General features: G+C 45.0%; 1 protein-coding gene across 3 annotated transcripts; it reads right to left on the reverse strand.

The window, feature by feature from the left end:
- Positions 1-1,127: 1,127 nt before the first annotated feature.
- Positions 1,128-57,661, reverse strand: csf2rb (colony stimulating factor 2 receptor subunit beta). 3 transcript variants are annotated; one of them, XM_068019534.1, is made up of 17 exons: positions 57,313-57,661; positions 55,121-55,362; positions 44,328-44,439; positions 42,736-42,839; positions 36,072-36,233; positions 31,389-31,536; positions 30,205-30,374; positions 28,820-28,977; positions 23,024-23,219; positions 22,732-22,870; positions 17,944-18,095; positions 16,812-16,948; positions 15,914-16,097; positions 8,979-9,063; positions 8,160-8,229; positions 7,113-7,225; positions 1,128-5,571 (listed from the first exon to the last, which is right to left on the reverse strand). In XM_068019534.1, exons 5-17 carry the CDS (start codon positions 36,148-36,150, stop codon positions 4,248-4,250), a joined length of 2,955 nt encoding a protein of 984 aa, XP_067875635.1. In that variant the 5' UTR covers positions 36,151-36,233; positions 42,736-42,839; positions 44,328-44,439; positions 55,121-55,362; positions 57,313-57,661; the 3' UTR covers positions 1,128-4,247. The 3 variants fall into 3 exon arrangements, with proteins under 3 accessions (XP_067875635.1, XP_067875634.1, XP_067875636.1); XM_068019533.1 differs by lacking the exon at positions 44,328-44,439; XM_068019535.1 differs by lacking the exons at positions 42,736-42,839; positions 44,328-44,439; positions 55,121-55,362; positions 57,313-57,661 and adding an exon at positions 42,033-42,219.
- Between the last annotated feature and the right edge of the window lie 54,404 nt (positions 57,662-112,065).

Genomic DNA, 112,065 nt, shown 5'->3' on the forward strand with positions numbered 1-112,065 from the left:
AATTATATCTACTATCAATGATTTAGATGTGGGGACCAAATGTAATATTTCCAAGTTCGCAGATGACATAAAACTAGGTGGGAATGTGTGTTGGGAGGAAGATGCAAAGCGGCTTCAAGGGCATTTGGACAGGCCAAGTGAATGGGCAAGAACTTGGCAGATGGAATATAATGTGGAAAAATGTGAGGTTATCCACTTTGTTTAGTTTAGTTTAGTTTAGAGTTACAGCACTGAAACAGGCCCTTCGGCCCACCGAGTCTGTGCCGACCATCAACCACCCATTTATACTAATCCTACACGAATCCCATATTCCTACCACATCCCCACTTGTCGCTATATATTTCCCTACCACCTACCTATACTAGGGGCAATTTATAATGGCCAATTTACCTACCAACCTGCAAGTCTTTTGGCTTGTGGGAGGAAACCGGAGCACCCGGAGAAAACCCACGCAGACACAGGGAGAACTTGCAAACTCCACACAGGCAGTACTTGGAATTGAACCCGGGTCGCTGGAGCTGTGAGGCTGCGGTGCTAACCACTGTGCCGCCCTTAAATCAATGCTAATGGAAAGTTTCTCTCAATCCGTACCCCTCATGATTTTGAGCATCTTTATCAAATCTCCTCTCAACTTTCTCATCTCTAAGCAGAACAGCCCCAGCTTCTCCAAGCTATCCATGTAACTGAAGTCCCTCATCCTTGAAACCATTCTTGTAAATCTTTTCTACATCCTTTCTGAAGTGTGGTTGGAGAGCAAGATGCACTCCAGGGACTCTTGCACTACCTGCCTGCTCCTTCCTGACTGCCTAGTGGTCACCCATTCCCTCTCTGCCTTCAAATCCTTAAGCTACAGGGTGACCACATCAGAAACTTGCTATCCACAAAATGCTCAACTTCACAAATGCACCACAGTGTCTATATCTCTCATGATTTTGTACACCTCAATCAGGTCCCCCCTCAACCTCCGTCTTTCTAATGAAAATAATCCTAATCTGCTCAACCTCTCTTCATAGCTAGCGCCCTCCATACCAGGCAACATCCTGGTGAACCTCCTCTGCACCCTCTCCAAAGCATCTACATCCTTTTGGTAATTTTGAGATATCAAGAGTTCTAGCAACACATGACTGTTGTCCTGGAGAGTATCACGTCACTCCTCCTAAATAGAATTTATTTTATTGGAAAAGCACAAGCATACATCTTTTCATAATAATAAAAGCAAAATACTGCAGATGCTGGAAATCTGAAATAAAAACAAGAAATGATGGAAATGCTCAGTCGGTCCGGCAGCCTCTGTGGAGAGAGAATCAGGTTTAACATTTCAGGTCAGTGACCCTTCATCATCTTTTCATGGTTATCCAACAAGGCTCCAAACTACTTTTCCCACAATTAGCTGCATGTTCAGTAATGCATGTGGCCCAATGGTTTATTGACTGTGGTACCAAGAGGGCAGATGTGACCTGTCTTCATGATTCTTCACATGAGTTCCTCATGTTCATTCCCAATATATGGAATCCCTACTTGCCTGGATGGGTGCAACTCCAACAACACTCAAGAAGCTCAACGTCAACTAGGACAAAGCAGTCCGCTTGATCAGCACCCCATTCAGCATCTTAAACATCCACTCTCTCCACCATTGGCTCACCATAGCTGCAGTCCATACTATCTACATGATGCACTGCAGCAACTTGCTAAGGCTTCTTTGCCAGCACCTTCAAAATCCATGACCTCATGCTACACAGAATGACCAGGGCAAGAGGCACTTGGAAACACTATCATCTCCAATCTCCCCTCAAAGTCACATATCACCCTACCATTGACATATATTGCCCGCCACATCTTCATTGTCACTGGTTCAGCAGTGGTTCAGGAGGCAGCTCACCACCACCTTTAAGGCCGACTAGGGATGGTCAATGTGGCCAATGCCCACATCCTAAAATGAATGCTTAAAAACAATCAGTCAGGCTGTCAGAAAAGATGTGAAAAGGAGTTAAGATGCTCTCCCTAAGGAACAAATGAGCGAAAACTGGTAGCTGATTGTCTGTCTGTATCTATCTTACAAGACCTAATGTTGAGTTCACAAGAAGCATTGGCAGTGGCACTGATGAAGAGATGTTGCTCTTATAGATATAAAGCACATCAGAAATATCCCACTCATTAACTAGTTGGGAGCAAAGCAGGTTCGGCTTCATTGCATTAAAAGAAAAAGCACTCCGCTTGGAAATAACTCAGTGTTTGAGCCTTAAACTTCGATTCTCTCTCTAAGTTCTTATTTCCTCATTGGTTTTTCTTGGTCAAATTAAGTCATTCTTTATCCGTACCAGTGAACATTTTATCCCTTTTAGCATTCATTTCCTTTGGTCAAAGGTCATCCAATAAAGGCAATGCCTACATGAAACCAGAGGCATCTTTTGTGAGTTGAATAACTTCATGTTGAAGGAATTTTAACCTCTGACACATCTTTCCTTTTATCTGTTCTTGGAATGTGTTTAATGTTGGCAAGCAAATATTTATTGCCCATCCATATTTTCCCTGAGGGCTTTAGGAGGCAGCTATGTAATTATGACACTGGGGTCTTGTGTAGGTCAGACCAAGTAGTGATGGTAGGTTTTCCTCTTCCCTGAAGGATTTTAGTGAACCAATTTGGTTTTTACAACAATTCAACAGATTTCTTGGTCATTTTCTGCTGCCAGTCAGCAAATTAGACCTAATTTGTTTGAGTTCAATTTCACAACTTGCTGCGTGGGATTTGAGCTTACAGGGGTAGGTTCTCACCTAGTGGGATAGTGGTAAATCTACGGCCTGTATTACATCTCTCTCAATTGACTTTAATGTAACTCAAAATCGGTAAAGATGTATAACAGGCGGCTGAATTGATATCTACCATTGTAGATTCTCACCAAAGTCAAATGTCCCCCGATATGTGAGCATGCTAACAGGAACAATGAGGACCAGAGGGAAGGACTAGATAGTTACAGATGAACATGGATCATTGGCCCATCTTACTTCAGCCATCCAGAATGACTCTGCCGTTTTCCCATCAGACACCTGATAATTGGCGCTAGATAAATCCACGTCTTTCTTTTAGTCTTGTCTGTATTAAATTTCATCTGTCATTGATCCATCCAATTACACATATTATCCAATACATCTTATCATTTCTTAGCGGTCTCCTCCGATTCAACTTGTGGGAGGGGTTGCAAGCCGTTTATTCCTCTGATGTCTCCTCTTCCCACCAATGTCTACAAAGGGTGTCGATTCACCAGCACCCACTGTCTGATTGGTAAACTCTCCTCTTATCCAGACGAACAAGTCAGAAGGATATAAAGGCAATAACAATTGAACAATGGCTTCAGATGGGGTACCCAGGTGCCTCAAACTCTGGTAGGCATGGCAATGGTTAATTGACGTCCAATTGATAAGTGGCGCAATTCTTGATTTCAACTGATTTGTTGGGAGAAAGGTATAAATTTCGGGCATTGTAATTCAAATAGAAGCTTTTATGAACAATTTTTCACAACTTACAACTTATAAATTTACAATTACTTTCTGTAATAGTTTTAAAATACTGAAAACCTTTGTGTCTATAAATGATGAAAGTTCTTTTAAATATGCATTGCTAATTTTAACTGACATCATGACGATAGCTAAATATATTCAGTGAATTGCAAGATTGCAAGCAAAAACGTCACCTCCACAATTTCTGAAATAACCATCAAAAGAGCTCGGAGCCACTGCTATGTTACGTTGTTGTAGATTATTTATAAAATTCTGGCGTGGCTCATAAAAAAATGTAAAGCAGTGTTCTGGTTTTATCACCGGCAGAGTGTCAGAATCGGCTGTCCGAGCTCTTGGCACCAATAACGTGGGTATCGAGCCAACAGCACGAAAGGCTTTCTTGGTTGTCAGGGCCATGCCTGGTCCATGCCATCTGGAAGGAGGAAGATGACCAAGTGCAGGAGGTCCGAACCATCGAGCAACTTAGAATGGTTGGAAGCTTCGTTAAGGTTAAGTGGAATCAGGATCAGAGAATCACAGAAAAATACAGCACAGAAGGAGGCCATTCAACCCACCATACCTGCGCTGGCTCTTTGGTAGAGCTATCCAACTAGTCCTGTTGGCTGGTTACTAAAGTAAGTGCTTCAGTTGCTGCTCCACTTCCTGTGAAATCCTCATTTAATTAACAAATGTTACACAATTGTTGTTTTAAAGTAGTTTTCTGCCAAACATGAAGATGCGGACTGTGCAGTCTAAGATAGACTTACATTGTTACTTGTAGTATAGGGAGATTGAACTGGTGGCATCGCTTTTAAATCCTCATGAAAAACTGAATGCTTATTCGCTGGCTCAGTATTTGTCAATGATGGTGACAGGTGGCATTTGGTGACTCCATTTCTGTTTGCAGGAGGGGATCCTGGAATGAAGCAATAATCTCCTATTTGCTGCAGGAGTAATGGCTTAGCTCCTTGCTGGTAGAGGATTACATTTGCAGCATCATTCTGCATATTTTTAAGTGATAGCGCCTCCTCTTTAATTTCAGATTTCTGGGTGTCCACTTGAAGCTGAGAGGAGCAAGGTAATCCTGGAGCACGATCCATGGGCATTATGCAAATCAAATCCTCAGAGTCTAAGCTGTGTTGACCCTCAGCTGAAAGGCTTTGGTTTTCATGTTTGCTCAATGTGTCCTGCTTGGGAGGAATGTTCGAGTGCAGCACTTGATCTCCAGGTGGAGTTAACACATAGCCACTGCCAGCTGGTTGCCAGGGCATAACTACAGGATTTTCCTGCGAGACATCACAGCAGCTTTGTGAGCCTTGTGTATTTTTATCATCTGCCGTTGGAGTATTGCACTCTGCCAACGGCTCTACCCTGCAGTTGGAAACTGTTGATTGCTGACTAGCTGTAGGGGTTGCAAATGAGTCTGAACCTGGTACTGGTAGGCTTGAACAGAAGATATCTGCGTCTTTTGAGTGAAGGTAGCCAGTGTTAACCTCTGGTGAGGACACTGGGACAGTATTAGTTAGCGGGGGACACAGGACATAACTGGAAGTAGAAGTGGATGGTTGTTCCAGCACTGATTGGCCTAAACAAGCTCTTGCCGTATTATCAGTGTGAACATGATAATCAGTTGCACTTGGTATCAATGGTGAACTGCATGTAGACTGTGGAGGATTCAGAACATAAGCAGAAATAGGCAAAGGCAGCGCTTGTTCACCACTTTCCTGATCCAATGCTTGTAGACTTTCAGAGGAGTTCTGTGGGAGTTTCACATAGCTGGGAGCCCCTTGGTCACATTTGAAATAACTTGCATTTTTGTTGAATCCGTTCTTGAATTCTGAATGAGAATTTGGCCCAGCACTGATATCTTGATAATTGTACAAATATGGACCATTGTAATCAGAAGGCTCACTCAGTGGCATTGGATGGTTCGGAAATACTTCTCCATTGGGTGATTCTGTTTCTGTTGCTGTTCCAAACACCTGATATAATTGCTGTTGATCAACACCACCTCTATTCATCAGAGGGGAAGAAATACCTGGTTCCTCCACTATCTGGGTGAATTCTGCCTTTTCCCTGTTGTAGGAATAAGGTAGAATGTTACAAGACATATTCGTCATAGAACACCTCTGCCATCAAATTCCATTCATTTCTGAGATTTAAATAAAGTCACAGAACACAAAAGAAGAAACTTTACAAATGCACACTCTCCATCATTTTCTTCCTATTAGTTTTAATAAATGGACAATTGCGAGAAGCTCATCTGCACCAATTCTAGCCTCTTGCACACACTCGATTTTCTTTGCTCCACCATTGGCACCAATGCCTTCAGCTGCCTGGGCTCGAAGCGTTGGGATTCCTTCTCCAAACCTCTCTGCCGCTCTACATCGCTCTCCTCCTTTAAGATGCTCCTTAAAACCGACTGCTTTGACTAAGCTTTTTGGTCCTCTGTCCTAATGTCGCTTTATGCAGTTTGGTGCCAAATTTTGTCTGATTACGCACTGTGAAGTGTCTTGGGATGTTTTAAAGGCGCTATACAAACACAGGTTGTTGTTGTTGATTAAGCTCTGCCTTGGGAGGATGTCTTTGTAAAATTTAACTTTAAGGGAGGTGATGTTGTGGTTCCAGGGTGATATTCTAACCTTGAGGCTCAGGTGGTACATGTATTTGTTCAAGCTTAGCTCTTGTGGTTTGTTAATTCCTACAAGTGTTAGTGAATTGTGAGGGATATCAGTGGTAAAACACACTGAAGTTTAGCTAGACCACAGCTTATCAGTAAAGTAAAGATCACACCACACTGCTCTTGTAACGTGCCTTGTTCCCAGTCTCAAGGAGTATCCAGTACTGGAGGAACCTCCAGAGATTTTGGTTTCTGCTGCCTACTGATTTTGGGGTTTTCATGAGTAAGATTAGCAGCCTAGTGGCAATCTGTAACGGCTAGTTCCAAGCTGCTTACTGAGATTGTGACGATATAAACCCATTGCACTGAGGATCCTGTAAAATGGCAGAGACACTGAGGGTCTCATCCCATTAATCTGCAATATAAATGCAAACCTAGACGTGAAAGAACAGTGTTTTCTGTGAAGTTCAGATAAGAAACAACAACATCTTTCATTTATATAGCACCTTTAATGTAGTGAAATGTCCCAAGGTGCTTCACAGGAGCGCAAAATTAACACTGAACCAAAGGAGACATGAGGAGAGTTGGGAGAGCAAAATTGTAGGGATGGAATTCCAGAGCTTCAAGTTGAGACAGCTGAAGGCACAGCCACCAATGGTGGGATGAGGGAAGGCCATGATGGTCAAGAAGCCAGCGTCAGAGTGATGGAGGGTTATCAGAGAGTTGGAGGAAGTTATGGAGAAAGGGATGGATGTGGTGACCTAGTGGTTCTGGGCATTCATTTCCATGCTGCTGCAACATGTTGAATGTATTGGGAGATGTGATAGATCCACAGACGTCAATCTACACAGTGTTGTGTCCCCACCTTACCCTGGCTTGTTGGGAATGGCAGCTTACGGGGAGAAGAAATATTGAGTGGGGCAAGTCAAACTCGATCTCTCTCACATACTTTGCAGTGAAGCAAGAAACATTGGCAGGAATAAATAAAAGGACTTACTTTGGAATGACCTGAGGAGTTGCATCAGACGACTCATCAGCCACAACCTGGCAGATGTTGCCTTCTTCCAAGGTTACGGTTTCCACAGGCGTCAAATGTCCCAGAAGCCCTCTCTAGAAGAAGAAAGCAGCACAAACACGTTAACAAAGAGCCAAGACTGAATTGCACTGGCACTGCCAACGTGTCAATCGGCACATGCAGTGTCTGCCATCATGATGTAACACAGGAGATACAGCATGATGTTCAGGAATGACTGCTTCCTGAGCAAGTGAGAGTGCTTGAAGCCTAGTGACGTTTCTCACTTGAACAAGTTAGTTGATACCATTTGGAACAATACAATTGGTCTTGGTAGCTTTGTTGTTGCTTTGGGACAAGGACTATTATCAATTTTTTTATGTATTCAATCATGGTATGCTGACATCACTGGCAAGGGTCAGCATTTATTGCTCATTCCTAATTTCCCATGTGGAGGTGATGACCCACTTTCTTGGACTGCTGCAGTCCGTCATAGCAGCTTTTGATACAACTGAGTGGCTTGCTTGACCATTTCAGAGGGAAGTTAAGAGTCAACCACATTGCTGTGGGGCTGGAGGCACATATAGGCCAGATCGGGTAAGGACAGCAGACTTTTTTCCTCAAAAGGACATTAGTGAATCAGTTGGATTTTTATGATGGTCAGTATTTTTACAGCCAATGTTATTGATACTAACTTGGTGTTTGAGATTTATTTAATTAACAGAATTTAAATTCCCCAATGCTGTGGTGGGATTTGAACTCTTGGCTCCAATTATAAGTCCAGGTCTCTGGATTACTAAGTCTGCTATATAATCACTGTGCTAGTGGACCCAAGTATATGGAAGGTGTATTGGATAAATGATGTAGGATCTGAAAGTATGTTAGATTCATGAAACAAGTTATGCAGTATCACCAAGTTAAATTTTACATGGATTTCGCTACCATAATGTATACACATAGTAAGAGTCTACAATCTATGCCTTTACATATACAACCAGTAGAGGTCACATCAGAGCAATGAAACACTATTACCAGGCTTTCTTTGTGGAAAAGCTTGCTCTTTGATGGGTCAGGGATACTTTCCAACCAGGATCTCTTTTTCCTGCAACACGTAGAACGAACAAACAACAATAAAACGATCATTATTGAAGTTAGAAGACTGGAGGTGTTTGAGTTCTAGTAATACATAGAATTACATTGAATGTGCAACACAGAAACAGGTCACGTGACCCAACAGGTCCATGCCCTGTGTTAATGCTCCACATGAGTCACCCTACTTTACCTAACACCATTTCGTTCTGTTCCTTTCTCCCTCATGTACTTACCTAGCTTCCCGTCTACTGTTCAATGTGTTAGCTAGTTCTACATTCTAAGTACTCTCTGGGTAAAGGAGTTTCTCCTCGCTTTCTCATTGGTTTTATTAGTGAGTATCATATTTTGGTGACCCCTAGTTTTGTCTATCTAAGGGGTGATCACATTCATCACTTAAAGTGAACAGTGGAGACTGGCAGAATGTTTACATCTTCAAGGCATTTATTTTATCAAGGATTTCAGGTGGCTCATTTGGAAGGTAATGAGAACCTGAGAATTTTTCAGATGCACTCTAATTGATCAGCCCACATATCAAAGTATAGGAGAAAGGATAGTCAGACAGTACTCTGACTGGAATATAGTTGAGGAGCTTGGATGGTTTATCTGCAAAATAATGGATGCCTTGGAGTGAGTTAGGTTCTGGAGTTGAATCATTTGGATATTTTATGTGGTGCATTTCGGAAACCTATTGGTGGCTGCTGCTGGAAATCTAATCGAGGGGCTCAGATAGTTTCAAATAAAAGGGATAACATATTTTACCTTTTTATCAGGTAGAAGAAAGGAGGTATCGAACTTATTAAAACCATCAGCATAACACATGCTACAGCAATGAAAGCCTCGTTATCTAAATAGAACAAAAAGAAAGAAAAGCGTTGAATGAAACCTTCGTTAAACCGATTTTTTTTAATGCTTTTCTAAGAGAGCAGTGCTATTGTGTGGTCCTCACACTGTCTACAGAGGTCTGGTTCGGTGCTGTGATTATATCACACTGAACGCAATGTTTTAGGAAGAACTGGTGTAATGATGTCTATAATTGTGCAGACTAAAAATAACCAATTTATGTGTTTTATGCATGAATTCACTGTGCCAAGGAATGGTGTAGTTATGCTTTGTCTGCATGGTAGGAAGGGCCATTTTAGCTTTTCAATAATGGGTTGGCTGCCTGTTCAAATTCTGCTGCCCGGATCCGAACTGGCATCGAGTCCGAATTACCCATCAGCCCTGTGTTTGCTGACCTACATTGGTTCCTGGTTCACCAACACTTTGATTTTAAAATTCAAATCCTTGTCTTCAAATCCCTCCATGGCCTCACCCCTCTTTACCTTCATAACTTCTTCCAACCCTACAGTTTTCTGAGATCTCTGCTTTGCTCTAATTCTGGCCTTTTGCAAGTCCCTGATTTTCATTGCTCCACCATTGTTGGCAGCGCCTTCAACTGCTGAGGCCCTAAGCTCTGAAATTCTCTCCCTAAACCTCACCACCTCTCTAACTCTCTCTCCTCCTTTAAATCACATCTTGAAACCTACTTCTTTGACCATGACTACCCTCCCTCCCCAACGGTTCCTTATATGGGAGTTGTGATCTCAACCATGGCATTTGGCATGGCTCCTAGCACAGACCAGACACTTTCTCATAGGGAAAGAGGAAGGGTGTGTTCTAGAGAAGTTCCTGTTGGCCAGCTCTTAGGGCCTGTAATTGGGCTGATATTTCCAGAGGCCTACTACCAGGTTCCCTGTTACCATGGTAACTGTGGGAAACCGAGAGAGGGAAAAGAAGAAGAAAATCACAAACACCTGAGAAAAAAGAAGCAACAACTTTGAAATTCCAAACTGTCCTTAATTCCCTGTTAGGGAGTTTCCAAAATGTTGTCGAGCTATGTGTGGAGAGAGACGAAAGGGGCAATCCACATTAACAATGGGGAATGTTAAAGCTGCAAAGAGTTTTCTGACCAGAAGCACAGTAAATGATAGACAATAAAAAATATTTTTCACTGTTTTCAGAGTAAATTATCCTACACTTGTAGTATACTTTGAGGGCCGTGAAATTTTCTTCTATCATTCGTTCATTGGATGTGGGCATCGCTGGCAAGGCCAGCATTTATTACCCTTCGCTAAATGCCCTTGAGAAGTTGGTGGTGAGCTGCCTTCTTGAACCTTTGCAGTCCGTGTGGTGTAGGTACAAACACAGTGCTGTTAGGAAGGGAGTGCCAGGCTTTTGCCTAATATTACGACTGGGTGAGGGTGGGGTCTCAGGCTCCACTCTGGCCCCTCTTCTGACTTGGCCGTAACTTTGAAAAACACAATGTTTTAGCTTTACCACGGTGAATCCTTACTGCTCTCTCATTGTAATTGTAAATGAACCAATCGGACAGGCTTTCTTAGGTTTAAACAAGAAAGGTGTAAGTTTATTAACCTTAACATGCTAACTCAGTTAAAATTACTAAAAATATGCGGCGCAACCATGCTAGCATGCATACGAGATAAACACACACACACGAATAGATACAGAGGAGGAGAAAGAATAAAGAGGTGGGGTGATTTGGAGTAGTAGATGGAATTCAGTTTATGTCTTTTGTTTGGATGTAATGTCCATGATTGGAGTTAAGTCTTGCAGTTCTTGCTAGCGCCCAATGCACACTATCAAACTTGTTTCACTGGTACCAGAAGGCTGAAGAAGTCCTCTGTCTTGAGTCTTAAGCTGCTTCCATGGGTCCCTGGAACTTTGCTTGAGAAAGACAGGAAAAGGGCGATGCTTTCTTCTTGAAGTTCAATTGCAGTCTACCCTTTCTGTGTGGCACAATTCAAAAAAAGTCCCCAGATTGGCCAACAGTTTAATCATGTGACCAACTCTTTGCTTGAAACAGCATCGTCTGCGAGAATTGTTGATTTCAAAAGTTCTCCAGTCACACTCAGTTGGGGTGGGTTGGGGGGGGTGCGGTTGTGGGGGGTGGAGTGCTGGCCCTTACACAGCCAATGGCTCTCAATGTCTTTTGATCATCACTATTGACAAAATCCATCTCGCCAATTGAATCAGGAAGCACTCCCAATGTCTCTCTATGCAACTGTCTCTAAGAATACAAATGTGCAGTCATGTTTTCAGCTGTTCAGCTCTGTGGCCTTTTTAAACAAGTTATGTCCAATGTGCAGCAAAAGTTCAAATAGTGTTCCATTGTTTTTTTATTCATTCATAGGATGTGGGCGTCACTGGCTAGGCCAGCATTTACTGCCTATCCCTAATTGCCCTTGAGAAGGTAATTCTTGATCCCCTGCAGTCTATGTGGGGTAGGTACACCCACAGTGCTAATAGGAAGGGAGTTCCAGAACTTTGACCCAGCCACAGTGAAGGAACAGTGATATAGTTCCAAGTCAGGATGGGTGTGTGACGTGGAGTGGAACTTGCAGGTGGTGGTGTTTTCATGCATTTGCTGCCCTTGCCCTTCTAGTTGGTGGAGGTCATGGGTTTGGAAGGTCCTGTCTAAGGAGCCTTGGTGTATTGCTGCAGTGCAACTTGTAGATGGTACACACTGCTGCCACTGTGCGCCGGTAGTGGAGGGAGTGAATGTTTGTGGATGGGATGACAATCAAGCGGGCTGCTTTGTCCTGGATGGTGTTGAGCTTCTTGAGTGTTGTTGGAGCTGCACCCATCCAGGCAAGTGGAGAGTATTCCATCACACTCCTGACTTGTGCCTTGTTGATGGTGGACAAGCTTTGGGGAGTCAGGAGGTGAGTTACTCGCCTCAGGATTCCTAGCCTCTGACCTGCTCTTGTACCCACGGTATTTATATAGCTACTCCAGTTCAGTTTCTGGTCAATGGGTAACTCCTAGGATGTTGATAGTGAGGGATTCAGCGAAGGTAATGCCATTGAATGTCAAGGGGAGATGGTTAGATTCTCTCTTGTTGGAGATGGTCATTGCCTGGCACTTGTGTGGCACAAATGTTACTTGCCACTTCTCAGCCCAAGCCTGGAATTGTCCAGGTCTTGTTGCATTTCTACACTGACTGCTTCAGTCTCTGAGGAGTCGCGAATGGTGCTGAACATTGTGCAATCATCAGCAAACATCCCCACTTCTGATCTTTAGACTGAAGAAGCAGCTGAAGATGGTTGGGCCTAGGAAACTACCCTGAGGAACTCCTGCAGTGATGTCCTGGAGCTGAGATGATTGACCTCCAACAACCGCAACCTATCTTCCTTTGCGCTAGGTATGACTCCAACCAGTGGAGAGTTTTCCCCCTGATTCCCATTAACTTCAGTTTTGGTCGGGCTCCTTGATGCCATACTCAGTCAAATGCTGCCTTGATGTCAAGGGCAGTCACTCTCACCTCACCTCTTGAGTTCAGCTCTTTTGTCCAGGTTTGAACCAAGACTGTAATGAGGTCAAGAGCAGAGTGGCCCTGGCGGAATCCAAACTGAGCGTCACTGAGCACTTTATTGGTGAGCAAGTGCTGTTTAATAGCACTGTCGATGACACTTTCCATCACTTTACTGATGATTGAGAGTAGACTGATGGGACGGTAATTGGCTGGGTTGGACTTGTCCTGCTTTTTGTGTACAGGACACACTGGATAATTTTCCACATTGTCAGGTAGATGACAGTGTTGTAGCTGTACTGGAACAGCTTGGTTCGGGGCGCGGTAAGTTCTGGAGCACAGGTCTTCAGTACTGTTGCTGGAATATTGTCAGGGCCCATAGCCTTTGCAGTATCCAGTGCCTTCAGTCGTTTCTTGATATCATGCGGAGTGAATCGAATTGGCTGAAGTCTGACATCTGTGATGCTGGGGACTTCAGGAGGAGGCCGAGATGGATCTTCAACTCGGCACTTCTGGCTGAAGATTGTTGCAAATGCTTCAGCCTTATTTTTCGCACTGATGTGCTGGGCTCCCCCATCATTGAGGATGGTGATATTTGTGGAGTCACCTACTCCAGTTAGTTGTTTAATTGTCCTTCACCATTCATGGCTGGATGTGGCAGGACTGCAGAGCTTAGATATGATCCGTTGGTAATGGGATCTCGCTTAGCTCTGTCTATCGCATGCTGCTTACGCAGTTTGGCACACAAGTAGTCCTGTGTTGTAACTTCACCAGGTTGACACCTCATTTTGAGGTATGCCTGGTGCTGCTCCTGGCATGTCCTCCTGCACTCTTCATTGAACCAGGGTTAGTCTCCTGGCTTGATGGTAATGGTAGAGTGGGGGATATGCCGGACCATGAGGTTACAGATTGTGGTTGAGCACAATTCTGCTGCTGCTGATGGCCCACAGCGCCTCATGGATGCCCAGTTTTGCATTGCTAGATCTGTTTGAAATCTATTCCATTTAGCACGGTGATAGTGCCACACAACACGATGGACGATATCCTCACTGTGAAGGCGGGACTTCGTCTCCACAAGGATTGTGCGGTGGTCATTCCTACCAATACTGTCATGGACAGATGCATCTGCGGCAGGCAGATTGGTGAGGACAAGGTCAAGTATGTTTTTCCCTCTTATTTATTTATAGATACAGCACTGAAACAGGCCCTACGGCCCACCGAGTCTGTACCGACTATCAACCACCCATTTATACTAATCCTACACTAATCCCATATTCCTACCACATCCCCACCTGTCCCTCTATTCTCCTCCCACCTACCTATACTAGGGGCAATTTATAATGGCCAATTTACCTATCAACCTGCAAGTCTTTTGGCGGTGGGAGGAAACCCACGCAGACACAGGGAGAACTTGCAAACTCCACACAGGCAGTACCCAGAATCGAACCCGGGTCGCTGGAGCTGTGAGGCTGTGGTGCTAACCACGGCGCTCTTGTTGTTTCCCTCACCACCTGCCGCATACCCAGTCCTTTAGGGCTCGGTCAGTCGTGTTGCTGCCAAGCCACTCTTGGTGATGGACATGGAAGACCCCACCCAGAGAACATTCTGCGCTCTTGTTACCCTCAGTGCTTCCCAGCTGAGGGACTGCAATGGGTGGTAATCAGCAAGAGGTTTCCTTGCCCATTTTTGACCTGATGCCATGAGACTTCATGGGGTCCAGACTCAATGTCGAGGACTCCCAGGGCAACTCCCTCCCTGCCAGTGGGACAGGACATACCCGGCGATGGCAGTGTCTGGGACATTGTAAGGTATGATTCCGTGAGTATGACTAGTTTAGTTTAGTTTAGTTTAGAGATACAGCACTGAAACAGGCCCTTCGGCCCACCTAGTCTGTGCCGACCATCAACCACCCATTTATACTAATCCAACACTAATTCCATATTCCTACCACATCCCCACCTGTCCCTATATTTACCTACCACGTACCTATACTAGAGGCAATTGCTAATGGCCAATTTACCTATCAACCTGCAAGTCTTTGGCATGTGGGAGGAAACCAGAGCACCCGGAGGAAACCCACGCAAACACAGGGAGAACTTGCAAACTCCACACAGGCAGTACCCAGAATTGAACCCGGGTCACTGGAGCTGTGAGGCTGCGGTGCTAACATCTGCGCCACTGTGCTGCCCATAACCTGACTATGTCAGGTTGTTGCTTGACTAGACTGTGGGACAGCTCTCCCAACTTTGGCAAAAGCCCCCAGATGTTAGTGAGGAGAACTTTGCAGGGACGACAGGGCTGGCTTTGCCGTTGTCGTTTCCAGTGCCTAGGTCAATGCCGGGTGGTCCGTCTGGTTTCAGTGACTTCGTAGCTGTTAGATACAACTGAGTAGCTTGCTAGGCCATTTCAGAGGGCATTTAAGAGTCAACCACATTGCTGTGGATCTGGAGTCACATGTAGGCCAGACCAGGTAAGGACAGCAGATTTCCTTCCCTAAAGGACATTAATGAACCAAATGGGTTTTTACGACAATCAACAATGGTTTATGGCCATCACTAGACTAGGTTTTAATTCCTGATTTATTAATTGAATTCAAATTCCACCTTCTGCTGTGGTGGGATTTGAACCCATGTCCCCAGAGAAATACCCTGGGTCTCTGGGTTACTAGTCCAGTGACAATACCAACTCACCACCGCCTCCCCATTTGAAGAAAGAAAGTGATTATTGACAACGCAGCCGGCAGCTGACATCATCAGATTGCGCCAATCTGCGCACATGCACAGACTGGCTCCTACTTTCTGCGCATGCGCTGTGTTCCACATTGCCAGGAATGGTTGGCGCATGTGCAGATGACGTCATGGCGTAACGCGGGGAGAGAGCGGAGGTGGGGGAAGCGGGGAGAGAGTGCGGGGGTGGGGGAAGTGGGGAGAGCGCGGACGAAGACCTTGGTGGTAACGGGTGTGCTCTCCTCCTCCCCGGCCTGCTCGCTTCCCTCCGCCGGCCCGCTCACCTCCCCACCCACCCTGGCCCGCTCGCTATCTGCCTCCGGCCATTGTGAGCTGCCATGTGTTTAGGTTGCCTTTGTGTGATTATTTGAGCAGCGTCATCTTTAGTCCTGGCAGCTGTCTGACGTCACAGACTGTGACGTTTTAGTGGCAGAGGCTGCAATTGCACATGTGCCACTGCAGTGCCACCTAGTGGTAGCGTTGTCAGCAAACGCAGCCTTGATGAAATTAATTTGTTTCCATTTGGTCGGTGTGGTTTCTGTCACACTAATATATTCTCCCTGTAAGACTTTGAAAGCCATCAATTCTCAATTTGCCTATTTAATGTGATGTGCAGAGCATGACCAGTCCAAGAATCCAGATATATTTTGCTTACGTACCAGGATCAGTGTCCAATGTGGCCTCCTGGCTCCATTCACTCCATGGTCCACAGTAGGAATAGGCATCTTGTTGACATATTACCTTTGCCCTCACTCTTACGCTATATCGACTAGAAGAGTCCAGTGAATTCTTTGGGAGTTTGAATGATTTGGTGTCTTGGGGAATCTTCTTCACTTTGGAATTCTGGCAGAAGAGAATATCTACGTTACTGTACTTCGCAATGTTCTATTCATTTGAAATACTGTTTGAATCTGTCACTATCTTTTTATAGAGAAATAACTGGACTTCTGATGCTTAAAGTTAGCCACAGCTGTGGGTAATCCTTAGCTTTAATATTTTGCTTGAAATTTCAAACTGTAATTATTCCAGCTGCAACCCAATCATTCAATCCAAAAGCAGCAATAATTTAGAAAACCGTGTCAGTTTTTATCAGCCTCGTGCTTATGTGAGGCTATTCGGGTCCTTATCTGTATCATGCACACATGCACTCACATGAACATCCAAACACATCGCGCACACATACGCACCTGACTCACCCACTTGCACAAGAACATACAAACGCATCACACACACGTCGCACACACACACATGCATACACGCATGCGCATACACACGCAAATACAAACACCTCACATATGTGCACACTTCACAAACGCATACATTCACACATGCACACGCACCTCACACACACGTCACTCACAAACATACACACACCTCAGAGAAACCTCACACACACACACATGTATACACGCACCTCATTCAGTCACCTCACACATACATGCACAAATATACACACAGACCTCACACATACACGGACAGATACATACATACACACATGTATACAGGGAAGTCTGCCTGAAGACCTGTCCCTGTCACTGATGTAAGATGAAATATTACCTCCCAAGAATCTTCAACCTTCTTGTAATAAATTTCATACTCTGAATGGTACCGAGCATTCACGGTAAGCCAGTCCAGTTGATATCGTCCATCAGGCAGCTGCTTTATGGTCAAGTTGAAAGGGGCGTTTGTTTTTACTAATAACAAAAGACAAAAAATGAAAGCATTTCACAATGTGCTCTGGTTCTGATCTATAATGGCATGATTGTGATAAATATTGTCATGATACACAGAGGACAGTATTCTCCAAATCTCCTCCTTCCAACATAGGCTAATTTGGGCTGTAAATCTATTCCACAATTTGGAAGCTCCATACAGCTGTTGTAATTTGTAATAATACAGCTGGTGTTCCCCTGATCTGACTTTCTGTCTCATTGAAGATGAAAAGTTTTCTTGGTATCTCCTGGTACCTCACGTGTAAACCTGAGCAATTAGTGTTGGCCGGTTGTTCAAACATACACACGACATATGAATTAGGAGCAGAAGTAGGCCATTCGGCCCCTCTAACCTGCACTGCCATTCAGTAAGACCATGGCTGATCTATTTGTGGTTCGAATTCCACATTCCCATCTACCCCCGAGAACCTTTGATTCCCTTGCCTAACAAGAATCTATCCACCTCCACCTTAAAAATATTCAGTGACCCCGCCTCCACCACCTTCTGAGGCAGAGAGTTCCAAAGTCGCACAACCCTCGGAGAGAAAACATTTCTCCTCATCTCCATCCTAAAATGGCGACCCATAATTTTAAAACAGTGCCCCCCTAGTTCTGGACTCACCCACAAGAGGAAACATCCCCGCCACATCCACCTTGTCAAGACCGTTGAGGATCTTACAAACTTCAATCAAGTCTCCCTTCACTCTTCTAAACTCCAGTGAAAACAAGTTGGGGGGGTAAGAACAGACGACCAGTCCTCACTCCCCCCATCCTCAGATTGGAATTTAGGATAGAACATCACTGGGGAGGAAACCCAGGCCGATATGGAGGTGGCTTTACATCTTCTCCCAGCCCAGGAAGATTGGTGGCTCTGCTTTTAACAGAAATTCTGATCCAAGTTTAATCTTTCTTGACCAATTCATTGGTACAAATAAATGTGAAAACAGGGCTAAAGTAGCCCTAGAGAGTGAACTCACTGTTTTTATACGGTTCAAATGTCTTTGCTGGTTCGACAAGCTTCAGAAACACCTTATAGTTATCCTGGGCCTCTTGGACAGGTATGTTACAGCGATGAACTGTGAGATGTGACAAAGTGCGGAGTATCACCGATGGCTTACATTCTTTGGTTCTGCAAAGGGGAAAAGCTTAAAACTAATAAAAGGATAGTCATAATTATTGAACAGACTTACAAAAGGACAAAAACAAAGAAAGACTTGCATTTATATAGCGCCTTTCATAACCTCAGGCCACCCCCAAAGCACTTTACAGAGAACAGATAGTGCCCCTCAGCTTAATAACTGAAAGGCAGCACATCAAATAGTTCAGCACTGCCTTAGCATTGCATTGGGGTGTCAGTGAGATGTGGGGCTATATTTTAAGCAGCCCTCGACATGGCGGGTTTTGGGGGGTGGGGAGGCCTGAAGATGGCTCCAGATGAGGCACCTCGGACCTCGATGCTGGCAGGGCCTGGCCCGATCCTCCCGGCGGTGGCAGCCCCGCCCCTCCCCACCGCTCAGTGATGGGACCACAATCACCATAATTAAATTAATAAAATTAACGCAGTTACATATACTATCCCCAGATCTTGAGGGCCCGCCGCGATCTTCGGAGCAGCGGCTGGCACTCCCGGGCCTTCGGATCTCCATACGGGGAGACGAGATGCAACACCGGTGGGGAGGGGGGAAGGAGGCAGGTTTATCAGCGCGGGACGGGGTGAGGGGAAACGAGGTCAAATAAACGAGGTAAATAAATTGGGTGTAGTGGATGGCGGGAAGGGTTGTACTTTAAACTTTGTGCATTTTGTGTTGGGGGGAGGTCAGATGTTAAAAGTAAGTGTTTTGAGGGGAGGGCAAATAGTTATTGTAATTGCTATTGGGGGTGGGAGAGGGGCAAAAGAAATGTATTTATTTAATTTTATTGAATATGTCTTTAAATATTTAAATAAGCCGGCAGGGCTGATTGCCCTTTAAAAATAGTGGCAGTGCCTGCGCACAGGCAGTGGATACCATTGCCAGGGACAGACAGCCCACGCCCTCCATGCGAAATGGTGGGGACGCCCCAGCTATTTAAATAAGCTGCTGCACTTAAGATCGCAGCAGCTCTTTGTCATGCAGCCCGCCTTTTTTTGAGCTTGATGCCACAATTAGCAGCAAGCATTTAAAATCCAGCCCATCATGTGTAAGCCTCTGATATGAGGCTTGAACCCACAGCTTTCTGATGTGAAAGACAAGGGTACTACCCAGTGAGTCACCTCTGACACTTTGCAATAGGGGTGGGGGGGGGGGGGGTGGGGGCTGATAAAAAGCTAATTTAATCTAATCAATTTACCGTCTAATCTATTTACCATCAACAACTCAGCCCAAGTTCAAGTCCAACTACACCAATGAATAGACCAATGAAAGTTTCAGTTTCAGTTCCTGGTCTGTGCTAAGTTAGCAATCTTCTCAATGTCTATTTCCTTCAAGTATTCATAAGGGAAGGTAGAATCAGAGTCTTCAATAGCACTTTGAGCTGGAAGTTCTGGAGAGGCTGATAGGCTTCAAAATCGACACATCTTCGGAGATCCATAGTGTTTATTCCACAGTGCTAAAGGGAGCTTTGCACAAGATTTGTGAGGTATTAACAATTATTATAAAGGCATCACTAAGCACTGGGGAACAAAAGCACTTGATTTTCTAAAAGTTGACTGATCAATTACATTTGATTATACATCCTGTCTCATTTTCTTTGAACTCCACGAAAGGAAAATCAGATGAGGTGCATAACAGTGATCAATCCAATATTTTTCTTATTCCTTCGCGGGATGTGGGCATCGCTGGCTAGGCCAGCATTTGTTGCTTGTCCATAATTGCCCTTGAGAAGGTGGTGGTGAGCTGCCTTCTTGAATCGTTGTAGTCCATGTGGGGTAGGTACACCCATAGTGCGATTAGGAAGGGAGTTCCAGGATTTTGACCCAGTGACAGTGAAGGAACAGCGATATAGTTCCAAGTCAGGATGGTGTGTGGCTTGGAGAGGAATTTGCAGGTGGTGGTGTTCCCATGCTGCCCTTGTCCTTTGAGGTAGTAGAGGTCACGGGTTTGGAAGGTCCTGTTGGAGGAGGCTTGGTGAGTTACTGCAGGGCATCTTGTATAGGGTACACACTGATGCCACTGTGCGTCGGTGGTGGAGGGGGTGAATATTGAGGGTAGTGGATGGGGTGCCAGTCAAGCGGGCTGCTTTGTCCTGGATGATGTTGAGCTTCTTGAGTGTTGTTGGAGCTGCACTCATCCAGGCAAGTGGAGAGTATTCCATCACACTCCTGACTTGTGCCTTGTAGTTGGTGGAAAGGCATTAGGGAGATAGGACGTGAGTTACTCAAAGCAGAATTCCTAGCCTCTGATCTGCTCTTATAGCCACAGCATTTATGTGACTGCTCCAGTTCAGTTTCTGGTCAATGGTAACCCTCAGGATGTTGTAAGTGGGGGATTCAGCGATTGCAATGCTATTGAACGTCAAAGGGAGATGGTTAGATTCTCTCTTGTTTGAGATAGTCATTGCCTGGCACTTGTGTGGCACGAATGTTACTTGCCAGTTATCAGCCCAAGCCTGGATATTGTCCGGGTCTTGCTGCATATGGACATGGGCTGCTTCAGTATCTGAGAGGTCACGAATGGTGCTGAACATTGTGCAATCATCAGCTTCTGACCTTACGAAGGAAGAAAGGTCATTGATGAAGCAGCTGAAGATGATTGGGCCTAGGACACTGCCCTGAGGAACTCCTGCAGTGATGTCCTGGGACCGAGATGATTGACCTCCAACAAACACAGCCCATCTTCCTTAGCACTAGGTATGACTCCAACCAGTGGAGAGTTTTCCTCCTGATTCCCATTAACTGCAGTTTTGCTCAGGCTCCTTGATGCCATACTCGGTCAAATGCTGCCTTGATGTCAAGGGCAATCACTCTCACCTCACGTCTTGAGTTCAGCTCTTTTGTCCATGTTTGGAACACGGCTGTAATGATGTCAGGAGCTGAGTGGCCCTGGCAGAACCCAAACTGAGCATCACTGAGCAGGTTATTGCTGAGCAAGTGCTGCTTGATAACACTTTTGATCACCCTTTCCATCATTTGCTGATGGTCGAGAGTAGACTGATATGACAGTAATTGGCTGGGTTTGATTTGTCCTGCTTTTGAGTACAGACATACCTGGACAATTTTCCACATTGCTGGATAGATGCCAGTGTTGTAGATGTACTGGAACAGCTTGACGAGGAGCACGGCCAGTTCTGGAGCACAAGTCTTCAGTACTATTGCCAGAATGTTGTCAGGACCCATAGCCTTTGCAGTATCCAGTGCCTTCAGCTTTTTCTTGATATCACATGAAGTTAATCGGATTGCCTGATGACTGGCATCTGTGATGCTGGGGACCTCAAGAGGAGGCCAAGATGGATCATCCACTCGGCACTTCTGGCTGAAGATGGATGCAAGTGCTTCAGCCTTGTCTTTTGCACTGATGTGCTAGGCTCCCCCATCATTGAGGATGGGGATATTTGTGGAGCCTCCTCCTCCTGTCAGTTGTTTAATTGTCCACTATCATTCAGGTCTGGATGTAGTAGGACTGCAGAGCTTAGATCTGATCTGTTGGCTGTGGGATTGCTTAACCCTGTCTATTGCATGCTGCTTCTGCTGTTTGGCATGCAAGTAGTCCTGTGTTGTAGCTTCACCAGGCTGACACCTCATTATTAGCTATGTCATTTCTGGAATTCAGAAAGTCTATGGCACTGATATCTCGTGAAGAGGGGCAGTGAAATTGAAGGATGCAGTAGTGATTGAGCTGGGCAAAGCATGTAAGTGCACAGAACCTTCGGTGAATAAATTTAATACTGATATAAAATACTGAAAATAGGAAGGAAAAATGAACAGTATTTGTTTGTATGGCATTTAAAGAGATAAGGATGATGTTAAAAAGGGCCTAGGAATCTTAGTAGACTCAAAGATCAAAATGGCCAACCATTGCAGGGTTTTAATTCACACCAAGTCCTGCTCCCCTATCACCCCCTGTGCTCGCTGATCTACATTGGCTCCCGGTCAAGCAACATCTTCATTTTAAAATTCTCATCCTTGCTTCCAAATTCCTCCATAGCCTTGCCCTCCCTATCTCTGTAATCTCCTCCAGGTCCAAAACCCTCCAAGATATCTGCACTCCTCTAATTTTGGCACAGGGTGCATCCCTGATTGTAATCGTTCCACCATTGGTGGCTGCACCTTCAGTTGCCTAGGATCCAAGCTCTGGAGTTCCCTCCTTGCACCTCTCCGCTTGCTTTCCTCCTTTAAGACGCTCCATCAAACCTACCTCTTTGACCAAGCTTTTGGTCATCTGATCTAATATGTCCTTTTGTGGCTCAGTCATACTTTGTTTTATAATGCTCCTGTAAAGCAGCTTGGGACGTTTTATTGCATTACAGGTGCTATAGAAATATAAGTTGTTGTTGTATGGCCAGAAATTAAAATTACCCTCAAATAGTGATCAAAATATGGAATGAGCTTCTGGATAGAGTAGTTCAGGTAATATCCCTGAAATCTTATAAGAACAGTTGGGATGCTGCAATGGGAATACTGTAAGGGCGTTATGGATGGACGAGCTAAGATGAGCTGAATGGCCTTCCTCCTGCATAATGATCTTCCAGGATGAGGGTACGGGGGGTTGGATTGCAGTGTCTTTGGGGCAGAGATGAGAAAAATTAGTGAAGTTCGGGATCCTATGATCCCTGCTGATCAGTTTACTTACTCAGTGCTATTGGCTTTTCCATAGTGGAGGTTGAATTTGAAGTATTTACTGGACTCCCTTGTTACTTCCCAAGTACATTCAATCTCCTGGACACCATCGTAGGTGCACTGCAGATTTCGAGGCATCACCTCAGCTTCAGCTGTGAATGACCAAGGCAGATTGTCAGCATTGAAATATCGAGGAGTCGCCGGTCATGGCTGTGTGATTGCTACTCATTGAGTTTGCTTCCACAGTCTGCAACATCTCCACTTGTTGCTATAGTTTCTTATCCAACATTTCAATGACCAATTACCTGTTTTCAAGTTATTGGCATGTTCAGTTATGTCCCATTGGATCTCTGTGCTCCACTCACTCCAGAGACCCCTGGAACTCCTGTGATCCCGTGGCTTTGCCCGCACACGTGCAATGTACGTATCTGAAGTCGCCAGGAGTGATTTGCTGATTTGAAACTCCCGATTGTCCTCCGACACATTTTCTGTTACTGAATTCTGGAAGGAGAAACCAAGAGAAGATTCTTCAGTTCATACACTGCAGTCAGCTTTACATTCACAATCGGATGCAATTTAATAATACCCTATAGGGGAATCTCTGCAAAAATTCACGTTTGTATTTTCTTTGTGGTTTTAAAAGGAATTACTAAGCTCTAGAGTTAAAAGTCTTCGATCTCCTACATTATTCCAATGAAGCTCAATGCAAGCTTGAGGAACAGCACCTCGTTTTTCGATTCGGCACTTCACAGCACTTCTGGACTCAACATCCAATTCAACGATTTCAGATCATAACCACAGCAGGTGCTGGTAATGGTTGGGCTCTTGCCATCTACTGTTCCTTCCGACCCATCTTTTGTTTCTTTACTTATTCCATTCCCACCATTTATGTCACTCATGCCTTCGACCCTATTTCAGATCTTCCCATTTGCTCTTTCGCCCCTCCTCCCCTTTCCCTGCTTCCTCACTTGTTTCAGCACTGTTAAATGGAATTAAATGTATTGTAAATGTTAAATGTATATGGATTTAGGTTGCAGATCAGCTGCAATCTCATTGAGGAGCTCAATGGCCTCCTCCTGTTCCTCTGTACCTCTGTTCAATCTGCCATTTTTTCAGTTCTGATGAAAGGTCATTGAGCTGAAACATTGGCTGGAATTTTACGTCTCCCCTGCAGGAGCGGGCTGGAGGTGGGGGAGGGGAGGGTGGGGTCATAAAATTGAATGGGAAGTGGGAGGGGGTGGGGGTGTCATTCCCGTTGCCTTCCTACCCTCACTGCAATTTTGCGAGGGGTGGTGGCAGAAAGCAACGGCCTGCTGGCCCCAGGCCAATTAAGGCCCTTAAGTAGCCAATTAACTGCCACTTAAGGGCCTCCTCCCTCCACTGCTGGTATTTTACCAGCGGTGGGCAGGCAGCTCAGGCCCTCCAGGAAGCCGCCCAGTAAAACCTGGCGGCCTCCTTGTGGGCTGTAGGGGGGTGGGGCCCTCCTGATCGGGCACCCTGTGCCCCATGGAGGGCCCCCCATGGTCCAAATGACCACACTGCACCACATTCCCGCATACCACCAACTGACACCCCCCCCCCCCCCCTTTGACTCGCTAGCGAGGCCCCATATCCTTACCTTCATTCCGGGACCTTTTGCTCCTCTCTCTGGTTGCAGTCCCAGAAGTGGCCACCGCTCCTGGTGGCGCTGCTGGACCTGAGGAGATGCTGGCCCGTTGATTGGCCGGCAGCTCTTGGAGGTGGGAGTTACTACCTCAGTGGGGCAGAAGTCCCGCCCGAGACTAATTAAGGGCCTGGGCTTCGTAAAATCATAGTGTTACTCCCAGGCCCAGGAGAGGCAGGCTCGCCCCTGACTTTTTGACCGGTGGGTGGGGCCTCTCGCCCAACGTAAAATTCCAGTCATTAGCTGTTTCGCACTCCACAGATACGGTGTTTCCAACATTTTCTGTTTTTATTTCAAATTTCCAGCATCTGCAGAGTTTTGCTTCCTTTGCAGTTAAAAGACTGCCAGGGGAATTAGAAGTGTTTGGCAAACATTTCTGTAACAATAAATGATGCAAGTGCCACAAATTGTATTAAAAAGTCATCACAGGAGTGCATCCAAATGGCAGATAAATGTGTCATCTGCTGTAGTACTGATCTCAAGGGACAACAAAGATCATCGGTTTGCTGATTTAAGCTGGGGTGGGAATGGGGGTAACTACAAACAGTGGGGGTTCCCATTCCTGATCACTGTCCAGCGACCTCTTCCGGAAATTGCATGCCCGTGAATGTTACATGAGGACTGAATCAATAGCATGCTCCCCACGGTCAAACAGGCCACCAATAATTGCCACAAATGCTGACAAATTTGGAATAGCAAGATTGCAACTGACATTGGGACCATTCCCTAGTAAGGAGGAAAACTGGGAAGGCAAAAGCTGTGAGAAAGAACTCGTGCAGGACTGGAAAAGATTATTGCAGTCCCTTTGGTGCCAAAGTTCAAAAAAAGTCATATTATGTGAGTTGTGAAATTTTGCACTTGAACTTTTCTCATAGTTTAGTGATTATTTTGTAATGTGTTCATAGTGACTGTATTTACACCCATCAGTATATCAGAGAAGGAACACGGAAAGCAGAAAGGAGCTTTCTTCTTTTTTATTATTTACACAAGGGATGTGGGCATCACTGGCAAGGCCAACAATTATTGTCCATCCCTAATTGCCCTTGAGAAGGCGGTGGTTAGCTGTTTTCCTGAACCGCTGCAGTCCATATGGTGTAGGTACACCCACAGTGCTGTTAGGGATTTTGACCCAGCAACCCTGAAGAAACGACACTATATTTCCAAGTCAGGATGGTGTGTGACTTGGAGGAGACCTTGGAAGTGGGTTTTTTTCATGTGCCTGCTGCCGTTCCTCTTCTAGGTGGTAGAAGTCATGGGTTTGGAAGGTGTTGTCAAAGAAGCCTTGACTATTTGCTGCAGTGCATCTTGTAAATGGTACACACTGCAGCCACTGTGCGTCGGTGGTGGAGGGAGTGAATATTTTAAGGTGGTGGGTGGGGTGCTGATTAAGTGGGCTTCTTTGCCTTGGAGATCATCCACCTCTTTTGAGTATCAGAGCTGCACTCATCCAGGCAAGTGGAGACTATTCCATCAGACTCCTGACTTGTGCCATGCAGATAGTGGAAAGGATCTGGGGAGTCAGGAGGTGAGTTACTTCTGCAGAATTCCCAGTCTCTGACCTGCTCTTGTAGCCACAGTATTTATATGGCTGGTCCAGTTACATTTCTGGTCAACAATAACTCCCAGGATGTTGATGGTGAGGGATTTAGTGATGGTAATCCCGCTGAATATCAAGAAGAGGTGGTTAAACCATCTCTTGTGTCGGAGATGGTCATTGCCTGGCACTAATGTGGCATAAATGTTACTTGCCACTTCTCAGTCCAAGCCTGAATGCTGTCCAGTTCTTGCTGCATGTGGACACAGACTGCTTCATTATTTGAGGAATTGTGAGTGGAATTGAACACTGTGCAATCATCAGCAAACATCCCCACTTCTGAACTTATGATGGAGGGAAGATCATTGATGAAGCAGATGAATAAAGTTGGGCCTAGGATACTACCTTGAGAAACTCCCGCAGCAATGTCCTGGGGTTAAGATGGTTGGCCTGCACCAACTACAACTATCTTCCTTTGTGTTAGATACGACTCCACCCAGTGGAGAGTTTTCCCCTGATTCCCACTGACTTCAATTCTGCTAGAACTCCTTGCTACCACACTTAGTCAAATGTTGCCTTGATGTCAAGGGCAATCTCTTTCACTCCACCTCTGGAATTCAGCTCCTTAGTTCATATTGGACCAAGATCTGGAGCCAAGTGGTCCTGGCGGAATCCAGACTGAGCAGTGGTAAGCAGGTTATTGGTGAATGATGAGTTCAAATAATGGAGCCAATCCCTGGAAGGACTGGGAGGAACAAACTGAATAAGTTAATTTAAAGGGAAAGGCCACTTAGGCAAAGAGAACAAGCAATATGTTTGCTCTCTCCTTTAGCTTTGGTCGCCGCGGAGAGGCACCCTCATTTCAATGTTTTTGTTGTACCTGTACAGAGTTTTCTGCAGTCAGTGCCGTTCACACTGGCCAACTGCATTGAGCTGTGCCTTGTGTTTGTGCCCCCAGCAATGTGCACTGGACATTTAGAATTACATAGAATTCACAGGACAGAAAGAGGCCATTCAGCCCAAGTGATCAATGTTGCTATTTATGTTCCACATGAGTCTCCTACCACCCTTCTTTATCTAACCCAATCCGCATATCCTATTCTTTTCTCTCTCCTGCATTTATCTAGCTTCCCCTTTAAATGCATGTACAGGAATTCCTTCCCCACCACACCCCCCCCCCCCCCCACCCACCTCCACCCCCCCCAAACTGGACTTTAAAACTGGACTTTGTGGAGTATGGGGAAGGAACCCCAACCCCCACGAACAATTTGGCACTGCAGTTATGTGAAGATGGATGGGGACTGGTGATCTCAGGTCCAAGCCTACAATCAACATTGGTAATGACCAGGCGTGTGAGTGATTGTAAGTTTTTCAGTCAGATCTTGAAGGGGTTTGTACTGTGGGGGCTGCAGTCAGAAGAAGGGTCAAGATTGGTCATCTTGACTCGGACCTACAATCAATACTGGGACCGGGACCAACTAGCTGTGCGGGTAATTGTAAGTGTTTTCAGCCAAATCGTAGTGATCTTGGTCTGAGGGATTGGGACAAAAGCTTAGTGTTTTTGCCTGAAATTTATATGTTTGAGCCAAGTCATAGTGACTTTGTTTTGGGTAACTGGGAACAGTGGTCAAATCACTGAAGGATTCAGCTGGGAATTGGGGTATCAATTTTAAGTTACTTCAGGAGGCTTTGTACTGAGAACAGTTTTGTTTTATTTCTGTTTCAACTAACCATAGAGGTGTCTGTATTAGGGATATTATTGGATTCAATAAAACAACAATTCATGGTTAAGCCAAACCCTGTGTCATGTGCAATTTTGTTCTTGCAATTCCTAAAGACCAAGAACTGTAGTAAGGGGGTACGGGAATGGAACCTCTTACAAATTCCACATCCTCACTACTCTCTTTATCCTGAATTCCTTATTGGATTTATTAGTGACTTATATTTAAGGCCTCTACCTCAGGCTCCTCTTTTCTAGAGAAAAAGATGTTTAGTCCTTTTTTTTAGAGATACAGCACTGAAACAGGCCCTTCGGCCCACCGAGTCTGTGTCAACCAACAACCACCCATTTATACTAACCTTACAGTAATCCCATATTCCCTACCACCTACCTACACTAGGGGCAATTTACAACAGCCAATTTACCTATCACCTGCAAGTCTTTGGCTGTGGGAGGGAACCAGAGCACCTGGCAGAAACCCATGCGGTCACAGGGAATAACTTGCAAGCTCCACGCAGGCAGTACCCAGAACTGAACCCGGGTCACTGGAGCTGTGAGGCTGCGGTGCTAACCACTGCGCCGCCCTTTCTTGATTGTTAAAACCTCTCAGTTCTGATATTGTGAATCTTCTTTGCATCTTCTTCACCATTTTTAAATTTAAATCATCATTGTATTATCAGCCTCACAGTATAGATATAGAACATTTAGGATATATAGGAAATGAGCAGGAGTAGGCCATTTGCCCCCTCAAGCCTACTCTGCCATTCAACCAGATCATGGCTGATTTTCTACCTCAATGCCATTTTCCCTCATTATCTCCATATCCTTTGATATCTTTAACATCTAGAAATCTATCGATCTCTGTCTTGAACGTACTCAGTGACTGAGCCTCCACTGCCCTCTGGGGTAGAGGATTCCAGAGATTCACCACCCTCTAAGTGAAGAAATTCCTCCTCATGTCAGGCCTACTTCTTATTCTGAGACTGTATCCCCTGGTTCTAGTCTCCCCAGCTAGGGGAAACATCCTTCCTGCATCTACCCTGTCGAACCCTGTAAGAATTTGGTATACTTCAATGAGATGATGCCCCAATCCCCACAGTCATGACACTCCCATCCTCCACAGCCCTGATCTGTACCATTTTGTTCATTCACAAAGCTTTAAGAATAATGGAGCCAATATGTACCTCCCACGACTCCCAAGTCCGTTTGTAGTTAATCTCATACAGTAACTTTCCAAAGAGCATATTGGATGAATCTCTCTCATAGATTGTCTGCCAGACTAGTAAATAGTCTCCTTTTGCTGTGACAGTAACACTCAGATTGAATGGAGGTTGAGGTTTGACTGGAAATTGAAGTGAGAAACAAAAAGGTTAGCAAGGTGGGATGAAACAAAGAAGAACAAAGAACAGTACAGCACAGGAACAGGCCATTCGGCCCTCCAAGTCTGCGCCGATCTTGATGCCTGCCTAAACTAACACCTTCTGCACTTCCGGCGCCCATATCCCTCTATTCCCTTCCTATTCATGTATTTGTCAAGATGTATCTTAAACGTCGCTATCGTATCTGCTTCCACCACCTCCCCTGGCAGCAAGTTCCAGGCACTCACTACCCTTTGTGTAAAAAACTTGCCTTGCACATCCCCTCTAAACTTTGCCCCTCGCACCTTAAACCTATGTCCCCTAGTAACTGACTCTTCCACCCTGGGAAAAAGCTCCTGACTATCCACTCTGTCCATGCCGCTCATAACTTTGTAAACCTCTATCATGTCGCCCCTCCACCTCCGTCATTCCAGTGAAAACAATCTGGGTTTTTCCAACCTCTCCTCATAGCTAATGCCCTCCAGACCAGGCAACATGCTGGTAAACCTCCTCTGTACCCTCTCCAAAGCCTCCACGTCCTTCTGGTAGTGTGGAGACCAGAATTGCATGCAATATTCTAAGTGTGGCCTAACTAAGGTTCTGTACAGCTGCAACATGACTTGCCAATTTTTATACTCTATGCCCCAACCGATGAAGGCAAGCATGCCGTATGCCTTCTTGACTACCTTATCCACCTGCGTTGCCACTTTCAGTGACCTGTGGACCTGTACGCCCAGATCTCTCTGCCTGTCAATACTCCTAAGGGTTCTGCCGTTTACTGTATACCTCCCACCTGCATTAGACCTTCCAAAATGCATTACCTCACATTTGTCCGGATTAAACTCCATCTGCCATTTCTCCGCCCAAGTCTCCAACCGATCTATATCCTGCTGTATCCTCTGACAATCCTCATCATTATCCGCAACTCCACCAACCTTTGTGTCGTCCGCAAACTTACTAATCAGACCAGCTACATTTTCCTCCAAATCATTTATATATACTACAAACAGCAAAGGTCCCAGCACTGATCCCTGCGGAACACCACTAGTCACATTCCTCCATTCAGAAAAAAAAAGATGGAAGGTGAGTTTTGCCTCTCATTTCAGAAGATGGCAATATAAAATAATTTCATAGTCAAGGAGTTTCATCTGGGCTCATCCATCCAGGAAAAAACAAACATAAAGCTTTAACATTTTCCAAACCCAACTTACTGTTTTCCAAAAGTCTGAAGGACTTGCTCAGTTTGACGGGTCTTTTCGGTTTAAAGACATAATTATAGTTAAATGAGATTGCATAACTCGTTTCCTTTATGGTACATTGCCAATTAATATCGGTGCTCGACGTGTTCTCTGGTGATCTTCTCAAGTTGCATTTCTGCTGACTGAAAGCATAAAAATAACCTTTAATTTTGATATTTTGCCCTTATAGGCTAGGTTATTACTGGTGTGAATAGTTATATGTTATTGGACCGCATTCCCTTTGTACAAGGTTCATTTCTAGCCTTGTACTTTCTTGTCTGCCACATGTACCCTTTCCTACTACCTACCAGGTTCAAATATTCCTCCAAGTCCCCGGTTGTTTCTTAGCAGCTGATGACACAGGCGAGGATGTCCTCTTGCCCATGAAGCACTGCGCTTTCTGGGAACTCCACACAAAGGGACATTTTTCATTTAAAATGTGTAGACTCAATTGAAGAATGCATCTTGTGCTCTAAGCCATGCAAACATCAGACTCAAATTAGAGGCTGATTTTCCTGAACACAGCCAGCTAGACGATGGGGTGTTACATTTGACCTCATTATGACCTTTATCTTTGCTCCTCCGATTTCCCTGGAGCGTATACATGCACCACCTGCAATCAAAATGAAAATGCAAATGGTTGTTCTTTGGCATTACGGTGAACGCTGTGATTTGCCCATGGAAATCACTAGCTCAGGATGTCACATGTGCTTCACAGCTGATGAAGCATTATCGAGGTGGAGTCACTGTGGTGATGTCGGGATATGCAACAGCCAATTTGCGCCCAGCAAGATTCCACAAACAGCAATTTGATAATGACCCAATTATCTGTCTCGTGCTATTAGTTGGGGATACCTTGGAAGAACACCCCTGTTCTTCTTCGAAATAGTATCATAGGAACTTTCATGTCCAGCTGAGCGGGTAGATAGAGCCTCACCTTAATGACTCATCTGCAAGATGGCACCCCTGACAGTGCAGCACTCCCTCAATAGTACATTGGAACGCTGGCCTAAACCCATGGCCTTCCAACTCAGAGCAGCAAGTGCTACCCACTGGGCCCCATGAGGAATGCTATACCTGGTGGAGTCAGCAACTTCAGGACAGATGAAAAGTAGAAATCTGATTTATCTTGCACAAAAGAATCTTGTAATACTAACGTGTATTTTCTCAAATTGGTTTGTGTTTCTTTCTTGTAATATAGATCCATCGGAATGTAATGTCTTGCCACCGCGTTTTCAGTCCATCGGCAGTCTATCTTGGAGTTATAGTCGGTGTCACATTCCAAACTGCTGGCAATATCGTCCGCTAAAATCAAAAAGAAAATCAGAATAAGTCAGAAATAAGCGACAAATCCTTTGAGCTGCGTTCTAATGCAATAAAAAACCTAAAAAGAAAGACTTGCATTTCTATCGGGCCTTTCGTGACCTCGAGATGGCCCAAAGCGCTTTACAACCAATGCAATACTTTTGAAGCGTGATCACTGTTGTAATGTAGAAAAACATAGCAGCCAATTTGTGCACAGCAAGGTCCCACAAATAGCAATGTGATAATGACCAGATCATCTGTTTTTCTGTGATGTTGGTTGAGGGATAAATATAGCTCCCCTGCTCTTCATAATAGTTCCATGGGAACTTTTATGTCTACCTGAGAGACTAGACGGGGCCTCAGTTTAACATCTATTCCAAAAGACTCCCTGACTACTGTACTGTACCAACTCTGGGGTGCACTTGCATCCATAGCTCTCTGACCCAGAGGCATTTGTAGGATCACTGAGCCACACTAATACTTAATATGCCATAAATATTCAATAGTATTACTGACACACCAAGATAAAGATTCTTGTATGGCTACTGAATGGTAAAGAAACATTATTAACTTCTTCGATGATACAGGACTCCCTTTTTGACAACAACTTATACTCATGTAGCACATTTATCATAAAAAAATTCAAGCTGCTTCACACAACTGCAATTAGATAAAAATGGATGCCGAATCAACGAAGGAGATATTAGGAGAGGATTGACCAAAAGCTTAGTCAAGGACAGCACCTTCCTTCTTTGACAGCACCTTCTAAACCCATGACCTCCACCACCTAGAAGGACAGGGGCAGCAGATGCATGGGAGCAACACCACCTGCAAGTTCCCCTCCAAGTCATGCACCATCCTGACTTGGAACTATCATACTGTTCCTTCATCGTCGCTGGGTCAAAATCCTGCAACTCCCTCCCTAACAGCACTGTGGGTTTACCTACACCACATGGACTGCAGCGGTTCAAGAAGGTGGCTCACCACCACTTGCTCAAGGGCAATTAGGGATGGGCAATAAATGCTGGCATTGTCATTGAAGCCTCCATCCCATGAACAAATAAAAGTGAAAGAGGTGAGTGTTAACGAGAGTCTTTGAGGAGATGGGGGAGGTGAAGAGCCAGAGGAGTCTCGAGAGGGAATTTCTGAATGTGGGTCCTAAATTTGTGAAGGGACTGCCACAGAAGGTAAGTAAAGTGATTAGGTATGCACGAGAGGCCAGAGCCAAAGGAATAGAGAGTTATGAAGGGTTTGATAAGGCTGGAGGAGGTCACAGAGATAGGAAGGGGCCAATCCATGAAGGAATTTAAACATAGAATCATCGAATAGTATAGCACAGATGGAGGCCTTTCAGCCCATTGAGTCTGCGCTGGCTCTTTGAAAGAGCAATCCAGTTAGTCCCATCCCCCCACTCTTTCACCATATGTCTACATGTTTTCTCCTTCGAGTTTTTATCAAGTTCCCTTTGAAGGCTGCTACTGAATCTATATCCACTATCCTATCAGGCAGTTCATTCCAAATCCTAACTACTCATTGCATAAAAATACGTTCCTCATTTTGCTGATTCGTTAGCCAAGCGCCTTAAATCTGGGCCCTCTGGTTATCAACCCTTTAGTCATTGGAAACAGTTTCCCTTTGTTCACTCTATCGAAGCCCTTCATGATTTTATACACCTCTAATCTAATGGTCCAATGCAAACAACCCCAACTTCTCCAGTCTATCCACCTAACTGAAGTCCCTCATCCCTCGAACGAATCAAGGAACCTCCCCCGTTCCCTTTCCAAAGCCTTCTTGTCCTTCCTAAAGCATGGTGCCCAGAATTGGACAACACTCCAGCTGGGGCCAAAGCAAATTTAGATTGGAGGTATTGGAAGAGCAGGAGCCAATGTTGGTCAGTGAGGACAGGAGTAATATGGGTCCTGGCCAAGGTGGCAATTCACAGGTCCAGGCTACGGGCCTTCAGGGGGTCTGCCTGCCCTGATTGCCTGCCGAGGTTAGGTTCGCGCCCGGGTTTCCCTGGAGAAGGAACATGCGGTGTCTGCCAGTTCGCTTGAGGCCTTCCGCGACCAGTGGGCACCGCAGGGTCTGGAGTGCATCATCATTGCCGAGAATGGCATTATAATTTGATTTTTCTATTTATTTGTTTTTAATAAAGATATTTTATAAAATGCGTATAAGAATAAAGGCCCCCTCAGCAAAATAAAAGGGGCCTGGGGTATAAAGCCTTTCTTCAAAAAAAAATAAAAATAAAGGGTTGATGGGTGGGCAGAACCTGCCCCAGGATTGGATATGGACAACAGAGCTTAGGAAGAGGTAAAGTTTAGGGAGCGAATGGGAGAATGGGAGGCCAGTCAGGAGATCATTGGAATAGTTAAGTCTGGAGGTGACAAAGGCATGGATGAAGGTTTAAGTGACAGATGGGCTGAGGCAGGGATGGAGAGTGCTGGTATTACAGAGGAGGAAGTAGGCGGTTTCGATAATGCAGGTGCAATGGGGTCAGGAGGACAGCTCAGGGTTGAATAGGTCACTGAGGTTGCAAATAGACTGGTTCAACCTGACTCAGTGGCTAGGGCAGTGGGTGGGGGGAATGATGCAATTAGTGGCTAGGGGATGGGGTCTATGGCAGAGCTGAAGATAATGGCTTTGATCTTACAAAGGCTTAACTGGAGGCAATGCCCCCCCCCCTAAATTGTGTGTGGGGGGCCACGCAACGATTGTGAGGGTACTGTGCTTTTTTGCCCACAAGCCGTTCCCTTGAAGATAGTTCACGTGCATGGCCGTGCAAGAGAACTTAATGAGACCGCGCATTGAAATGAAAAGGCCCACGCAACACAGAAAATTTAGAAGGATCATTGGCTGAAGATAAATGAAGCCCACCCAAGATTGGAACTGAACAAGTAGTCTGACAAACAGAGGCACTTGACATCACACTTGTGGTTATTAATGACCTTGCTATGAAGTAATTATGAAGCTTATTTCTGTTTATATTTTGAGCTGGAGAAGGGAATTAAACTGAACATTCATCAAAATATGGACTGTCAGTGCTGGACAAAGGGAGCATTTAATAAATGCAGATTAAAGTGAAACTTCCTCTGCACTGCTCCATCTCATGGTCACCAGTAGAGGCCACATGACACGAGTCTGACATTGACATTTCCAATGCCTCTGTGTATCCTTTCTAAGGCACAATACTCAGCTAGAGTCAATGCTGGAGGTCTGTGTGCTGTGCAGCGATGGCCATGGCCAGTTCAATTGACTCTGTCCAACTCAACGAGGAACTCTTAACGTCTCCAAAGAAATGTTTCACTGCATCGACACGAGACAATCTCAGACCCATTTCCTCGAGGTTGAGGCCTTATTCTCCCTCGCTTTGTACCAGCTTGCTAGCTAGTGAAGAGAAAGGGTGACCTGGTACAAGTCCTTAAGATTATGAAAGGGTTCGATAGAGTCGATATAGAAATGTTTCCACTTGTGACAGAGATCAAAACTCAGGTCCATAAATATAAGCTAGTCACTAATAAATCCAATAGTGAGTGGTTAGGATCTGGAATGCACTGCCTGAGGGTGTGGTGGAGGCAGATTCAATTGAAGCATTCAAAAGGGAATTAGATGGTTATCTGAAAAGGAAGAATGTGCAGGGTTACGGGGAGAAGACGGAGGAATGCTCATTTGGAGAGCCAGAGCGGACACGATGGGCCAAATGGCCTCCTTCTGTACTGTAACCATCCTGTGATTTTGTGATATGGGAATTCAGGAGAAATTTCTTTACCCAGGATGTGACACCTGCTACCACAAGGAGTAGCTGAGGAAAATAGCATAGATGCATTTAAGGGGAATCTAGATAAATACCCGAGGAAGAAAGCAATAGAAAGATATGGTGATAGGGTGAGATGAAGTGGATGGGAGGAGGCTCGTGTGGAGCATGGCCTGTTCCTGTGCTGTAAATTCTATGTAAGATGGTGCCATAACTGATTGATGGAATACAATGGAACAATGGCTGGAATATTACGCCCCCCCAAAGGAGTGGGTTAGAGGCAAGGAGGATGTAGAATTGAGTGAGAGGCAGAGCGCCTTTCCGCCCCACTTTACGAGCGACGGGGGAGGTGGCAAATGGACTGCCCGCCCCAGGCCAATTAAGTCCCTTAAGTGGCCAATTAAGGGCCACCTCCTGCCGCCGCTGTGATATTGCCACAGAGGGGGCCTCCCTCCCACAGCACAAGCCGCCCCCCCACTGCAGCACATTACCCACCCCTCCCCAACCGGCCCGCTGATTAGCCAGCACCCCAGAAAGGTGAAAGTCCCGCCCGTGGCCAATTAAGGGCCTTGGCCCTCGCAAAATCACGACGTGGCTTCCAGGCCCGGCAGAGGCAGGCTCGCCCCCGACATTTTGGCCAGTGGGAGGGGCGTCCGCCCGGACATAAAATTCCATCCAATAAATGGCATACAGTATTACTTTTGCTTCGTGCCCTTTCTCAGACCATTTCAGCTCTGATCTACATTGGGGTGAATAAAGCTTTGAAAGAGAACTTGCTTACCCTCCTCAGCATAGTGACCAATGGTGAGAGCCAAAGTGGAAACCAGCCACAAGATGCTTGTTTTTTCCTTCCCTAGCATGTTGAAACTTCCTTTAAGTTCCTCTTCCGCAAATCTTTTCTTTGAAGGGGTTTCAATCTCTCGTTCTCATATCCTTATTATTTCTAGTTATTAAAAAAAAACAGAGGAACATCATCAATTCACAACTCCAGGGATCAACAAGGACTTTTCAATTCAGTGTGACTGGGACAAGGCATGTTTACCCTTCTTGTCTTTGCCGTCCTTGGTAGATCATCATTCTCCAACGCTTCCCCTCCAATGCCCAGCTTGGTGAAATTCACCTCACTTTGTCCCACTCTTACCCGTCCAATTGTAGCCAGAGCTTCTCTAGCAATGACATCTTTTCCTGGCCCTGCACCATTACCTCTGGACACCCCCCTCCCACCACTAACCCCCCACCAAGGATATGACCTTGGCGTCTTCTTTCTCCTCATCTACATGATACCCCTTAGCAACACCATCTGCAGAAAAAGGACCGGCTTCATATGTGTGTAGGCTTTTAGGTTCAGGGTGCATGTATGTTTTTGGGTTAGGGGTGTTGTCTGTGTTTGGGTTGTCAGTGTTTGCGGCTGTACTTGTCATAGGAGTTAGTGAGGTTACATTTGTGGTAGGAATGCATGTGTCTGTGAGAAAATGGCTGTGTTCTGGATAGGGATGTGTGAGGGTATATTTGGAGTCGGAGTCTGTATATATGAAAGTATGAGTTTACTTCAGTTTACAGTAAGGTAATGACTGGAAATTTCCTTGGAGAGTCTCTCAATGTAACTTCAGCAGAAATCCAACAGAAATACGCTTATACACGTAAACCGGAGTTTCTGCTGAATGCCCAGCAAAGTTACAGCTTAAAACAGGAGGAGAGCAAGCATGCCCGTCTGTGAGTGTCTTTGGGATTGTGATGGTGTGCACGTATGTGTGGGTCAGTGTATGTGTGTGGGTAAGTTGGTGTGTGAGAAAGTGTGTGTGAGTGAGATGGGAATGTATGCATATGTGTCTGTGTGCGTAGTTGTGTCTGTGTGTGAGTGTGTGTATGTATGTGTATGACTGTGTGTATGTATGTGTGTGTATGTATGTGTGTGTGTGTGCGTCTCTGTGTAAGGATGTCTGTGTGTCCGCTGTGTGTGTCTTTGTGTCTGTGTAGGCGTGTGTGTGCATGCATGGGTATATGCACATGTGTGCGTATGTACTGGTATGTGAGTGAGCATGTATATTGGAGTGTGTACATGCTCACATGCATGCAGGGTATATTTAGGGTATGTCTAGATGCATTCATTGTACTTGTGGTAGATGAGTGGGTGTCCTTCATATGCATTCCCCTGCTTGTGGAAATACAGATTGAAATCTGTATGTGTGTGTGGGTAAAAGTGGGATTCATGATAAAACCATAAATGGAACAAATATGCTTGAAACTGTTAAACAAACAATTGCAGTGACTATACATCTGTCATCACAAGAAGACCATATCACTGAAAAAGAATGAAATATTGTTGTTCAAATTGGCAATGATTATCTCTCTGACAGCAGGTTGAGGCCAGTGATCAGAGATAAGTTTGCATTGCAGGGACGAGACCCTTGAAAATGGGCAGAAGTAAAGCACTGATAAAAAGTAGAACATTTTCTGCGTATTGTTTGATGAATGTCTTGTCATCTTGAGGAAGCTAAACTTCCTGGTTGTGGGTGCAGTAGCCGTAGTGATGGCTAAGATAACAGATGACCACATTGCTGCTTTGTAATTGCTCGAATTAGACATAGGAATGGGGTAGGCTATTCAGCCCCTCAAGCCTGTTCTGCCATTCAGTTATATCATTAAAGAAAGAAAGAACTTGCATTTCTATAGCACCTTTCATGAACTCAGGACGTTCCAAAGCACTTTATAACCGATAAGTGTAGTCACTGTTGTAATGTAGGAAACATGGCAACCAATTTGCACACAGCAAGCTCCCACAAACAACAATATGATAATGACAAGATCATCACTTTTGTGATGTTGGATGAGGAATAAATATTGGCCAGGACACTGGGAATAGCTCCCCTATTCTTCTTCAAGAAAGCGCCATGGGATCTCTTCAGCATTTTCTACTGCCCGTTTAATGTCTTCTTGAATTATAAATTACTTTGTTTTAAACATAAAACATTTATTTATATAGGGAAGGATATTAAGGGTTACAGAAACAAAGCAGATAGATGGGATTAGGATGCAGATCATCCATGATCTAATTAAATGGCAGAACAGGCTTGAGGGGCTGAATGGCCTCCTCCTGTTCCTACGCTCCGACACAAGACTTTACTCCATTTCTTCTGGTACTCTGGCCCTTTCAAGTCAGCCAATGATTCCCTCTACTAGTTCTTGAGGATTTACCATTGATCATATGTTTAGATTTTATTCTTTTTTGCAACATCGTGAAGGCAGGTTGACATAGTTCTGTAGTTAATGCTGGTCATTATGGGGATTTAGGGAGTTTTTTTTTTACTCAATATTGGTAACAACACATTTTTGCTCCCAGATTGAGGTGGGGGCATACCCTGTCTACCTCTGGAGAGTTGCCTCAACCCACTCCTCTGAGCACTGAGTTACTCATCACTTGAGTCAGCTGTGGCTCAGTAAGTAACACCTTTGTGTCCAAGCCAAAAGGTCAGCAGTTTAAGCCTGACTTGAGGATTTGGGCACTAAGATCAAAGCTGACACTCCTAAGGAGTGCTGCATGGTTGAAGGTGATACCTCTCAGGTAAGATATCAAACCAAGGATCTCTCAGGTGGATGTAAAAGATTCTGTGACTCCCTTGGAAGAAGAGCAGCAGTGTTCTCACAGATGTCTGAGGCAATAGCTGTTCATTCATCAACCAAGAACAGATTATCTGGTCATTATCACATGGCGGTTTGTGGGAACTTGCTGTGCGCAAATTGCCTATGTTGTTTCCTACATTCAAAAGTACTTGATTGGCTGATGTGCGTTGGGATATCCTGTAGTTGTAAAAGGTGCTATATAAACGCAAGTCTTTTTTTTAAGCCACACTTACTGTCTCTGCTCTTGTCGATTCTTAATGTGCAATTTAAATGCATTCGTAATCTTAAAGGCTTAAGACTTAAAAATGAAGTGGGTTTCTGCTCTTTTTTCCCTCTGTTAATAACAGAGAATGGAGAAAATATATTCCTCAGTCTGTGATCACGGATCAGACCTGGGATCGGTTGGGAAGCACGGAAAGGGAAGTTGGGATTCCAGTGACTCCTGATGTAAACAGAGTGAGCTCGTTTCCTGAGCAAGTTAGTGCTGCTGTTGGCTGGAATAGTGTACAGTACAAACTTCAGCTATTCATAACTCCAATAAGCAAATGAGTTCAAATAGGATTTCCCTGTGACTTATTGACTTTTATAATTCAAGCCTCAATGGTTATGCAAATAAGGGGGTGGGCAGTATGTTATTATGTATTCCACATGTCCAAATACTTATGAAAGGCATTTTGATCTGGTATGTGCTCAATTAGTTTTTTTTAACTGACCTGAAACGTTAACTCTGTTTCTATGTCTACACATGCTGCCAGACCTGCTGAGTATTTCCAGCATTTTCTGTCTTTATGTCAGCTTTCCAGCAGCTGCAATATTTTGCCTTTGTGCTGCTCAATTAACGACCCCACTGAACTATCGGAGTGCTTCTTCTACTTGTTAATCCACTAGTTTAGCAACTAATTTTCAATAACTTTCAAAGGCAATTGGATTAATACTTGCTATGGGTGGGAGAGCAGGACTAATTGGAAAGTCCTTTCAAAGAGCTAGCACAGGCACCAAGGCCCGAATGGCCTCCTTCTGTGCTGCAAGAAACCAATTTGTTAAATTTGTTGATCTTCAGGATTAAGTAACAAGTAGGCTACTCTTTGCCATTGACTAGCTCAGTAGACCTGGGGTTAAATGCACACAGATAATCTCTGAACTGACAGGAAATTTATCTACTTGGTGATGTTTTGCAAACACACTGGGGCAGAACTTCCTCAGAGATCCTCCTGCTTAACTTCGATAAAAATACAACGGAAACTCTGACGAACTGCATCCACCGGAATGAGATCAGCTGCAGAAGAGTCTGAAGAAACTCCTCTGTACCGACTGAGCGCTGCCCTCTGTGCAAAGATTGGGAAAGTCACAAATGTTGACAGTTCCTGCTCTTGGCAAGGAGGACTTTAAATTCCTCACTCTACATCAGTGTTTTCTAGACCTTCAATAGGAGAGAACACATCACAAATCAGAAAACTGATAAAGTCCACATTTAATGGAGATAAAACAACATCCATGCTCATTATTGGCCAATGAAGGAAGACAACAGCAGCAATAGGAGCACAAAGGCATATGGTAGCATTGTGGTTATGTTACTGGGCTAGAAATCCATAGGCTTGGACTAACGATCTGACAGCATGAGCTCAAATCCTACCAGAACAGTTGAGGAATCGAAATTCAATTAATTGAATAAAAAGCTTGTATCAGCAATGGTGACTATGAAGCTACTAGATTGTTGTAGGAACTATCTAGTTCAGTAAGACCCTTTAGGGAAGGAAATCTGCTGTCCTTACCCAGTGTGCCCTATATGTGACCCCAGATATACTCTGAAATGCCCCAGCAAGCTACTCAGTTGTATTTGAGAAAGTGGTTCACCATAAGCTTCAGATGCAGTGAAGCCTACATCATATGAATGGAAAAGAAAGACACTGACAAAGATTAGAGCTGGGCAGAGGCAGATGCTGTGGAACTGATTTTAAAGGCAATGCAAGCAGCTGATTTGCTATTACTCATTTGCCCTACTTCCCAAGTCAGATCTCACACTCTGCAATTTAATCCTACTACTTTTAAAATGAATTTTCTTTTCTTTTTCAGTCCAGCTAATACTGGAATGTAGTAATCAGGGCAGGTTGCTCAGGACAGCAGCACAACCTCAAGTCTTGGACATCCCAAGTGTCCCACAAAGACATTCAAAGGTCCCGAGGTGACTTTCTCACCATTCACTCTCTCCCAGTCTGTCTTGTTCATTTGACCATTATTTTCTCTTTTCCCTCTTGCCTCATCCTCTCTCCCTCTGACAGATCAATCCAGGGACTGTCTTGCTGGATGGGTCTTTGTTCTCTTTTGTCCATGTTTGTCCATAGAACACAAGTTAGGCACTGGCTATAGTTCAGATGTTGATCAAGGAGGAGGGAGGATGCTTTCCTGTGATTGTTATGCATTAGGGCCATTGTCTAGATCTTCCATTAAATCTAACATATGAAAATCTTTCTGCTATATTTAAGGTTAATAGCACATAGCAAACAGAAGAAATCATATCTCCTAGTCATACCCCTTAAAGGCCAATAGAGTGAGAAAACACAATACAGAGGCATTGGATAGTGAAGATTATATTGAATTACATTGAATTTTACAGTACAGAAACAGGCCATTTGGCCCAACTGGTCTATGCTGGTCTTTATGCTCCATACAAGCCTCCTCCCACCTCACTTCATCTCACCCTATCACCATATCCTTCTGTTCCTTTCTCCCTCAATAGTTCTAGGTTGAAAGGCACAAAGAATAATTGCTTGGATAGGGGTTCAGACTAGAACCGCTCTAGACTAGAACGGCTCGCAAACCCCTTGCAAGAATGGAGTGAATTAAAAGGCAATCACTTAATCACAAGATGGTTTACATCCACATCCTAAGGCTGACTACTACCTTACCTTCATGAAGAGACTTCAAGCAAATTCTGATTCCTGAATTTTCCAGTGGAGAAGCATGTTGGCAGGGAACATGGGCGAAAGGCAGGGCTACAACATATGTAACCTCAAAGTTCCCAAACCCACATTTACTGCCCCCCACTGGGTGTCTGAGACCATGGGACCACCCCTATCCAATTCTATTTCTATCATAAACAGAAGATTGTGGATATTCTTACCACTCTGATGCTGTGTTGTTCTGAAAAATTGATGCTATGAAAATAAGGTACATCAAACGTTGAAGCTAAATTATCACCAGGTTATTTAAAAGATTCACTGCAAAAAAATTAATTGACGTATAATTGTTAGGAAAAAAAATTATGCCGTCCCTTTTACAGCACTCCACTAACAAACCCTCAGCTCTGATCCACAAATAAATAGAGCTCGGAGAATAGGGAGGGGCAGTGGGTGGAGCAAAAATATTACAACACTATCCTCACTGGAAATTGGCACAAATCCAGCACACAAACACTCTGAGACTATTCCAGTTCTCGCACTTTCTTTCTGCTCTCTAGTGTTTAACAGTTTCCGCTCCTGTATGTGTGACCCAAGAATTCTTCCTGATCCCTCTGATCTTCCCTGCTTTAGATTTCGAGTTGTGTTGGAACATTGGGGCCAACGGGTACCAGCTGCCCTTCCCAAGTGTCTATCTTCCACATGGGGAGGCCGAACAGAGCATTAAACTGTAGGTGGCATCACAAACGAAGCCTCGCCCTCTCGCCTGGTCTTCGCACTTATACACTCTTCAACAATCACGGCAACCAGAGAGCAGAAAGTGTGATTAGTTCTCTAAAGCCCAGGGATACCGTGGCTAATTTTAACAATTCTACTACCACCATCCTGGTTGAGATTATCGAACCTGCCATCCATCACGGCACAAACCTGGGAATGCGTGATCTTTATGGCTCCGTTGCGCATCCAGTGGTGCAGCTCCCAGTCAAACTGTTGACAACCACATCGCGGCAGTTTTAGCTGTGGTTGGGAGTCTGCAGAAGCAATACAGAAAAAAAAGTGAGGCTGGAAATGCAAGGACAACAGCAATGTAATTTTAGATGTCGATTTCCTTTTATATTGAACATGCTAAATTGATGGACAGGAAAAGACCTTTTGGTCCATCAAGACCCCACAACATGATGGCTGGAACATCATGACTAAACACTCCCTCTTTCCCGCTTCCTGACACCCACCCACAGCACCCTCCACCACCCCAAACAGCCCGAACATCACGGTAGAGGCAAAAAGTCAAAGATAAAACCCAGGGTTAATAAGGGAAAAAAAACTCTGGAAAATTCCTTTTTGATCCCCTCGGGCAGTCAAAAGCAGTCCAGCGGCTTCATAGTGCAGGAAATCCTCACATTTGGAAAGGTCGGGAGGGGGTGGGGGGAGACAGAATACGAGATAGATCAAGAAATATGCCACTTTTGCCCCTTATCTTCGGCTGCCAGAAACTCGGTGTTTCCTGCTGTCTTCTCCACTTAGAGTTCCTGTACCCACTGCTGTTAATAGAGCAGCAAACAGCGTTGGGGGTCAAGGCTGAACACTAAGGCTTCAGGGCCTACTGAGGCTGGTGGCAGCACTATGCAATATTGGTCTGCTTGTCTCACCTGTTCAATGCCTGCGAACAGCGGACGCCAGCACCAGGAAGATCGGAGAGAGGAAAGATCGGAGAGTGCCAAGTAGATTCCAGGAGAGTCATTGAGGGGCAAGTGGGAGGTAGATAAGTGGCTGCTGGTAACAGTGTGGAAATTTATTTTGGAGCTGGGAGGGACACTCCTGTTCCTCCTGATCCCACAATGAGGTAATGAACAAGCAAAGTTACCCTGCGGAAGGCAGCCTCCCACGGTCCCTTTAAAGGGCCCCTGGTTTGGCTGCCAAGTGCCAAAGAATACAGACTGCAGCACTCACAGAGCATGCTGCAGTAAGCCACTGGTGAACTTCAGAAAGAGGGGGGCCTCAAACAGGTGTTAGCTCCTCTGCTTATGCAAATTTTAGGTGCAGGCCCTGGAGGCCTGTACAGCACCCTTTACCAACATGGCGGACTTAGTGTCTGGAATGTGTGCGACTGTATCTGCCTGCCATATTGATGCCTAAGCACTTGTGCAGCGCCCGAAAAACAGGCATGGTGCAATAAATCTCTTGAGCCACGTTTGTCATCAGAACATGTCAACAACAGCTTACATTTATATAGTGTCTTTAACATAGAAAAGTGTCCCAAGGTGCTGCGAAGAAGTCTAATCAGACAAGATTTGACTCGGAGCCACATAAAGGGATATTAACTCAGGTAACCAGAAGCTTGGTCAAAGATGCAGGCTTTAAGGAGCCTCTTAGAGGAAGAAGAAGAGGAAGAGGAGGGAAAGTTGGAGAGGTGGGTCACTGCACTATGTAATGAAAAGGAAATAACTTAATTCAGAGTATATTATGTATAATAACAGAAAGTACTCATTTTTAGTATTCATCCATGTATAGTTTCTCACCTCTTGCCTACACAACCATCACTGCATTCCAAAGAGTCTGCGAGATACTTCGAGATATTTAATGACATGTTAAAGTGCGACGTAAATGCCTGGCGTCTTTCCTTTCTTTCCTCTGAAATGTACATATATATTATATATATATTTGAGTAAATCATGCAGGGACCTATTATATTTTAGCTTCACTCACTGTACATGTAATTCAATTTAAGTAATCTACTAGCATTTACACTATTCATTACCCTCAGCATTGTAAAAACCTGGATAATATCTCTTCCCAGTTTTTAGATGATGTGATATCCCTTCACCCACTGTGTCACTCTCACGGATACTACCAACCTCAGAAAGTTTCTATCAATGCCCTTTTCATTACATAGTGCAATGACCCACCTCTCCCTCCTTTGCCCCCTCCTTTAGCTCATCTCTTTGACCAAGCTTTTGGTCACCTGTCCTAATATGCCTTTATATGGATTTGTGTCAAATTCTGTCTGATTAGATTCCTGTGAAGCACCTTGGGTCATTTTACTAAAGGCGCTATGTAAATCCAATTTGTTGTTGACATGCATTGCTTCTGATTACGGACATTGGGTCCATCAACTCATGTTGCATTGCAGTGTCAACTGTAGGTTAGTGGGTAGCACCTTTATCTCTGAGTAAGAAGGTTGTGGGTTTAAGTCCCACTCCATGGGACTTGAGTGCACAATCTAAACTGACACCACAATGCAGTCATGAGGGAGGGCTGCACTGTCAGAGGTACTACCATTTGGATGAGGTATGCTGTGATGGTGCTTCTATATTTTTTATTAAATTTTTTGAGGACTTGGGTTTTAAAACTGAAAAGGATTCCATAGATGCTATATTTTGTGATTTTATTTTTTAAAAAGTCATCGGAAGGTCTTTTGGACATGGTTTGTAAACAACTCTTACTGGAAGTCTCCTGTCTTCAGATAATTACCCAGCGGGACTTTTTGACCTGGGGAGGATGTTACAGAGAAGTGACAGGTGAAGATTTATAGGGGTCAGGAGGCTTGGCTCTTGAGATATTGTTCTAAGTTTCACTTTGGGCAGTCAGATGGGGTATGGACAGTGTTTTGAAAGGAGGTTAAAAATGAATCTGCCAAGGACAAAACCACAGTTCTGCCTTTTCCATCTCTTTGAAAAGCCTACCAGCTTTTCCACCTCTTTGAGAAGCTCTTAGAAGCGAGTGTCAGAAATAGAGAAATTGATGCTGCATTCCTCCTGAAAGGCCTGCCAGAAACCCCTGTTGCCACATTTCTCCTGGAAACTCTGCAACACAGATCTTCAACGTCGCCTGAAAAGATCTCTTATAGAAAGATCCCAGTGACAGCCATCTACACGTACTTGGGCTGTCAAACCAAAAAGGGACAACTGACATCTTTCCATATCTTCTCTTTTTTCTTCAAGAATTAGAAAGTATTTGACCAAATAATTCTTTTTGCCTTCTTTTTTTGTAACAGGGCTCTAAAGAGAAAATTCCTATTTTTTCGGTTAACGTGTGTGTGTTTGTATGAGGGGCTAAGGTAAAAGGGAACTTTCATATTTCAATCTGTGTGTTAATGCTTTGCTTCATTACTGGTTATGTCTTGTTTCATAATAAACTGATAATTTTGTTGTTTATTAAAGAAACTTGGTTGGTGTATTTTATTCTGGGATGAAGAGTAGAGTATATGATTGACTGTATCGGTAACTGGGTAAACATTTAACATGTGTTGTGACCTGTGGAGAAGTGGAACTAGAAAAGTTCTCCCAGCTCGGTTGTGACAGGTGTTAAGTCAAGGTCCTGTTTGCCCTCTCAGCTGGATGTTTAAAAAAAATCCCCTGGTGCTACTTTTAAGAAAGCAAGGGAGTTCTCTCCAGTGTCCAGGCCAATATTTATCCTCTTCTAACACCTAAAGCAGATTTTCCAGTCATTACTGTCTGTGGGATCTTGCTGTGCATGTTTCCTACATTACTACAGTGACTACACTTCAGAAGTGGTTAATTAGGTATAAATCACATTGTAATATCATAGCTCATGAAAGGTGCTAGATAAATGCATGTCTTTCTTTATCAAAATCTCCAACTATAACTGGAGATCAGAGAATAATATTAAAACTGTAAGTTTAATGCGGTTGGACTGATTTTCCGAAGTTTCACTTTCCCGCTGGCTCTCCTTTGATCCTTTGAGGGCCTTGCTGAGTCGGACACATACATGGTCATCTGCCTCTTCTCTTGACTTGCACCATATCTGGGAGTTTCTGTTGCTCGTGGTGCATTAAAGGCCATCGTTTGGAGATGAAAGACACTAATTAACTGCATGACAGGAAGACTAAAGGGGTCCACTGGGTCATGCGGAGCCCACTATGTTCGACCTCTCGAGCTGATTCCTCAAACTGTCCAATTCGACGCCCACATAAGTTAAGGCCTGCAATCTCAGCAGCTGTAGTTCATGAGAAAAACTGAATCTGGATTTGATCCTTACATCCTCAGATGCTCAACAAACTCTCCCTTTGTCAGAGCACAGATAAGAATAGTCTAATGCCAGAGTGCCCTCACAGTCACCACTGTCTCTAGTGCATAAGCCTCCTACTGGGAATGCACTTCAATAAATATTTCCAAAACCAGAAGACATTAACATCAGACAGACACTGATAAATTCAATACAGCATGAAGAGGAAACTTTTTTTATGGTAACAATGTGGGGCAGGAGCAGCAAATGCATGGGAATATCACCACCTGCAAGTTCCCGTCCAAGTCACACACCATCCTGAATTGGAACTATATCGTCGTTCCTTCACTGTCGCTGGGTCAAAATCCTGGAACTCCCTTCCGAACAGCACTGTGGGTGTACCGACCCCACATGGACTGCAGCGGTTCAAGAAGGCAGCTCACCACCACCTTCTCAAGGGCAATTCGGGATGGGCAATAAATGCTGGCCTGGCCAGTGACGCCAACATCCCGTGAATGAATAAGAAAAAAACTTGCTGTCAATGTTCCTTCTAAGCTGAGCAACACACAGAAATCTACCACATTTTTGTTACTTGTTTGTGGGTGTTGCTGCCAAGACCAGCATTTGTTGCCCATCCCTAATTGCCTTTGACAACTGAGTGGCTTGCTCGGCCATTTCAGAGGGTAGTTAAGAGTCAACCACATTGCTGTGGGTCTGGAATCACATGTAGGCCAGACCAGGTAAGGACAGCATATTTCCTTCACTAAAGGACATCAGTGAACCAGATGTGTTTTTACAACAATTGACAATGGTTTCATGGACACCATTAGACTAGCTTTTTAATTCCAGATTTATTAATTAAACTCAAATTTCCCCATTTACTGTGGTGGGATTTGAACCCATGTCCTAAGCGTATAGATTACTAATCCAGTGACATTGCCACTATGCCACCCCCGCTCCGAACAGTACAGCAAACAGGCCACATACATCCGACATTCCCTTTAAGATGCATTCATGTGTGACCACTCAGCAATCTTAAAGGGACCACATAGTGCAACAACAGAGAGAATATTGCTCACTACCACATGGACTGAATAAAGAAACAAAATAAAGACTTGCATCTATATAGCACCTTTCACAACCTCAGGACTTCCCAAAGTACTTTACAGCCAATAAAGATCTGATGATGAAAGGCCATTGCCCTGAAACGTTAACTCTGTTTCTCTCTCCACAGATGCTGCCTGACCTGCTGAGCAATTTCAGATTTCCAGCATGCGTAATATTTAGCTTTTATTTTATTCTCAGCATACTGTCCAATGTTTATGTGTTACAATGAAAGCTACTTGTGTGCCCTAAGGTGCCTCCATGGAATAAAAGATAGAGGAGAATAGAGGATAAGATTGTTTCCAAGCTTTGCATGCTATTTCCCTTCAGAGTGCTGCAGCTCACTGTTATGTGGAATATGGTCCTATAGAGAATACCTGAAAAAGGATGCCTGCATACACTGGCAAGTCCTAACACCACAAAACTACTTCTACACACATTCTCGGGTCCGTTGGACCTGGGATAGCTCGTTCTCTTTCTGCTTAACGTCTCTCCAAGTCACTGGAACCTGTGCTCCCAGAGGAGGGTGGTATTCATCTCCAAATGAGAGCCTCTACTGCACTTCCTGCAGCAGGACCTTCAAACCTCGTAAATATTGGCGTTGTTCTCAAAGTCTGGCAACATCTCAATTTTAGCATTTCTGTTCTTATTTTCAAATCTCTCCATGGCCTCACCCGTCCCTATCTCTGCAACGTCCTCCAGCCTACAACCCGCCGAGATTCCTGCGTTCCTCCAATTCTGCTCTTTTGCGCATCCCCGAATTTAATTTGTCCACCATTGGCAGCCGTGCCTTCAGCTGCCTAGGCCCCAAGGTCTGGAATTCCCTCCCCAAACCTCTCCACCTCTCCTCCTTTAAGATGTTCCTTAAGACCTACCTCTTTGACCAACCTTTTGCTCATCTGTTCCAATGTGGCATGGTGTCACAATGTTGTCTGATAACACTCCTGTGGAGTGCCTTGGGATGTTTTACTATGTCAAAAGCGCCATATAAACGCAAGTTATTGTTGCACACAATGGGGTACATCGTGACTTTGTGGAATAGTGTGAAACAAGTGATAGCGAGTGAGCAGCTTATTCCACATCAGTCCGAGTTTTATATGTTTTGCCATACCCAGCTGTCAACATTTCCTGCAGAATCCATGACAGAAAATCTGCTCCCTTTTGCTGATCAACAGCCATCCTTGAATAGATTTCCCACGCCCTTCTCTCCCGAATAACTTCCCTAATGGAGAGGCTCCCTACACTGGCTTTTCTTGTGCAGGGGAACCTGTTCCAATGAGGAGGTCCATCTTGAAAACTTATCCAGCCCACTGTTGGCTCAGGTTATGATCAAGGAGCCCGAGCTACATTTCCCTTATCGGTGCTGATTGCCCCACCGTTTCTCTTTTTATTCAACACCGTGGGCTGAAATTTATGAGCGCGCCGCAAACCGTGGTGGCGCGCTCTGATGTTGGCGGCTTTCAGGCACGGATGCGCCGTCGCTGAGCCCCCACAATATTTCACGCGGGGGGTCTCATTTAAATGGAGGGGCAGAAGGCCCAGCCACGATGACGTAGAGGGGACGGCCGCACCGTCCCCGGCAACGGCGTCCGACACCACCGCACAGGCGCCGCGCCATTTTTAAAGGGCTTCAAGCCCTTCATGTAAATTAAAATGTTTAAAGGTCCCGCTGTACTTATATTAGAAATAAAATTTTATTCAAACTTTGCATCCCCTCCTCCGCCCCGCTAATGAGTTCAGAATAAATAAAATTACATATATCCCGGGAAAACCAATTTTTCAAATATTACGACCAGGTGAGAAAGGGGTCAAGGGTTCCCTTTCAGCCTTCACCTGGTCTTACTGTAACAGGGCTTAATTTTAAACACACTGTGTTTTGAGCTCCCCCTTGGTGAATCCTTGTTCTCCGCTTTCCGATTATAAGATAAAGATACCAGCACAAACAAGCTTTCTTAGGTTTAAAGAAGGAAAGTTTTTTTTAAATTCATTCATAGGATGTGGGGGTTGCTGACTGGGCCAGCATTTGTTGCCCATCCCTAATTGCCCTTGAGAAGGTGGTGGTGAGCTGCCTTCTTGAACCACTACAGTCCAAATTCTAACAGGACTTGACAGGGTAGATGCAGGAAGGATGTTCCCGAGGGTAGGGGAGTCCAGAACCAGGGGTCATAGTCTAAGGATACGGGGTAAACCATTCAGGACTGAGATGAGGAGACATTTCTTCACCCAGAGAGTGGTGAACCTGTGGAATTTGCTACCACAGAAAGCAATTGAGGCCAAAACATTGTATGATTTCAAGAAGGAGTTAGATATAGCTCTTGGGTTTAAAGGGATCAAAGGATATGGGGCAAAAGTGGGAACAGGTTACTGAGTTGGATGATCAGCCATGATCATAATGAATGGCACAGCAGACTTGAAGGGCCGAATGGCCTACTCCTATTTTCTATTTTTCTATGTGGGGTAGGAACACCCACAGTGCTGTTAGGAAGGGAGTTCCAGGATTTTGACCGAGCGACAGTGAAGGAACGGCGATATAGTTCCAAGTCAGGATGGTGTGTGGCTTGGAGGGGAACTTGCAGGTGGTGGTGTTCCCTACCAGTTGCTGCCCTGGTCTTTCTAGGTGGTAGAGGTCCATGTTTGAACCAAGGCTGTAATGAGGTCAGGAGCTGAGTGGCTCTGGCGGAACCCAAACTGAGCATCACTGAGCAGGTTATTGCTAAGCAAGTGCTGCTTGATAGCACAGTCGGCGACACCTTCTGTCACTTTACTGATGATTGAGAGTAGACTGATGGGGCGGTAATTGGCTGGGTTGGCCTTGTCCTGCTTTTTGTGTACAGGACATACCTGGGCAATTTTCCACATTGCAGGTAGATGCTGCAACAGCTTGGCTAGGGGCGCGGCAAGTTCTGGAGCACAGGTCTTCAGTACTATTGCTGGAATATTGTCAGGGCCCATAGCCTTTGCAGTATCTTCAGTCATTTCTTGATATCACGCGGAGTGAATAGAATTGGCTGAAGTCTGGCATCTGTGATGCTGGCGGCTTAAGGAGGAGGCCAAGATGGATCATCAATGCGGCATTTCTGGCTGAAGATTGTTGCAAATGCTTCAGCCTTATCTTTTGCACTGATCTGCTGGGCCCCCCCATCATTGAGGATGGGGATATTTGTGGAGCCACCTCCTCCAGCTAGTTGTTTAATTGTCCACCACCATTCACAGCTGGATGTGGCAGGACTGCAGAGCTTATATCTGATCCATTGGTAATGGGATCCCTTAGCTCTGTCTATCGCATGTTGCTTACGCAGTTTGACACGCAAGTAGTCCTGGGTTGTAGCTTCACCAGGTTGACCATACTCATTTTGAGGTATGCCAAGTGCTGCTCCTGTCATGCCCTCCTGCACTCTTCATTGAACCAGGTTTGGTCTCCTGGCTTGATGTTAATGGTAGAGTGGGAGATATGCCGGGCCATGAGATTACAGATTGTGGTTGAGTACAATTCTGCTGCTGCTGATGGCCCACAGCGCCTCATGGATGCCCAGTTTTGCATTGTTAGATCTGTTCGAAATCTATCCCATTTAACAGTGGTAGTGCCACACAACACAATGGAGGGTATTCTCAATGTGAAGGTGGGACTTTGTCTCCACAAGGATTGTGCGGTGGTCACTCCTAGCTATACTGTCATGGACAGATGCATCTGCGGCAGGCATATTGGTGAGGACAAGGTTAAGTATGTTCTTCCCTCTTGGTTCTGTCACCACCTGCCACAGACCCAGTCTAGCAGCTATGTCCTTTGGGACTCAGCTAGCTCAGTCAGTAGTGGTGCTACAGAGCCACTTTTCGTGATGGACATTGAAGCCCCCCCACCCAGAGTACATTGTGCACCCTTGCCACCCTCAGTGCTTCCTCCAGGTAGTGTTCAACATGGAGGAGTACTGAGACATCAGCTGAGGGAGGGCAGTAGGTGGTAATCAGCAGGAAGTTTCCTTGCCCATGTTTGACCTGAAGCCATGAGACTTCATGGGGTCTGGAGTCGATGTTGAGGACTCCCAGGTCAACTCCCTCTCGATTGCATACCACTGTGCCGCCACCTGTGCTGGGTCTGTTTAGATTAGATTAGATTAGAGATACAGCACTGAAACAGGCCCTTCGGCCCACCGAGTCTGTGCCGACCATCAACCACCCATTTATACTAATCCTACACTAATCCCATATTCCTACCAAACATCCCCACCTGCCCCTGTATTTCCCTACCACCTACCTATACTAGTGACAATTTATAATGGCCAATTTACCTACCAACCTGCAAGTCTTTTGGCTTGTGGGAGGAAACCGGAGCACCCGGAGAAAACCCACGCAGACACAGGGAGAACTTGCAAACTCCACACAGGCAGTACCCAGAATCGAACCCGGGTCCCTGGAGCTGTGAGGCTGCGGTGCTAACCACTGCGCCACTGTTCTGCCGTTGGGGCTTGACATACCCAGGGATTGTGATGGCAGTGTCTGGAATATCATCTGTAAGATAATGTATGACAATGTCAGGCTGTTGCTTGACTAGTGCGTGGGACAGCTCTCCCAACTTTGGCATAAGCCCCCAGATGTTTGTAAGGAGGACTTTGCAGGGTCGCCAGGGCTGGGTTTGGCGTTGTCGTTTCTGGTGCCTAGGTCATTACTGGGTGGACTATTCGGTTTCATTTTTAATTGACTTTGCAGCGGTTAGATACAACTGAGTGGCTTGCTAGGCCATTTCAGAGGGCATGTAAGAGTCAACCACATTGCTGTGGGTCTGGAGTCACATGTAGGCCAGACCAGGTAAGGACAGCAGATTTCCTTCCCTGAAGGACATTAGTGAATCAGATGAGTTTTAACAACAATTGACAATTAGACAAGCTTTTAATTCCAGATTTATTAATTTAATTCAAATTCTACCTTCTGCTGTGGTGGGATTTGAACCCATATCCCCAGAGCAATACCCTGGGTCTCTAGTCTAGTGACAATACCACTACACCACCACCTCCCCTAAAGAGGGAAAGTAGAAATTTATTAAACTTAAACTCTAATTCGGTTAACGCCTATGGATACACACGGCGCCCCATGCTAGCATGCGTACGCGATACACACATGCAAATCGAGACAGAAAAGAGTAGAAGGAAAATAAAGTGGAAAAGTTTGAGGCAATATCTGAAGAGTTGTTGTTTCGGTTCTTCAAGCTCACTGTGGAGTCCTTGATTGTCGGTAGATCTTGCTTTTCGTTGGGGCCCAGTATTCTTCTTAAACCTTGTTCACTGCAGGAGACATTTCTCTCTTGGGGTTCATGTGTCTTCAGTGGATTCAGAGGCTTGTGAAAAAGAGATGGGAGCAGACAGGAGAGAGATCTTCTCAGTCCAGGAGCAAATAGCTTTCGCCCCAAACTGTTTGTACAAATTCCAAAAACTCAGGTTGTCCAACAGGTTAGTCATGTGACTAGCAGGTTTGACCATGTCTGTTTGTGTATTCGGCTATCTTAGCAGTCAACCTGGAATGCAAGCTCCCCCATCTTCAATGTCTGGTGATCAAAAGTCCATTGTGGGTAGAATGTGTCAGGGAATGGCTGCTTTGTCCTTCCGAACACTGTCTATTAATATGCAAATATATTTTCCAGCCATGGCTGATCTGTTTAACAAGTCCTTTCTTAACTCCAATAACAGTTTAAAATCAATGCTCATGACAAAATTAATGTGCCTCATTCTGGGAAGGTGGGGGCCTAGCATGACACGAATAATGACCTTTAAAACCCCATCTTCAGAATATTTGACCCTCCATCCATTCCCACCATCCCCAGAACCAATTGGAGTGGTTTTCCACACTCCCACACACCTCCCGACCTGAAAGATTCACTGCTCCCCCCTCCCCACCAGTGTCATGCCTCGGAACTCCGAACTGAGTTCTGAAGGCGTGGGACCTCTGGCTGGTGGCTGTATTATCGGCGTGGGACAGCCACCAGGACAAGGTAAGTTGATTTGCATGTTTGTTCATTAATTTTAATATTTAAATGAAGGCCCGGCAGCCAAGCCCGGGGTGGGTGCGCACCGAGGCCTCACCACCCGCCTGTAAAATGCAACGGGCCCTTCTCAGCATTGGAGGTCCTGGTGGGCCTCTCCCAGAAGAATTTTGCAGCCTCCTTCCTGCCTCATAAAATTCAGCCCCTTTACTCATTCTGTGTGTTCTGCAGGCTTCCAAAAAATGCTTATGGTGCCTTGACTGCTTAATTGAAACATCACCAGCCAAGCATATAAGCCCCCTCTGCAAAAATGGCTACTGATCTGGACAACACTTATCCCACATCCAAATCCACCTAAAAAGATTAACAGACTGTTTGTGGGATCCTGCTGTGCCAAAATGGCCGCCGGGTTTGCCTACAAGCCATCAGTTGATACAGTTAACTCAGTGGCTGTGAAGCACTGTGAAAACCCTGAGCATGTGAACGATGTTTTATAAATCCAGGTTCTTTCTTTCGTCTCAAGTACCTTGCTCATGAAAATTGCCACAAACATTTCACTATCAGCATCCACATTGATTTAATTCTTTGCGAAACGGTCAAAGAATAAACAGTGCAGTGTTATAAAAGACTAATTTTACAAACAAAGAAACCAATAATACATCAGAAGTAGCTTTAGAATTGTAATGTTACACTGAATTACATAGAATGTACAGAACAGAAACAGGCCATTCAGCCCAGCCGGTCTATGCTAATGCTTATAAGCGTCCTCCCGTCTTTCTCCATCTCACCCTATCAGCATATCCTTCTATTCCTTTCTCCCTCTTGCCCTAATCTAGCTTTCCCTTAAGTGTATCAATGCTATTCACCTCAACTACTCCATGTGGTAGTGAGTTCCACATTCTAACCTCGAACCACCCTCTGGGTAAAGAAGTTGCTCTTGAATTCCCTATTGTATTGATTAATGACTGTCACATATTTATGCTTCCAGTTTACTATTATTGTTATCTATTCGCCCGTACCCTACATAAAAACTCACAAACATATGCAGTCACTCTTGAGCTTTCTTCTCCCTCTTTTCTATTATTTAAATTTAGATTATATGCTTTAGCTAATGCACAGTTAATAGTACATGAAGAGACTCAAAGAAATCTGGTTCAGGAGTGATATAGTACAGAGACAGACCAAGGAAAACAAACGTAACTGAATACATGTATCTGTCTTAATGTTATAGCTCCTCAGATAACAGCTGTAACAAACTAGTTAAATGCTTACCTTCTCAGTGTCAGACTGGCGCTCCCTCTCTGATTAAAGTGCTACTCGGTGGAGATCAGCTTGACGACTATTTCCTCTTTACTGCTGGCGCTGCAAGCTGCTGATTGGGTGGAAGTTTTCCCACAACTCTCCAGAGTATAAAGAAAAGGTTTTAAGTGTTTTTAGAAGCTTGATTTGGCCGTAGATGGTTCAAGAGAACATTTCTGAAACTCCTGGTTTCATCGGCACCATGTAAAGCTGTTCTAAGGGAACAATTAAAAATACCGGCGTGACATACTGGAGGCAAAGTGACACTGGCTGTACTTTTTATTTTGAGAAGTTGGGAAATTCCATGGATAGGATTTGGCAGAAATACAAGTGAATCAGTGGCACATGACTGAATATGATTCCCTAAATGTAGGTGGTGAGATAAGCAGAGTCCAAGAGGCAGGAGCAGAAGAAAGGCACAAAAGGAATAGAGGCACAGGCACTTAGGGTGAGACAAAGACACATATAGAGACGGGACTAAAGAGACATGACCAGACAGGGAATAGGATCAAATGCGGCTGGAGGGACAAATAATCACAGAAACATAGGGAAACGGAAGCATGGGGAGAGAAACATAGGACATAGAGAGAGAGAAGAACACAGAGACAAGAGTCACGTCAACAGGTAGGGGAATGATTAATTGTGGGCAAAGAGAGAGAAAGCAACGAGATTGAGGGAATGTGTGTGTGTATATATATATGTGAAGCATATAAAATTCTTAAATAGCTTGATAGTGTAGCTGCTGAAAGGTTGTTATCCCTGGCTGGAGAGTTTAGACCTAGGCTTCATAAACTCAGGATAAAGGTTGGCCGTTTAGAATTGAGATGAGGAGAAATTCCTGCATTCAAAGGGTTGTGAATCTTCAGAATTCTCTACTCGTTACAAAACAACTAGATCTCAGTCATTTCTGGAAGGTTTCGGGCTGTTTTGGTCTGATATTTTCCACTCTGGAAAGGCTCTGGAATTTCTTTCTTAAATGGCTAGGACACTACTTAATACCTACCCCTTTGACTGATCCACCTTAATATCTTCTTCTGTGGCTCATTGTCAAATTTTGTACCTTGCCGATATTCATGATTCATGGATATGAGATCATTTAGCAAGAGAGTAAAGCTGACCCAGCAAAAAGGGAAACCAGTGCAGCAGAGGTTAATGATGCTGCTTTCATGAACAAGCCAAAGGGGAAAGATTAACCACAAATATCCCTCACAAATGATTCATTCCAATGACGCAATCAGAACACGTCAGCAACATGCAAGGCTGAGGTATAGAACTGTCCACACTAGCCTGAACAGATTTGCATAAAGAAAGGTCTGCCCAGAGAACATTTTCATTTATTATGTGCCAGCCAGCCATATCTGAGTCTGTCATCACTCACTGTGAATAATGACACAGTCATGGAAGACTGGAACTACAAGGTTTTCTGTGTGGAGAAAGGAGATGGAATTGGCGAGGATGTCAAGAATTTGCCGACAGGAAGAGAGATGAAACGAAAGGCAGAAATTGCTGGAAATGCTCAGCAGGTCTGGCAGCATTAGCGGAGAGAGAAAAAGAGTTAATGGCTGGGATTTTATCCGGGTGACAGAGATCTCGACCTCCGGCAAAAGTGCCACCGAGAACCCCATGTCGCCCCTTCTGCGGGAGGCCTGCCGAAACAGGTGCCAATTAGGCACCTAACTAGACAATGGTGGGCCTTCCACAGAATTAAGGACCCCGACGATGGAAGTCCCACCCTTTGAGAGCTGCCGGCCAATCAGAGGCTGGCAGCTCTTTCACTGAGCAACACCACTGCGGAGGCGGTAGTTGCTGTTGGTGGAGCAGTGCTGGACCCAGGCTACAGGTAGGTCAGGTGGGAGGGATCTCGCGGGGTGGGGGTCACAGGGGAGTGGGGTATAGGGAGGTAGGCAGCAAGGGCAGGGGTTGGTTCTCAGCATGCACCCACCCCCCCCTTCTTCCCAATGCCAGGTCTCTCAATCAGGCACTGTGCCTTTTAACGAGGGGCACCCCGTTCCCCCCTCCCCACCCCACCACCCTCAGAGCCGGCAAGCAACCCGCATAGCCTATCTTGCCATGCTTCCCATGTAGTGACACGCCTGCCTGCCGATGGGCTAATTGCAGCGACAGGATGAAACCCTTAATTGAGCATTAATTGCCCACTTAAGTACCTCAGTTGGCGATGGGGCAGGAAGGCTGTTCACTGGGCTTCCTGCCCCAGACTTAATTTCGGCGAAGGCAGGAAGGTGTCGGAGTACTCCTCCATCAACATCCCACCCGATTACCTGCTCTCCTCATCTCCAAACCTGCCGCAGGGAGAGCATAAAATTTCCCCCATTGTTTCAGATCGATGACTTTCTGTCAGAACTGATGAAGATCCTTCTGTCCTTTCATCTCTTCAATCGTCTCAAAGCTATTCTTGGCCTCTGCTTTTAGGTGTTCATTGAGGGATGAATATTGGCCAGGACACAATCAGAGCTCTCCTGCCCTTCTTCAATCTAGTGCCATGGGATCTTTTGCATCCACCTGAGAGGGAAGACAGGGCATTGTTTTAACAGCTCGCCCAAAAGACAGCGCCTCTGACAGTGCAGCACTCCCTCGATCCTGCGCTGGGAGTGTCAGACTAAATTATTTGCTCAAAACCCTGAACTCACAACCTTGTGACTCAAAGGCAAGTGTGCTACTCACTGAGCCACAGCTAACAATGTGAGGAGTGCTCTACTGACACACAGTGTCAAGGTTCGCACATGGTGAATGCCCATTTAAGCAAGGCCTGTGCAACCATGGAAACAAATTGCAATTACTAAACAAATTGTTGAGTAGAGTGGACAGAAAACAAACCAAAATTGCAGAAAGCAAAAAATAATGCCACAGTTACATCATTGAAACAGTTTCTTGAAAAAAACCATCTCTCTTTCTCTTTCAGCCTCAGATTAACTTGACGTTGATCCAATTGTTTTCCTTTCTCTGCTGGAGGTGGTGACTCAGGCTGCAGTAGAGATCAATGGGTTTTGATCTTCCTTCAGTACTTGGACCAGAGGAGGACAACAAACCAGCATCCACACAGGCCTGCTTTTAGCACTTATTGTTGTGGCATGACCTTAAGAGTGGACCACCTTAAGGAGAAGATCACTGGAGGAAGTGATGTCGTGTTTACACATGACCAGTATATATACTGGTATATATATACATATATATATGTTCCAGTTAAAGTATAATAAAAATCACGTTTACTTGTGATATTACTTGTAGACTTGTGAGTGATCACACTCTAAAGGAACAAATGATATTACAATTATCACCAGATAGTGATCAGGAATGGGACTCCTTTGCTATCGTCTCTCATTTCAAACCACACACACACCCAAGCCATTTGTAGTATCCCAGCTTGGATTGACTCAACAACAATAACAATAGCTTGTATCTATATACCACCTGTCATGTAGTAAAACATCTCAAGGCACTTTCGAGCAGCGCATCAAATAAAATTTGACACCGAGCCATATAAAGAGATATTAGGACAGGCGATCAAAAGCTTGATCAAAGAGGTAGGTTTTAAAGAGCTGGGGAGATTTAGGGAGGGAATTGCAGAGCTTAGGGAGTAGGCAGCTGAAGGCACGGCCGCCAATGACGGAGCGATGAAAATTGGGAATGCGCAAGAGACTAGAATTGGAGGAACATTGGGATCTCTAAGGGTTGGAGGAGGTTACAGAGATCAGCAGCAACAGGTCTACTTTCATTTCAGTGGGATCTTGCTGTGTGCAAGATTTGCCTTCACGACAACAGTCATCACCCTGCAAAATAGCTCATCGTATGTGAAGGGCTTTGAGACATTTTTGAGGTAGGTGATAAGGCAATGTATGAACTGTAAGTTTTTCTTCTCTTTAATGTAATAAGGACCAGGGCAACAAAATGAATGGGAAGTTGGGAGAGTAGCCTGTTATAGAGTCATAGAGTTATACAGCACAGAAACAGGCCCTTCGGCCTATTGTGTCTGTGCCGGCCATCAAGCGCCTGACTATTCTAATCCCATTTTCCAGCACTTGGCCCGTAGCCTTGCCTTGTTGGCCCAGCATGCTATGCCGTTACTGGTAAAAACTTAGGCAAATTGAATAGCTACCCATTTGGCAAATGGCAGGTTAATTTAGAGAGATTGGAAAGGAAAAAAAAGTGTTAAATAAGTGGAGAAAAATATTAAAGTGTAGTAAGGTGGTTTTGAGGAAGTGGTTAATGGGTTACTGTAGTTCACTCTCCTTGTCAGAGATATGTAAATATATAGCTATAATCAGAGGTAACACTCTTTCTCAACAGATGTAAAGTCCCAAACAACCCAAACATCGAGGTGTGAAAAATTGGGTGGGGTCCATCACGAAAAGCTAAATAGAAGATAAACACCCAAGGGGACATTGTGTTAAACCCCTTCTCCCATTACTTGAAGGCACGAGTCCTTGAAAACAGGACTACAGCTATAAACCCTTATTCTGAATTTTTTCTCCTATTTTTTCTGGGGACAGGGACATCGCTGGTAAGGCTGGCACTTATTGTCCATCCTTGGTCATCCTTGAGGAGCTGGTAGTGAGGCACCTTCTGGAACCGCTGCAATCCATGCGGTGAAAATGCTTCCACAGTACCAGCGATGTCCATTTCCCCAGAAAAAATAGGAGAAAAAATTCAGAATGAGGGTTTATAGCTGTAACCCTGTTTTCAAGCAGCAAGTTCCATGTTGCTGATCCAGCAACAGTGAAGGAACCATGATATATGTCCAACACAGGGTGGTGTGTGACTTGGAGGGGAGCTTTAAGATGATGATGTTCCCATGCACTTGTTGCCCTTGTCCTTCTGGGTGATAGAGGTCTTGGGTTTCCCTCATTCTTTTCCTGACTGATACAGACAAGCACTTCGACAGGGTCAAGTACCACCTCACCTAAGTGTCCCAGCTAAGTGTGAGCATAGATACTTTATGGGGAGCAATCACTGGATAGTGAACAGGAGCCCCACTTTCTAACTCACGATCACTGAAACGACTTGTAACCTGTTGGCTACTGTTCTAAGTGAGATCACGTAACTCAACACTGGCTGGGAACTGAATGGGATCCATTGTGGTACAGGTGTCTCTGCAGTTACATTTTATGCCACTGGGGGAACTGTTGTCCATTTCCATCGAAAAAAAGAACTTTCCAGACAGTGGGAATATTATTTAAACAGTGGGGAGAGGGCAACAGGAGTCATAGAGTCATTTACAGTGCAGAAGGAGGCCATTTTGTCCATCAAGTCCATGCCAGTTCTCCATGGAGGTATCCAGTCAGACCCACACCCCTGCTTCATTCCCGTAGCCCTGCAAGAAGGCAACAGGTTTCTACGGAAACAAAAAAAACGGTTTGGCATCTCTGAGACTGCTAAATTCAAAATATTTTAGTCTGGGGCCTATTTTCGGGCCTGAGCAGAGAAGCCCAACAGGCCCAAAATTGGGCTCAAGCCTTACCTAAAATGTTCCAGTGGCTGTACTATCAGGAGGGAGTTTAGCAATCAGTCGGGCTTTGGAGCTGGTGGTGTGGGGATAGCACAGAAAAAAAAATGCTTATAGTTAGTGGCTGCTGTGCTCATCGGTGACTCATTTTGTAAGACGGGGTCCTTCAGCAGGTGTTAGGCCCCTAATTAATTTATTCAAGGAGTCTAACCGTGATTATAGGCATCCGCCTGGGACACCTAAAAAATGGGCCCCAAGAATTTAGCAGTGGGACAAACAACTGGTGCAGACTAACTACAGAATGTGCCACTGCTAAATGTGGGTGTTTTACTTTCTTTTAACTCAAAAATGGGAAATGCCCTCCAATGGGGGAGATGGTGACATTGCAGTAATGTCATTGACCTAGGAATCCAGTGGCCTAGGCTAATGCCCTGGGGACACAGGTTCAAATCCCACCATGGCAGCGGGTGAAATTTAAATTCAATTAATTAATAAGTTCAATTAATTAATATAAAAAAATCTGGAATTAAAAACTAGTCTCAGTAATAGTGTCATGAAACTATCATCGATTGTTGTAAAAACCCATCTGATTCACTAATGTCCTTCAGGGAAGGAAATCTGCCATCCTTACCTGGTCTGGCCTACATGTGACTGTAGATCCACAGCAATATGGTTAACACTTAACTGCCCTCTGAAATGGCCTAGCAAGCCACTCGGTTGTCAAGGGCAACTAGGGATGGGCAGCAAATGCCGACCTTGCCAGTGACGCCCACATCCCATGAAAGAATATAAAAAGAAATGTCCACACCTAAATGCTTTATATCAAAATTGCAACTGTACGGTAGTTTTGGCATCATCCCGTTCTATTCTGTGCCATTTCTCTTGATTCCTGTTGAGTGCAGAAATACAACTAAAACCTCTCCTGTCTCTCTTTCTGCTGTGAAGCGAGATGAACATTCTTATCATTACGAAGCTCTGAAGCTACAGTTGCACTTCAGGTTTCAGACCACGGACTGGCCTTTCCTGCTGATAAGCGTTCTAGTTTCCTGTGCACTATCGATGGTTTCCCTATATTTGTTCATCTATTCCCACAACAGTGAGAAGAGAAAAAGACGTCGGATAGAAAAGTGTAGAGGTTTTAACGCAGTAACAGGCCATTCAGCCCGACTAGTCCATATTGACATTTACCCTCTGGGGCTTAAGCCCACAACCAACAATGTGCATTTATATAGCATCTTCAAATTAAAAGTTATCAAACAAAATTTGACACCAAGCCACATAAGGAGAAATTAGGGCAGGTGACCAAAAGCTTGGGCAAAGAGGAAGGTTTTAAGGAGCATCTTAATGCGAGGCAGAGAGGCTTACGGAAGGAATTCCAAAGCTTAGGGTCTAGGCAGCTGAAGGCATGGCCACCAATGGTGTAGTGATTAAAATTGGAGATGCTCCAGAGGCCTGAATTGGAGAAGTGCAGAGATCTTGGAGGTCTGTGGTACTGGAGGACATTACAGAGATATGGAGTTGCCAAGCCATGGAGGGATTTGAAAACAATGATGAGAGTTTTAAAATTGAGGCATTGATGGACCGGGAGAGAATGGAAATCAGTGAACACAGGGGTGATGGGTCAATTGGACTTGGTGTGAGTTAGGGTACAAGCAGTAGAGTTTGGATGAGCTCAACTTTATGAAGGGTGTTAGGTTGGAGGTCAACCTGGAGGGCATTGGAATAGTTGAGTCTGGAGTCAACAAAGGCACAGATCGGGGTTTCAACAGAAGATGAGAAGAGGTAGGGGTGAAAACAAGTGACGTTATGGAGGTAGAAGCAGATGGTATTGGTGAACCTTCAGAACCTGGGGGTCCAGATACATACATCATTAAGATGACATGAACAAGTACAGAAAATAATCAAAAAGGCTAATGCAAAGCTGGCCTTAATACCTAGAGAACTAGTCTATAGGGGGTAGAACCTATGCTTCAGCTATACAAAGCCCTGGTTAGACCACACCTAGAGTACTGTGTGCAATTCTGGGCACGACACTTTAGGAAGGCTATATTGGCCTTGGAGGGAGTGGAGAGTCAATCTATTGGAATGATACCTGGACTCTAAGAGATAAATTGCGATGAGAGATTACACAAACTATTGTTGTCTTCCCTGGAACTTAGAAGGTTAAGGGGTGACTTGCTTAAAGTTTTCAAGATATAAAGGGGAACAGATAAGGTAGGGAGAGAGAGCAACCATTTCCGCTGGTTGGGAGTCTGGAACTAGGGGACACAGTCCAAAAAATAGAGCCAGACTTTTCAGGAGTGGAATTAGGAAATACTTGTACACACAAAGGGTGGTAGAAGTTTGGAAACTCTCTTCCACAAATGGCAACTGATGCTAGATCAATTGTTAATTTTAAAACTGAGCTTGATGTTTAGACTTTTGTTACGCAAAGGTATTAAGGGATATGGGGCAAAGGCAGGTTTATGGAGTTAGGCCACGGATCAGCCATGATCTCACTGAATGGCGGAACTGGCTCGAGGGGCTGAATGGCCTCCCTGTTTGTTAATGCAGCAAGAGGGACCAGTTTGGAGCTGTTGTCGCTGTGCTAGAAATTAATGTTTCAGATGCTTAGGGGGTTAAGTTTGGCCCCATAATGCCAGCTTTTCAGCTGCTACGCAGCTTTCCCAGCTCCCAAAATGGTGGGTAGGAAGTGCACTACTACCATTTTGAGACAGGACAAACAAAGAGCTTCCTTTATGCAAATACAGGCCCTAATATCTGCTTTAGGTCCTTGTTTCAACATTGGTTTTCTCTGAGGTAACCGCTGTCACCACTCAGGTAAACCTACATGAAAAAAAATTGCAGGTTACTTGCATCAATCACCTTCCCGAGCACTGGTGCTTTCCGCCCGTGATGCCCCGATCATCAACCTCTTTCTACCTGACCCCCGACCTCCTTTCTCTGACACCTGATCTCTTTCCCTGACCCCCAATTTCCTTCCCTGGTCCCCAGCCTACTTCCCCCGACCTCCAATCGCGTCCCCCAAATCAATGACCCTGTGAGGAGAGGTTGAGTAGGCTAGGCCTATACTTCCTGCATTGTAAAAAAATGACTGGTGATCTAATTCTTAAGTGGTTTGACTGGGTAGATGCTGAGAAAATGTTTCCCCTGGCTGGAGAATCTAGAACATGGGGCCACAGTCTCAGAATAACTGGTCAGCCATTTAGGATGGAGATGAGAAGAAATTTCTTTGCTCAGAGGGTTGTGAATCATTGGAATTCTCTAACCCAGAGAGCTGTGGATGCTTATTCGATGAGCATATTCAAGGTAGAGGTCGATAGATTTTTTTGGGTACCGATGGAGATAGTGCGGGAAGGTGGAGTTGAGATAGAAGATCAGCCAATTTCTTGTTGAATGGTGGGGCAGGCTTGAAGGGCCAAATGGTGTATTCCAGCTGCTATTTCTAATGCCCTTATGTTTCTCCGATCACTGACCAGCCCTCATTCTTCTAAACTCTAATGAATAAAGGCCTAACCTGTTTAGCCGTTCTTGATAAGTCAACCCCTTCATCCCAGGAATCAGCCTAGTGAATCTCTTTTGAACTGCCTGCAGTGCCAGTATATCCTTTCTTAAATACGGGGACTAAAACTGTACACAGTACTCCAGGTGTGGCCTCACCAACACTCTGTACAGTTGTAACAAGACTTCCCTATTTTTAAACTTCGAATCCCTAGCAATAAAGGCCAAAATTCCATTTGCCTTCTTAATTACTTGCTGCACCTGCATGCTGAGTTTTTGTGTTTCATGCACAAGAACACCCAGATCCCTCTGTACTGAACTTTTTTGGAGTCTCTCTCCATTTAAATAATAGTCTGCCTTTTGATTCTTCCTACCAAAGTGCATGACCTCACACTTTGCTACATTAAACTCCATCTGCCAAGTTTTTGCCCACTCACTCAACTGATCTATATCCCCTTGCAGATTCCTTATGTCCTCATCACAACATGCCCTCCCACCTATTTTTGTATCGTCAGCAAATTTGAATATATTACACTCTGTCCCTCCTGCAAGTCATTAATATAGATAGTAAATAATTGAGGCCCTAGGACTGATCCTTGTGGCACTCGACTAGTTACGTCTTTTGAAACTGAAAATGACCCATTAATCCCGACTCTCTGTCTTCTGTGAGTTAACCAATCCTCAATCCATGCTAATATATTACCTCCAATACCATGAGCTCCTATAATAAAAGCAAAATACTGCAGATGCTGGAAATCTAAAATAAAAACAAGAAACGCTGGAAATCCTCAGCAGGTCTGGCAGCATCTGTGGAGGGAGAAGCAGAGTTAACGTTTCAGGTCAGTGACCCTTCATCAGAACCGTGAGCTCCTATTTTTGTGCAATAATCTTTTATATGGCACCTTATTGAATGCCTTCTGGAAATCCAAATGCACTACATCTACCGGTTCCACTTCATCAACCCTGCTTGTTATATGCTCGAAGAACTCTAGCAAATTTGTCAAACATGATTTCCCTTTCACAGAACCATGTTGACTCTGTTTGATTGCATCAAGCTTTTCTAAATGTCCTGCTATTTCTTCCTTAATAATGGAATCTAGCATTTTCCCAACGACCAATGTTAGGCTGACTGGCCTGTAGTTTCCTGCTTTTTGTCTCTCTCCCTTCTTGAACAGGGGTGTCACATTAGCGGTTTTCCAATCCACTAGGAGCCTCCCAGAATTCAGTGAGTTCTGGAATATTTCGATCAATGCCTCCACTATCTCTGCAGCCACTTCCTTTAAAACCCTTGGATGCAGGTCATCAGGTCCTGGCAACTTGTCTGCTTTTAGTTCCATTAATTTGTCAAATACTTTGTCCCTTGTGATAGAGACTTACAAGATCTTTCCTCCCATTAGCTCCTTGCTTATCTGATATCTGTGGGATGTTTATCGTGTCTTCCACTGTGAAGACCGATGCAAAATATTGGTTTAAATTACCTGCCATTTCCCTGTTCCCCATTACCAATTCTCCAGTCGTATCCTCCAAGGGTCCCACGCTCACTTTAGCTACTCTCTTTCTTTTTAAATACCTGTCGAAGCTCTTGCTGTTGGTTTTTATATTTCTTGCCAATTTACTTTCATAATCAATTTTTTCCCTATTTATTAGCTTTTTAGTCATCCGCAGCTAGTTCCTAAAAAATTCCCAATCCTCTGGCCTACCACGAGTTTACGCTGCTTTGTATGCCAGAATTTTTGATCGGATACTCTCCTTGACCACCTTTGTTAACCACAGGTGGTTCATCCTTCTCATCAAGTCCTTCTTTTTGAGCAAGATAAATTTTTGCTGAGTGTTATGAAATAACTGTTTAAATGTCTGCCACTGCTCATCCACTGACCTTCCCCTTAGTCGATTTTCCCAGCCTGATTTAGACAACTCTTTCTTCATACCTCTGTAATTGCCCTTGTTTAAGTTGAGGACACTGGTTTGAGATCCGAGTTGCTCACCCTCAAACTGAATTTGAAATTCTACCATGTTGTGATCGCTACCCCCCTAGAGGATCCTTAACTACGATATCTCTTATTAATCCTACCTCATTACACATACTAGATCCAAAATAGTCTGTTCCCTGGTAGGTTTTGCAATGTATTGTTCTAAGTAACAATCTCTGATGCACTCTACAAATTCGTCTTCCATGTTACCTCTGCCAATCTGATTTGTCCAGTCAATATGCAGATTAAAATCACCTATGACAATTGTAACGCCCTTCTTACACACCTCCATTATTTCCTGATTTATACTTTGTCCTACAGTGAGGCAACTCCTCAGGGGCCTATAGACAACTCCCACCCATGAACTCTTCCTCTTGCTATTCCTTATTTCCACCCAAACTGATTCCACATCACGATCTATTGAACCTATATCACTACTCACCACCGCACTGATACCTTCCTTTATTAACAAAGCTACCCCACCTCCTTTTCCTTTTTGCCTATTTTTCCAGAACATCGAATACCGTTGAATATTGAGTTCCAGTCTTGGTTACCCAGCAACCACGTCTCTGTAATAGCTATCAAGTCATATTCATTTATTTCTATTAGTGCCGTCAACTCATCTATCTTGTTACAAATGCTGTGCATTCAGATAAAGAGCCTGAAGCTTTGTCTTTTTACCATTATTACTCATTCTGGTTCTAATTTCTGCTGCACTCTTCTGCTTATATTTTCTGCCGCTTCCTGTCACACTTTGATTACCGTTCACCTCTTCACTACCCTGCACCTCTGCTCTCTCGTTTCTTTTTGATTTTTTTAAACTTCCCTTAGAATTGAACCCTCCCCCCCACTAATTAGTTTAAAGTCCTAGCTACAACCCTAGTTATACGATTCGCCAGGACACTAGTCCCAGCATGGTTCAAATGAAGTCCATCCCAACAGAAGAGCTCTCTCCTTCCCCAGTACTGGTGCCAATGCCCCATGAATCGGAACCCATTTCTCCCACACCAATCCATGAGCCACGTGTTTACCTCTCTAATCTTATTTACCCTACGCCAATTTGCATGTGGCGCTGGTAGTAATCTGGAGATTATTACATTTGTGGTTCTGCTTTTTAATTTAGCCCCGAGCTGCTCATTGTCCCTCAGCAGAACCTTTTTCCTAGTCCTAACTATGTCGTTGGTACCTACGTGGACCACGACAACTGGATCCTTCCCCTCCCACTCCAAGTTCCTCTCCAGCCCATAAGAGAGGTCCTTAACCTTGGCACCAGGTAGGCAACACAGCCTTTGGGACTCCCTGTCTTTGCTGCAGAGAACAGTACCTATTCCCCTAACTATGCTATCCCCTACTACAACTCCATTTCTCTTTTCTCCCCCCACTTGAATGGCACTCTGAACCACAGTGCTGTGGCAAGTTTGCTCAACCTCCCTGCAGTCTATGCCCTCGTCCACACCAGGAGCAAGAACCTCATACCTATTAGATAAGGGCACTGGCTGAGGCTCCTCCAAAGCTAAATTTTGGATCCCCATACCTGCCTCACTCGTAGTCACACCCTCCTGTGCCTGACCACGGTCCAAATTTGATGTAATTAATTTATGGGGTGTGACTGCCTCCTGAAACACAGTGTCCAGGTAACCCTCCCCCTCCCTGATGTGTCGCGGTGTCCGCAGCTCGGACTCCAGCTCATCAACTCTGTGCCGAAGGTCCTCGAGCAGCCTCGAGCACCGGTGTCCACCAGCTCCCACATATTACAGCTGCAACATATCACCTGCCCAGCCATTGCTATTCTATTTAATTAATTAATTTGGATGTTTGATGCTATGTTTGATATAAATTAAATTAGAAGTACCTGTTTAAACGATCAATTGTAATTAATACTTCTAGTCCTGCTCTGTTTACACTACCGCCATTGAAAACATTTTAATTACCTAGCTCCTAATTTAAACCATTACCCTCCCTGCTGGTCCCTCTCTCTCTCTATATATATGGTAAATTGTAAAATCCACCTAGTTTTCAGTTTTTATACTAATGAATCGATCAAGTCTTATTTTATATTTGATTAACTTAGATTAAATTGAAAGCTCATCGGTATCCTCACCCCGGCCTGCTTTCTCTTTCCCTGCGCTTTCTGATGATTGTGACGTCACTTTTCGATTTTTGATGTGCCTCCGAACCTCCCGCTCCTCTCCCGCTGCTTCTCTCCGAATCTCTGAGGTTCTTGTGCGCTTTTTAAATACTCTCCTCTCCCGCTGCTTCTCTCCGAATCTCCGAGGTTGCCAGTCATCAATTTTCTAAGCTTTCTAAACAAGGGAAGATGATAACTGGTAAGCAGGACCAGAATTGGCTCGATTGTGAGTAAGACAGAAGGTCAGAGTCCTCAGTCATGCTTCGGGAACTTGGTATCCTGCAGGCATGGCCAGCCCAGATATTATGAGGTCCAGACACCCAATGGTGCGATTCTCAGACGGAACCAAAGTCGATTCAGAGAGCAGTACGACAGCACTATATGCGACAACCCTGTGGCTTCACTAACACGTTCAAAGACAAAATCTGAAGATGAATGTACAAAGGCTACGTGCACAGATGAAGAACATGCTAACCAAGGTTCTGAGTCTCAGAGGAGTCATCAGATGAGGTTTACCATAACAAGATAACACGAATAAGCAAGCCTCCTCTACGTTTTAAAGAATGTTAAACTTGATTACTTGTAAATAACATTTTGTTTTGATCATATATAGTTAGTCCAACCCACAACGTATATTGTACATATGTTTTTATCTTTCGATAAAAGGGGGATGCTGTGGGACCACCTTAAGAAGGGACCACCTTAAGAGGCTGTAAGTGAAGGCCACCAGAGGAAGTGATGTTGCGTCACTCATGACCAAGGTGTTGTAAGTGTAGCCTGACAGAGTGAGATGTGTGTTGGTGTGGCTCCTGTAATCGCTGTGTGTATGTCTGTTCTAGTTTAAATTATAATAAAAACTCACATATTCTTTGGATATTGCTTGGAGTCCTGTGAATCTTACAATATTTCACATGCTAAAGGAGCACGTAATATTACACCCCCAAATCCAGATTGTCATAGTCTGCACACATGTAGTCCTGCATGCTTTGGCCACAAGGCTGCAGCCCTTATGAATCACAAAGGAGTTGGGAGAAGGAATCACTCTTATCAATGGCCTAGTTGCCCTGTGGTCATCAGCAGCAAATCATGCAGGTCGTTGTCTCGCATTGAGCATAATGAATTGACCAGGACAAATCATCCATTATTTGACACTGGCTGGCTGGCTCCTTGGAGAACTAATGTGAAATCCAAGTGAGCACAAGTACACAATCAGGTCCGTGTTTCCGAGAGAGTGCCGTCATGAAACAGACCATTGGAATCATGAAACAATGATTCCAATGCCTCAACAGATATGGCGGACATCCTGCACTATAGCCCAAATGGTGTAACACATTCTGAGTCTGCCTTAAAATATTATTTCAGGTACAGCAGTGCTAGACGCTCCCTTTTGTAGTCTGACAGAGTGCCTCACATTTAGGAACACGCTTGTACTGTTTCAATGACGTAATTCAGAGGATTAACAAAAGGAGCTCTTTGGTGATTTGAACTGGGCATAGTATTTCTCACCAGCTGTCCTCGCATGTACTTCCCCAACCTTCTCCCCATTTCTCTAATCTTCATTAATCTTCTCGCATCGTCTCCAACTTTCTCCAACCTTTTTGAATCTTCTTCAAATTATGCAAGGTTCGATTGTGAAACACTTGGCGAAATGAGGTCACATACAAACTGATAAGATGCTTTATTTCACAGACGTCATGAGTAATGCCGAAAGCTTAATGCCCCTTACCTAACAATCTCACTTTTTTTCCTGAAATGAGAGAAACAATAACCAACCCACATCCTGCCTGTTTCAGGGACAGAATGTTTTTTCTTTCTCGAGAACTTCTATTGATAGGAGCTAGCTTTGCCATTTTTAGCTTCTAGGGCCAAGCCGAGCTGTACCGTCCATCCCTTGATTGCCTCCCGAACATGGATTTTCATTCCTGTTTGGAAGGAAACTGGGGTGGAGGGGTCCTTGAGGCCTTTCTGAGTATGCCTGTCAATCAAGCTGACTAGTCCTTCTCCCAGAACTAGGGCAGAGATGACAGGGGCTAGGAGTGAGTTGCACTGAAAATGACGGAAGGGATAGAAACTAGTCCGTGCGCAAACAGAGAGGCCTGAGTCCTGCCTGAAATTGGGCACCTTAACTGCGTATTTCAGGTAATCCCCTAGTCTGAGCAGGCCTGCTCACGGGCAGCCCAATTTCAGGAAAGGGTCCTTTCAACAGGCGTTAGGCCCCTCGTTAACATTTTCCTGTAGTCTATTGGCTGATTTAGGTGGCCACCTGACTGTTGCATTTTGCTCCAGTCTTATGCCTGAAAAACCGGTGCAATCCATACCAATTTATACCCCCCCGACAAGGGTTTTCATTTGCCCCTGTGATTGAAGGGAAAAAATGTACAGGGTTATGGAGAAAGAGCAAGGGACTGGGATTAATTACGAAGAGTCGGTACAGGCACAATGGGCAGAATGGCCTCTTTCTGCAGTGTATTATTCTATGATTGTATATAGCACTGCCAGATGTGGCCAGACGCAGCCTTCCCCAGTATCGTGAAAAGGAACCAGTACAGCACGAAACCTTTTTTCAATTGTCGGTGCGGCTGGCATGTTTTGCAGCTGTGTTGCTTTGTGTATTGCTCCATTTATTTTTTGCAGATCTTCAGCCAAGTGCTACATCAAAAACTAAAAGACATACACAAATCTAACAAGTTCAAGTTGAGAAACCTCAGCTTCTTCTTTTCTGCCTCTATTTTTTGACTCGTCATTATTGTATCCTAATCGTTCATTTCCTTTTTACAGTAAAAGAAAAACAAAGGCAGACAAATACCTCACTAAACATGAAGAAACCATCACATTTCTTTGAATTGTCATGATCTTTTCTATTAATGTCTGTGAAATGACAATTTTAATTTTCGCTCCACCTTAAGTGTGACTTCCCTTTTCCTGCTGAAGATGTTGGACTCACAGCTTCATAGCCGTCAGCTTTCTCCGGTACCTCGTCTGTTTGAACGGGGCAATGCCAACCAGCTATTTGACCATACAGTCCTCACCTGATATCCACAAGGGCGCACCTTCCAGGGGGAGCCTCCAGGTGGCGATGAGTGCAGGATCCTTGGCTTCCGTCCATTAGGGTGTTGAGACCAACTGCTCCACTCCCCACGTCAGCCTGAGTTGAGGTGAGCTGTCCCCAACACAAGCCACAGATCTAAGCTGGCAACATTCTGGTCCCCCTGGCTCAGTACACCCTGGGCAGTGTGCCTACCCATCAAGGCAATGGAGGAAATCACGGCCTCCTTTATGCAAAATATATTTTGAATAAACACATGAAATGCAAAAAAAATCTTCTAACTATATGGAAATAGAAAAAAATGAAAAGGATAAAAGAATGAAATAAATAGAAGGTTGGACAGCGTCCCTCTTGATAAATTATTGCAGTTTAACAGATTGGGGACGGTCAAAATACATGAGTTTAAACTATGTATAGAGTGTGAATAGACTTAATGTTGGGGCTTCCTCTGTTATCATAAATATTCAACAGCTTTTCATGCCTATTGTTTTACTTTGAGTATTAACCAGTTTAAACACCTCTATTAAAACAGCGGATTGATAAATTTGCTACAAAGGCATTGAGCTCTGTAAGATTTTATCACAAAGTTCTGTGAGATTATATCACAAAGGGTCATTTCCAAATTGCAGTGTGTTTAACCAAGAAATGAACTCCAGTCTTATTAAATTAATTAATTCCTGCCAAATTACCCGGCACTTTGCCTCTTTAAACACTCCCAGTTTGATGGTCAAGCATTTACCTGCAGGTAGAAGTGATATAGATCAGGGATAGTTTTAAATATCTTGATATTCTGACCAACTACAATCAGATTAACTGGCTTTTTGTGTTTTATACAGTGTTACAACTGAGGTGGGAGGAGTGCACTGTTTATTCTAGCTCCACTTCTCCACAGGTCACAACATATATTTAATTTTTTTCCCACTTACCGATACGGTCAATCATAGATGCTATTTTTATCTCAGAATAAAACATACCAAACAGATTTCTTTACTAAACAACAAAATTATCAGTTTATTATAAAAAAGTCTTAATCGGTAATGAAATATAGCATAAACACACAGATTGAAATATTAAAGTTCCCTTTTTAACTTAGCCCCTCACACACACACACAGATACACATAATAAACATCAGTTAGCTGGAAAAATAAAGGGATTTTTGTTTTCGAGCTCCATTACAGACAAAAAAATACTTGGGCTGAATACTTGCTCATTTTTGAAGAAACAGCAGATGAGATACTTTGTGTTCCAAAACTGGCATACAGTCTGGCCTCCGAGTACAGGTAGACGGTCACTGGGATAGAGTCATAGAGTCATACAGCACTGAAATAAGCCCTTCAGCCCACCGAGTCTGTGCCGACCATCAACCACCCATTTATACTAATCCTATATTAATCCCATCTTTTAGAACAGTTCTTTTCTGGCGGCATTGAGAATTAATTTAGGGGGACTTTTCTTCAAAAGACAGGAGGTGAGATGAATTGACACCGTAGACTTCTCAGGGTCTTTTAGAGAGGTGCTGGAAAGCTGAGCTGGGTTGTGGTCTTCTCTCCTTCCTTGGGAATTCTCTTCCCTCCTTGGAAGTTCTCTCCCTTTTTATATAGTTCAACCCCAACTCAAAACAATTCAAAAGCAAAACCGACAACAGGAGGTCAACCTTTTGACCTCCATCAATATTGACCTGCCACATCTTTGTAAACAACTGCTCCAGGTGTCCAAAGCTCCCGGTTGTTTATTGAGCCGGAAGTCAGGTGATGTCCCGGAAAGCTTTGTTGTTGTTGTTGCTGGAAGTCAGATGGTTTCCTGGAAATGCTTGTTTTCCTCACAAGATTTCTCAGTGCCCCTTTTAAAAATATTTCCAGTGACTGTTTTTCAAAGTCATGTGGCCTTTACATGACCCCCTGAGAAAACCACAATGTTTAACATTTCTTCAATCTTTCAAAAATGAACCCTCAAAAATACACTTAACAAAACACAGAGGCACTTTTGTAACAACAGACAAATGTAAACTACTGACTAGAGGCTGGTAGTGTGGATGGTTAAAGGCAATGTAGTGGTCACCACAAACTGCATCAAGGGGAGATGGTGCTGTAGTGATACTGACACTGAATTAGTGATCTAGATGCCTTGGCTAATGACCTGGATACACAGGTTCAAATCCTACCAAGGCAGGTGGTGGAATTTAAATTCAATTAATTAATAAAAACCTAGCATTGTCTCAATAATAGTGTCATGAAGCTATCATTAATTGTCATAAAAACTCATCTCATTCACTAATGTCCTTTAGGGATGGAAATCTGCTGTTCTTACCTGGTCTGACCCACAACAATGTGGCTAACTCTTAACTGCCCTCTGAAATGGCCTAGCAAGCCATTCTGTTGTCAAGGGCAATTAAGGATGGGCAACAAATGTTCACCTTGCTAGCAATTGCCACATCTCATGAAAGAATTAAAAAAAATCCCACAGAGTCCTCCTGGACTGGTTTTCGATTACCTGAGGGGATCGCAGAGGAATTTCCCAGAGTATTTTCTTTCCTTGTTGAGTCTGGAACTTTTCTGAATTTTTTTTGCCACTCCCAGGAGATTACACAGTGGTGGGCGGGTGGTGGTTATGGTATGAGTTGGTGGGGAGGGAATTCTCCAGGCGCAATGGCATGGGGCAGGCTTGAAGGACCGTCTGGTGTTTTCCTACCTGTAAACCTTCTATGTTTGTACAAAATGGCATGTAGAGAAAGGAAGTGTCAAGATTTAATTGAATAAAAATAGCAGCCTCACAATTTATTAACCCCTCAGTGAGTGGACTGTGGTTTTAATGTAAACTTTATGCCTTATGTTAAACAATGACTTTTCACCTCTGGAACCTGGATTCAAATCCATCCCTCTGTATGTTGGTTGTAAGGGTTCCAATGTGAACTTGGTCAGGCAGTCTCAATCTACTCAGTGGGCCCACAATATTAAACTGTTCCTAATTTAGTACTAAACCGGCAATCTCACTAAAGGTGTGAGATGAGGAGACATGTTGTATGCATGCAGTCTTTTAAGGCAGAGTTGGAGGAGTTAGAAGCAGCAGCGAACCGTGGCCATTCGGCCCATTTTACCTGTGCTGACCCTTTGGCAGAGCTATCCAATTAATCCCACTCCCCTGCTCATTCTGCATAGCTCTGTAATGGTATTCCCTTCAAGTATTTATTCAATTCTCCTTTGAAAGTTATTATTGAATCTACTTCCCCCACTCTTTCAGGCAGTGCATTCCAGATCACAACAACCCACTGTGTAGAAAAATGTTTCTTCCTGTCACCTCTTGTTCAATTTCCTCTGGTTATCGACCCTTCTGCTACTGGAAACAGCTTCTCCTTATTTACTCTATCAAAATCCTTCATGACTTTGAACACCTAGTTCGAATCTCCTCTTAACCTTAACCTCTCCGGAGAACCCCAGCTTCTCCAGTCTCTCCACATAACTGAAGTCCCTTATCCCTGGTACCATTTTGGTAAATCTCCTGAGCACCCTCTCTAAGGCCTTGATATCCTTCAGAAAGTATGATGCCCAGAGTTGAACGTAACACATCAGCTGAGGACTAACTTCATAATGGTTTAGCATAACTTCCTTCTTTTTGTATTGTATTTCTCTAGCAATAAAGGATATCCTTTAGTAATTCCTGCTGTGGATATTGGAAGCAAACAGTACAGTAGGGAAGGGAGAGCAGGCCACTGGAATAAGAGATGTTTGTCATGACCAGAAGATGCATCAAGAAAATTTCCTATGCTCTATAGGGATACTGTTCAAAAATAGCTCAGACTGATTGGTGGAAACATCTTTAGCGCAGTGTAATATGCAGTTAACTCAATCAGTTTTAACCTAGTAACCAGTGGGCACCTGGTCAAAAACAGAATTATCCACAATTCTGTATTAGTTGGCACTCTCTCTCAGAGAGTTCCAGGTAAATAGAACAAAACAATCAAGGAGGTGCTTTCCTTCGGTCGGGATCAAAGTATAATATGGGGCCGGAGTAAAGGGAGTCTGCCAGCATCTGCGGAGAGAGAAATAGGGTTAATGTTTTTGAACTGTGACCTTTCATCAGAACACAGATCTGAAATGGTGGGCTGGATTTTGGGGTCTGGATCACAGACAGGCAGGCACACAATTTGGCAGTCTCCGGTCTCCGTGCAGGCTCACCGCCACAATCCCAAACCTGAGCCATTTTGAATGAGGGTGGCTCAGGGTTAGATCAGTTCCCTCCTGGGCAGCTAATTGAGACCAACTATTGGTAATTATTGGACCTTACCTGCACTAACTGGAAATTCCAGTTGGCAATGCGGACAGCCCACATTGGCCTGCACCATGTCCAGGTTGGTGTGGTGGGCTAAAGGCAGGGGTGAGGGGAGACAATGGATCACACAAGGGTGTAATATCACTTGTTCCTTTGATTTGTGAACTAATGTAAGACTCACAGGACTATAAGTAACTACAAGTAATATTCAAAGAAAACATGCATTTTTATTTTACTTTAACTAGAACATATATATACAAACAGTTACTGCACGAGCCACATCTAAACACATTGCACTCTGCTGGGCTACACTCACAACTCCTTGTTATGTGTGACACAACATCACTTCCCCTGACGATCTTCACTTACAGCTTCTTAAGGTGATCCCACAAAATCCCCCTTTATTTTCAAAGATAAAAACATATGTACAATATGCAATGATGTTACGGTTCGGACTAAGTATACATGATTAAAACAAAACGTTATGTACAAGTAAGTAAGTTTAACATTCTCTAAAACATAGAGGGGGTTTGCTTATTCATCCTAATCTTGTTTTGGTAAACCTCTGAACACTCAGAGCTGAGCTCATCTTAATGACTCCTCTGAGACTCTGGTGAGTCAGACTTATGACGAGCATGTTCTCCCTCTGTGCACGTAGCCTTTCTGTGTTCATCTTCAGACTTTGTTTTTGAACGTGTCAGGGTTATGACATTTAGTGCTGTCGTACCGTTCTCTGAGCTGGTGTCGGTTCTGTCTGAGAATCTCCCATTGAGCGTCTGGATCTTGGACGAGCTGGGCTGCTCACATATCCTTGCAATCTCTGCAGGATACCAAGTTCCTGACGCATGATTGAGGACTCTGACCTTCTGTTCTACTCACAATCGAGCTAATTCTGGTCCTGCTTGCCTGTCATACGATGTCCTCATCTTCACTTGTTGAGGCAGAAGTCTACCCTTGGCTTTTGAAAACTTAGAGAGATGATGACTGGGTAGGGTAGTTCTTGCCCGCCTTCCAAACATCAACTCTGCAGGTGATGGTAAGCCCATGTCTGATGGAGTAGCTCAGAGGTGCAGCATTGCAACCTTGCGATCTTTCCCTGTCTGCCTACGTTTTAAAATTAGCAATTTGATAGTGTGCGCCATGTATGCTGTTGGACTTTGGATAATGTGGCAATGATGTCACCTGACGGACTCCCCATCTGGCACACATATCTTGGAATGATCTTCCTACATATTGCAGCCCATTATCAGAGATAATTTCTTTGAGCACACCAAATAGGCTGAACAGAATGCTGACCGTCTCAGTAACCACCGCACTTGATGTATCTCGAAGCTGCCTGGTGCTTGGAAACTTGGTGTAGTAAAACTGTAACAAGGGGGCAATTATCACTGTGAACGTGAAATTGATCTGTGCAGATCTTTATCCATGGACGTGAAAGTGTTCCTTCTGTTGATTTGGCTGACAACATTGACATGCCTCAGATTGCGCAATAGCATTGACCTGCTGATCCAAATTAACTATGTGAAATGCTTGTCCGCTGTTCGCATGAGTGCATTCCTCACCTATGTTGTCCTGACAATCTGCCTCTCTGCTGCCTGAAGTACCTGCTTGGGCTTTTTTTCTGTGTCGCATATTTTTTTTGCCTTTGCCATCCTGTCTTGCAGACGTCCTCTCTACGTGTGATCCTCCATCACTCCTGTGTGCAGTATCTGAGCTCGGCCTTCTGCACTGCCTTGCCCAATGTCCTTGCCTGCCACAAGCTTTGCACTGGTCCTGGTAGGTTGGATAACTGCGAATTGGGTGGTTCATGCCACATTTGCCACATGGCTTAGCAGACGTCTGAGCCTTGGTTACCATACCAATTGTCATAGCCGGCCCCAATGCTTAAAACTGTTGGCGCCCAGCCATGATGGCTTCAAATTTCCTTCCATAATTAAGTAGTGCATCTATGGAGTACGCTTTTTACTTTTCTAGCAAATCTTTTTGAAAGGCCTCCATTGGGGTAGACACGGTTACTAGCTCTAAAACCCATTCCGACATTTCACTATCTGCGAAGTCACAATATTGAATTTTGAACACAAGAACACAAGAAATAGGATAGAAGTAGACCATATAGCCCGTTGAGCCTGCTCTGCCATTCAATACGATCATGGCTGATCCTGGGCTTTTCTCTTGGCACCTTGCAACAAACTAGTCAATGGACTCATCCTGCCTTTGCCAGTATGTCATAAGCTCAAGCCTATGTTCTCAGAAATTGGCCTTCACCTCCACTTGCTGCTCCAGGACTGTCCATATCTTGCTGACAATCTTGATGTGTTGGGCCGTGGCAGGCCCTCATTGCCCAGTGCAATCTTAACTTTGATAGCGTGTTTCTTTGGTTCACTCACTTCTTGATCCTGGAAACACAGTTCCATTCACTGTCGAAATAGTTTAAATTCAGACGCTATGCCTTCCAATATATAACTGGATATCTAAAAGCCATTGTCTTAATGATCCTGCTTTTATAGAAATATAGGACTTTTTACAGGTTTTCCTTTTCACAGACATACTATATTTTTCTTGTTTATACAGATTAGTTTTCTGCAGGCCTGCCCTTAAAGAATGAGACAACATTTTTATTTAAACGGAGAGCAGTTCTTTGTTTACACAGACTGGTTCATTTTCTTTTTAACTTTGAGCTGGTAATTGTTTAAACTGAGAGTGAGACTTTTTCCCCTTGCAGCCTCATTGGAAAGGAGACAAACTGACATCGATGCGTGGGAGGAACTTGCCGCTAACCTTGCCGCTAAACTTAATCATAAAGAAAGATCTGCAATTATATAGCACCTTTCACAGCCTCAGCACTTTCTAGCCAATGCAGCACTTTTGAAGTGCAATGTGGGAAACGGTAGAGCCAATTTGCGACCAGATATTCTGTTTTTGTGTTGTTGATTGAGGAATAAATACTGGCAAGACACTGGGAAATAACTCAAAATCGTGCAGTGGGATCTTTTACATCCACCTGAGAGAACAGACAAGGTTTAACATCCCATCCAAATAGTACAACTCTCTCTTATATGCTGCCTTGAAGTGGCAGCCTAGATCTTTTTTGCTCAAGTTTGTGAGGTGGGTTTCAACCCAGAAACCTTCTAGCATAAAAGGCAACTATGCTACCCACCAAGCTACAGCTGATAAATATAACAAGTATGTTCATTGTTTTATATAAATGGGCTCCCCCCAAAAAAAACTGTATTTAAGGCTATCACATGAAGAGAGGAGAAAGACTTGAATATGATCTGTCAGCAGTTCGAGCGGGCACCTTTTGATCTGCATGTTCTCATGGGAATCATTCAGAAAATACACTAAATAAGCTATAATTAAGACGTCAGCTGTTAGTGAAACTGTCCGCCAGCTGTTGAGGAGATAGGGTTGGATACATAAAGGGTGGTGGCAGGCGAGTGGGTAGAGGTGAAAGAAAGACCTTCCTCACGGAAGGTCAATTACTGACAAGCAAACAGAGTCATCGAATTATAAAATCATACGGCACAGAAGGAGGCTGTTTGGCCCATCATGCCTGTGCTGGTTCTTTGAAAGAGCTATCCAGTTAGTCCCACTACCTTTTCTCCCTATCCTGGCAAATAGAGTGTTATGTTTGCAAGGAGTTGGCTGTGGTGCTCTCAACTCTGAATTTGGATGTTGTGGGTTCAAATTCCCTTCTAGAGACTTGACCATGTAATCTAAGATAACACTCCAGTGCGGCCTTCTGGATGAGACATTCAAAGAAGGCTCAATCGGCCCTCTTAGGTGGGTGCAAGAGATCCCTTGATACTATGGCAAAGAACAGCAGAGGTTCTCTCCCAGTGTGTGGACCAATAGTTCACTCTCAACTAATGTAAAAAAAAAACAGATGACCTGGTTTCTGCTCGCTGTGCACGAGTTAGTGTCTGTGTTCTTTATAATACAACAGTGACTGTACTTTGAAAAGTAGTTCATTGGCTGCAAAGTGCTTTGGAAGGTCTTGAGGTTGTGAAAGGCATTTATAAGTTCCACCTTTGTTGAGACCGTATGAGCATATGAATTAGGAGCAGGGGTAGGCTATTCAGCCCCTCGAGCCTACTGCGTTATTCGACAAGATCATGACTGATCTGATTGTGACCTCAGCTCTACTTTCCCGTCTACCTGCACTAACCATTGACTCCCTTGTCAATCAAGAATCTATCTAACTCAGCCTTAAAAATATTCAATGCCTCAGCCTCCACTGCTGTCTGGGGAGGAGAATTCCACAGACTAACGACCTCTGAGAGAAAAAATTTCTCCTCATTCTCCGTATTAAATGGGAGACTCCTAATTTTTCCCCTCGTTCTAGTCTCTCCCACAAGACGAAACATCCTCTCATCATCCACCCTGTCAAGTCCCTTCAAGATCTTATATGTTTCATTCATTTGACCTTTGTTGTAGTTTTGCTAAATGTGAGATACATTTCTGAAAGTGCTTCAAATACTTCCATTATTTTAAAATGAACTAGGAGGCAAACCTGGACATTGTAGGACTGATGGTTATGGGCAGATCACCTCAGGAAATGGCCAGCGGGCAGTGAACCTGTGATCACCTGATCTGTATAGCTAGTGTGTGACACTCCGTTACCAGGCAACATGCATTCTGAGGCTCCACTCTTATAGACCAGCAAGTTTCACATCAGATCTAAGGTAAAAGTAAAAAATGACTTTGAGAGATCGAATGTGGCAACATGCAAATTCATTCTGAAAAATATTTTAATAATAACAAAAGCAAAATGCAAGATCACTACGATTTGGCTGAAAAACACTTACAATCACCCACACGGCTGGTCATTACCAATGTTGTTTGTAGGCCTGGACCTGAGATTTTTTTTTTATTTCCAAAATATACTTTATTCATAAAAATCTGTAAAAATTACATTACCAGTTTCAAACAGCACCAAGTCAAAAATTACAAACAGTGCAAAGGAGGTCCATTTGCTTCATTACAATCATGAAAAAGAGTGGAAGGGCTATAGTCATAGGGGATTCAATTGTAAGGGGAGTAGATAGACGGTTTTGTGGTCGAAAACGAGACTCCCGAATGGTATGTTGCCTCCCAGGTGCACGGGTCAGGGATGTCTCAGATCGGCTGCAGAACATTCTGAAGGGGGAGGGTGAACAGCCAGTTGTCGTTGTGCACATAGGCACCAATGATATAGGTAAAAAACGGGATGAGGTCCTACAAGCAGAATTTAGGGAGTTAGGAGCCAAGTTAAAAAGTAGGACCTCAGAGGTACTAATCGCAGGATCGCTACCAGTGCCACGTGATAGTCAGAGTAGAAATGAAAGAATAGTCAGGATGAATGCGTGGCTTGAGAGATGGTGCAGGAGGGAGGGGTTCAGATTTTTGGGACATTGGGACCGGTTCTGGGGGAGGTGGGACTATTACAAATTGGATGGTCTACACCTGGGCCGGACTGGAACCAATGTCCTTGGGGGTGCTTTTGCTAACGCTATTGGGGAGGGTTTAAACTAATGTGGCAGGGGGATGGGAACCAAATGAGGTCAGTGGACAGTAAGGAGGTAGTAACTAAAGCCTGTAAGGAACTAGATAATGAAGTCAGCATGACTAAGGGAAAGAGTAGGCAGGGAGCAGATGATGAAAGCAAAGGGACTGGTGGTCTGAGGTGCATTTGTTTTAATGCAAGACGTGTAGTAGGTAAGGCAGATGAACTTAGGGCTTGGATTAGGACCTGGGAGTATGATGTTATTGCTATTACTGAGACTTGGTTGAGGGAAGGGCATGATTGGCAACTAAATATCCCAGGATACCGATGCTTCAGGCAGGATAGAGAGGGAAGTAAAAGAGGTGGAGGAGTTGCATTACTGGTCAAAGAGGATATCACAGCTGTGCTGAAGGAAGGCACTATGGAGGACTCGAGCTGTGAGGCAATATGGGCAGAACTGAGAAATAGGAAGAGTACGGTAACAATGTTGGGGCTGTACTACAGGCCTCCCAACAGCGAGCGTGAGATAGAGGTACAAATATGTAAACAGATTATGGAAAGATGTAGGAGCAACACGGTGGTGGTGATAGGAGATTTTAATTTTCCCAACATTGACTGGGATTCACTTAGTGTTAGAGGTCTAGATGGTGCAGAATTTGTAAGGATCATCCAGGAGGGTTTTCTAGAGCAGTATGTAAATAGTCCAACTCGGGAAGGGGCCATACTGGACCTGGTGTTGGGGAATGAGCCCGGCCAGGTGGTTGAAGTTTCAGTAGGGGACTACTTTGGGAATAGTGATCACAATTCCGTAAGTTTTAGAATACTCATGGACAAAGACGAGAGTGGTCCTAAAGGAAGATTGCTAAATTGGGGGAAGGCCAGCTATACCAAAATTCGGCAGGAGCTGGGGAATGTAGATTGGGAGCAGCTGTTTGAAGGTAAATCCACATGTGATATGTGGGAGGCTTTTAAAGAGAGGTTGATTAGCGTGCAGGAGAGACATGTTCCTGTGAAAATGAAGGATAGAAATGGCAAGATTAGGGAACCATGGATGACAGGTGAAATTGTGAGACTAGCTAAGAGGAAAAAGGAAGCATACATAAGGTCTAGGCGGCTGAAGAAAGACGAAGCTTTGAAAGAATATCGGGATTGTAGGCACAATCTGAAACGAGGAATTAAGAGGGCTAAAAGGGGTCATGAAATATCTTTAGCAAACAGGGTTAAGGAAAATCCCAAAGCCTTTTATTCATATATAAGGAGCAAGAGGGTAACTGCAGAAAGGATTGGCCCACTCAAGGATAAAGGAGGAAAGTTATGTGTGGAGTCAGAGAAAATGGGTGAGATTCTAAACGAGTACTTTGCATCGGTATTCACCGAGGAGAGGGACATGACGGATGTTGAGGTTAGGGACAGATGTTTGATTACTCTAGGTCAAATCGGCATAAGGAGGGAGGAAGTGTTGGGTATTCTAAAAGGCATTAAGGTGGACAAGTCCCCAGGTCCGGATGGGATCTATCCCAGGTTACTAAGGGAAGCGAGAGAGGAAATACCTGGGGCCTTAACAGATATCTTTGCAACATCCTTAAACACGGGTGAGGTCCCGGAGGACTGGAGAATTGCTAATGTTGTCCCCATGTTTAAGAAGGGTAGCAGGGATAATCCAGGTAATTATAGACCGGTGAGCCTGACGTCAGTGGTAGGGAAGCTGCTGGAGAAGATACTGAGGGATAGGATCTATTCCCATTTGGAAGAAAATGGGCTTATCAGTGATAGGCAACATGGTTTTGTGCAGAGAAGGTCATGTCTTACCAACTTAATAGAATTCTTTGAGGAAGTGACAAAGTTGATTGATGAGGGAAGGGCTGTAGATGTCATATACATGGACTTCAGTAAGGCGTTTGATAAGGTTCCCCATGGTAGGCTGATGGAGAAAGTGAAGGCGCATGGGGTCCAAGGTGTACTAGCTAGATGGATAAAGAACTGGCTGGGCAACAGGAGACAGAGAGTAGCAGTGGAAGGGAGTTTCTCAAAATGGAGATGTGTAACCAGTGGTGTTCCACAGGGATCCGTGCTGGGACCACTGTTGTTTGTGATATACATAAATGATTTGGAGGAAAGTATAGGTGGTCTGATTAGCAAGTTTGCAGACGACACCAAGATTGGTGGAGTAGCAGACAGTGAAGGGGACTGTCAGAGAATACAGCAGAATATAGATAGACTGGAGAGTTGGGCAGAGAAATGGCAGATGGCGTTCAATCAGGGCAAATGCGAGGTGATGCATTTTGGAAGATCCAATTCAAGAGTGAACTATACAGTAAATGGAAAAGTCCTGGGGAAAATTGATGTTCAGAGAGATTTGGGTGTTCAGGTCCATTGTTCCCTGAAGGTGGCAACGCAGGTCAATAGAGTGGTCAAGAAGGCATACGGCATGCTTTCCTTCATCGGACGGGGTATTGAGTACAAGAGTTGGCAGGTCATGTTACAGTTGGTTCGGCCACATTTGGAATACTGCGTGCAGTTCTGGTCACCACATTACCAAAAGGATGTGGATGCTTTGGAGAGGGTGCAGAGGAGGTTCACCAGGATGTTGCCTGGTTTGGAGGGCGCTAGCTATGAAGAGAGGTTGAGTAGATTAGGATTATTTTCATTAGAAAGACGGAGGTTGAGGGGAGACCTGATTGAGGTGTACAAAATCATGAGAGGTATAGACAGGTTGGATAGCAAGAAGCTTTTTCCCAGAGTGGGGGATTCAATTACTAGGTGACACGAGTTCAAAGTGAAAGGGGAAACGTATAGGGGGATATGCGTGGAAAGTTCTTTACGCAGAGGGTGGTGGGTGCCTGGAAAGCGTTGCCAGCGGAGGTGCTAGACGCGGGCACGATAGCGTCTTTTAAGATGTATCTAGACAGAGACATGAATGGGCAGGAAGTAAAGAGATACAGACCCTTAGAAAATAGGCGACAGGTTTAGATAGAGGATCTGGATCGGCGTAGGCTTGGAGGGCCGAAGGGCCTGTTCCTGTGCTGTAATTTTCTTTGTTCTTTGTATGAGTTGCCTCACAACCCTTCCATTTCACATTTGTCATGCCAATTACATTTTTACATTTTACAGCGAATGAAAATTTTCCCGATACAGTTTAAGGGGTTTCCCATGGATCCAGCCCCTCAGTCCAGCTTGGTGGGGGGACCTTACACTGTGGTCTTTCCCCATTGAGCCTTTGCTGCGGCTGCCCCAAGCTTTAATGCGTCCCTCAGCACGTAGTCCTGGACCTTGGAATGTGCCAGTCTGCAACATTCGGTGGTGGACAACTCTTTGCGCTGGAAGACCAGCAAGTTTCGGGCAGACCAAAGGGCGTCTTTCACCGAATTGATAGTCCTCCAGCAGCAGTTGATGTTTGTCTCGGTGTGCGTCCCTGGGAACAGCACAGACTCCTGTGTTACAGAGCTGCTTGGGATGAACCTCGACAAAAACCACTGCATCTCTTTCCACACCTGGCCTGGACCTGAGATGACCGGTCCCCGTCCTTCTTCACATAACTGCAGCCCCTTCACTCTGATGTGGCTGCTTTTTATAATAAACTGACTCAGCACTTCTCAGCCATTTATCTATTGTTCATGCTGTGCTGTGTCCAGCAGGTAAACATCCTTAATTTGATGCCTAGCCCAGATGAATTTGATCAGCTCATACTGGGAAAAATAACGTGGAGGAAATAACTCAAACAAATCTTTGGACCAATCTGATCAGTGCAACAATACAGTCCTTCCGTGGTAGAAATAACCCAGACAAGATCTTCAAACTCTCATGTTGTTTAAAACAAAACCTCCTGCTGTTTGAGGCAATACAATAACCACCGGGCTGTGAAGTTGCTGGAAGGTGTGAACGTCTCATCTCTCTCCTCGAGAGGAATCAATCCTAGTTCCAGTACCATTGTCTATGACGCTGGCATCTGGCATTAATTATCATACTGATGGCATGTCCCTTGTACCATTGTACAGGGTAATCCGTCTCTTAATTGCATTAGCCGATGGCAGGTGATGGCTGTTCCTTTGGTACCATTATTCTATTGAAAGCACTTAGTCAATGATTGAATTCCTTTTGATGAGCCACTGTCTTTTCTGAATGTCCAAAATTAACCCTTTTCTGCCCAGCCTGTGATGCAGGCTGCAGCTTGGCTTTTTTGTAATGTAACCCAAACATGGGGTCAAAGCACGACTGTGTGTCCGAATTTTATAGTCCATAACGTTTCCCAGTTGGAGGGGATTCCGCTCCTACAGACAGGCCGCCTTGAAATGCAGCAATGTTGAAATGTTGGTCATCCTGATTCACACAGTCATTATCACAGCACAGATGGAGACCATTCAGCCCATCGTCAGTGCTGGCTCTCCGCGGAGCAATCCAGTCAGTCCCACTCCCCCACTCGATCCCAGTATGCCCCGTAAGTTTATTTCCTTCAGGTGCCCATCCAATTTCCTTTTGAGATCATTGATCATCTCCAGTTCCACCATCCTGATGGACAGCGAGTTCCAGGAGCTGTCAGATCAAGACAATAATACCAACTGCTCTCCGTTATCTACTTAAAAATAACATTGAGATGACTAGCACCCCACCTACTGCACTATGGGGGAGTGGGACTAGGGTAAGGAGCTTCTGCAGGGAGTCAGCAGGAACACAATGGGTCAAATGGCCTCCTCCTGTCCTTCAACTAATCTATGATTCTGTGTGACTTGGACACATTATTGACATGACCATAATCTTGGTAGTTGGGAGGGGTCACAGAATTTAACTCAGGTGAAGGGATATGAATCGATAGCTTATCGCAACAACTTGTTAATGTGCGGAACAGATTGTCCGGGGAAACCATGGAGATGGTTTCCATGAAAATCAGCATATTCAAGAGGGAGACAGATAGCTTCTTTTTTGGCAAGAAAAGACAATTCAGGGATGTAAGAGCTAGTGGTCCCACATTCCTGGGGGTCCACTCTGCAATTGCGAGAAGTTTGGGAGACAGTGGTGAAGTTGCAGGGTGATTGTGGAGGGGGTGGGGGGATTGGTGAGAGAGAGAAGGGGTTTGAGAGAGAGAAGGCGGTTCAGGGAAGTGGAAATAGCGAGATTGAGGGAGAGCTGAGAGAGAGAGAGCAGTGAGTTCGGAAGAGAAAGAATGGGAGATTGAAAGCTTGAAGATAGAGAGGGTTGACAGAGAGAAAGGGTTGAGAGAGAGAAGGAGGTTCAGAGGTAGAATCAAAGAGAGAAGGAGGGCTGAGAGAGAGGGATTGTTAGGAAGATAAAGAATAGGAGAATAAGAGAAGCATTGAGATAGAGAAAAGGGTGCAATTTCAGTAAGCAGAGGCAGAATCGATTATAAATGTGGACATATGAATTTGTAATAGATTAAAAAATAAAAGCAGAACTTATGACTTTAAAAGGCAGACTGAATTATATTTGTGTAATCTGGTACAACTATCCCCAGCTCTTAATCCTGCTAAAACTACATTTGATTCTGATGTACATCGCCATTGGAAAAGTTATTACAGACACCCACAGGGGTCAATATGGGTGTATAATGTGACAACAGAAGGTCTAAGTAAATAAGGTTCAGACAGAGAATGGTGAAGATAAAAACACTGATAGGCTCAAGTGTCTGGAGAAAGAAGGGACTTTTTAAAATGTAGTTCCTTGAAGAGATCGTTGTCTCCATTTTGTGGCAGGAAAGTGTCAAAATATAGTCAGCAGCCATTTTAATTGCGATGTTATCTTAGAGGAGTCTCTTGGTGCGTGTCATATCAGCGTTACTGTATAGTACATGATACATAAAGGATCCATACATTACAGAAAAGGCCATGTCCCTTTAAAAGATGACAAAACAGTCATTAAAATTTTAGTGCAACCTATCTAGGCTTATGCTCCAGTGCAGTGCGGAGGGAGTGCTACACCATCAGAGGTGCCGTCTTTCAGATGAGATGAGTTAAGAGGCCCCATCTGCCTTCTCAAGTGGTCGTTAAATGATTCCAAAATGGCATTATTTTGAATATGAGCAGGGGAGTTCCCCCGATTTCCTGGCCAATATTTATTCATCAATCAATAGTACTAAAAAACAGATGATCTGGTTGTTGCTATTTGTGGGAGCATGCTGTGTGCAAATTGGCTAATATGTTTCCTACATTACAACAGTGACTACACTTCACAAGTACTTCATTGGTTGTAAAGCACTTTGGGATCTCCTGAGGTCATGCTATAGAATACAAGTCTTCTTTCTTGTCTCACCAGAGGAGAGCGGGAGAAGGTGTTTCTCCAAACACCATATACTAAAATAAAGTATATTATCGAGTGGCGCAGTGGTTAGCACTGCAGCTTCACAGCTCCAGAGACCCAGGTTCAATTCTGGGTACTGCCTGTGTGGAGTTTGCAAGTTCTCCCTGTGGCCCTGTGGGTTTCCGCCGGGTGCTCTGGTTTCCTCCCACAGCCAAAGACTTGCAGGTTGATAGGTAAATTGGCCATTGTAAATTGCCCCTAGTGTAGGTAGGTGGTAGGAGAATGGTGGGGATGTGGTTGAGAATATGGGATTAATGTAGGATTAATATAAATGTGTGGTTGTTGGTCAGCACAGACTCAGTGGGCTGAAGGGCCTGTTTCAGTGCTGTATCCCTAATCTCTAATCTCAAAATGGACACCAGCGTCAATCATCATCTCATATATTGATGAGTACTGTTAGTTTTGTGGTTATAGGGTTCAAATACACTCAAACTGACTTTGTTTTGGAACTAATTCTTGGTCAAATTTTTTGGAAGATCCAATTAATACCTCCTGGAATTAAACCTGCATTTAACTTATAATTTCAACTTTATTAACCAAAAAGGCCTTTTAAACATTATTGTGCAAGCTCTGAAATTTGATCTATATGTTTTTGGCCATGAGATGTACCCACTTACCTTAAAATAACATGAGTTCCCATGGTACTCACAGCCCACATAATTCACAGTTTGAGTATACACTGTAAAAGTAACAGAATCATTGTGAGGTTTTTAATTTCACTCAACGCCATTTTCTGCACATTTAGTGTCAGTAAATGTGAGTGTGATCAACACTGGCAACTTCTGCAACACACAGTTCCTCTTCTCACCGATCCCTTCTCTTCTGAAGATAAGGGACTTGTGTTGAGATATGTGCTGTGCACAGAGAGGGGGAGTTTTTAACATTAAGAACGCTTGAGTTTCAATGCAGGCAGATGAAGGAGGTCAAATTTGGTGCAATTATTATTGTGTCCGCAAGGCAGCTCCACTGTGCTGATATCTGTGCATTTGGATGCACGTATGTAACCCCCTCGGAAGAAATTTTAACCGGCATTTAAATTTAACCAGCTTTGTAATTTAATAGTACACACATGCGTTTCTCAAACTTCCAGAAACTCATCATTGTAACCAAGGCAAGAAGGGTGAAGGGCAATTCATGGGGTTTGTTAAACATCAGGCGTATGACAACGGTGCGTACCCAGTGCTGCTTTCTGACCTCCCACTGGGAAAGAGTTTGTTCAGAGTACTTGAGGTGAGAAACTCATTTGTGCCCTTTGGCGGTATTGAAATTCAAGGTCAGGATGGGTGGCACCTTGGGTGCTGCTGATTGGACCTTGGATGAGTAGCAAGATGACCATCAGGAACATCAACAGCCTTGTGTGGAGAGACCTGCAGGTGGTGAGCAGCAAGGGGCGCAGCAGGGGGTTTGCCGTCGCACCACCTGTGTAACAGGGTGTACAGGCAGAGGCTCAGCTTCCTTCAGCTCTCGGAAGAGCAGTGTTTCCAGACGATGAGGTCGTCACGTCAAGTGGTGGCAGATATCTGCAGCCTCTCAGAAAGAGGCTTGTTGCCTGGTGGCCATGCATCACCAGTGGCTGTCGAAGTGACCACCGTCCTCAACATTTTATTCTCTGGATCCTTTCAGGACTCTACCGGGGATGGATCCAGGACCTCCCAGGCACATGCATAAGGCAGGTCACTGATGGCTTGTATGCCAGGGCCAACAATTATGCAAACTTCGGCTGCGATGACACCAGTCAGAGCGAGCGGGCAATCAGGTCTGCAACTCTGCCTGGCTTCCCACTAGTGCAGGGCATCATCGACTATGCACACGTGGCAATCTGCACAGCCCCCCTCCGTCCTCCCAAGGAATATTCATCAACTGCAAGGGCTTCCACTCCATCAAAGCTCAGCTGGTGCGCAACCACCAACCAGATTCCCGGGAGCTGCCACACGATGCTTTCATCCTGCAGCACTCCAATCTCCCACACCTCTTTAGACTTGCAAGCAGATTTAAGGCTGCTGGGAGACAAAGGCTACCCCCTTCAAACTTGGCTGATAACTCCCATGAAAAACCCAACCAATGAGGCCCAACTGGGCCCAATCCGAGGAAGAAGAGGAAGTGGAAGAGGAGGAAGATGGTAACCCCCAATGCAGCACCAGCTGCTCACATTGCTGCCCGGGTGCCAAAGAATTCCGTCACATCCAATGACTACTTTTGGCACCCATCACCAGTCCCATTGATACATATCAGGTCTATGACCAGGCAACTACCCATTACACATCTCTTCCATTGGTCTCTGTCAATTCACATCTTCCCATTCATCAACAAGCAACTGAAAAGGTGACGCCACCCAACAACAATGAATGAGCAACACGGGAAATTGATGCAAATTAGTACATTTTATGTGATTCTGCTAAAGAACAGAAACTTAACAATGTACCATTTTCTCATGCACCCATGTGTGTACCCTTGTGTGACTATAAAGCTTTACTCTTTCTGTTAAATGAATCTCCTTTTCATTGATGACCCCCCGGGGTACAACATCTGTGCCCAGCAAAGCTTGGAGAGAGTGGTGCCCTCCAGCACGGACTCTCCACTGCTGTCCCTGCCTCCACCATCTGCTCTTGCTCACCTGCGAAGTCTGGGTTACCAGGTGGAAACCCAATTATGTGCCACTGAATTATGAGCATTCAAGCTGATGCATGGTCTGCATGAGACCTGCAACAGTGCATCCTGCAAAGGAATCAGCTCCTCTGAGGATTCATCATCCATGAGGTCCATGGCCTGCTGTTGCATGTGCGAAGGCCCTGGTGGAGAGAAAAGATATGAATTAGTCTGGCAAGGTAAGTATGTTGCAACTTATCATTATGAAGCTGATCATATTTCACTCACTGTTGAAATCAAGTCAACATCACTGAGTGTTGTATGACGTGTGGGTCGCTGATATTTCATTGTGTCACCAGGTAGCTGGGAGGCCCCCATCTCCCCATCTCCAATGGCCATGGATATTGAAACACCACTGATCTCAGCATTTCCTCCTCTGCAATTGTTAGCTAGGAAATCTGTCCAGGACTCCCTCCAGTTCTCATCCCTGTGTCCAGTGCCCTCTTCTCCTGCAACATGGCAAACAGCAACATATGAGTGACTGTAATGGCATGTGTTCACTCAGTGGATGCAGTGCATTTGGTGCCAATTAGGGAGAGAGATAAAATAGAATGAGGATGAGTGTGATGGGAGTGGTGAATGGATAGCTGGGAATGTGAGGAAGTGCATGGACGGGGAAGGATGGGGGTGCAACTGCAAGATTAGTGGGAGAGAGGAATGATGTGATATAATTGGATTGACAAGGCAGACTGAGGGTGTGGGGTGATGGGCACAGCAGGATGTAGGGGAATGTGAAACCGTGCTTACCTTTCCTGACCTGGTTAGATCATTAAACCGCTTCCTATATTAAGTGCAGGAGTGTGGCACCATGCTCCTGCTGCTGACCTCCTGGACCACTTCCAGCCACGTTTCCTCCTCATATTGCTGGTGAAGTGAACCTCTCTCTCAACTCCTCACTGCCCCCAGCAGTACGTCAAGCAATGCAGCGTGAAAACTCCGAGTCCTCGACCGCCCTGAATTCATGATGAGACATCACTGTCTCTTAGTTCAAACTCCTCCAAATGCCAACTTTGGGTTCACCCTTTAAATACTCCAGTTGAGATTGTGTCGTGTGGATCCGCACCACACCCATTGTTGCGCATTCAATGCCAAACCCAGAAATTATAATCAGTGGAAGTGTTTGCATTAAAATGCCACAGACAGATAGGCTGAACTTCTTCTGGGTTACCCATCTGATATCATAGACCTCAGACCTATTATATTGATATTTTGGTAAATTTTGGTGAGGGGCCGTGAATATTGAATGAACAATCTCTCCGCTAATAATTTTAGCTACTGGAATTGTCCTATGCTTCCACTGGTTCTCCCTCCTGTCTTCAAAAATAGCAACTTACATTTATATAGCACCTTTAACATGGTAATATGTCCCAAAGTGCTTCACGGGAGTGTCATCAGACAACACTTTGAAATCGAGACACGTATTAGGATAGATGACCAAACTTGGGCAAAGAAGTAGGTTTTTAGGAGGATCTTAAAAGAGGAAAGAGAGATAGAGAGGTGGAGGGTCGGAATTCCAGAGTTTAAGGCACAGCCGCCAATGGTGGAGCGACTAAAAATGGGGATGTGTGCTTGAGGCCAGAAATGGAGAAGTGCAGAGATCTCGAAGGGTTGTAGGGCTGGAAGAAATGATAGAGAGAGGGACGGGCAAGGCCTTGGAGGGATTTGAAAACAAGTATGAGAATTCTACAATCAAGATGTTACCAGGCAGTGAGCCAAGGTAGGTCAGTGAGCACAGAGGTCATGGGTGAACGGGAATTGGTGTGAGTTAGATTAGCAGTGATTTGAATGAGCTCAAGTGTACAGAGACTGCCAAATGGGAGGCCAGCCTAGCGAGCATTGGAATAGTTAAGTCTGGGGTTAACAATGGTATGGATGAGGGTTTTAGCAACAGATGATCTGAAGCAAATGGGAACAATAAGCTATACAACACCACAGCAGGACTTAATCATTAATTCAATGTACTTAACAAAAGCTGAACAAGGGAATATTGATACACATTTTCTCACAGTTGGAATGCTTTTAGCTTTTTAAAAGGAAACTGCTGAAAGGCTGCAATCTCAGCTCGAATTTCTAGAATCATTTTGTTCCTTTTCTTATATCTCTTACCACTTGGAAGCCACAGGCTGACTCTCAGCTGCAGTTCCTTATATCACCCTGAAAACTGTAAAAATAACTTTCTGTCATAAACTTCTGTAACTGAACAAATTAAGATCGTTGGAAAAAGAACCAGGGGACAATGAGGAGAATTTTCTTTCACAGTGAGTGGTTACGATATGAAATGCGGAAAGGGTGGTGGAAGGAGATTCAATCGGAACTTTCAAAGGGGAGATGGATATGTACTTGATAAAGAAAACAGTTACAGGGCTACAGGGAGGAGCAGGGGAGTGGGACTGATTGAACAGCTCTTTCAAAGAGCCAGCACAAGCATGATGGGCCAAATGGCCTCTTTCTGTACAGTAAGATTCTATGATTCAAACATATGGCAGGGGTATGATAGCATTGCGTACAGTAACAGACTGGGCTGGTAAAGAAGTTCAACTAACAATCCTGACAGGGGAGTTCAAATCCTACCATTTTAGCTGGGGAGTTTAAGTTCAATTAATTAAATACATTTTAGTAAAAGCTGGCATGAGTAATGATGACTATTCAGCTACTCGGCTGTTGTAGAAACCCATCCTTTAGCGAAGGAAATGCACCAGTCTGGTGTATATTTGATTCCAGCATATGCTTGACACTTAATTGTGCTTTGTAAATGGTCTAGTTGTATTCAAGGAGGTGGCTCACTGCCATCTTCTGTAGGGCAATTCGGGATGGGCCGTAAATGCTGGCATTACCAGTGCCACCCACATCCTGTGAATGAATTAAAACAAAGTCTGTTTGTTATAAAGCAATCGAGAAATTCCCTACAAATTCTGTCTGTAGCTGTTTCTTAACTTCCTTGTGACCAGCGATGGATTGAAGGGAACCTCTAAGAGGTTAAAGCAAAAGAAATGAAAGACTTGCATTTATATAGCACCTTTCATGACCACAGAACATCCCAAAGCACCTTACCGCCAATACAGTGCTTTTGAAGTGCAAGTTTAGGAAATACATCAGCCAAATTACGCACAGCAAGCTCTGACAAACAGCAGTGTTATAATGGTCAGATAATCTGGTTTTGTGATGGTGGTAGAGGGATAAATATTAGTGAGGACGCTGGGGACAACACCCCTGCTCTTATTCAAATGGGATTAATTACCTCCACCTAAGGGTACTGACAGGGCCTGTGTTTAACATCTCATTCAAAAGACAGCAACCACATGGCACAGCAAACCATCAGCTTTTGTTTTTCCACACAGCTCCTAGAGTAGGACTTGAACCCACAACCTTCTCAGTCAGAGGTAAGAGCCCTACCCACTGACCACACCTCACACTCAAGAGGCACCACAGCTACTTCACTTTTGTCAGAGAAACCACACATATCTTTTCCTTTCCTTGGCCAGTGGCTCACCTTGCCTTGTTTGCATTGACTGAACTCATTGTTCATAAACTTCTATGTGTCATAGGAAATCACACCAGGGATTAAAGTTATCTGTCAAAGAGTGGGAAAACCTGCACTGATCCTTATAACTGTTGGGAGACTGTGGAACAGTCATCTGACAAATAATGACCCAAATCTTACTGGACCAGAGCATCTTCTGGTGCATGCCGTTAGTTAGATTCTTTCCTGTACCCTTAAGCTCAAAAATCTTTTTGCCCTCCAACTTGCTAGAAGTGCAAGCTGATAATAGCATGACAAGGGTAACGGGGCATCAGGAACCTCAGTAAATGATGGGACCAACAATCTACCTCCTTAACCAATAAGATTTAAGGATTGAGAACGAAACAGACAGTAAAATGAGAAAGAGGGAGAATTTGAGTCAAGCCAGCAACAGAACGAGAACTTGAGAAAGACTGGATCAAGCGAGAGAGAAAAAAGCGAGAGAAAGGAAAAGTAAGAAAAATAATTAAAAATGTGAAACTACATTCTTTTTTAAATAGCTAAGAACAATTTACTACCTGCAGGAATGAGCCTGCACAGTTTAGGTAATTGCCTTTCTGGACCGGAGAGGTTGTTTGGCATTGCATTAACAATTATCACCTTGTTAAGTGGGTACTTAAGCTGTTAAATAACAGCTGTAACCTTCTGTAGCAAGTTCCATTCTAGTTTAATGTGCAAATCCAGCAAACATAACTGGGGCACTGAGGGCGAGTTGCTATTTGTGTGAGGCAAATGGTGGAGCGGCATGATTCGACCAGTGAGTTATGGCGGTTTGCAACTCATGGAGTATCTTGTTTTTGCTTGAACTTGCTGGCCAAGTTGTAAGTTAGTAATGGCGTGCAGCGTGAACGCACCATTCTTTTTCCAGTCAAATTTGGCCAAATCACTTTTGATCGTGTCGTGTTGGGGTGGGGTGGGCTGATGCAGACCACTGATTTCTGCGCTGTGGCGTGGCATGTTGCGGGCACTTATCCATAGGTATGCCTATATTCAAAGAGTGTTTGGGCAGCAGATAAACAGCACTCCCGGCATCGACAATGTAAATGGGTAAACACCTTCATTGAAATTATGGACTTGGGGGTGGGGGGGGGGGGGGTGCGGGGGTGTACAACAGTATGAAGGGGCCTAGATTTGTTAGTTTGCATATCCGTAAATATAGTATTGCATGCACTGGCATTCGTGCGTCTGACAGACATACCCACAAATTCTTGGCTGATGCTCCAGTGCATAACTGAGGGAGTGCTGCAGTGTCGCAAGTGTCGTCTTTCGGATGAGACGTTAAACCGAGGCCCCATCTGCCCTATCCGGTGGATGTAAAAGATCCCATGGCACTATTTCGAAGAAGAGCAGGGGTGTTCTCCCTGGTGCCCTGACCAATATTTATCTCTCAATCACCATCACTAAAAGCATGTTATTCGACCATTCTCTCATTGTTGTTTGTGAGATTTTCAATTTCTGGAGACTGCAGGGCAAACTGAGAGATTTGGCAACACTAGTATACACTTGAAATGTTATAATCTGATTCTTTTATTTAATCACTTATGAAGTGCATTTATTATGAAGGAAGAGCAATATATTTACAAGTTCAGGATGGTAAGTGTCTTGGAGGGAAACTTGCAGGTGATGGTGCTCCCATGCGCCTGTTACCCTTGTCTTTCTAGGTGGTAGAGGATGTAGATTTGGGAAGTGCTGTAGAGAGGCCTTGGCAAGATGCTGCAGTGCAGCTGTACCTGAAGGGTGCACAGCCAGTATCGAATAACTCTTTTCATTGTGGATGCTGACTGACACGCCCAATCTGGTTTTAGCGGAGGCAGGTTCGGGAGGGGTGAGTGACCAATCTGATAACGAGGCAGCGTGCCTCAAACTTAACTAGAGTTTTACATATAACATCTGCAGGCTGGATGTCCCAGGGTTCGGGAAATCCGGCAGCTGGAGGGAGGTGAGAAGGGCTAGATCTGGCAGGTAGGTGTCTTTACAGCACAGCTTGTGGGCCAAGAGGAGGAGGAGTGCTTCCCCTTGGCCAACGAAGTTAACCTGCTTCTCGCTGTGATCCGCTAACATCACCCCCTTGACTGGAGCCCACCCCACATGATTGGATCACCTCTTGATCAGATCCCTTCTAATCATCTCACACCCTGCAATGTCCTCCTCGCCCCTTCCCCATTGTTATCCCTGACCCACAATTCCTTCCCTCCCCTCTGCTCCCTGGCTGTGGCCTAGCTCTATAAGCCTCTCCCCCAAGCCAGCCTCTCAATCTGTCTGGCTGCCGACCAGGAAACAGAATAAGAAAATCTTAATAATCTCCCGTCATTATATTTGGCAGGATCTCCACATTCCCGGCATCCCAGCCAATACACCTCCTCCCTTTGACTCCACCCTCGCCCCGCATCCCCATAAATATCGGGGCCATTGATTTGTTTCTACTCTCCGCTACTCCTGATTTCACACAATACTCCGACCCTTGTACAGAGTAACGACATTTTGTCCTGCTTGCATCTTTGTCAATATTCGGCGGTGGTTGAAACTACTCAGCAATATGTGTGAAACAGAAACTAGTCATAACCTGAAGTCACTGAATTTCACAGACATTAGTTCAGTGACCTGGGTTTCAATCCAATCCCAACCATTTGGATGAAAGGCTTGGATTGGAAATAAATTGGAGATAATTTTAACCAAATTTCAAGGTGTGTACAGGCGCAGAGGAGAAAATGAGCTAGAACACAAATCAAGTTGACAATCGCAGTGAGCTCTGAAGAATGGAAATGCCATTTTAGTCCAGTGAGGGTCTTCTTCTTCTTCTTCTTCTTCTTTGGCCTCCTTGTCTTGAGAGACAATGGGTAAGCACCTGGAGGTGGGCAGTGGTTTGTGGAGCAGCACCTGGAGTGGCTATAAAGGCCAATTCTAGAGTGACAGACTCTTCCACAGGTGCTGCAGATAAAATTGTTTGTCGGGGCTGTTACACAGTTGGCTCTCCCCTTGCGCGTCTGTCTTTTTTCCTGCCAACTGCTAAGTCTCTTCGACTCGCCACGCTTTAGCCCCGCCTTTATGGCTGCCCGCCAGCTCTGGCGACTGCTGGCAACTGACTCCCACGCCTTGTGATCAATGTCACAGGACTTCATGTCTACCCAAATATGTATAATCTGATATAACGACAGGTTTGATTACTGGAATGCTCTTTCACAAGTTCATAAGGGAAATGTGTATGGCCAATTTAGCTCGTCCATCCAGAAGTGACATCATCAATGAATGACGCTCAGACTCATATCACCACTATCTTCAATAGGTCACCATTCCAAACGGCCATTCTTTTTGTGAAGAAACACTATTGACATCAATCCTATTCTCTTGTCTCAGCTTGAAACAGTGCCCAGATTGGCATTATCTATGCATGTAATTATTGTATATGTATCTCTATAGAGCCTCATGGCTTTCAATGCTAAAGAACCCAGGTTTCTCCAGCCCTCTCTGATATTTCAACCCTGTCATGACAGAGATCAATCTGTCTGTACCACTGTCGAAGAATGCATGACTGTTACCCTCGTGATCAACATCAGGACTGACCCCTGGTTGAATGCCCCTATTACTGACTGACGCTAATCAGAAAATTGTAGGACCCACAGGCTCCAATTCTCTGTCTTTCATTTTAATGGATGGAAATTCATGGACTTTGGGCCTATTGGACATTAATCATTGAAGGTGGCAGGACAAGTTGAGAGAGTGGTTAATACAGCATACAGCAACCTAGGCTTCATTAATAGGGGCATAGAGTACAAAAGAAAGGAAGTTGATAAACCTGTATAAAACACTCGTTCAGCCTTAACTGGAGTATTGTGTCCAGTTCTGGGCGCAACACTTTAGGAAAGATATGAAGGCATTAGACAGCGTGCCGAAAGGATTCACAAGAATGATTCCAGGGATAAGGAACTTCTGTTACGTGGATAGATTGGAGGTTGGGATTGTTCTCCTTGGAGAAGAGAAGGCTGAGAGGAGATTTGATATAGGTGTTCAAAATTATGAGGGGTCTGGACAGAGTAGATAGGGGAGAAACTGTTCCTGTTGGTGGAAGGATCGTGAACAAAAGGGCACAGATTTAAGATAGTTGCAAAGGAAGCAATGGCGGCATGAGGAAAAACTTTTTCAGCAGCAGGTGATTAGTATCTGGAATGCACTGCCTGAGAGTGTGGTGGAGGCAGATTCAATCGAGATATTCAAGACGGAATTGGATTGTTATCTGAAAAGGAAGAATGTGCAGGGTTACAGGGAGAAAGCAGGGGAGTGGAACTAGGTAAATTTGCTCTTTCAGAGAGCCAGTGCAGACATGATGGGCTGAATGGCCTCCTTCAGTGCTGTAACAATTCTTTGATTCTGTGAATCTGTAGTCCTGATCCCTGCACACCCTGCTCCTTGCTGGGTTATGGGAGTGAACCTGAATATTCCACATGTGGTCTAGCCAGTTTCAGCAAGTAGCGCCCTTTGACTTATAAACCTCAATTTTGCAATTCTAGCAAAAATGGGTTGTATTGATCCAATGCACAGCCAAAGCTGCCTGTAGTTCAGGAGGCTGGCTGTGCTGAATGCTGCAATCTAAGCCTTGGCTTTTCATTTAGACCAGGCGACAAACCTCAGCAAGTTTGGTCTTCACCGCATCAGGCTCAGAAGCACAAATATTCAGCAGCAGCACTTAAAGGGCTGCAGCACACAGAAAAAAAACCCCAAGATGATAGAAAAGTTGCTTCTTCTTATGCTGAAGCATCAGAGGTCTGTCTGCAGGAGTGCAGGAGGGGAGGGGGTGGCTTTTATTAGTTAGTCCCCCCTCCCATAAAAATGCAGGTGCCAGTTTGCATGGAGGGAGGGTTGACACCTGAGCCACCCAGCTTCCTTGCTGTAAATGAGGAAGCTCATATCAGGAGGAAGGCAATTGTTCTTCCTTATGCACATGTTTCTTGTGTGGTCTATTTCGATGAGGCCTGGCTGCTAAGAGTTGTATCCCATAGACATAGAGAAGTTACTTTTTGTAAGGTGCCAACTCAAAGTCAGCAGCAACCAAGACCATTGAAAAAAAAACAACGAAGGAACAACAAATAGATCCTGAGGCCCAGTCCTGATCATACTGCTGTCTGAAGCAAGAAATTAGAAATGCAGATACAGAAAACCAGTTAATGCATAAAATGTCATCAGAGGGCCCAAAAATAAAATAAAGTGATTCGAAACATGTCTTCTTGCTTTTAAGAGGCTTCAACAGGTGAGTTCTCCCAGACCCCTCTGCGACCATGTTTTATGGCCAATGTTCACACTGTGGGCGGAGCCTTGCTCAAAGATGTGACCAGTCTGGTGTGGATGTCTAATAAGCACCTGTGAATATTTTAAAGAGGCCCTGCTCATTGGGCAGCCCCCAAGTTACACCTGTCAAAATTTACATGAGCGAATTTGGATTGTCCAATTTTGCACGCGCTACCCATTGCCTGTGAGGCCCTCGTGGCACCATGAAGCCTCAGAACACTTCTCCTAATACCTGGCAGTAATGCTGCTCAATAAAGACACCTACATACACCTCCTTCGTGTCTTGGTGTACACTAAAGCTTCCCACATGGTCAAAAAGTTTGGACCCTCCTACTTCACTTCAGGTTTAGCTCAGAAGCTGCTTATTGGGAGGTGTGAGTTTCTGTGTTCCCATTTCTGTTCCATGCTTCATGGCAGCTCCGTCTGAGACCACAACCAGGTTCAGCTTCTGTGGGGTGCAGGAGGAGTCTGAGGGGAATCTCCACTGATGTCTCTCATTTCCCTACAAAGGTTTGAGAGAGTGATGAGGGAAGAACACACTAGAACACAAAAACTAGGAGCAGGAGTAGACCATATGGCCCATCGAGCCTGCTTGGCCAGTCAAAATGATCATAGCTGATCTTAGGCTTCAACTCCACTTTCCCGGACACTCACCATACCCCTTGATTCCCTGAGAGACCAAAAATCTGTCTATCCCAGCCTAAAATATATTCAATGATGGAGCACTCACAACCCTCTGGGGTAGAGGAATTCCAAAGATCCACAACCCTTTGACTGAAGTAATTTCTCCTCATCTCAGTCCTAAATGATCGGCCCCTTATCCTGAGACTGTGCCCCTGTGTTCTAGGTTCCCCGACCAGTGGAAATAATCTCTCAGTGACTACCCTATCCAGCCCCTTCAGAATCTTATATGCTTCAATAGCAAGATTCAGAAAGCTATATTTTTTTAACAAAAGCTGAAATGCAGCAATAAGTTCTGGGAAAACAATGGCTGACATCCACTGCTACTACCCCCTACACACCACACCCCCCCACCAAGACAATCATTTATAAAAAGCATAAAGTTATGCGACAATAAAGATTGAGAAAAAGGCTCAGATAAGATTTAGAACTGGGCAGAGCAGTGGCGGATGGAATTCAGAGAGACATAGGGAGCAGAGAAAACGAGCTAAAGATGAAGATGAAGGAGACAGCATGCACAGAGTGTCAGACTTGGCTCAGTGGGGAATACTCTCACCTCTGAGTTAGTAGGTTGATGGGTTTAAGCCACTCCAGTGACTCAAGCACACACTCCAGGTTGTAATTCCCAGTGCAGAACTGAGAGAGACTTGCACTGTAACTGTCTTTGAGATGTTAAACCAAAGGTGCCATCTACTCTCTTAGCAGATCCCATGACACTTTTTGAAGAAGAGAAGGTGAGTTCTCCCCCTATGTTCTGGCCAATATTTATTGCTCAACGAACATCATTAAGACAGATTATCTGGTTATTATCACAGTGCTGTCTGTGGGAGCTTGCTGTGCGCAAATTGATTTCTGTGTTTCCTGCATTGTAACAGTGTCTACGCTTCAAAAGTACCTCATTGGCTGTACAGCACATAGGGATGGCCTGATTTGGGCAGGTAGAGACTCAGTTTAACATCTCATCTGAAAGACGGCACCTCTGACAGTGCAGCACTCCCTCTGTATTGCACTGGTGTATTAGCCATTGGTCCAAGCCTGGTGTCCTCCTCTTTCTTTCTCTAAAATGTAAGAAAGAGGGATTCCCAGGGGGAAACCCACTGGTGACGGTAATTGTAATAGGCAAAAAGCCATAAAGCAATTGCCCCTAATATTCATTAGCAGAGAGAGAAAATCCCCTAAAAAAAACCTGAAGAGGAACAATGCAGAACCAACCTTTAAACTACTGGATGAATTTCTTAAACTGCGTTGGTATAAATCTTGCTGTTGAATAACCATTCGCATGAGCAGCAACAACTTGCATTTATATAGCGCCTTTAATTAGTAAAATGTCCCAAGGCACTTCACAGGAACGTAATCAGACGAAATTTGACCATGCACCACATTAGGTGAGGTGAGCAGAGGCTTGGTCAAAGAGGTAGGTTTTAAGAAGCGACCTAAGGAGAGAGAAGTAGAGAGGCAGAGAGATTTAGAGAGGGAACTCCAGAGTTTAGAGCCTAGGCAGCTGAAGACAAGGCCGCTAATCTTGGAGCGATGAAAATTGGGGTGCTACAAGTGTTGAGGAAATGGTTTACTGCCTCTAACATTGACTCCATCCAGAGTTCTGGGGTCAGTTAATACTAGGCAGGTGCCCATGCTACCTCAATACAACTGGGGTCCCATTCCAGCGGTTTTGGGGAGGAGGGGAGGGGAGGGACGTTGCAGTGTAGAGGAACTAAGTGATCCAACTGAAAGGTTGAAGAGTTCAAGTATCAATTTTCTGCTTCAAGGACGATTTGCACTCCGTTAAAAACACCATGAAATTCTAGCCCTGCAATCCCAATCTTCAAAAACCACACCAGACTCCATCTGGCACTCTCTTCACTGTCATTTCCTGTTGAGTGATAGGCCTCTGCATCAAGCATCATTCTGTTGCATCAAATTGACCAACAATTAAGAGAAAAAAACTATTGGTCAGAGCTGCTGTTTTGCACAATTTCTGCATAGATGCCCAATTTCAAAGAATGTTTTACAAGATATAAATAACTGGCTAGCTTGGATTTGGTATACCTTGGAAATCACGGAAACCTTGCAGTTCATTTGAAAGGAAACTGTTGTATTGTCAATTTCACCCTCAACAGGGGGAAGGAAAGCGTTCTTAGATAACTCACTGTCAGTAATTACAACACCCCTGGCCCTCACTGCACCCCCCCCCCACCACGCTTCCACAAAGGGAAGTTGTGTGAGAGCCTTTTGGAGAGGCAGACTGGTGTTGACATGTCATGGAGAACAATGCAAAGAATGACTTGCGTTTATATAGCGCCTTTCACAACCTCAGGACCTCCCAGTGCGCATTGCAGCCAATGAAGGACTTTTTTTCCCGAGTAAAGCCATTTCCAACAGTACAGAGCTCCCTGAGTACTGCATTGAAGTGTCAGCCTGGTTTATAGGCTCAAGACTCTGGAATGGGTTTTGAACCCATGACTTTCTGCCTCAGATTATAATTTAAAGGTGAATGGAATACTGATATTTATGTCAAGAGGAATACAAAGGGGTTGCTATTGGGGTAGGATTTTCCCCATGGAGTTTGGGACCCTGACTTCAGCACCTCCATTTTCCTCTCTAACTTTTAAAAATTTTAAATAAAATAGACTCGGAATCGTCTATTACTGTGGAGGGAAAGCTCCTTCACTGGGCGGGATATGGCTGCAGATGAAGCCAGGTAGGCGGGAGGGTCTCAAAGTCTGCCTGGAGTGCTGGCCCCCCTGGTCTGCCGCAGAAAGGCTGCCTCCAGGCAGTTGGCATAGACCCACGGCCTCCGTGGGCCTGGACGCTGACTGGAAAATTCCAGTCGGCCACTGACAATAGGTTTTAAGTGGCCTTTAATACACCTTAATTGGCTACTTGCAGCTTGCGGGCAGGCAACCCTGCCACACCACACCTTCCTACCCCCTCCCCCCTGATTCCGCCTCCAGGAAAATAGTCCAGGGGTGGGATAGTCCTGGCAAACCGGGACGCCAGTGGGCCACGCAATATTCCGTGATTGCTTGCCTCCGTGCCCACTCCCATTCTTTGGCCTACTTGTCTCGAGAGACAATGGGTAAGCACCTGGAGGTGGTCAGTGGTTTGTGAAGCAGTGCCTGGAGTGGCTATAAAGTTTGGTTTTAGTTTAGTTTAGAGATACAGCACTGAAACAGGCCCTTCGACCCACCGAGTCTGTGCCGACCATCAACCACCCATTTATACTAATCCTACACTAATTCCATATTTCTACCACATCCCCACCTGTCCCTATATTTCCCTACCACCTACCTATACTAGGGGCAATTTATAATGGCCAATTAACCGATCAACCTGCAAGTCTTTGGCATGTGGGAGGAAACTGGAGCACCCGGAGGAAACCCACGCAGACACAGGGAGAACTTGCAAACTCCACACAGGCAGTACCCAGAATTGAACCCGGGTCGCTGGAGCTGTGAGGCTGCGGTGCTAACCACTGCGCCACTGTGCCGCCCACAGCTCCACGCCCACGGCCAATTCTAGAGTGACAGACTCTTCCACAGGTGCTGCAGATAAAATTGGTTGTCGGGGCTGTTACACAGTTGGCTTTCTCCTTGCGCTTCTGTCTTTTTTCCTGCCAACTGCTAAGTCTCTTTGACTTGCCACGCTTTAGCCCCGCCTTTATGGTTGCCCGCCAGCTCTGGCGATCGCTGGCAACTGACTCCCACGACTTGTGATCAATGTCACAGGACATCATGTCGCGTTTGCAGACGTCTTTAAAGCGGAGACATAGACGGCCAGTGGGTCTGATACCAGTGGCGAGCTCGCTGTACAATGTGTCCTTGGGGATCCTGCCATCTTCCATGCGGCTCACATGGCCAAGACATCTCAAGCGCCGCTGGCTTAGTAGGGTGTATATGCTGGGGATGTTGGCCGCCTCGAGGACTTCTGTGTTGGTCCTGCCATCTGATGCCAAGGATTCTCCGGAGGCAGCGAAGATGGAATGAATTGAGACGTCGCTCTTGGCTGACGTACGTTGTCTAGGCCTCGCTGCCGTAGAACAAGGTACTGAGGACACAGGCTTGATACACTTGGACTTTTGTGTTCCGTGTCAGTGCGCCATTTTCCCACACTCTCTTGGCCAGTCTGGACATAGCAGAGGAAGCCTTTTCCATGCGCTTGTTTAATTCTGCATCGAGAGACAGGTTACTGGTGATAGTTGAGCCTAGGTAGGTGAACGCTTGAACCACTTCCAGAGTGTGGTCGCCGATATTGATGGATGGAGCATTTCTGACGTCCTGTCCCATGATGTTCGTTTTCTTGAGGCTGATGGTTCGGCCAAATTTATTGCAGGCTGCCGCAATCCTGTCTTCAGTGTGAGATGTTAATGCAGCATCATCAGCAAAGAGGAGTTCCCTGATGAGGACTTTCCGTACTTTCGTCTTCGCTTTTAGATGGACAAGGTTGAATAACCTGCCACCTGATCTTGTGTGGAGGAAAATTCCTTCTTCTGAAGACTTGAACGGATGTGAGAGCAGCAGTGAGAAGAAAATCCCAAACAATGTAGGTGCGAGAACACAGCCTTGTTTCACGCCACTCAGGATAGGAAAGGGATCTGATGAGGCACCGCTATGCTGAATTGTGCCTTTCTTATTATCATGGAATGAAGTGATGATACTTAGTAGCTTTGGTGGACATCCAATCTTTGCTAGTAGTCTGAAGAGACCAAGTCTGCTGACGAGGTCAAAGGCTTTGGTGAGATCAATGAAAGCAACGTAGAGGGGCATCTGTTGTTCACGGCATTTCTCCTGTTGCTGGCAAAGGGAGAACAGCATGTCAATGGTGGATCTCTTTGCTCGAAAGCCACACTGTGCCTCAGGATAGACACGCTTAACCAGCTTCTGGAGCCTGTTTAAGGCGATACGAGCGAAGACATTCCCCCACTATGGTGAGCAGGGAGATTCCACAGTAGTTGTTGCAGTCACCACGGTCAGCCTTGTTCTTATAGAGGGTGATGATATTGGCATCGCGCATGTCCTGTGGTACTGCACCCTCGTCCCAGCACAGGCAAAGCAGTTCGTGCAGTGCTAAAAGTATAGCAGGCTTGGCACTCTTGATGATTTCAGGGGTAATGCCGTCCTTCCCAGGGGCTTTTCCGCTGGCTAGAAAATCAATGGTATCACTGAGTTCTGATTTTGTTGGCTGTACGTCCAGCTCATCCATGACTTGCAGAGACTGTGCTGCATTGAGGGCGGTCTCAGTGACACCATTCTCCCTGGTGTACAGTTCTAGGTAGTGTTCCACCCAGCAGTCCATTTGCTTGCGTTGGTCAGTGATTGTGTCCCCGATTTAGATTTGAGGGGGGCGATCTTCTTGATGGTTGGCCCAAAAGCTCTCTTAATGTCATCATACATTCCTCTGATATTTCCTGTGTCAGAGGCCAGCTGAATATGACTGCATAGGTGTTGCCAGTAATCATTTGCGCAGCGCCTGACTGTTCTTTGTGCCACGCTTCTGGCTGCTTTAAGTGCTACGGATGTTAACTCGCTGGGGACTTTCTTGTAGTTCAGCAGTGCAATGCGCTTCACGGCTATGACAGGTTCCAGCTCTTCAATGTGAGATTGAAACCAGTCTGCATTCCGCTTCACACGATTGCCATAGGTGGTCATTGCTGAGTCATAGATGACGTCTCTGATGTGGGCCCACTTGGTCCCTGCATCCCCTGTGGGAGTGTTTTGAAGGGCTTTTTCAAATTAATTTAGAAACTTACGTAACAGCTGTGGATGAGAAATTCTGCTCGTGTTGATGCGCGGGTGGCCCTTCTGCTTGGAGTGATGCAGCTTCTTTGGTTTGAGTCTAACCTTGCTGCACACCAGGGAGTGGTCGGTGTCGCAGTCTGCACTGTGGAAGCTGCGTGTGATCTGAACGCCTTGAGACGATGAGGTCCAGCTGGTGCCAACAACGTGATCTTGGGTGCCTCCAAGAAACCTGGTGACAGGGTTTAGTATGAAAGAACGAGTTGGTGATGCAACTCAAGCAGTCTCTGCCCATTCTCATTCATCCTTCCAACACCATAGCGCCCAAGGCAGGAGGGCCATGAGTCATGGTCGGCCCCAACCCTGGCATTCAAGTCCCCCAGCAGGAATAGGTGTTCGATGTTGGGGATGTTACTAATAATATTATGGAGTTCCTCATAGAACTGGTCTTTAGCTTCAGGCGAGGAGCAGTGTTGGAGCATAGATGCTGAGTAGGTGTACTGGACCAGTGGCGGTGAGCAGTCGGATGGACAGTATGCGTTCCGAGCCATTTGAGGGTGGCTCTATCATGCTGAACAAAGAGTTTCTGATGGCGAAGCCCACTCCATGCTGTCTTGGTTCTTCAGGATCCCTACCCTGCCAGAAGAAGGTGTATCTTACTCTCTTGGGGATTCGTTTGCAGGGAGGCATGTCTCCTGAAGTGCTGCAATGTCTACATTGAGTCTACTGAGCTTGTTGTTAATGACGGCAGTCTTCCGAGAATCGTTGATTTGTGTAGGGGCCAGGACACATAGTTCTGACGTTCCAGCTTGCGAAACGAAGGGCTGGTACTTTCCATTTTTGGTCGTGCTGTTTGGTGCAGTGTTACAGTCCACTTGTCGGGCAATGACCCTGAGCTCCAAGCACCCATTGAAGCAGGTGAACTGTGGCGGGACAGAACTTTACTGACCGGGGGCTGCCCGGTTTGAGGCGGGCGGTAGCTGTCCAGTGAGGTGCGATGACCTCTCCCACTGACAAAGGCAACCCGTGGCGCCCAATCTCTATGCCAATTGAGCTGGACTTACAACCCGTAACCTCTGCCTTCCGTGTTGATTTGGTCGCTGTGAGGCGACTCTGGAGTGACCTCTTCATGGCGCATGCCTGGGCGTATGTATGGAGGTTGTGAGTTGCCCAAGCATCAAAACCCCCCTCTCGGCCTTCCTGGTGGGGTCCAAAGGAGTGCAGAGCACGACGTTTGGCACCAGTATGGCTGCAGGAACTGCTGGAAACATGCCAAAGGTGACACATGACCGCCTTCGGGGTTCCGCTCCGGATTTTCTGTTAGGGTTTACTCCCTCAGCCTTGGTCTCTCCCGAGACGATCACAAGGCAGTGGGGTTGTTGGGGCCCCTACACAGAGGTAGGTGGATACCGGTGGGAGGAGGTGGGGGGAAAGGGGGAAGGGGATGCGGGGGAGAGGGGATGCGAGGAGGAGGAGTGCGGTGGGAAGGGGTGGAGGGAGGGGGGCTGCAGGAGCTGGGAGGGGGGCTGCAGGGGTTAGGGGAGAGGGGTGCAGGGGAAGGGGGTATGAGGGGAAGATGGTGCAAGGGGGGAGCTGGGAAAGGGGTGCGAGGGGTGGAGGAAAGGGGGTGCGAGAGGGGTAAGCTGGGAGCGGGGGGGTGGGGAGGGGGTGTAGGTAATAAAACATTGCATCAGCTCCCACCATTGTCCCTTTTACAATGGTGTACTACTACTGGGATCGGGATCGGGATCCGGGACCTGAGCCGGAGTTGTGGGGAAGGTTTGTATGGAAACAGCGCGGAGTTGCCGAGTGAGCGGGCCCTATGTTACAGCTTTACAGAGCTCTGGTTAGCCCCCATATGGAATAGTGTCTTCCATAACACATATACACTTTATTCATTTTTAAATGTCTTTTTTATACTTTAAGAAAAGATACATTTATATATCACCTTCATACAGTGTCTTTACTAAATGACAAATAAAACAGCCCAGATTCCTGTCCTGCTAGCCTCTGTATCCCACAAGTAGCTGGTTAAGAGTTAAGTATTTTTTATTTCAAACTATTTAGTTTTGGCACGAAAAGAGATCTTGCACAAGCTTGATTTCAGGAACCTTCAATCTGCATAATTTCACGGTAGAGATCATACATCTCTAGCAAATCACAACAGGCTGAAGTCCTTGTTAATTTAATACGGGTGGGCATTTTTATTATTCTTCCATGGGATGTGGGCGTCGCTGGCAAGGCCAGCATTTGTTGCCCATTCCTAGTTGCCCTTGACAACTGAGTGGCTTGCTAGGCCATTTCAGAGGGCGGTTAAGAGTTAGCCACATTGCTGTGGGGTCTGGAGTTGTGTGTAGGCCAGAGCAGGTAAGGACGGCAGATTCCCTTCCCTAAAGGACATTAGTGAACCAGATGAGTTTTTACAACAATCGATGATAGTTTCATGGCCGTCATTACTGAGATGAGCTTTCAGTTCCAGACTTGTCCAGAATTTATGTTTGACCAGCTATCTTGGTGGGATTTAAACCCATCTCCCCGGGGCATTGGCCTGGGCCTCTATTTATTAGTTCAGTGACATGACCACTGCACCTTGTTGGTGAGCTTTTATAAGGAAGGCGACAATTATTAGTTTGAAATGTTAACTTGGTTTCTCTCTCCGCAGAGCTGCATTTTCTATCTTACGATTTTGGGAAGAAGAACAACAACTTTTGCCAAATTCAAAAAGCAGGAGATAGCAACCTGTTCAAAATCATGGCAATGGCAATGTTAGTGCCAAGTTTAGGAACATGGGAACAGGAAGAGGCCATTCAGCCCCTCGAGCCTGTTCCACCATTCAATCAGATCATGACTGATCTGTGTCTTAACTACATCTAGTCACTTTGGCTCCATAATCCCTAACACATAAGAAAGAAAAACTTGCATTTATATAGCGCCTTGCATGACCACTGGATTTCTCAAAGCGCTTTACAGCCAATGAAGTACTTTTGAAGTGTAGTCACTGTTGTAATGTAGAAAACACAGCAGCCAATTTGCGCACAGCAAGCTCCCACGATCAGCAATGTGATAATGACCAGACAATCTGCTTTGGTGATGTTGACTGAGGGATAATTATTGGCCAGGACACCAGGGAGAACTCTCCTGCTCTTCTTTAAAACACTGTAATGGGATCTATTACATTTACCTGACAGCACACGGGGCCCTGGTTTAACATATCATCCAAGTGATGACATCCCCTTAACAGGATACTGGAGCATCAACCTTGACTTTTGTACTCAAGCCCTGGAGCGGGATGTGAACCCACAACCTTCAAGCCCAGCGTGCTGCCTACTGAGCCACAGCTGACACCTACTGGAAAAGACCACTGCAAAAGCTGCCTTGTTCCGGACTTTTCTCACCAGAGGAAAGAGTTTCTCTCCAATCCACTAGAAGGGGATCTTCTCTTGACCCCTGACCCACGCTTCTCCCACCTCCAGTGATGCCCTCCTAACCACGTACACGAGAACTGGGAACTGTTCCTCCTGCCGCCTGAGATCCATGTCCTACACACTGGCCAGCTCGATGTATTTGTTATCCCACAGCCTCGACTGTTCCAATGCTCTCATAATCAACTCCCATTCTCTGTTATCTTGAGCTCATCCACAACTCTGTGTCCTTACCTGGGCCAAATCCCATTCACCAATTAAAATCCCATGAGTCTCATGTTGCTGGCAAGGTTTCTATCCTTCACAGTCCCCACACAAATTAAAATCAGACTTTATCTGTTGTGACCCAGAAGGGATTGTTGTTATTTTTCAGGTGTTTGCAAGGCCCATTGGGTGATTCCAGTGTTTCATTTCCCAACTCCCTAATTCCCCCTCCCACTTCAATTTAATGAGGCTGGCAAGAGGATCTGTTCCATCCGTCCAGTGCTGAAGGAATCCTTGTCAATATACAACAGATGCTGAACACTGGAAGCTTTCCAAACAGCTTCCTGACTTTCACACCAGTTTATGCTGAGAACTGAACCTCGGAATTTAGCCTCTCGTAGAATCACACAATGACCAGCATAGAAGGAATGAACCTTGCTCTCCCTATGCCCCCTCCCACCGCACACCAAAAATGGGCATACTCAGATTTCAGGGCTACAGAATGATACGGCACAGAACAGTCCATTCGGCCCATCGTGCCAGTGCCAGTGCACAAATTGGGAAGTCCACGGAGCCCTGGATGTTGGCCCTTGGATCTACCATGGCACAGGTAAGTGGTTGTGTTGGATCTGGGATGGGCCTCGGGAATACTGTTGAGAGGTCGGGAGGAAGATCAGGGGGTCTCGGGACAGGGAGTGGTGGCGTTTGTGGTGGGTTGGTTTCCCTGAGGCAACTGGTGCAGGCTACCTCGGGGCAAACCACAGTTGCAGTGAGGACTTGAAGCAGACGTTAGGCCCACTATTTGCATATGCAAAGGGAATAATTTTGCTTCAGGCCTGTAGGAAAGGACGCATCTCGATTGTCCTTTCCCAATATGGCAGTTGGCACACTTCCTGTCAGATGTGTGGGCACGCTTACTGCCATTACTTTGGCACCTTAGGAGGCTGCATAATGTACCGGGTGTTACTTGGCCCATTAAATTCCCATCGTCCCTTTAACATAAAAAAAAGTCCAATGGCACTTCACAGAGGAGCATAGGAACAGGAATAGGCCATTCAGCCCCTCGCGTCTGTTCTGCCATTCAGTCAGATCATGGTTGATCTATACTGCAACTCCATTTATCTGTCTTTGACTCGTCTCCCTCGATACCCTTACCCAACAAAAAGGCCATCGCCATAGATGCTAAACTAAAGAAGGAGATATTATGAGGGGCAGCTAAACCCTTGGTCAAAGGGCTGGATATTAAGCATGTTCTTAAAAAAGGAGAGTGAGGAGAGCTGGCAGGATTGAGGGAGAATTCCAGAGTGTGGAAATGGCTGGTCACCTGCCAGTGAAGTAGCAGAGTCAGGGGAATAAAGAGCTGTACATGGCTTGTAGGTCTGGAGCAGGCTGCTGAGGTATGGAGGAGCCATATCATAAAAGGGCTTTAACCTTCATGACCTTGCCACACTCTATAATTTTTGAGGGCAATATTAAGTGCGTCTTGGGCCTATCCATTCAGGCTTTTGGGCGTGCTGCCATCTCTCGTCCTGAGATGCAGGACAAATTGATGTAGATTTGGGAGGTGACAAAACATTCAAGGACTTTGGAGAGTAAAGGGAGGTTGGCAGCAGTTTGTAAGGGTTGAGGGATCAAGAGGCAAGGGTGTTGATGAGGGCAGTTTTGAAAGTCCTTGAGGAGAGGGAATTGCTTACGATATCAGTTGACATGGGGATTAGGAAGGGAGGATGGGTGGTATGTAGGGCTGTGGGAACTGGGTCAGGGAACAGGGGGTGGGTCTTGTAGACAAGGTGAATTTGGAGATGCCATGAGGGGAGATAGGAAAACTACTCGAGAAAAATGTAGGCCGAAGGCTAGGGCAGGAGGCTGTTCAGCCTGGTGGGTAAGAGGAAGGGGAAATGCAGCAGAATGACAATGAAGTCCATGAGCTGCTGTTGGGAGATGAGTAGCACACAGGACTGAGGGTAGCCGCAGAAGTTTAAAGAGCTGGACCAAACTGGTCCAGTGAAGGGCAACCGAGGAACCCTGAAGGATGGGTGGAGTCAGCAGCCACTGGATGCAGTGGGGGGAGCAGCAAAGCAGAGTTCATTCAGCAGCCAGTGAGCCTATTCCAGAGCACGATGGGAAACCCAGCAGGGGCAGATCAAAAGCAGTTCAGCATAGAGCGGAAAATTCCCAATGCAGAGCAGAGAACTGAATCCACAGAAGCAGTACCGATCCAGCAGAGAATACAGTCTCAATAGAAAACGGCGGCAATAGGTAGAGGTCACAATAAAGCCCGGAAAGACATCAGAGAAATGGACTTTGGCCGAGAAGGTCCAGGAACCAACACAGCAGCAGAGTGAGCCAGAAAGCCGGTAGTGAACTGAGGTATAATTCTGAACCTCCATGAGTAACAGCAGTAGGTTGGAGGGGTGGGGTGGGGGGGGGGGGGTTGTGATGGGGGGAGGGAGGGTTGTTGTGGCTGGTGGTGGGAACTGGGTATTGCTAATCAGTCTGGAATAGGTTATTTTTTACACTTGAAGAGATTGAGTGGCAGAGCGTAGTCATAGCAACTGAGGCCTTCAGCGTTATCTTGGGTAGCCCTGACAGCAGATCAGTCTGGGAAATTAAAGGTGAGCAGTGTTCACAGCAAGAGCACACTGGAAGCCAGGCTGGGGGATGGGCAACATGCTCTGCATGGGGGAGCTGTTCAACATAGAACTGATCGATTGAATTAAAATGCACCCACTTTTGAGGGGATCTTATTAGTGGAGGAGGTTGCCTGGATGAGTAAGGGGAAAGGAAGTTCATGGATAGAGTTACAAAGCATAGGACTTCAGTAAGGACCTGGCTGCCTCGGTGAAAAAGACCTTTTACTGGACAACAAAAACGACCACTTGCATTTATATGGCACCTTCAACATAGTAAAACATCCCAAAGTGCTTCACAGCAGCGATCGTCAAACAAAATTTGGCACTGAATCACATAAGAAAATATTAGGACAGGTGACGAAAGCTTGGTCGAAAATGTAAGTTTTAAGGAGTAAAAGGAGGAGAGCGAAGTAGAGAGGTGGAGAGGTTTCGAGGGGAAATTCCAAAGATTAGGGCCTAGACAGCTGAAGGCATGGTAACCAATGGAGGGCCGAAGGAATTTTGGAATGCTCAAGGGGCCAGAATTGGAGGAATGCAGAGATCTTATAGGGTTGTAGGACTGGAGTATTGTGTGATCACTTTCGGAGTAGTGTCCCTTTAGCGGCTCGGTGTGCTGGTGGGCTGGGTGCCGGG

This window comes from Heterodontus francisci, chromosome 41 (genome assembly GCF_036365525.1).
Source record: "Heterodontus francisci isolate sHetFra1 chromosome 41, sHetFra1.hap1, whole genome shotgun sequence".
In the NCBI taxonomy this organism is placed as follows: Eukaryota; Metazoa; Chordata; class Chondrichthyes; order Heterodontiformes; family Heterodontidae; genus Heterodontus; species Heterodontus francisci.

Excerpts from the sequence above, each read along its gene's own strand:
- csf2rb (XM_068019533.1), bottom strand. The coding sequence starts at position 36,150 with ATGCTAGGGAAGGAAAAAACAAGCATCTTGTGGCTGGTTTCCACTTTG. Across the intron at positions 31,537-36,071 it reads TGGTCACTATGCTGAGGAGG|CGGACGATATTGCCAGCAGT; the intron begins GTAAGCAAGTTC and ends TTTTGATTTTAG. Across the intron at positions 28,978-30,204 it reads CTTCAGACTTTTGGAAAACA|TCAAACCTCAACCTCCATTC; the intron begins GTAAGTTGGGTT and ends TTCAATTTCCAG.